The sequence below is a fragment of the Phyllostomus discolor genome, chromosome 6, assembly GCF_004126475.2.
Source record: "Phyllostomus discolor isolate MPI-MPIP mPhyDis1 chromosome 6, mPhyDis1.pri.v3, whole genome shotgun sequence".
Classification (NCBI taxonomy): Eukaryota; Metazoa; Chordata; class Mammalia; order Chiroptera; family Phyllostomidae; genus Phyllostomus; species Phyllostomus discolor.
This window is the reverse complement of record NC_040908.2, coordinates 161586335-161689895: the sequence shown is the minus strand read 5'-3', so window position 1 is coordinate 161689895 and position 103561 is coordinate 161586335. Positions and strand designations below refer to the sequence as shown.

Below are 103561 nucleotides of genomic sequence, written 5' to 3'. Positions count from 1 at the left end.
CCCCTACTCAGACTCACTCCCTGAGCTCCAGCACCAGGGTAGCAGCTTCAAAGTCACCAGTGGCACACTGGGAGGAACAAAAGTGTCTGGCATCAAGGCAGGAGCTGGAGGACAGCTCTCTCCCAGACGGAAAAGCAGGCAAAGCCACAGAGGCCTCAGGAGGGTGCCATACATGAGGCTACATCAACCTGGCTAACACTGTTTGCCCAACACTGGAGATTCCCTGAGGCTCCTTCCCACCCAACTTACAGCTGTTAACGGTAGCTTTTCTGTATGAATGACTGGTATTAGCTCAAGCTTCATAACTTCCTAAAATTTAGGTGGCAAACACAAGGCCCGCAGGCCAAATCCGGCCCTCCACCTCGTTTTATCCTGCCTGGCACCTTGTTTCTACCCAGCAGCAGTGCCAAGCTCTTGCTTAACTGTTAAGCAGTAGTTACATTTATACAGTCCTAAAATTACATTTGGCCCTTTGAAGGCAACCATGAGGCTGATGTGGCCCCTGGTGAAAATGAGTTTGACACCCCTGTCCTAAAAATCCTTTCAAGCAAGCAACAGAAAAAAAATTCATAGGAAATGGAATAGCCAAAGAACTTATACATGTGGCCCATGGACATGAACAATGCAATGGGGATTGCCTGTGGGAGTTGGGGGAGCTGGGTAGAGAGGGTCAAAGGAGGAAAAATTGCAGGAACAAGTATAAAGGACACAGGGACAAATAACAAGGGGGGAGTGGAAACCAGAGGGAGGTGGAGAGGGCTTGGGGGGGGGGGGTGGGCTGGGATGGGGGTAAAAGGCAGAAAACTACTTGAACAACAATTAAAATTTAAAAAATACATGCTGCACTTGAATCAAATGATGATCTGAGGGTTTTAGTGAGTTCTGAAAAAAATCTTATTTAAGATTTCTAAGTGACAAAGGAATTTCACTTTAACACTAAATATTTTGTAACATGCATAAATAAAGAATGAGCTTTTGACAGGTTTTCCTACTGGTTATATCGGGAGCAGATAAAACTGGTTTTCTAGGTCCCAGTTGTACTCAGAGGTTTGCTTTGGGGGTGTACAGAAAATGTTGTGTTCCTTAAAGCTCCTCACTTCAGTACCACCCTACCAGCATCACCAAGAAATATGTATACTCAGAAATGTTAAAAAAAAAACCTGCAAGAACTCCTCTATAGGTTCAGAATCATCAGCAATAAAGATGTTCCTCCTCTGTGCTTTTCAGATAACCTCCCAATGACCAGCCACTGAAATTCACTCAACACACATCTGAAACTGATGGATTCACAACTATAACCTTGACACCAAGGAAGATGGTTTCTATGGAAATATTCAAAAGATACATTTCACTCTGTTCACCTTACTCTACAGTGCTTGTATTAATAAAATGATAATTTTCAGGAGGTTTTCTTATAATGAGTAAAGGCCTTCCTCAAGCTGTCCAAGGTGGTGGATTATTGTGGACACCTGACAGACTTCAGTTATAACACAAGACAGGTGGTCCTTTCATAGCTTCCTGTTCCCTGAATGAATGTTGCCTTGGGCTCTGGCCAGATGAAGGCTTTTCCGGTGTCAGGAGGGCTGTACCTCCTTTTTCCTCTGATGTGGACTTGCTCTGGAGAACAACCAGGTATTTACAGAGTACTAGGAGAGATGGTGGAAAATTGATGATCAATAATGAGGCTACTTCTTTGACTTTCCAAATCTGAATGTTTCAGTCTGCTACGACATTGCTAATAACGAAGGGCCTGCGTTATATGATCAGCTTTGGGTGGTTGCGGTTGCAATGCTTTGTTTTCCCACCTGGCTTCACCCCTGGCCGCTTCCTTTGCCCCACAATATCCCCTCCCCTTTAAGGATGGCTTATCACCCTGTAAGAAAAGTGGGGTTTGTTGATTAGAGAGCAGGTTTCTCTAATCATCATAATCATAAAAGCTCATCAGTCCCACCACAGGCTAAGCTTCCAGTGGTTCTATGCCTGCCCCTTTAAAAGAGCACATCATTCCTTCTCAGATTTTCCAATTTATTCTCTGAATTGCCAGCAGTTCCAAATTACTCTGGGATTTAACTGCCAGAACCTATATCTCACCATTCTGCTTCTTGGTCTTTAGCAAACTTTAATGCTTCAATTGAAAATATAACTTCAACTGTCTTCTAGTTGATGAGGTATAATATTTCTTGAAGTTACAAACACTTTTCAATCCTTTGTCAGCAACCTCTAGGATATTTCACCCTTTCACTTCATCACAACTCCAAGTTTTCCCTCTGTTTTAGGTCTGCTAAGACACAACCCAGTGCTTCCCTCTTTCTGAGCAATAGACTGTTTTGTTCATGTATTTACTTAACAAATATTTACTGAGTGTTTATTGTGGGCTTGTTCTTGGTTCTAAGTAATGCAGCAATGAAAACTAAATCAAATCTTCATTCTCATGGACCTTCCATTCTCATGTGAAGAGAACAATATTTTAAAGCACATAATTACTAAGTCATAATTAGTAGTAAAAGAAAAAAGTATTAGAAAAGTGCACTCTGTTAACCTATCTATAATCAATCACTAGATTTCTATTCCAACTTTGTTAGTTTAGTTTGGCCAAATGTCTGTATTGCTTCAGAAAATACCAAAATTAAACAGAGATACCAGGATTAGAACAAAGGTTGTGCTTTTCAGGAGTTGAAGCTGGGAATGAGGGCCGGCTGACCATTGACCATAATTACTAATATAAATGCCACAGTGGAGATGCCTTCCACTTAGAACTGTAAAATGGGGCATCTAAAATCTTGTTTGGGTTCATGCTTATCCATGTGCAGGCTCACCTGGATGATTCTTGGAGGTGGGAGGGCAAGTGAGTGTTTCAAGGGGGAAGGTAAGACTATAACAATCACCTCTCAAATCTGTTTTCCTCTACCAAGGGCAGGGGCAGGGGTGTGCCTTTTATTGTTAACTGGCCTTGAGCTTCCCTGACTTTCCATGGTACCATTGGATGATCTGACAGCTTTTACTTTCTACCTGACAATAGTGTATGTGCAATGCAGCCCCTCTCTGTTCCTGGCCAGAGTCAAGTCAACTGCATTTGATAATGATCTACTGGTGGGCCCCGAAGAAGTGTTTCTAGGAGACCATTGTCCTGTAACCTCAGTGTATCGAGGATTTTATGAGTTTCGATACCATCCCACTAATTGTAAGATTCGGATTCAGGTAATAATATACCTGTCTAATTAAATCTTCTTAGAGACTTTCAGGCTCACAAACGGCATACCGTGGCTTTGGTTTGGGGATATTTTGTTGTTGTTTTAGTTTCTTTATATGCTAGTAATAAGACAAATTGATTTCTGCCAAATGTTATATCCAGACCATGAGCAGTGAAGGAAGGTGAAAATGCAGTTTCCACTCATCAGTCAGTTGTACCTCCCTCCAGAGAATGCAAAACTAAATAAGACCTACCCTAGCCAGTGAGGCTCAGTTGGTTGGAATGTCATCCCGTAACCCAAGCATTGTGGGTTCCATCCCTGGTTTCTCTCTTTTCCTTCCTCTCTCTCTAAAAGCAATGAAAAAATGTCCTAGGTAAGGTAAAAATTTTTTAAATTTTTTAATTAAATAATACATGGGACTCATCTAACTTTTAGAAAAGAATAGGTATGTTTTATTTTTTTGTTCTCTGTACAAGGGGTCAGCAAATTACTACAGCCTGTAGGCCTGATCTGGCCCACCACCTACTTACGTGGTCCATGAGCTAAGAATAGATTTTTAAATGCTTCAATAGCTTAAAAAATAACAAAAAAATAATATTTGGTGATAGGTTAAGAAGTATAAAATTCAAACTTCAGTGTTCATTAATTCACCTTCATTGGAACACAACTATGCTCATTTACTCATTCATTTATTTATTGTCCACAGCTGTTTTCATTCTAGAAGGGCAAGGTTGAGTTGCTGGGCCAGAGGCTACATAGCCCATCCCTGCCCCATTGTAAAAAGTTAACCACATAGCTTCAAATACCTCTAAATTTTTATAGTGCTTCCTGGCTGCAGGCACATGGAGAAAGAGTTCAAGTAGGTGACATATCTGACATTTTCAAATGACATCTTCAAGTGACCACCAGACCTGTCCCCTGACACCTGAGCTCCCAGTGGAGAGCCTGGTGCCCCTTCCTGATTCAGGGGTCGGGATGGGCAGAATAAGGGCATCAGTCTGACTCAGGGTGTGGATAGTTTGAAAGCCTCACAGGTAACTTGGGTGCTTTGCCTTCACACATAACCAACCTCACCCCACTCAACTTCCAGTAAGAAACCCTGAGAAATGTGTCATTTCCTTTAACTTCTTCTCTATTTAAAAACTAAAGAACAAAGGCTTAGTGCCTTTTTAAAACAAATTTTAATACTATGTTCATGTTCCTAAAAAAATATTAGGAGGCTGATGAGAATTAGTGGCTGGGCCCGATAAGCTAATAGGAGAGTTTCCCTTGCATTAAATAAATATTGAGGATACACAAAGAAAACATGCACCAGTATTCACTGTGGCAGTCCCCAGATGATGAGATTAAATTTTAACATTGCCTATGCTCCATCGTTCACATTTCCTTAAAAAAATGTTTTGTCTGAAGAACATAAACCTATTTAAAGTATTCTTTATAACTAGATGTATATCACTATTTTAAGGTTGTGCTCAGGGTCACAAGGCCTAAAATCTGGAGAAAAGTTTCTCAAGAGAAGAAATTATGAATGCTTTCTTGATCATATAAATGATCATCTTGAGACAATCTTATTTAAACTCAAGTGGCAGGTTCTCTCACCCCCTGTGAACCATACCCTATAACAGAAGTTAATTCTTCGGCCTCTTAGAAAACAGCTCTCTCTTTCCCACTGGTAAGATGCCTGACTTTTAATGTGTGTGCCCATTTCTTAGAGATGTTGATGGAACCAACTAATAAAATCTTTAAGTCAACTTATACATTTCCTTTGTCTCCTCAGGCACTCCCAAGGGATCATCTCCTTTTTGTATCTGAAATCATCTTTTTGTCGCTGATCTCCACTCTTGAAGCTTCAATACCTGTGGCCTGTGCTGTCCCGCTGTGAGTCTACCAAACTGGTTTCCATCATCTCCACTGTCTTTACTGGTTAGAGGAGGAGAAGAGAGCCAAAGCCTAGAGATGAATAGTGTTGACCAAGCCTTTCTGAGACTCTTACTCTCTTGGTGCCATATTGTTCTGTGTCCCTGATCTCTCAGCTCTGCTACTTATTACCAGTGTGACTTTAAAGGAGTTACTTATTAATTCTGTGCCTTAGACTCCCCACCTTTAAAGTGGAGAGAATGGTGCCTATTTCACAGATCTGTGATAAGAAGTAAATGACATAATGCATGTAAAGAGATTAAACAGTGCTTGAGTCACAAAGTGTGTGTAGTGGCTGGTGCCCTCATCACATCAGGTAATTCTCTTCATTGTGGTATAAAGCTGTGTATGCAACTACTAGGTCTCATTTCACCACATATATAGTAACTCCTAGATTGAGAAATCATCTTGTTCTAATTATAGTGTTCATGTTACAAATTCTATTTCTTCTCTCTTAGCCAAGACCCACTGGGAATATTTGAGGTCCTAATTAAATCACTGGTAGTAGATTGGTCATTATAAGTTCTTAGACTAGGGAAAGAGGTTTATTAGAATACTAGTTTTAACTAGTTTAATGTTAAATATTTTAACTTTATTCATGATTGATGAGATAGGACTCTTATTAATTCATTTAGACCCTGCCTTTTATAGATGGCTTAAGATCATCCAATTCTAAGTAATGATTTCTGATCAGCTAATAGCAATCTGGTGATATATTTGGGAGACCCTTCCCTATATGAAGCTTCCTAGGTTCAATTGTTAAACTATTAACTCATTTTCTTCTTTTTTAAAATTTTTTATTGTCACTATATTACAATTGTCTCAATTTTTCCCCCTTTGCCGTCCTCTGCCCAGCCCACACCCGCTCCCACAGTCAATCCCTGCACCATTGTCCATGTCCATGGCTCATTCATACATGTTCTTTGACTAGTCCCTTCCCCTTCTTTCCACCATTATGCCCGTCCCGATTCCCCTCTGGTCGCTGTCAGTCTGTTCCATGTTTCCATGCCTCTGGTTCTGTTTTGCTCGTTAGTTTAATTTTGTTGTTGCTGTTGTTGAACTATTAACTCATTTTCCAAAGCGAGGACAGGATGACACCACAGGTTGAGGCACTGAACTTCAGTCACCAAGACTTGCATAGATATTAATCCTATTCCTTTGTATCTTCTTTTCCCTTTCTCTAGCCATCCAGCTCCTATAAGGATAAGCATAGGAAATGATGCAAATAAACAAGGTGGTCCCCCCAAAAGATCAGGAATAGCAAATTTATACATTGGAAAGACAATCAACCAGAGAGTTGAGGTGAGCTTACTTAAAGTATGTAGATTAACCCAGTTCAAGGGTATGTTATAACAGAAAACACCAAGGTTTTTACGAGGAAATTGTATAAACACCTGCACTTCCAATTCAGAAAAGGCTGGTTAAGGCATTCCTTCCTCACTAGGGGTGTTGATCGTTTTAGCAGTCCCTTGTCTGTCTGGCATTAATCAGCATGTTAACTGGCTTTAACCACACTGACTCAGATTGTCTCTCAGGAGCCATGGAGGAGGAGGCAGTAGGTGAAACATTTTTACCAAAGTCAACATTAATAGAATATTGAGTAGAAATGTTGTAAAACTGATAGCAAACCATAGAATGTGGACTTTGATAAGGTAGAGATAATCCACAATAATATGCACTCAGGAATATCTTAAACTCTGTCCCTAAGAGATTAAATGCCTGACTGCCATGGTGTACATTCCCTAAATTATATGGCTTTCCCTTCCTGGGCAGTGAGAAGGGAAATTCTAATATATACAGATATGCATATGATGAACTTGGATGTAGCTCTGTCTGGAGGGGAGGAGCTATACACTAGAGAGATGGTAAGCACTCTTTAAAATTTGAGGTGTGTTACAGATGCTATATGAAATCATATATATATTACACATCTCTGACATATTTTATGGTTAAGAAAAGTAAAAATACTTATATCACTAGACATATACAACTTGTATTAATGCTTTTAAAACATGATCCAAAACATTACCTCTTTGCTCCCCTGCTCCACCCGTCCCTGGGGCTCAGAAACACCAGGGCCTCTGAGACAAAGGAGAAAGCTACACTGTGAAGATGCTGATTCTTTTTCTCTTTGCAGAGCGACAATCATGTTTGCCACTTAAAACACTTGCTCAGCTCATCTTTTTCCACCTGGGAATTCAGAAGCGGATACAGACACTGCAGCTGTGACTGTAGGAGGATGGTGTGTTAGAAGCTGGAGTGCTGTCTCAGGGTCCTGTTTGTCATCTTAAATTTTTTAATGTTTTAGATTATTTGATTTTTTTTCTTTAAAAAAATTTTTTTTAATTTTATTTTAATCAGTGCTTGCTTCAGCAGCACATACACTAAAAATTTTATTTTAATCACTGTTCAAATACAGTTTTCTCCTTTTTACTCCCAATCTAGCCTCCCCTCCCATCCCTCCCCACTTCCCTCCCAAGATGACTTGATTTTTAATGGGATGGATTTGTTGTTTTATAATCCTTTATTTAGAAGGATCTGCTTCTGTTTTTAACTTCATAAGGAGTTATAATAAAATGGCTTTTCTTCTAATGGGTTATCTGTTATTTCTTAATGCACTGTGCTATGTGACACTTCACCACCTGTACAACTTGTATATGCAAGTGTCCATTGCCAGTAGTGGTTTAGTGCCTGGAGTCCAAGGTTAATCCTAGTCATCCTGAATGACACAGCCTGGGAATCTAGCTAATTTGTTTGGGACTGGTTAGAGTAAATCAAAGAACTGCTGGAAACAAATAAAATTAGAGTAAATGGGTGAACACTTTCCTGCTTTACCCACACTATTCAGTTCCAAGGGGAAAGGGAGGTAAAGACCCCAGAGAATGTCCCCATTTTACCTACAGGGGCCCTGAAGGCCAACACAGAGACAGGCTTATTCCAAGACCATGAAAGCAGGAGGTGCTTTGACTACTAGTCCCATACCACCACCAAATCCAAAATTAAACTGAAATCTTTTCCATGTTCTCTGAACAGAACTGGTCCTGAATTTGGGATATGCCTCACCTTCGGTGACATTTGTAATTGTGTCCAGAAAAAAAAACCTGCCTGCAGTATTATAAATAGTATAATCACACCCACCCTCCAGGTTTCTCAAAATATCAAAATACTATGGAGCAGAATACAAGAAAAAAATTTTTTGAACAGTGAACCCAGTAAGACTCCAATATCCTAGAGCAGAACAAATATTAGTCTTACTCATTTGCTAGTGTTTCCATGACAAAGTACCACAGGCTGGCTTAAACAACAGAAATTTAGCTTCACAATCCGGGAGGTTAGAAGTCTGAGATCAAGGTGTTGGCAAGGTTGGTTTCTCTTGAGGCCTCTCTCTTTGGCTTGTTGATGGCCATCCTCTGTTTGTGTTTCACACATGGTCTTTTCTCTGTGTGCATGTGTGTGTCCTAGTATGTTCTCCTAATTATTATAATCTCAGGGCCCAGAAGTCAATTGATCCTACTCTATAGCATAGCCAACTAGTATCATTCATCTTTGTGAAAACCCTCTAATTGTATTATTTTCCTTTTATCCCATTCCCTGATTCCTAATGGTCACCCTTAAAAGTGGTTAATGTACACCCTTCCATGCTACTTTCCAAGTGTTTTTGACATATGTGCAAATGTGAAAAATATATTTTATTGTATGTTTATAAACAATGTAGTGCTATAGGCCTTAAGGGTTTTTCTTGTGTGTTTTTTAAATTTATTTTTATTGTATTTTTCCATTACCATTTATCTCCCTCATACCCTCTTCCACCTAAATTCACCTCCCTTTAACCCCTGTAATCACCACACTGTTGTCAATATCCATGAGTCCTTTTATTCACCTTTCTGTGTGGAGCTAAATCCATGTTTCTAAGTGAAATCTAATCTATTCCTCTTTACTGTTGTACTGTATTCCCCACAATTCTTTCCTCCCTCTCTGAGTTCCAGGAAGCATGACCCAATTCTCTCAAGCACTCAGAATGCCTTTTGTATTACTTTCCTATTTCTGCATAACAATCACCACAAATCTGGCAGCTTAAAGCAATACCACTGATTGCCTCACAGATGTGAGATCAGAAGCCCAAGTGGGTTCAACTGGCTTCTCTACTTAGGGTCCCATGGGGCCAAAATCACAATGTTGGCCAGACTGGGCTCTTATCTACAGGTTCTGGGAAAGAAACGGCTTCTGAGTTCATTTGAGCTGTTGGTTGAATTCAGTTCTAATCTCGTTAAATTTGCAGAAAGACCTTTGTCTTATCCTTTGTATCTGTGACATGAGTTAACATTTAAACACATTTTGTTCTAAAGCAAAAACTCATAAGCACAGACAACAGTATAATGGTTACCAGAGGGAAAGGGGGGTGGGGGAAGGTAATAAAGGGTAAAGGGGGTCAAAAATATGGTAATGGAAAGAGATTTGACTTTGGGTGGTAAATACTCAATGCAATATACAGATGAGGTATTATAGAATTGTACACTTGAAACCTATGTAATTCTATTGACAAATGTCACCCCAATAAATTTAATTTAAAAAAAAAACAAATAAGCACTTGTTTTAAAATTTTTCTTAACTCATTTAGTCGTGAAAAGAGTCCTAGGAGGGAGATATTACATATTTTATTCCCATTTTATAGATAATCATGTGATACACGGAAGAATTAAAAAACCAGCCCTAAGCCACACGCTAGTAAGTGAAATGCAATTTGAACAGAATTCAGACTCTCAGATAAGAATGCAGACTCAATATTGGTTTAAAAGTAGGAGATCAAGGGAAGGGAGTTTTAGGGGAAAGGGTTTACAGGAAAAAGTATAAAGAACACATAGACAAAAACTAGGGGGGTGGAAATGGGAGGGAGATGGGAAGGGCTGGGGGGTTGGCTGGGATGGGAGTAAAAGACAGAAAACTGTCCTTGAACAACAATTAAATAAAAATTAAAAGTAGGAGATTGATACAATTGCTAATATTGAAGAGGGTCCCTGGTGTGAAGATGTGCTTAATTAACTGGCAGATAGGAACCACTCACTCATCTTTCTGAAAGTTCTTTCTCAACTCATTTTTCCAACCTCATCTCCACTCACAAGAGGTTAAACTAAAAGAATTCTAATGTGTTATCAGGCATAAACTAGCAGAATCATTGTACAAGCAGGGACCCCCTCAAAATGAAATGATCTTCTGCAGGGCAGGTTCCCCCTCTAGGTGAGTGTTCTAGGGACCCATCTGCATCAGTGTCCCAGATGGCATTGGTGTAAGAGGCTGCTGCATTCGACTTTGGTGAATGTTTTTTGAAGATTCAACATTTACCCATTTCATGATGGGTGACTTATGAATGCACCTGTCTACACCACACTGAGTGGTCAGCAGTTTTTGACAAAGAAAAAACAAAAACAAACAAAAAAAAAACAGCCTGACCCTGTGCTCCACCCTTCTTATTCACCCAATCTTGTCCCAGACAACTTTTTTGTTTCCCTGGAAGAAAAAAAGTCCTCAAAGGGAAAAACTTTTTGCCAGTACAGAAGAGGTGAATCAAAAAACAGCAGAAGCACTAAAACGCATCAAAATCAACAAGTTCAAAAACTGTTTTGAGCAATGGGAAAAATGTTGTGATTGGTGTATTTCATCAAATGGAGAGTACTTTGACAGTGACTGAAGTTTAAACATGTAGGAATAAATACACAATTTTATATAAATAAATTCTGGGTTTTTTATTTGGGTACCCCCCCTCATAAGTGATTTTTTAAATATTTTATTTTATTTTTTTTAGAGAGATAGGAATGGAGAGAGAAACAGAGGGAGAGAAATATCAATGTGTGCCCGCCACTGGGGACCTGTCCCACAACCCAGGCATGTGTCCTAACTGGGAATCGAACCAGCAACCCTTTGGTTTGCAGCCCTCAATCAATCCACTGAACTACACCAACCAGAGCCCTCATAAGTGATTTATTGAACAGCTACTTACAGCAGGCCTTCCACACCAACTTCACAGTACGGGCCTTATGTGAGTTCAGCACTCAGACATCAAGAAGTATAGCCACAAAGACACAGCATGTTTTATTTGTAAAATCAACTCCACATAAAAATTATATATAGATACCCACTTGTCATAAGAGAATATACAAGGGCTACATTGCCACTTTGCTAAAACTCACACTTCTTAAAATGTATGAAATATTAGGCACTATCGCAACACATCTGGAAGTTATTCTAGATGGCATCCCAGGAGGTGGCATAGAAAAGCCCCAAAATCTACAGTGATTGGTTTAAAAACTAGATTTAAGAATTCTATAAATCACACTTATCAAGATTGCTACAGAATAACCTAAAACACAGACACATTGGCATTCTCATAGGCTAAAGAATGAGGCCTTTCAAGTAGAAGTGAGAGATGGGGTGGCTTCACCTGCAGAAGAAAAAGACAGGTAGTTAATGAACAGCTACAATGTTGCTACCAGCAAATTTGGTACAGAAAACCCAACTGACTACTCTTTGACCAATGAATATTGAGCATCTACTATGTGTCAGCTGTTAGATGGGAAGGTGGAGGAAATCGAGTCACATGGCAACTTTTATCCCAGTACGCAAGCACTATTTAAAGTGAATGGTTTGATCATCAACCCAGATTACATTTAAACCAGGTGGAGATTTAGCTCATTTGACTCAATAACTGCAGTGAGGGAAGATTTATCAATAAGACCACAACATATGTGGACACTTACGGAAGGGGCACTTTTTTCAAACATGATTATAATTAATGTGGGACTTATCACCTAGCTAGACACTATCTAAACTAAAATTTTAAAAAAACTAATAAGCAGAGACTTGAGCTTTGTCCTTCCTTCTATCAACCACATTGTTGTTGCCTGTTCTAAGGATTTCACCCAGGGATCTTGGAAGTATGGAATCCAAGGCAATCTGAACAAGCAAGTATTAGGTAAGTTCCAGGAAAGACCAGATTTGGCAGGGGGAAGGTCATTGTTGGACTCTGTAAGTCTGTTGTCAGTGGTGCTTGGAGTGGTATCTAAAAAGGATGAGCCAAAAGTTTTAAAGAAGAGAAAATTTGCCTATCAGGTCAAATGTTAAAATAAGCCACTAAGTCTCATTTTAACCTGGTTGATTGCTGCCTACCCTACTTAAACAGTAATGGCTTTACCGCCAACCCTCCCACCACCACCACCACCCTGTGCCCTAACTGATTTTTTTAGGAATAACACAATTAAGAGTTTCCTCTCCAAATGGGTAAATGGTCATGGAAAAAAAAATACGGTTAAAGATTTAAGAAAAGAAAAGAGTTCCCCACTCCCCCTGCCAACACCCTATTCCCCAATCAAGAATGTTAGGTCTGATACCTTTATGCAGAAGTTCCCAAAGACAACCCTCCCAAGCATAGAGCAGGAGTCATAGTTTTTAAATTTACCATTAGAAGTAGAACATAATCAACAAAACAAACAAGCAAGCAAAATAGAACCAGAGACATGGAAATGAAGACAGAACTGACACTGCCCAGAGGGGCTGGAGGAGAAAGATGTTCGGGAAAAGAAGGGGAAAGGTCAAGGAACATGTATAAGGACGCATGAACAAAGACATGGTCGGAGGGAGTGAGCATTGAATGTGGGTGATGGGAGTGGGGTAGGGCAGGGGAGAATGATGGTGGAAAAATGGGAACAACTGTAATTGAACAATTAAAAAAATTAATAAATAAATAAATAGCAACAACAAAAATACATACTAGAACACTGAAAGTTTATATCCTTAAGGTATAAAAAAAGTTTAGTAAATTTTCCCAAAAGCCATAGGGTCATAGTATCTACATTAAACAAGCACCCTAATTTCTTTTTTAAAAAAGAACACTAGTTTTTCAGTCTAATAATGCCCATTCGAGTGTACAGGTTTATGTAAGTTACCACAGTTAGAAACATTAGGTCTTATATAGAAGAAAGAGTTATACACCTTAGGTCAGGATTAATTTTTTAAACGTTTGACCATGAAGAGTAGAAACTGAATGGGAAGATTCCTATCTTCCAAGCATCTCCCGATCCTCAGAGGGGCAACTTTGTGACAAGGAGTGTTTAGGCCCTCACTTGCCATCTCCTAACTACATGACCTGAAGCATTTCAACCTTTGAGCTCTATTAGCCCACTGTACTATGCCAGTAGGACCCCCACAAGCAGAATCTGACCAGAAAATTTAAATACAGGTGATTTATTCTAGAAGTGCACTCAGTAAGGCAATGGGGAAGCAAGAGAGGAAAATGAAGATAAGACAAGTGTGCTATTTCAGGCAAAGTCCTTGCCTCAGCCAAACATGCAAGAGAGCTCCAAAGTCAAATGCATCGTCCTTGAATCAGGCAATAGAGTCAGCTTTCTTACAAATTCCATTCAATCGTAGAGGGGGGCGGAGAATTTCATCAACTCCCAGGCCCAGTTGAGGTTATTAAAGGCCCCACTGCCCAGAAGCAAGGTGAGAGGCACACAGAAATGGAGAGGACGACCCACATGGGCCTGGGCAGAGGATGTGCAATGACAAATGACACAGAGAAGTATTTCATTGGATGAAGGAATTGTTCAAACCAGCGTCAGTCCAGGACTTCAGCCCAGCTGAGCTTCGTTTTCCAAATGTTTGACTTTTAACAAGCACTGCTTAGAAAGCAAACTGTGAACCAATTGGTCCATTAAACTCACCTGGAAACAAAGCACATTAAGGGAATTCTTCCAGTGACTCCTTTGTGAGTGATGGTATAGTGGAGAGCTGAATAAAAAATCACTCCATAGGAGAAAACCTAATGGGGCAAAAAGACCATTTTAATACCACCTCACATTGGGGTTTTAATGAAATCTGGACAGGGAACAGATCACATCAAGGTGTAAGATCTTTATACTAAAGTCTCTTCAGGGAGCATCAAGAAAACACCAAGTCAGGCTCTACCAGGGGTGTCGAACCCATGGCCCCTAGACCACGTGCAGCCCAGGATGGCTATGAATGCAGCCCAACACAAAATCGTAAATTTACTTAAAATTTTTTACTTGAAAAATCAGTGTATTCTTCCCTGATGCACCATGAGCTCTTCAAGACCAAATCCTGGGTCCCATTGGTCTTTATCCTAAAAGTACCAAATTCAAGTGTCATAAAAATGAGCAGACTCTTCATCTTTGGCCTTGACTGTACCTATCTTGCACTGACTCTAAGCATAGCACCATTGCAAGCTAAGGTCAGGCTGACATTGAGGGGTTAGGTTATTATTTGAAATGGCCACAGCTCTTAACCTCTTTCTGAATGCCACACTCGGTGACCAGGTACTTAAACTCACATCCCTTCTTAGGGATTATGTTGGTTACAGGACAGCCAATTCCCAGAGACATTGTGTCAGAATGCAAAAAGTGATCTTGACCAAGTAGAGCCAGTTCAACCACAGCCCAGAACATAGAAGTACATCCTACAGACACTGTTGAAAGAACACCCCCAAAAAAGATTCAGATAAAAATTTTAGTTCTGGAGGACACTCAAGAGAAAATCTGTGTGTAGTCTCTTAATAAACTAATAAGTAACCCCTGGAACACCCCTGAGAGATGCAATGCAATCATTCAGATGAAGTCGTATCAGCTGTGAGTGAAAACGTAACATCAGATCAGGCTCATGCAGGTCTATCTGAGGACAATCTTCATTTCCTCCTCCCAGCACCATTTCCTTAAAAACTACAGAGTTAAGCTAAACATGTGATGCTCTCTCTGCTTCACTTGCGGCGTGGGACTGCTCCCGAAGAGGGGGAGCCTTGAGCTGGTGTGCCGGCCTTGGGTCTACAGGATGAGGCAGGTATAAATGATCAGTGGGACACTTCTGGCCCTCGTCCGTAGCAGCCGCACACCTTTTGTAGGTGAAGGAACAAAGGAAACCATATGTTTGAGCAACTGTTGATCTTCCTATGAAATGAAGATCTGTACCTGTTATGTCTCCTGCTCTGTATCCTTCTCTAAAGCAAAATGAAGAGTATCTTAGCTTAAAGCCTGCTCATGCCTGGTGACTGTCAACTCGACTCATTATCCACAGCTGTGGTGCCTCATTTGCTCTACTACCAGGGGTAAATTCTGAGTTTTCAGATAGAGATGCAGAGATTTGTCCTACAGATAAGCTATCTAACACTATATTTTCATGATTGAGAAGTATTAGAAATGACAAAATTAACATTAAGTTTACTTTGTATGTAGTACTTCTATCCAGTGACATTTTTAATAAAGAAGAAATAAATAAGTTACATGAGAACAGATCACTGTAAATTAAGCCACAAGTAGAACACATAGGGTAAGTGGGTTACAAATAAGAGATATTAAAAGATAACTTTATGATGTAGGAAAAATAAGAAGTGAGAAGAGGAAAAAATGGAGAGCTCTGTTTCCACAACCTGACTTAGAACTAACACTCAACTGCTTAGGAGAGGGCAGGGGTGACCAGAAGCGGGGGGCTGGACTGGGATCAGATCACTGTGGCATAATGGAAGAGCAGTCTGAAACCTTAAGATGGGAAATCTCTTTCCCCAGGTGGGATGATGGGAGGGAAAGCCACACAATGGGAAATACGTATATCTAGAAGGAAGAATATAATCATCTCTTTGCCAAACATAAGATAAACTAGATAAATCACTTGCTTTGGAGTATGGGGGCGGGGCATGGAAAAGGGGAAAGGAGAAAGCAGTTAGAAAAATAGGATGGTGAGTCGTTGCTCCTGAAAGTAGCATATAGTGACAGCCAGCAGCCTCTAAGAAATCACACCTTCAAACAACAAAACAGATACCTGACTCTTGCTCAGAAAAAGCCAAAATCATGCACAAAAATAATAATTGTAACCCCACAAAATCCTTCATGGTTTTGGTCATCGGCTTGAGAAACTCAGGAAACTGGAAGCACCTGACCTGCTCTGGGTAATTTTGTAGCCAATGCCACACCCAGCTGACTGCATTTCCAAATTACTTTTTGCTGATTGCTTTTATTTTTTAGGGATGTGTATTGGGTTTTTCCTGATTCAAATTGCTTAATGTCTGAAAAATATGGAGAGTACAAAGAACACAATTAAACACTCTTTATAAAAGCGGCCATTTAAAAAAATATTTCCAGAAAGACTTCCTTCTCCCTCCTGAATCTGGACATCTCAGGACCACTCCAGTACCAAAAATCAGGGGTGCATATGCAATGCCACTGGCAAATCTTTGAGACCTGTGACTCCTCCACGCCCTCTGAAATTCCTGCCGAAACAAAATGTTCAGGATTGTCAATGCCTGTTTCTAAAGTGTCAGGGAGTGACATTCAGGGAGATATTTTGAGACTGGTTTTTAAACACAAGCACCATCCAAATCACCTGCTGGGGTTGTGGAAACATGGGTTGCTAGGCTGTGTCCTGGAGGTTTTTATTCAGGGATGGTGTGGAGCCTGAGAATGTGAATTTCTGAAAGTTCCCAGGGGATGCTGATGCTCCCAGTGCCAGGACCACATTGTGAGAACCACTGACTCAGATACTCTCCCGGCAGAGAGCACCCAACATCATCTGGAGTGCTATTTAAAAACACAGATGTGTAGCCCCACTCCAGTCCAGGGGGACCTGCTGTAGCTGGAAGCTTTAGAGTGCATGTGAATCATTGCAATTTCTTGTCAAAAATATCAATTCCCACAGTTTAATATAGAGGAACAGGGCCCAGGAATAGGCATTTTTACCAACTGCCCCAGGTGAACTATGGGGGCTCACATTTCAAGAAACCTTGAGCAGAGGTCCTGGGGACTTTTCATGAGGGAAGGAGTGAGGCAGGCCTCCAAATCCAGTTATTTTCATTTCACTCTCATCTGTTTTATAGTAGAGCCTTATTTTAAAAAAACCCACCAATATTAGAAATCCTGTGTCCTTTGACATGTAAGATCATAATTTTAAATAAGACATCAGGTGTGCCTAGACTACTCTGTAAATCTCATCTTTAATGAATCAACTACCACGGGCCACGGGCCATGGAATCACGGCCACAGCTGTGGGTTGGGGAGTGCGGTGGAGTGGAGACAGATGATGGCACTCGCCACATGGAAATGTTCCAGAAGGGCATTCCGAGGAATAAACAAGTGAATCCAAATCTTACTTCACTTCATGTACTCTCTTGGTATTTCCAACATCGACCTGACAGAAACACTGTAAAACATTTGTGCTAGCAGTCATGGGTCATTTGAGGCTCTGGAGTGACCTAAAAGAACAGAGAGACCAGTCCAAGTAGCATGACATTGGGGCAAATTCCAGAATCAACAGTCTGAACAAAGCCTTTCCATAAGGGGGGAAAAATAGCCTTCACTCCAGGTAGCATTTCACTCCTTCCTCCCAGTTTTAGCCTCTTCTAGACATCCACATATGATAACAGGGGGAAAAAAAGATGGGATAAATCAGTTGCCACCACGCCATTTTTTGTCACCCTCTGACATGGAAAGGAAGGGTCTCTGCTCAGCAATCCATGCTTTTGAGGGCCTCACTCTGGCTTTCTCCATCGTGCCTTTGCTTGGGGAAAAAGGTATATTGGACCAAGAGGTAAAGCCCCCAGAATTCCCTGCCCAAACAGCCCTGAGCTCACCCTCAAGGCCTACACGAGACCCTTCCCTGGGTCTGCCCTCCCAAGTTGTGCACTCTGAACCCAGTGAGGAGCCAAGGGGCAGTTGCCTGCTAGAAATGTGAACAGAGCTTGGATGCATCACCTGTAGTGCCCACACACATGCACATGGGTGGGAGGGCCCTTACAGCACAGGCCAGAATGGGGTTGGTAAGGAGGGAGACACTGGGCCATGGGCTGTGGGTTGGAGAGTACAGTGGAGTGGAGACAGATGATGGCACTCGCCATGCAGAAATGTTCTGGATGGGCATTCTGAGCCTCCGAGAATTCTGAATTAAAATCTGTCTTTCTATCTTATTATGAACGTTGGCTTGTCAAAACAGGAGGGCAAGGCAGATCTTGCTTAAGAGTTTCTTCAACTCATTTATAACTTTTACATAGAGATATGATATATGTGCCTCCACTCATACCCTTGTTCCAGCCCCCATACATGCAACGCAGGAGTAGACCTGAGGCCATTTGTGCTCAGCTCATAGTAACTTGTTTTGGGCAGTAACTCCTGATGACCCTAAGAGCCCTGAGGATCCTGTCTTGCTCTCCTGATAAGCCTGGAGAAACTTGGATTTTACTAGATATTTTGGTGCTTGGCTCATTTCTCCATAGTCACCCTCAGTAAGTCAAGCAAACAACCAGAATCACATAAATATTACATATCAGCACAAAGAAGCAAAAGAAAGGGAGTGTACATTATCTCAAAGTGGATCTGCTTGATTAGATAAGGAAGTGCTGAGTAGATGACTCTAACATATTTAATAGTTGGGTGACCTTGACTCTAAACCCCAGATGCTTCCATCCTGAGTTCTCTCTCAGTCCTGATGGAAGTCACCTCAATAGCTTACTTTTCTAGTTTGCTCTTGTATAAACTTCTAATATTTACTCCAATAAGATTATCTACTAATATGTGTCATTAATTAATCATCTGGCTCTGGATCTGAGGAGTTTCCTTCCAGCAAACATTTGACAACCTCTTATCTAGCAAGCATTATGTGTGGTAACATAGGAAATACAAGAGCAAACAAGAAAGACTTACCCTTACCTTTGAGGAACTCATGGTCTGGCAGGAAGACACACATTAAGCAAACACAGTTAAGAAATAATTCTGCAAGTAAGTAATTGCACTTCTCAGACGTGCTACAAAGGAAAGTACAGAGTGCCAGGAGAGTAGATCACAGGAGGGCATAACCAGGTCTGGGGGTGCAGAGAGCGCATCCCTGAATAAGTGGTTTACTCTGAAGGAGGAGTGGGCTTTTTGAGGCGACAGGAAGCAGCACCACCCGAACGCAAGCATTCGAGTTAAGAAAACCACTTGTGCAAGTGAACCTCGAAGCAGGAAGGAACTTGGCACAATAGAAGAGCTGGGGAAAAGGGAGTCTGAAGCATGGTACACAAGATAGTGAAATAAATGCTGAAGAGACAGGCAAGGGTCAGAAGGTTTTTGGAGAACACATTTAAAATATGGAGTTTTATTCAAAGTGCAATGGACACCTCCAAGGTCTTAACCCAGAAGCAAATAATCTGAATCTTGGTTTGGAAGGTCACTGTGGGTGTGAGACCATACTCAGAGCCCCCAGACATTGCCCTCAGAGTTGCAGACATATTTTCAATTCCATGAGGATCTGAATAATTTTTAAAAAATTACCAGGGCAATGAAATATCTCTTCCACAAGAAAGCCTCAAAACTGACATTTTCCTAGAGTCAAAGTCTTAGAGTAGTCTGTGTCTAACTGTATTCCTTGTGAATTTCTTTCCTTTTGATGCGGCGTATTCATTAATCAAGTTCAGGAAATGCTGCTCCAGGAGTTAGATGGAAAGAGGCCAAGAGGAGGGGGCAAGTGGCTAAAACAAAAATGTGGAAGTAAAGAAATTATGGTAATTTAGACCAGAGTAATGACAGCGAAGGCAGAGGAGCAGACTGGCTCCAGAAGGTAGAATGTTTGACACTGAAGACAGATTAGCTAGGTGACTGAGGGAGTCAGGTATCAGGCTTGACCATCAGATTTCTGGTCAATACAAATGAGTTGTTGGTTATTGAGACAATAAGAATTAAAAATTACCTACTGCCTGTTATATACTAGGTGCTATTCCAGTGCCCTTATGGTAATTCATAAAATTCTCACAAAGCCTTAGGAACAAAGAACTATTATTATCTACATTTTATTGGTAAGGAAACAGACTCACAGAGGTTAAAGACTTATGTAAGGCTGTTTCTGCATCTCTAGCCAGGACCATGGTCAGTGAACCAGCCTAGTCAGGATACAACAGGGGAAATGCCAGGCCAGGAAGAGGAATTCGAGTTAGCTAATTCTGCACTTGAGCTTGTGTATATACAAGCTTTTCCCTGTTGGTGTGCCTTCTTAATACAGCCCTCCTCAGCAGCTCCACTGGGGTTTCACAACTTCCTACCTAGAACACGAAGTTTCCACAGAACTTTTGTCCATGGATGGCTATATCACATATTGTTTCTGTGGGGTGCATTGGGGGTTGGGGGTGTGAGCAAGGGACCTCCTATTCCATCATCTTGCTGACCCAGAGCAAATATTTTACAACTAACCTGATAGTATTCGCTAAAAGTTCTTGGAAGAACTGAGAGACAACATTTCTCACATGTAGCATGTGGCATCTTGCCTGGCACAGCCAAAACCACATTCATCATGTATCTTTGTGGTTATCCTTCTGGCCTGGAAATTCTCAGGGCATCTGTCTTAGGAGAAAATCATCAGATGAAAACCACTCTGCTACCCATGTGCCAGGCTCCCCGATACTGCCTGCTCCAATTTTAGGCTTAGAACTTCTGCTTTCACCCTTACGTGTTGTAAGCCCATGCCACATCAAATCTAATGTCCCAGGACACATAAAAAAATAACAACAGTGGGATGGAAAAGAGGGAAACATTACTGAAAATAGTCATTCACCTAATTTATTCTCATTGGGATGAAGGCAAGCAACAAATGTGAACCCTGAAGGTTTAGAATAGGAAACAAATTATTTCCTCACTCTCCCTGACTGTATCTTTTCAGATTTCTTCATGGTTTGTCATATTACTTGGAAAAATACATTTGACCACACCTACCTGAATTGCTCAATATTTGCTTGAGTAAAAGACGCTGTGGCAAGCTGAAGCAAGAGCCCTCATTATCTTCTGTCCGTCACCCCATAAATAGCCAGGCTAGTCCTCCCTCGCCTTCCCAATACACTGCTGGAGAGATGAGACAGTCACACCAGCTGCCCCTAGTGGGGCTCCTATTGTTTTCTCTTATTCCAAGCCAACTATGCACCATCTGTGGTGAGTATCCTTTGATCTAATATTACTCTAGTGGGATAGACTCCTGACAGATACTGATAGGAAACTTTGTAGAGAGTCACCTGAGCAAGGACCCTATTTCAGTTCTATATGTGGATGGACTCTATGAGTAACATCAAGGGTGGCCAGAGAGGGTAAGGAAAGTGCTACAATGTATATTATTATAAGCAGGATCATAGATTCCGTATTAACTTACCTAACTGTTCTTTCTATGCTCAGGTCCTCTCTACTACAGTGACACTACCAAGTAACTGCCTATTTTTGTTCATTTTCAATGGTAGAAAACTCATGATGCCAGAAAAGTCTCAAGACCATGGAAAGTTATCTTTTGATTTTGAGATACAATCTATGTTCCAAAATTCAATCCATGGGTTTTGGGTTAACCGTTTGTGACTACACAGAAAAAAATAAAGACTGTTCTCTGGTCATCATTGAGTTTAGCTGTCCCAAGCTACAGATCCCCCTCCCTTCAGCTTTTCCTACAGGACATGGGTACAAGCCCCATTATCTCTCCTTTGGGTGTAGACTTCAGCAATTATGTGGTTCTGTTAAAAAGTAGTAGAAGAAGAAAGAAGAACTGGGTTCAGGTCTAGTCTGATCCCTTAGTAGCTGAATGATCCAATGTTACTGATTGTTTAACTTCAAACATAAACAGAGGATAATCAGAGAAGGGGGTTGAAGCAGATTTCTTGAAGTCTAGTGTAGCTCTCAGATGTATGATTTCTGCATGTAAGTCTTTACCTTAGAATTGAACTTCAAATCAGCCCAAAGATGACTATATGGTCCCATCTGTGGCTTCATCTTCCTGGTGCTCTGTAGCCCACAAGAAGAGATCAACACCACAACAGAAAGACTTGTGGTCATATAAGCTAAAGCACAGACTAGGCCAATGCTAATGTTATTTCCCAGCCCGTCATTTCTTTGTTGTATCCCAAGAATAGGGATTCTCCCTAGAGGCTTTGAAGTTCAATTCTTTTTTTTTAATTTTATTTATTTATTTTTAGAGAGGGAAGGGACAGAAAAAGAGAGAGAGAGAAACATCAATGGGCGGTTGCTGGGGGTCATGGCCTGAAATCCAGGCATGTACCCTGACTGGGAATCGAACCTGCGACACTTTGGTTCACAGCCTACACTCAATCCACTGAGCTATGCCAGCCAGGGCTTGAAGTTCAGTTCTTTATACAAAATAATTAACTCTGCCTTTAGTGATCAAGGAAGCTGATTTGACTTGTTGACCAGGAACTAAAAAGTCTGTTTCAGAGCCAGAAAATCTTCTGAACTGGATGCTCCCACAAAATGTCAGAGGTGACCCAACAATTGTCCAATTGTACTTGTGGCAAAACATGACCTTCCTACAATCACTCAATTCAGATCCTCCTGATCTCTATTTTAAAATGAGGAAAGGTGGGCAAGGGAAGTCGCATACCCTGGATTCTCTAAGTATAAGGATAGAAGGTCCAGATAAGCTAAAAGCAATAATTTGTACAGTATTTTATAATTTATTAAGTGATTTTCTGTCCAATATCTATGAAGTAGGCATTAATATACACTATTTTAAAGTGCAGAAACTGAAACATAGGGAAGTTGTGTAACTTACCCACAGTCGTAAGTTAAGGAGCACAGAATCCAGCCAAGGTCTGGCTGGATCAGGGCTCATGTTCTTCTCATTATCCCTCTAATCCATGATAACCTGGAGATGGGTAGGATTTTCTTGGAATTACAAACAAAGCATATTTAGAAATGTTCTGAGTGGTAACTCACTCTTCTTATTCCCCTCCAGTTGTTGGGGGACTCTGGATTCTCTTATTCTTTCCACCATATGTGATTCCCACCATCCTTCCCCCTGGGATTTGGGCAGGTTGTTGGCTAAGACTGGAGAGTTCCCCAAAGCATGCATACTGCTAAATAATGGCCTTGATGCTTGGTCAGTTAGGTTGTCAGACAATTCCATTTTGGGGTCAATCTCCAATATAACATAGAATGTTTGCCTTCTCTCCCTCACTATTAACCAAGTTGAGTTAGCAGAAGATGCAAAAGAAAAGAACAGAATCCAGAAATCAGAAAGGGCTATAGACTGGGAGTCAGCAGGTGTGTGTTCCAGTCTCCATTAGGCCTCTGATTACTGAATTTTCTTTAAGGACTCCCTCTGTAGGCCTCATATTTAAAATTAGGAAATGATATTAGATCTCTGAGGCAGGGTTGATATCCTGTCAGTACCCAGTAGCAAGGAGGAACCAGGGGTTAACACATTGGAATACTTCCATGCTAGTTGGTAAAGGAGTAGCAGGGGCTCCAGCAACACAGCCAATGACCACTGAGTTCGTCTGTGTCTGTGCCATATCTGTTACTAAATATTTTAACATTACACCTGTTTCTAACCTTAATAATTTCTGTGTATATCTTATTTTCTCCCTCCCCTGTCACAGAGGTAAGCCTAGAAAACTACTCCTGTCTAACCGTATTGCCTCTATTAAATACAATGATCAATTCAAAATATGCCAGAGGAATCCAAGCTGCCAATGTCCTGTTGTCCCTCAGACTTGTTGGGATCCAGGACCAAAGCTTAGAACGACAGGTGATCCAAGAAGTCAAAGAAAATGAGGAGAAGAAGGGTGAGTACATATATTCTCTGGAAAGTTTATGGTAACAGTTGCTTATCTATGGAGATTATCCCCAGTGAACCCTAAAAATTATGTCTAAAGTATCCCTTCTACATCTATCCTAGCTGTGTAAAGCTTGAGGTTGCCAAAAGGTGCTTCAAAATATAAATCCTCTGCCAATTACTCTAGAGCCACTTACTTCTTTGGGTCCTAAAAACCATTTTTTCTTCAAGAAGTCACAAGGAAAAGCAAAAGGAAGTTATAGAGTCTTACTCATTGATATTGCTCTGTAGGATAGCTGAGTTCACAACCAGACAGGGATGTGAACCATGACTAAGAAAGCGGACACCAGGGAGGTGACCACAGAACAACAGAGATGTGGCCTGGGTTTGAGTCCAGGCTTCATCCACTTTGTGCCTTTCATGTCAATATGGAGCCTCAGCTTTCTGTTTAATATCAGAGGGAAATGAAGCTACCCCTTCCTACCCCTTACTGCAAGAATTATGAAAAGTCTGGGAGTTTTGATACTCTATAAGGCAGAATGTAAAAGTCAGTTATTACTATCCTGGGAAGATGACACCCACAGAGAGAGAATATCCCAAGATTTCCATTATTTCTCTATTTTTCTTCTTTATTATTCTTATAAGAATTGCATGATTCCAAAAAGTTCCCATATTTCATGGGGAAAACCTAAGATTTAGCTTAGATTTTTATAGTACAGCTAGAAAAGGCTCTGCTTGGGGGAATAAAGATGGGAAGAGTAAAATATTAATATAGAGTGGAACGAAAGGAAGAGGTGGGATGTGAAATAAGCCACAAGGAAGAGAGGAGACCAAAAATATCAAATTATATACCTTGTTAAAACTGAATACTTTTCTTTTCAGGGTTAGATTTAACCTCAGGACAGCTTGCCTTGGTTGTACTGAGTTTGGGAGCATGTCAGAACTCTGATGAAACCATTACATATGTTCACCTTGTCAGCCAACTAGAAAAGAAATTCCAAGAAGAAATTAAAAATATGGGTGAGAATCATGTGTTCAGAGATCCTAGACAACCTTGTCTTCTCCACTGATTCAAAAATCTATGAAGTTTCTTTCCACCTTTCTTTCTCCTCTTCATTTCACTCATCCCACTCTATTTTTGTAGATTCTCTTCCCTTCTCCCATGTTTTTACACACATTTTGAATTGTCTTTTAAAATATGTTCAACTGAGCATTGACCCTACATCAAGGACTACCTTATATATGATGGTGTACACACACATACACACACACATAGTTCTCTAGTCCTCTACAAGCTTGACTTTTAGACAAATAATGAATCACACCAGAAATAGCTGAGCAATACAAGGCACAATGTCATCGGTACCAAAGTATACAATACCAGTATGGAAAATAAAGATGGCCAAATTACTTCATCGCTGGGAACAATAGGTTGACCATGATGGCTGCCAGTAAGGTGCATTGTTTTCATTTCAACTCCTACCCAATATTCTATAATTCATTAAGTCCCTCCAATCCCACCCTTCTTTGCAATGGCCTCAACTTCTACTTATAGCTTTAACACATTACTATTGAGAGTGCAAAAGGCTTGGGGGTGGGAAATCTGTGTCTCAGTCCTAGCTCTGTCACCACCTAAATATCAGGATAGTATTTTCATCTCTTCAATGCTAGGTCTCCTCAGTGATAAAATGCAAGGACTTGAATTTGGTGGCTCTTTAGAATCTTGACATTTCTCAAGTTTGCTGATTCTGTGTGTGATTATTCACTTCTCCTTAAGTGTAAAGAAATGGGAATCAAGTAAGTAGGAATAGACTGCAAATGCATTACCCAGAACCACTTCCATGAATAAAGCTTTTTCTTTTCTCTCTGCCAGTGACTCACAATGGCAATCCGCTGACTAACTACTACCAACTCAGCCTGGACGTTCTGGCCTTGTGTCTGTTCAATGGAAAATACTCAGTCACTGAAGTTAATAAATACTTCACTCCTGAAAATAAAAACTTTTATTTTGGTAGTCAATTCTCAGTAGGTGAGTCATTAAACCCAATTCCCTTGACAGAGAGGACACAGCTACCAGTAGGTCTTCCCTTAGAGTTTTTCTAGCAGTAAGTACTTAGATTTTTTCTATCCCTTCTACCACAGTCTTAGGAATTTTCTGTTTGAGATGAATGGAAATGGGGGGTTGGGAACAGTGGGAATTGCTAAGTCTCTTTCTAGATTTCTAGCATAGTAGAAAAATCTAGATCCTATCCCAGCTCTTCTTTGAGTTATAGAATCAATAGATGTGAACTTTTGACTTCAATTTTCCCATCTTTAAAATGAGGATAGACCATGAGATCTTCATATAAGACACTTTAGGAAGTGTAAGTGTTAGAGAAAGGGAATACAGTGGAGTTTATATACCATAACACTTGCCCCTTTTTCCAATTTATTGGAACCATTTGGATGTACGAGTTTACTTGAACAACACAACCTCTCAAGGTGACAAGGCCTAATATTTTGATCAACAAAGTGTGTACTCACAATGGGGGAGGACCAGAAATTTTCCTCTGGGTCAGCTTACCCAACCAAAAAAAAAAAAAAGGTCCCTTCTAGGAAACTAGTGTTAGTATTCAGTCCCTATGGATCCAGATACACAAGCTCAAAGAAAATCATGCAGTATCTAGTAATCATTCAGTATCCACTCTGGACAGTAAGAAGAATGTGAGATTTATCACACTCCTTTTCCTATGAGAGAGTGAACCAGGTAACAAGCCAGAAGAAATACTTTATTCTCCCTTCTTCCAATCTCTTGCCTCATCCTCCCCCTTAAGGAAGTCTATTGGAAATCAATTCTCTTAAGTGCTGTTTTCTAATCAGTGTAATGGAAACTTTGGAAAATTACAAAGACATATTTTGTTTGGTGTATCATCCTTCATTTTCTCAATTCCTTTGCCAATATGGCAGAAAGATTTTAAAAAATGAAAAAAACCCAACATCTAAAAGTGGAAGGTTGTTCATGTATATGCACCTACAAATTCATATGTGTTTCTATGACCAAGGTGCGAGTTAGTAAGTACAAGGTACTGGTTACTCAACATAAGGAAGAAATCCTAAAATATTTGAGTGGTTAGTATTGAAGGGAAACTTGCTGTATCTTGAAATCCTTCTCCCCCACCATCAACCAGCATGCCCAGCCACCCCAGTGTGCCCGGATATGTTCCTCTTTCAGCACCGGAAGTCCCACATACCAGGAAACCCGTCAGTGCAGGGCACACTGGCATGGTTGGTCACCCTCTCACCAATGTTTGGTTTCCTGACAGACACTGGCGCAATGGCTGTCCTGGCCCTGACCTGTGTGAAGAGGAGCATAATAAATGGGCAGATCAAAGCAAGTGAAATGGATTTAAAGCATATCAATAATTATATAGAGTCACTGGTAAAAAAGATTTTGCATGAGAAAAAAGAAAATGGTCTCATTGGAAACGTATTTAGTACAGGAGAAGCTATGCAGGTAAGTAACACGCTAACACGGGAGACAGAGAGGGGAGTCATGGAGTACAGCACTATCTCCATCCTTTCTTATTGGCCTCCTAAGATCACATTATCCATTCTGTTTCCTATATAAACCTTGATTTAACTCACATCTCCCTCCCTGCCTGAAATGTATTCTCCTTACCTTCACTCTTTACCTTTTCATAGCCAATGCTTTGATGAAGCCTTTTTTGACAACTTCTTCAAGAAACTCTAGAGTCTACTACAAGGACAGTCTGTCTTGTACTATCATATGCAATTTCACACTTTATCATATACCATTGTTCTGAGTTTTCATCTTACTTCCCAAATTAGACTATTGTTGTACAAGTTGCAGTGCAGGAACAGTGGCTGGTATTCAGTGACATTAACTCATTAATGCACAAAACAACCCAGTGAGGAAAGAATCACTACCTTCATTTCCTAGAATAAGAGCATGAATCACAGAGTATCAGTAACTTGCAGTTGGGGATGAAACCTAAAGAGTTGGTTTCAGAGTTCATGGTCAGCACCTACACTGTCCTGTAAACCTTCCTTGAAGTCTTAGACTTTATTCCTGCACTGATTTACTCAATTCTAAGAAGAGATCAAGGAAAGCTTACAGAGAAAAATTTTCACTGAGTATTTATGATGAATAAAGTTTTGCTATGCCAACTCAAGGTGAGAGGACCTTCAAAGAGACAGAGGATGGCAGGACAAAGACCGAAGGCACCAAGGAACATTACACATTTTAGGGAGATCAAGATGTTCGGCATGGTCAGCATAGGGTCCTTGGGAAAAATCACAACATGAGGCTGGTGTTGCAGGCAGGGGTCCAATCATAAAGTTGTTTGTGTTGTTACTATTCATGCCATCTGCCTTGCTAAGTTTGAACTTAGTATAAAACAGCAGCTTCTCATTCAGGTTGCACATTTTGAATCCCCTGGAGGAGCTTTTAGAAAACGCTCATGTTCAGCCCCCACGCCATCCAGTTAATAAAGGAACATGTATAAAGGACACATGGACAAAGCTAAAGGGCAGGTTCAAGGGTGGGAGGTGGGGATGAGTGGATGTGGTTGGGTGGGGAAATGGAGACAACTGTACTTAATCGACAAAAAAAATTATAATCATAAAAAATAAAATATTTACTTACAAAAAAGGAAATTTAGGGGTGGATCATGGGCCTTGGTCTTGTTTTATTTTTTTATTGTTGTTCAGTTACAGTTGTCCCCATTCCCCCACCCCACCCATTGCTCTCCCCTGCCCTGTTCAACCCCCACTCGGAAAGACAATCCCCACCCCATTGTCCTTGTCCACGGGTCCTTTGTACATGTTCCTTGACTTTACCTTCCTGTTATCCTCCTTTCCCCCTCCCCTCTGGCCATTGTCAGTCTGCTCTTTATTTCCACGTCTGAGGTTCTATTTTGCTCATTTGTTTGTTTTGTTGATTAGGTTCCACTTACAGGTGAGATCACATGGTGTTTGCCCTTCACCACCTGGCTCATTTCACTTAGCATAATACTCTCCAGTTCCACCTGTGCTGTCAGGAAGAGTAGGAGCTCCTTCTTGCTTTCAGCCACTTGGCCTGATTTAAAAGCCCTACAGGTGATATTAATTCCCAGGAGGATCAAGAGCTTTCTGCCTGCAAGACAGTTTTTAAGAGGAGGTGTAGTATGCTCAGTTTTGTCTCTTTTAATGTCCCACTAATGCCTGTTGACTTGGTTAACTTGAAGAATCTTCAAGAAAGAATAGAAAGCAGAGACTGCTCTCCCCTCAGAAACTACAGAGCAACATCTTCAAGTCCAACCCGTTTTACTCTTTGTCTTTCTCACTCGAATACCCTCCTGACTTTCCCTAACCCATAATTCTGCTCCTTCAGTCCTGTTTACATCTGCCGGCCAGATAGTTTCTGATCGAGAACCTATGAGACTTCCCACTGTCAAGCAAATAATGTCAGACACCTCACCCTGAAATTCAAGGGTCTACCGATCTTCCCCCACCCCCTTATCTAGAGTGTTCTTCTACAGTGTCCCTGATTGCTCCCTATACTATACACTAGTCCTCCCAGGACAGGAGAAATTCCCTGGGGGTTTTGCTAAAATGCAGATACTCTCATCACAGCCAGCCCAGGCCCTGGCCACTGCTACTCTAGCACCTTCCATAATGCTGTTCCCTCTGGGTACCGGGCTCCTCCCCTCCTCATGTCACCTACTGAAATGCCACCGTATCATCAGGCCTACCTCAAGTACTGCCTTCCCCACCAAGACTTGCCTTGGCCCCACTAAATGTTTAGAGCTCTTCCTCTTTTGAAAGACTGTGCCACTAAATGCTTCTCTTAGAGCATTCATCCCAGGGGCTCCTTTACAATAGTTTTTCTGTTAATGATATTTATCGAGTGCCTCCTGTATAACAGGTGTTGTTCCAGTGCTGGGGGTACAAGAGTGAATATGGTAGAGAAAGTCTCACTGGTGCTATTATAGTTTGTATAATTAAGCAATTCCCCACCTCCCCACTCAAAATATTTTGTAAGCTTCCTGAATTCAGGAAATGTCTTAGCTGGATAAGGTACCTCCTTTGTAGTCAATGTCAAATGATTATTACTGAATTAGATGTAAGCTTTCCCCTTTGTTTTAAGTAATTCTCTCTCTCTCTCTCTCTCTCTCTCTCTCTCTCTCTCTCTCTCTCTCTCATTAGGCTCTCTATGTCTCAGCAAACTATTACAACCAAACTGAATGGGATTGTCAACAAACTCTGCGTGCAGTACTCAAAGAAATTTCTCAGGGATCATTCCATATGCCAATTGCTGCAGCCCAGATCTTACCTGCCCTATTTGGAAAGACCTATTTGGATGTTAACAATAGCTTTTCTTGTGGTTCAGGTATAACACTAAAGAGCAAACTGTTTTTGTCTTTCAGCATAACACCCAAAGCTCATGAGATTTAGGTGTCCTCAGGGGCCAAAAGTGACCAAATAAAGCTCTGCAGTTCCCATATAGAACTCAGTCCTTGATATGTCATCAGAGATTGAAAGCCCCTGAGGATTTGTTCTTAACAGGTTCTTGGTTTAAACACCGATAAATAAGATAGACTTGATGAAATGATGTCTGTCTCCAAAGGCATTTTTCTGATTGCTGGATACAGAGAGATGTTCTGAGCATCTTCCCATCCTAAACAAAGCATGACATCTCTGACTTTTCATTATGCACAGTAAGTGACCCCTCGGGTACATAAGACATCCGTGTGGAAGGAATATGGCAGTATTGTAAGAAGCTGCAGCATGAATCATTGATTCAAACTGGTTTTACAACAAGATAAAGAGACTCACTCCATTATATTCATTCTTGGTTCAGCCACTGATGGGGTTAGATAACTTGAACAAAATGTTTAACCTCTAAGGTTCAATTTTCTAATGTAAGAAATGCAAATAATAATAGTATCTAACATAGGTTTTTGTAAGGACTAAATAAAATAGTTCACATAAAATGACTAGTACAATACCTGGCGCAATATTTTTTTCCATAAATGTTAAGAAATAAAAGGGCAAAAAAAAAACCCCAAAACAAAGAAGCATTCTTGTATGCTGTAGCAAAAGCAAAAAAAAAAAAAAACAGGAGCCTCCACAAGAAATGGGAGAGGGCAACTGAGTTGTTTAAACAGCTGGGAGTCAAGCTGAACACAAGCCTTTGAAGCTGGTGAGCATCTGGTTTTAATTTCTGCTTTAGTCACGTGAGAGATCTGCCCCTTGATGATGCCACTTGCTCCTGTGACAAATCCCCTTCTGCAAAAAGGATAGGAGTTCATGGATAGAGATTGGATAGTTTGCAAACTCTAACATCACTTTTATTATTCCAAATAATAATTCCTGCCTGCTTTTCTGTCTCTGCCAGGTAGCTTTAACATCTCCATTCACAAGCCTTCACCTGTGGAACCTAGCAGTTCATCCTCGTGGATCTCAGTCAATTACACTGTGAAAATCAATAAAACGTATTCCACCAATGTCACCGTGAAAAATGGCTCTGTCTTTCTGGATGTGATGAAGAGAGCTCAGCAAATCAATGAGACTGTATTTCGGTATGTCTGTACATAACTTAAGGTTAAGAGATTTGGTGTGATTTTAAAAGACTCGGTAAAAAATACATCTGCTCATGAATACAAAGTACATTTAAAACACATCTTCATCAGCACCTTTGATGACCATCCACATCTCATGTCAGGGGTTTAAAAAAAGAAGTGAGACCTTTCATCTTCTAGCACATAGTAGGCAATAAATTCATGGTAACCTAATGGACAAGTAAGTCCCGGGGACCTCTCTTCTGCCTGTAAAACTCCTTCAATAACTAGGACTTCTTAAGTCAGAACATTTTGCGTCTAGAACAGTGGCTCTTAACTATTTCTGAGTCACTGACCTTTTTGCGTAAGATGCTCTTCCCAGAAAAATGAACATACACACAAAACATTTAAATCAGAGGTTTCACAAATGCCTGGAAGCCTCTCCATGCTCACCCCCCTTTTCAAGACATTCCAAGGGCCCCTGGATAATGGTTCCCTGGTTTGAGAGGTCAAATATTAAAATTAAGATCTTGACTTTTTCTCTGAAAACTATAATTTGCTTGGTTTCTTAAAGTAACTGACAATTGTTTATTGTGGTTTTTTTCCTTAAGATTTTATTTATTTTTATTTTTAGAGAGGGAAGGGAGGGAGATAGAGAGAGAGAGAAACATCAATGTGCAGTTGCTGGGGGTTATGGCCTGCAACCCAGGAATGTACCCTGACTGGGAATCGAACCTGGGACCCTTTGGTTCCCAGCCCACGCTCAATCCACTGAGCTACACCAGCCAGGGCTCTGTTTATTGTGTTTAATAACATGATTTAAGATGCTACAGAGAAAATCTTATATATATATATATATATATATATATATATATATATATGATGATGACAAAGGCTCCATTTAAGTGTTCCAAGGAAGACAGAGAAATGTGACTAAAGAATGTGGAACATATATTGACCATACCACTTTTTAGTAAACAAAACAAATGTGACATATTAAATTATTCTTCCCTGTTTCTCTTTCTTAAGAGAAAACCTACTAACTTAGTACTTCTGTTGCCCCTCGGGCATCAGGTATCTACTATGATGGGAGGGAAAGGCAGGAACCAAGGGCATCATGCCCAAATTCAGCATGGATGGTAGACTGCCTGCATCAGAATCACCTGGAGTGTTTATGAAACAGGTGATCCAGGTTTATGAGCAGATTCTTGGTCCCAGCTCAGACAGACCTACAGAATCAAAGTATCTGCAGATAGAGCCAGGAAATCTGCATTGCAGAAATTACATTTTCAAGTAATTCTTAGGTACATTAAGGTTTGCAGGAACAAGTATAAAGGACACATGGATAAAAACAAGCAGGGGTAGAAACGGGAGGGAGGTGGGGAGGGATGGGGGGGTAGGCTGGGATGGGAGTAAAGGGCAGAAAACTGTACTTGAACAACAATTAAAATAAGAAAAAGATTTTAAAGTTTGCAAAATGCCTTTTAAAATTATAAGCTCCTGTAACCCATTCACTGTCCCCACAGTTTCACTTATGTGGAGACCTCATGGGGGCCCTACATCACCTCTGTTCAGGGCTTAGAGGCCAACAGTAACGACAGAACCTACTGGGAACTTCTGAGTGAAGGCAAACCACTGAGCCAAGGTAAGGGAGAGGAAGCCAAAAGCCCCAAAGAATGAAAATGCCCAGAGCGTTCAGATGTGAGGGCGTGAGCTTCTGTGAGAAATGTGCTGAGGAATTAGGAGAATGATATCCATTATTTAGTGCTTTGGTGGTCAACTCAATTAACCCACTTCTTCTTCTTTTCAGGAGTTGGTAGTTATGTTGTTCATAATGGAGAAAATTTGGAGGTTCGTTGGAGCACATACTAATAAACTCAAACCTTCCTCAGCTGGATCTAATTCTTTTTCAGTGGAATTCCATGTGGAAATTGTCCTCATGCCCTCCTTTTCATTGATCTCAATCATGGAAGGAGTGTCAATAACCTCCCCTTCTCTCTTTGCATGTTCAATAAATATCAACAACTATACAAAAAGAGCACATTCCAATCATTTCATCTTCAAGGGGGATTATTCTTGGAGGGAAGACCACCTCAGAAAGAAGTGAAGTGAAAGAGACTGGGACTATGTCTAATAAGCTGAGTTCTATTCAAGGTTCCCCTGGTAACTCTCTGAGTGACCTTGGGCAACTGGGGAAAATGGAGAAAAGGTTTACTGTTGCAACCACAAGCAGTGAGGTCAAGTAGGCACCTTGCAGGAGAATGAGCTCTCGCAGACCCAGATGCAAGAGAGGAACCGAGTGGACATATGGACCTCATACAGATAGTGGGTGGGAGAAGAAAATGTCGCTTTGCTCAGAGGGGAAAATGTGAGGTTTATACATATAAAGGCAATCCATAGAGTTTGAGAAAAAAACATCATGCCCTCCCCCAGCTGTCTCCCTTGGGTCCCACTTGTTCTTTTTTCCACATTTATTTTCCTTTTTCTACCCAATAAAAATCACACTGATATTCATATCATCAGATGAAACCTGCAAATAAAATCACCTCTGACTTTCATCTCAGCAGAATTCACATTTTTCAAAAAGGTTAAATCCTATTTAAGCAGCATCAGCTAGGTGATACTTTTTACTGAGGATCTGAGCTACCTGCACATACAGTCAGGAACCGGAAATGCCTTTATGATGCCCCAAGAACAGAAGGTGCTTCAGATAAAGTACCAAGTCACCATGGAAGCAACCACCAAAAGGAAAAGGCCTTGTGGAGAAATTAGTTAAATTGTTTTTGCCCTGGCTGGTGTGGCTCATTGGATTGAGTGCTGGCTTTTGAACCCAAGGGTTGCTGGTTTGATTCCCAGTCAGGGCTCATGCCTGGGTTGCGGGCCAGCTCCCCAGGTGGGGGCACATGAGAGGCAACCACACATTGATGCTTCTCTCCCTCTCTTTCTCCCTCCCTTTCCTTCTCACCAAAAATAAATACAATCTTTTTAAAATTATTTCAGCAATGTCTCCCTCATTCCTCCAGTGTTTTTTTTTCACAACAATCTTTGCTTCCTCCTCTCCACCAGCAACCTTGCATCATAGTTGGGGTTTGAGCCCTCTTCCCATGCACTTGCTTTCTGGCACTTATCATCTACCCTCAGGTTCAACTCTGCCCAGGCCTCCAGTAAATGGGTGAGACAGGTGTCCTCATAACTAGACAGCAATGGATTCTGTCCTCTTGGGTCTGTGTCATATCTTGAAAGCCAAATTAGAGACAGGTGAATGGCATGTTCTCCCTTCTGGGCCTCCATAGTACTGTGATTACACTGGGCCCACTCAGATAATCCAAGATAATCCAAAATAATCTTCCCATCCTGAAGTCAGTTTATTTGCAAACTCAATTCCATGGGCAACCTTAATTCCCTTTACCGTGTAACCTGACACATTCACCAGTTCTAGGGATTAGGATGTGGACATTATGAGGGCTGTTATTCTGCCGACTGTTCTTTCACGTGGCGTACAAGGCCCTCCACCCACGAGGCAGACCCAAACTGTCTTTCCTGTCTCATCCCCCACCATATACCATGTATCAGTTATACATTGCTGCATAACAAGTTACCCTAAAACTTAATGGTTTAAGATAACAACATTTATTATCTCACAGTTTCTGTGGGTCAGAAATCCAAGAGATGGCTTAACTGGGCCCTCTGGATTGGGGTCTGTCACGAGGCTACAGTCAAGATATCAACTGATGCTGCCTCCATCTCAAAGTTCAACTGGGGAAGGTTCTGCTTTCAAGCTCATTCACACGGTCACTGGCAGGAGTCCTCCCTCCCTGGCTGTTGGCTGGAGGCTGCTCAGTGTTTGACACATGGGCTTCTCCACAAGCCAGCTCCCAACATGGCAGCCGGCTTTTATCAAAACAAATAAACCAGAAGAGACAAAGAGAGACTATAAGTGAGAGGGAAGTTGGCCTTTAGTAACCTCATCCCGTCGCTCTTGCTGTATTATATTCATTAGAAGTGAAGCCAGCCCACGCTCTGGAGGAGATTATGCCAGGGCATGTACTAGGAGGTGGGAACATGGGGCCCTGTTAGAAGCTTTCTAGCTCACCCCAACATGTAGCCTATGTTCTCCCCTTGCAACACCACTAACATTCCCCAAGAAAGAAAAATATGCTTTACAACCCATGTCTTATATCTGTTGATCAGTTCACTCATTCAGGAACTCTTCAGGTGGTACCTACTGTGAACTAGGTAGTATCTCAAGTGCCAGGGACAGAGCAGTGCACAAAATAGACAAAGTCTCATGGAGTGGATGTTCTAGTGGGAAGGAGACAGACAATAAATGACTGAACACACACACAGTATGACAGAGGGTGAGAAGTGATACAGATAAGGCCCATAGTGGGGACCAGTGGGGGTGAGCCTGTCTTATATACGATGGTCTGGGAAGAGCACTCCAAAAGCTGACCTTTGCGCAGAGACACAAAAGAAGTGAGGGAGACACCGTGAGAATATTTGGAGGAGGAGTGTCCTGGGAAGAGCGGACAGCAAGGGCAAAGGTGACTGAATAAGAAGTTCTCACAACCTCAGCAATGTGCATCTATACAAAGGAATACCACTCAGCCACAAGAGAAGATGAAATACTGCCATTTGCAACAACATGGATGGATGTTGAGGATATCGTGCTGAGAGAAATAAGACAGAGAAAGTCAAGAACCAGATGATTTCACTCATACGTCAAATATAAAACTGAATATAACAAATGAACAAACAAGAAAAACAAACAAACAAAAACTCACAGACACCAGTATGGTGGTTACCAGAGGGGAAGGGGTTGTGGGGGATGATAGTAAAGGGTAAAGGGGGTCAAATATATGGTGATGGAAGGAGATTTGATTTTGGGTGGCGGGTACACAATGCAATATATGGATGATGTATCATAGAATTGTACACTTGAAACCTAAATAATCTTATAAACCAATGCCACCCCAATTCATTTAATTTTTTTAAAGTTCTATGTGGCCGGAGCAGAGTGAACAAGGGACAAAGTGGATAGAAGCAAGGTACAAAGGGAACCAGATGCCAGATAGTACAGGGTTGCATACGTCATTGGAAGAACTCTACTTTTATTCTAAGACGGGAACCACTGGAGAAAGTCACCCTCAAAGGAGCTGCTTAAAATCCAGTGGTTAGAAAACATTAGCCTCCTCCTCATAATCTTAAGACATTATTTCCAGGTCTCTGTTATACACACACTCTCACACAGGGATGGGCATTAGTAGTCTTACAGTTGTTCATACGGAACAAGACATGCAGGTTGTGACTATTACAGGAGCTTCATTAACTCAAAGGAACGTCACAGTGGTGCAGTGCCCTTACGTACAGTCTCCTAAGCGCTCAAATTGCTGGCCTTCATTATTTATGTATTGTGTTCCACTTGCTGTACCTGAGCACACTTTGGCAGAGTTTTTTACCCACTTTGGCCCACACCTGTATATACTTCACACTTCATACAGCTCATTGATCCCATATTTTCTGATTACTTACTTTAAAAGATAACATCAGAAGCCCCAGTATTTGAAACTACTTTCATCCCTGGATAAGGAAAGAGACGGCAAACAAAATTTCTGGGGAACTGGTCCATTGCTTTATCTAAAGTCAAACAACCTCAAAGAGCCTAGGCTGGAAGCCAGGTCATGTCAACTTCACTGATTACATAAAGCCGGACCTCACCTGGCAGATCCTCACCTGAGAGCCTGAAAGGACATGTGGAAAAGCACATACCTCAAACCCTAGAGTGAGGTGGGGCCTTAGGTATCGCCCAAACCTCAGGGAAGCCATAGTCGGTAGGCAGAGTTGTCTGACAGGGTGGAAGCAGAACCTGGGAGGAAGTCTTGTTTATACTCAGCATTAGCCACACTTCTCAGTGTAAAGACCCAGGATTCTGGTAAAGTGCACTTTGTCATCACGGCCTTCACTGCATGTGCAGCCCCGGTTTCTCGTATGACTGTGCTATCTGGAAGTCACCTTCAGATACCCTGGAGGGTCTATACAGGCAGTAGACTTAGTAGACTTAGATAAGCAAATGGAAGTGAGTTCTATCAGGGAGAGAGAGGTCAGCCGAGGTAGTTAGGAGTGACTGGGCTGGGCGTGGAGGGCAGGCTGTCCCATAAAGAGAAGTGTATATAAGAGAAAGTAGAGAAACACCCCCAATTAACAATACTGGGATTTTTGAACAGGAGACGAGGACAGAACAGGAGAGAGAGGAATGGCCAGGTTTTCCCTTTGCCTCCTGAGCCTTCTCTGGGCTATGGCTGCCACCAGCACCCAGACCCGAAGCTCGTGCTGTGAGTATGCAGCGTTTCCCAAGGACGTCAGGGGAGCGGTTACCCCGGGGGGCAGGCAGAGACCTCAGACACTGAGGTCTGCTGACGGGAGAAGGTGGTGGAAAACGGCAATCACCATCGGGGTTCCAAAGAGGGCGAGTCAGGGTGCAAGTGTGCACGGTTCCTCTTTCCTATGAAATTTCTCTGAGAGGCAAGTCTCCGCACGTCACGTTGAGAGACACTGAAGTGGTGCTGCAGGAAGGACGGTGCAAAGGCAAAGACACTCCGTGGCTGACCTGACCGGGTGCCACCACTAGTGGGGATTTCGGGTCCTCACTCAGTCATATCCAAATCTTTCATTAGTTCGTCATGTAAGAATGAGGGAAAAAAATAGATGCAAGAAAAATGGATTTCTGGAAATGTGCTACAAATAATATGAACTGTCCAGGAGCCATATCGCTTGAAGCTGTCAAATGAGAAATGAGTTTCTGAAAGATAAAAAATATTTGAGAAAATGTAGGGACTAACTGGCCTCAGAAGAAAATCTTGATGTCTTTTCCATGTTTCTTTAGTAATTGCCCCGAAAGGGGTGTCCTGGAGAATTACAATGCTAAACCTGTCTTCCCCTAAAAACCACAGTGAACGAATTTCTGTGAAGAGGGGAGGATGGTGAGGGGTTTTGTGCATAGCTTGTCCACTGAGCCACAAAAGGACTCGTGGACAAAACCAAGGGGTGGGGTGGAATCAGGGGAGGGAGGTGGGGATGGCTGGGGTGGGGGGTAAGTGGTAGGAAGTAAATGCAGACAACTGTTCTTGAACAACAATAAAACTATTAGAAATAAATAAAAAATACAGACTACAGGTTTTTGGCATTTCAGACACCCAACTAAAATGAAATAAAATTATTTTTGTCTTGGCTACCACACGTGTGGTTCCCTGATTGAAAAAAAAATGTCTTGTCTCTTCTCAGCTGTTCCCCCGGCACAACAGCCCTTGGTTGACGGCATACAGGTGTTAATGGAGAACTCCGTGACCAACTCAGCCTTCCCCAACCCCAGCATCCTCATTGCCATGAACCTGGTCGGAGCCCACAACTTGGAGGCCCAGAAGCTCCTGACGTACAAGCTCATGGACAGTGACACAGCCGGTGAGAAGTCAGCGCCTCTCCGTTCACCTGCTCCCTGAGTCTTGCTCCCTGAACCATTCACCACCCCAGATCCCCACTCCCTGCATCAGCCCCGACACCAGCCCTGCCCCTGATTACACCCAAATCTTCCAAACGCCTTTCCGGACACATCTGGACAACACCTGGAAAGGAATATGTGTAACATCAGGACATTCAGAGAGGAGGGCAGTAATACAGAAAGAACTCTAGACAAGAGGTAAAAACAGCAGGCTTTCAGCTCTGGTTCTGCCACTTATCAACTCCGTGACCTTGACCAGGTCTCCTGAGCCTGCTCAACCTCATTTGCAAAATGCAGGTGAGTTCATTAACAACAATCACACTAATAGTAATAATAACAAGGATAATGATAATCAAGTCTCTGTTCTGCTACCTCACAGGAGTTGCCTTGGCACTCAAGTTAAAAAAACAAAGTTAAAATTAGTTTGCAACTAATATGAATTCTCACATGTGAATTTGTATCAGAGTTCTTGCTGTTTTTCTAAACAAATAGCAGGATTCTCAGTAGGGTTATCAAGTCACACAAAGGCCACTAGATTAAATGTTCCTTAAGTATTTTTCTATACTTCTTTCCTTAAGAATTAAGACCGATCACAAACGAATCATGTTATTTTTTAAAAAAATCAAAATGATCTGGAAAAAAGCAGAGAATTCAGCCCTGGCCTCCGGTGCTTTCTCTTGGCTGGAAACACCTTTCACTCTTTTGTTCTCTGCCCCATAGATCTGACCATCGGCCAGCTCGCACTCAACATCATTGCCCTCAGCTCCTCCTGCCGAGACCCCGAGAATCAAGTATCGATTCTGCAGAGACAAATGGAGAACTGGGCACCTTCACGTAAGACCTCACCAGAAGGGAGGGGAGAGTGCGGCAAATGGTCCTTCCTGAGAACTTTACACCTAGAAAGACAAGGATGGGAGAGTGTGAAGTTAGGAAAGAGACAATGTATCTCCACCCGAGTTCCCTCTGCTAATTCCATGGGGGAGTTGCTCACTCCCAATCCGAATGAACTAGAAGAGGCTGCTAGCCCAGGGTCACGGACTTTCCATGCCATCACCCGCCTGAAGACAGCACCAACCTTTTAATTGCATTCTCATCCCTTTAATTCCATCCTCAGAATATTATTCTGAGAAATATTGATGGGCCCTGACCAGTGTGGCTCAGTTGGTTGGACATTGTCCCGCAAAGCAAAAGGTTGCCGGTTTGATTCCCAGTCAGGGCACATGCCTGGGCTAAGGGTTTGGGATGTTTCTTTCCCTCTCTTTCTCCCTCCCTTCCCCTCTCTTTAAAAATAAGTAAATAAAGGGTCATCAAAGAACACGTATAAAGGACCCACGGACAAAGACAACAGGGTGGAGGGAGGATTGAATGTGAGAGGTGGAGGTGGGTGGGGGCAGGGGAGAATAATGGGGGGAGGGAATGGGGACAACTGTAATTGAACAACAATAAAAAATAAAATTAAGTCAATAAATTTTGTTTTAAAAGAAAGAAAAGAAAAGAAATATTGACAGTATTTTCACCAATATGGCATCTTTCCGTTTGGACAGCAATGTCTATCTAAGAGGTTTGCCTTTCTCTTTTCACAAATGTCTCCACTGTGGTGGATGTCAGTCTCATGAAGGCCCTCCATCCCCTCCCAAGGCCCCGATGCCGAGGCTTCAAGCTTCTACGGACCCAGCCTGGCGATCTTGGCGCTGTGCCAGAAGAACCCTGAGAAGACCTTACCAGTGGCAGCCCGCTTCGCCAAGACCCTGCTGGCCAATTCCTCTCCCTTCAACATGGGTGAGTCGGGGGCCACTTTCAGACTGTCCGGAGCTGGGGATGTCAAGGGCACGGAATGGTAGAGCTAGAAGGAGAAGTGGGAGGAGGAGGGGCTGGGGACCAGGGAAATGTCTGCAGAGGGGCGATATTGAACAAATATTAGTTGGATGTGTCAGTTAAGGAATAAATGAAAGAGATACAGTAAAACATAGAAACAAAAACAATACTTGAAATGTCGGGCAGTCACAGAATCTCCGCTGGGAACAATAAACATGCCGCCAGCTTCTCAGGAGCTGTTCCGGGTGCAGGGCTGAATCAATGCCTCCACTCAGCTCTGCCCTGAGCCCCCTCTTTTACCAGTGCTGATGCTTCCACACTCTGTTCCTCCCAAAGCTTCTGCTTAGAGCGCCCAAGCTTGTGCTGTGGGTTAAACAGCAGCTCTCGGAACCCTAAGCCCGCCGTGTAGCCCTTGGGGGATACAGTGGAACCATCTTGGTCCTTCATTCTGCAAGCGTGCGGCTGCTTGTGAACGGACACTTCTCTACCACACCACGTCCTTCCTGGGCCCACCCTTCTGCATCTCGTGATCCCCTTCTCTGTATAAAGCCCCTCACTCACAGCCACCTTTCCTCCTCCGCCCTCTCGAAGCAAAGGCCTTCTCTCAGGTTTCCACCCCCTTATGCATGCCTTATCAGCAAACCTCTTGTACTTTGAGCTCCTTCAGGCCTACAAGCAGGTAGATATTTACGCAAGTCCCCTCACGGTGGGTGGAGAACAGACTGGCTTCCATTTCCCATCTGGAGCATCTCTGCCAGCACAGGGAATTTGGACATTTTTTCACAGCACTGCTATGAACAGTTCTGTCACCTTTAATGAGGTCATGCAACTTTAAGGTGGAGATGGGGATAGGGAGGAAAGATCAATGAAAGAAAAGATGCCATCTGGCAAGGCTTTTATTTGTCCTGGTCTTATCATGCCAGAGCTTGCTCGCTCAGCCCACACATGTTCTCCCACGAAAACAATGGAAAAGCCCCTGTACCTTGCTGAGCTCCCACTGTCCAGGGGTTCACGGAGCATGGTAACAACAAAGCAGCAGAGTGCCAAGACTGCAGAACAGGTGTAAACGGCCGATGCCATTGAAGCTCAGGAAGGAGACTGCCTGTTATGCCGAGGTGACCAGAGAAGGCTTCACGGAGAGGGGGTGACGGCTAGGCCTTCAAGAACCAGTGACATTTTTTGAAAGACGAACACTGGGATAAGAGAAGCGGGGCTGAACGCACTGCCAGTCTACATGAATTAAAAGCATGAGCTGTGGCGCCATGCAGATCTGGGTTCAAGGCCTGGTGTTGCTGCTTTCTAGCTGCATGGGCCTGGGCAGTTACTCAACCAGAGACCCCATGGTCTCATCCCTCAAATGGAGATCATTATAGGTCCTATTTCACAGACTGTCCTGAAGAGTCAAGGAGATAAGGTGCCTGGAGCACAATAAGCACACAGTAAATGTTCGCTAACCGTATCGTTGTGGTGGTGGCTGTCTTATCCCCCTATGATTCACAGACACGGGAGCGATGGCGACCTTGGCTTTGACCTGTGTGTACAACAAGATCCCCGTAGGGTCAGAGGAAGGATACAGGACCCTGTTTGGTCAGGTGCTAAAGGATACGGTGGAGAATATCAGCCTGAAGATCAAAGACAATGGCATCATCGGGGACATCTACAGCACTGGCCTTGCCATGCAGGTAAACACATCACTGATACTCTTCGCTGGGTCCCTGCCAGTGAGACCAGACTATGGGGTCAAGAGACCAGGATTCTTCTCATATCTCTAGGGAAGACCAGGTAGTGTGACTTTAGATAGATTCCTTGTGGTGCCTGTGCCTCACTTTCTCTACTGGTAAGATGCAGGTGTTAACTCCTCCCTAGTTGATAGGTAAAGTGAAAACAAATCTACGTGAACTATTTCCCCTTCCTTAGAAAAAAAAGAAACAAATGAATCCAAGAAATGTATTGGTTTATTATTCATTTGTTCATAATAATTATAGACTAATGAAAATTTGGTGTATAAAACATATACAAAATATACAAAAGATATTAATATAGGTCCTCAAAAATATTGAATTATTCTAATTCTACTTTACCAGTCGGTGTTCTTTTTATAAACCTTCATCTTGAGCCAAAATAAAAGGAGGGGCTTGTATTTAAAATGATTGATTTAAATAATCTAATGCTGACTGAACACCCTATCTTGGTCAAGCTCTATTTTGATCTTGATCCATTTTCACCTCACAAAGAGCCCCTGTACAAGGCGGGACCAGGTGTGTCTGGTAACAAGTCCATACTATGCTTCCCTGGTATAGATTCCCAGGCTTAAATTACATAAGGTGCTGCTTGATTAGGGTTGATTAGGGCACCATCCTCTCATGCAAAACACCCCACAGATAGTGGAGAGAGATAACCAACTAGAATCAGAAACTAAAGGTTCATCTGTGGCCCAACCCTCTATCCCAAACTGAGAAGTTTGTGCCTCCAAGTCTCAAAATGCCCTGCAGGATTAATAGAAAAAGAACATCATGAATGAACTTCCCAACTCAGAAAGCCCAGGAAACAGAGAGTCACAGAGTTACAAGGCCAGCCCTCAACCTAACACAGCTCTGGACTGCTGTTAGAAACCCTTTGGGAAGAGGAGTGGACAGAGGCTGGTATTAACAGTCCACACGTGAAAAGTTATGCAAAAGGCATAAACAGACTAAAAATTAGTTCATGTTAAACATAAGAGGAAATACAAAATCTTCTCTCCAAGGCACCATGCATAGGAGCAACAGCTGAGAAGTCAGCTTCTGCGTCAGGTCATGGTCAATGGAGTTTGCTATGGAACAAAAGGCTGAGGGTTCCCATGGCTAAGTTGTACAGGACCAATCCCAGGGCTTAGGCTGAGACAGCTTTGTGGAGAAGCAGGGCCAGTGTGAAAGGGATGGGAGATGGGGCTCAGTCATGAGTCACTTAAAATAACCTTGCTTCACCCTTAGCACAAGACACACAGGTGTTTGCTTTGGCTAGTTTGATTTGTGAATTCTGTTTAGATTTTATCACCGGCAGGGTACACTCTGATAAGCTGTTCCTGAGAAGTAAAGCTTTTCCTATCAGAAGGCAGGACCTCAGCCATGTGCAGATAACAGGACACGTGGATTTCCCATCAGTTATGACAAAAAGCCTCCTCCTGACCACCTGGTGGCCCGTTTTCAGAGTCTACCCAGACAGCCCAGAGCCTGAAACCACCAAGTGTGTGATATATGACCTTTTTCTACTCCAAAGTGTTCTGGTGTAGAACACCAAGGGGCTCCGGAGCTATAACAATTTAGGTTTAAATCGTAGATCTGCCACCATCTTGTGGAAATGTGGAATTTACCTGAATTTCATTTTTCCTCACTATAACAAGCTTGTAAAGGTATTTTAAAAAATCACAGGCACAATGTGGTGTTCAATAATTGTTGGAGGTCTCTTCCAGCAGAAGGGTGGTGACATTAAGCTTCCTTTTCAGCCTTCACTCACCCCCTTCTAGGAAGTCAGTGGCCTTCAAGTGACCTAAGCTGCCCACACTGCATCCCTGAGGCTCTCACGAGGCATTCCCTCTGTTCCAGAAGTTCTCCCCTTTCTTCCATCAATATTCTCATGCTTTTCCGGCTCCCCTAGTAGAAGTGTAACTTGAAAAGGGATCCGATGAACCTCCTCATGCAAGGTTATTAATGATTTCTCACAGCTTAATATGTTACTCCCGTCTAGAGTGTTGGTGTTGGTAGTGCGTTACCCCACACTGAGCAGGACTTGGGAGGTGAATATGACAAGTGAACAAGGTATGGTTGCTGAGGGGTACCTACCTGATGCCCCTAAACCAAACTGCCCTACAAAGTGGCCTCTGGCAAGTACGGTTCCTGGTTGCCGAGGTTCACAGCGATGGTTGTGCCTGTCGAAACTGTTCATACTACTGCTCATGGAGCTGTTCCTGACTCCCCTCCCATTCTCCCATTTCCCATCTCAAGCTTCAGGTAAATCGGTCATCAGCAATCTCAGCCCATTAACAACACACGCTGGCGGCTGTGGTCAGCACCGACCTACAGAGAGGGAGGTGGTAATGATAGCTATGCATCATATATTGCAAAATGATGCTGCATATCATCCCATAAGGGTCCCCCAAAGGTGAGTAGGAGTTACAGTTTCTATTTTGCCCATGAGGCAAAAACATTCAGCAAAGTAGAGTGAATTGCTTGGTGTATTAACCAAGACTCAGTTTGCAAATAACAAAAACCCAAATAATTTTTGCTGGAGAAAAATGGAGACTTAGCTATTTCACATAAACTGGGGTGTCCAGGGCTAGATTAGGTGATTTCAGGATTCTTGAGAATAAAGGGCTCCAATCATGATCATCGGAGATGACTCTTTTTTACCTCTCAGCCCTGGTTTTTGCCATTCTTTCCTGCCCCTTGGCTCCTTTGAAGTGGCCAAGGAAGATGGTCACTAGCACCTCAGTGCTTACTTGCATGGTACCTGCTGATAACCCCAGGAGGGGAAAATGCTTCTCCCTCCCAATGTGTGTATATCAGGGAAGGACTTTGTCTAGTGCATGTGCCCCCCAATCACCGCTACCCAGAGGATGACATTGCATGATTACTCCAGCCCAGCCCAGGAGTCCGCCCCTGTGGCCAGGGTGGTGGAGCCTCTGGCTGACGGTCCCAACACAATCACAAAGTGTGGGAGGAGTCCACCAAGGTGCACAGGACAACGCAAAACAAAAGAGGTCTACTGTGTTTGGATGGCCACGTTGTCCTAGACTGACACTCCCCCAGGGCTTGCTTTGCCCAGCCCTCGCCCTCATTCTGTCCAAGAACTGTTGGTAAATACAGCAGCCCCAGTAGCGTTCCCTGAATCTAAGTGTGTGCCTACTATGTGACAAACACTGAGCTTAGTGGTGGGGATGCAGCAGTGAACAAGACAGATGGTGTTCCTATGCAGCTTCAGCTTGGATCTGGGTGGGTGACCACAGCCACCAGAGTGTGTTAATGGGCTGAGATTGCTGATCAAGTGTATCCCTTATAAGGCACATGAAGGCCAACTCTCAGCTATGCTTAATTCCTCTCTTTCCCTCTCTCTCTCCCTCTTCCCCCCACCTCCCTCTTTTCCCTCTCTCTCTCTCCATCCCTTCTTCCCCTCCCTCTTTTCCCTCCCTCCCCCTCCCCTTTCTCTCTCCCCCTGTCCCAGGCTCTCTTCGTGTCACCTAAGCAACCTAACAAGGAATGGAATTGCCAGAAGACTATGGATGCAATACTTAATGAGATTAAGCAGGGGAAATTCCACAACCCCATGTCTATTGCCCAAATCCTCCCTTCCCTGGAAGGCAAGACATACCTGGATGTGCCCCACCTATCTTGCAGCCCTGGTAAGAACTCTTAACATCTGTCTCTCCTCATGTCATAAAATGGCTACTTACATCAGGAATGCTATGTGGATCCATTTTAAGAGGCATACAGGCTTTTTTTATGCCCGTTACTTTCATGCAGGTAGAAGCACATCTGACTTCCAATCCCCAAGGGTTGTGTGAGAACACACAGCCATGACCCACCCTGCATGCAGAATTCAGCCCTTGTGTCTACTTCATTCGGCATGCATTTAGGAAGCACCTACTATGAGCAAAGCATTTCGTGAGATGCTGATAGAAAGGGAAGATCCGTGACCCTAACAATCAAATAACATGTAACTTCACTCATTGATTTGACAAATATACCAAATATGCAGTATCTTACATATCTTCTCTTTACAAAGCCAGCTGACAAAGATGTAGACAAAAAAAAAAAACACAATATGTGGAAAAATAAAATAACTAGTAAATAGAAATAAAAGCCATATGCAGTTCAAAAGCAAAGAGAATGTAACCCAGCATCCATCATTGACTTTGTCTGAGAGGCTTAGGAGAAGAACAGAGTTGACATTTCAGCCAGGTCTTAAAGACCTAATCATGAATCCCTGGTGCTCACGGCACACCAAGGGGATGGGGCAGGATTTGGACATACAACCTTTTTATTGGACATATCTTTGTTTTGCCTGATTACAAATATAATACAGAGATACAATGCCAAAATATGCATTTAGAAAGTGGGAGTCCTGCATAAAAATGTTATCACTCCATAGATCACTAGTCTTTGGCATAGATTCCTCCAACTTGTCTTTCTACTCAACTGCTACTATAAAGTATTGTTCACTTTATGTTGTGTGGACATTCTAAGACAAGCAGAGGTTAATAAGCTCCTTTTCTACCTCAGAGCACAAGCTCTAGAGAGACCACAATCAAGTAACCTAATCCCAGCCATGCCAGACACAGCTGCAAACACTTCCCAGTGATTTCCCAGCCTTAACCAGGTGACCACGGAGTTCTTCCAGGATTCCACAATAGTTGCTCAGGTGCTTTGTTAAATACTCTGAAATGCACTACCTTTGCTTCCAGATTCTTGACGTTAACAAAAAAACACAACAACTAAATGGTGAGTATCCCATGAAATACATGATTTAGGACTCCCAACCCTCCCTGCAAGTTACAAGTTCTTTTAACAAAATCAGTGTTCATTGTAAAACTGTCAGTGCTTTAGCCTACGATCAGCTCTCCAGACTCGAAATGAGAGCTTCATAGATCACATCAGTTCCTCAGAACAATCCACAAACTCATCGCCATTTTTTGAAATGTTTTCTGGGATGGGTTGCCAACCACAGGGATTTTGCACATATAATACAGAACCCATAATCTTTAACAAATGTGGCCTCCTTGCTCTTCACAGATCATGAGGTGCAACCAACTCTACCCAGCTATCCTAGTCCTGTCCCCACCGCCGCATCCAACATCTCTGTCATGTACACCATCAATAACCAGCTGAGGGGGGTGGACCTGCTCTTCAACGTGACCACTGAAGTTAGTGTGAGAAGTGGATCCGTGCTGCTTGTGGTCCTAGAAGAAGCAAAACGCAAAAATTCCATGTTCAAGTGAGTGTTCCAAGTGGCGTTAGCCATTCTCCCCAAGCCTAACCTGAATTCCCATTTTTTCCTCCCTCTTTTTTTCATTTGCTTACTTTTTTCCTTTTCATAATTTAATAGATTTTTATTTAATAGCTCCTTGAGAGCCTGTGATCTCTCATGAAAAATTAAATCATACAGGTTAATATATGATAGCGTTTTAAAAAAATACGAATTCAAAGGAGTGAGAGTCCACTGTGGCTTAGAATAGTCAAGAAGGCCCATGGCTTTGTACTGCACTCACAGAATAGGTGCTACACAGGACATGCGAGAGGGTGGTGTCTGGGGAGAGGGAATGGCTAACACAAAGCATTCGAGGCAGGAATGGGCAAGGAATTCAAGACCAATGAGTAGGCCAGCTTGACAAGAGAATTTGAGATTTAATTGAGCCTGGAAGGCTAGATTGGGTGATAACGTAAAAAGCTTGAAATACAAGGAGGTATTTCCTTATACCAAGGAGGCTGGACTGCATATTGCACAGAAGCACTGCAAGATTCGAATGTGAAAAGCCAGGTTGTAAAACATTCAATGCCAGGCCACGCGTGACTACAGTGATGAAGCTGTACAGTGATGAGGACTTCAGCTTGCATACATGGCCTCTTGGCAAGGGGGAGTCCCCAGGGCTGTGTGAGTGCTGGATGTGGGGGCCAAGGGAAAGAAGCTTCACCGCTATTGACAGGAGTGTCGGGAAGAGAGAAGGACTTTTAGAGAAAAAGGCAATTCCTCCAGATATGTTTAACTGTGGATGTTGGAAAGAGAAACGTTCGGAAGCTTTTGGAGGTATAGAAGAAGTTCTAGAAAAAGAAGTCAGGACAGGCAAAAGACACTGAACACAAAACCAAGACAGATCTAATTATTCCCATTTTATGGACAGAATCACTTAGGCCCAAAGAAGTTCACTAACATTCCTAAGGTCACATAACATGTAACTAATAGAGTTGAGATCTGAACCCAGAGTTGAGCGGATCTGAAGCTCATGTTCCCTCTACTGCCCTGCTGGGGAAGAGTAGAACATGGAAATAAACCACAGAGGAGAAAATTAGACTTTGTAGAATGTTTATTGTTCCCTAATTTCTATAGACAAGTCAGGATAAAAATTGCATTTCAAGAATATTTAATTTCAGACAACCCTCTGAATATACTTTACTTCTGTGAGCTTGCTTTAATGTTGCCTGACTTTTCTTTTTCTGACTGTAAATGTAATGAAAATATACACAGAAATTTTGAGGAGGGGGAAGCATGAAGAAGGAAACAAAGCTTCTATCTCCATCCACAGTATAATTACTGTTGCTCTTTTTTATAATTTTGTAGGTTTTTTCTCTATGCATCTTACAAATAGTTGTGTCCACCATATCCATGGCATAGATTGATATTTCATATAAAATGTGTACCCCACATTTTCACTTAACATTATTGCATAAGCTTCCTCCCGTGTTACTGAAAATTGTTGAAAAATACAATTTTCATAATTATAAAATATCCAATGTGGATGTTCATTCCGTTGCTCACCTAATGCTGTTCATTGTTAGACATTTACACATTTTAATTTGCTTATTGATAGTTTTGTTTTAAATCCATTCATTTAAATTTCATTTAATCCCAAGTGATTTCATATTTTTCAATCACTTGCCTTTTCTCTTTTAAGCGTGATTTTACCTGATCTTTAAATCATTTCCACGTCTCTCTCCCTTCATCTTAACCCCTTATTGCCTGACCTAAAGTGAAGTGTTAATCATACACATGGTTTTATTCTTACAGATTCGAGACCACAATGACATCTTGGGGCCTTGTTGTCTCTTCCATCAACGACATCGCTGAAAATGTGAATCACAAGACGTATTGGCAGTTCCTTAGTGGCACAACACCTTTGATGGAAGGTGGGAGGATAAAAGAAATGTGGGCATTTCCTCCATCGTTTGAAGGCTACAGATTTCTTTTCCTTATTTAATTCATTCATTCATTTAATCAGTAAATAATTGTAAGATTGTATGTGCATATACAATAATATATACAGTGGTTATATGTATGTACATACACAAATATATTATGAGTACATATATGGTGATTAGATAGATAGATAGAATGGATAGCTATCTGACATAGCTTTAAAAAAAATCTAGCATCCTACCTCCACTCTGGAAAAGTATCCAGTGAACAAGAAAAGTGGATCAATCTACTTAAAACAATAAGGGCTGAAGAAGGAAAAGGCAAATAATGTAAGGGAGACAAAGAAAAAACGGAAAAACTATTATGTGATTGAAGAAGACAGCCGCCTTGGGACTGAAAACGTAAACACTGTATGTATAAAACAAAAGCACAGTGAATTCACCACCAGTAATAAACAACTATGAGGGACAGAATAATAGCTATTTGTGTAGTGATGTTACATTTTCTTGTTTCACACACCCGCTCTGTAGGTGTTAGTGACTCTCTTTTGACAGAGAAAGGAACTAAGTCCTAGAGACACGAAGGGGCTTGCACGAGGCGCACAGCCCGTGTGTGCCAGAGCCGAGTCCAGCCCAGAGCGAGCATGCTATCACAGCTTCGCTCAAAATCCACTCCTCCCCTTCCCTGGCGTTACTGTTTTGTTTTCACATCTCCAGAGCCAGGAAAGTCCGTCCGTGCACTGTACGGGAGGCGAGTGGGACAAATAAATCACAGAGTTCAGCGAAAGTCTTTCTTTAAAATTTTTGCAGAAAAACTAAAATGTGCTCCAAGTTAAGGGGCAGTGGTGTGTGGTTTTGCCTAAGGATGACGTTACTTGGTTAATCTGATATTGTCACTGTGCAGAGAGATGTGACTCAGCCGAACAAAGTCACAGCATAGCCAAGACTGGGCTCTGTAAAGATGCCTCAGTATCCAAGATTCTGGTGGGAGAGATGTTTTTCTGACAGTCTATCATGTATTTAACAGAAATCTGGCTAATCAGAACTTGTGGAATTGCAGCAAAGCCTATAATAAGAATCTTAGAGCCACATGGGCCTTGACTAGAAGCTCTTTCTCTGATTTACTAGCTGCATTTGGCAAGTAATAAATCTTCTCTGAGCCAGTTTCCACAGCCATAGAATGGACACAGGGATCACCACTTCTGCGTTATTGTGAGGATTAGAAATAATGTATTTAAAATGAGTAAGTGCAATGTCTTTTGCATAGCATGTGTTCAAAATGCTAATCATTATTAGTATTAGTTCCCCTGCCACCTTCATCTCAAGAATTGCCTAGGGAACTTAACTCAGGTTTATTCTCAAGTGGTCAGTTGTTACTCTTCTCTGAAGGAAGTGATGGTAAACAGGCCTCAGAGATCCAAAAACATTTGGGCCTGGAACTGTTATTCTGTTTGATGCCAAAGCCAATCATCGATACTGTCATCATCTAGCTTTCCTGCCCTGAAGGACAAAAATTCTCAGAAACATCAAAAGTGCACTTAAGTTCCTGCCACAAATGCTCTATTAAATAAGCCATTTTCATAATAATCACCATTTATTGAGCACTTATGTGTCAGACACTATACTAGGCATCTAGTAGTCATTATTTCTAATCCAGGGTAAATATTCCTTGTGCGATTTTATGTATGAGGCTCACACAATGTAAGGGGTTTGCCCGAAGACATGCTCCACAGCGCCACCTGGAGCCTGCCAGCAAGGACTCCCTAAACCTCAGTCCAGCGCTCCTCCCACACTCACCCAGCTGCCCATTTCGCTCTACAGTGATTTTACTTCTCTAATGATGGGCTGATCCTTTGGGAGTGGGGATGGTTATATGCACCTTGGTGACCTCCTGTCCCTCTGCGCTTGTTTCCAGGAGTTGCTGACTACGTACCTTTCAATCATGAGCACATCACAGCCAATTTCACCCAGTACTAAGGACAAGGTGGTCACGTTCTACTGCGCATTTCTCCAAAGGATGGCTGGAATTTTTTTCAGGTCATTTCAAATCTATGCCAAACAGTGGACATCTACGGCGGTACCATATTCCTGGGAAAACATGGAAACTACGTGTAGAATAAATGATACAAACTTCTCTAGAGTCTTAACATCTGTGACCTGTGAAAATAAAATCCAGCTTCTTAAAGGCATTGACCACCAGCTGTCAGTCAAACCTAGGGTGATGGGAGATGGGACAGCCCGGCTGATATTTTGGGGGACCAATCCGAGCTTGATTAATCCACCAAGGCACTCCTTTATTTTTGCAAATGAAGTGATATATTTTAGAAACTCCTATTTTTGCATCATATAACAAGTACTCTTTTTCTAGCCACTTGTTTGAACTTATAAACATACATATACACATGAAATGGCCAAAATTACTTCACGAGACCCTGAGATGTTTCCAAATGAGGCAAACTACATTAATGTCATAATTCTCCACTTCCACTTCCAATAGTTGTTCTGGGTAAATTCGAGTTTAAATGGATACTTTTATACAATTTATATATGAGTATACATTTTATATAAATATAATTTATATTATGATACATTTTATTAAATGTATATTAAAATACATTTAATATAAATAATTTCTATTTAACACAAAATTTGACATAATATATTTTAGATAGTAAATGTATATATACATCTATAACCCCACCTTATATAAATATATGTGATTTTATATACTAAATATAGATAAATCTATAAACTCACAATATGTGTTGGCATATGTATACATGAAAGCTTTAAAAGGCCATCATAATTCTAATCTCTGCTGTTAAAAGTCAACACTGGCACAAACTTTTTAGAGAAGAATATGAAAATTTGAATCAAAACATCTAGAATACACTCAACTTTAGCCCCCCCAAAAAATCTCAATTTTGAAAGTTCTATAAAAGGGAGAATGATAAGTGGACACAGATATGCAAGAGTGAAAATGATGAGACAATTAAAGTATGAACCTTAGATATGCAGTTACAGTATATATATGCCTTAGATATGCAGTGTGTGTGCATATATATACACATATACACACTGAACGCCAGAGCAGACAGACCTAACGGCCCTGTCACAGGTCTCCTGCCCCCACCCTCACCCTGCATCTCAGAGCAAAGACCTGCACTCTGGTACCAGTCTGGCTCCGGGAGAGAGAGGTGTGAACCACATAGGCCCAGGTCCCCATCCTAAACATACCTACTAGGTAAGTCACTATATCCCCCCAAAAGGCCAGGACTGTTACTGTAATGAAGGAACCCTTAGGGAGTGGTAAACAGTGCTCTCACATAATATAACATAACATGACATGACATGACATAACGTTTATGACATGGAAAAAATGTCCCAGAGGAGATATGGTGGGATACTGAAGAGTCACTAAAACTCATGTAGAAAATAAACACTTGCTGACATGAAAAGACATTCATGTGAAGGAAGCAGATGGCACAGCATCATATAACTACACCTATACCAGACAGGTATAGTGGTTATCACTGTGTGATAGAATTATTAATGACTGATTTTGCTTGCTTCTCTGTTTTCTAAGTTTTCTCCATTCAATAGATAATCATGAGCAACTGGAAAATGGGAAAAACTACTTTAAACAAAGACTTTTTTCTTATTTAACCACAAATTAGACAACGAAAATAACGTGTGTGTGCACACACAAGAGTCATGCCCCCAAGGGCAGAAAAAGAGCTTCCCAGACAAGGAAAAACTAAAGGAGTTAGTTCATCATCACCAAACCATGATTATATGAAATGTTAAAGAAAACTTATTAAGAAAAAGATCAAAACTATGAACAATAAAATGGCAATAAATACACATCTATCAACAACTGAATCTAAAAAACAAACTCAGCAAACAAGAACAGAGACAGAATCATGGATACAGAGAGGGTTTTGATGGTTGCCAGATAGGTGGGGAGTGTGGGGGAATGGGCAAAGAGGTGAGGGGATTAAGGAGTACAAATGGGCAGTTACAGAATAGCCATTGAAGTGTAAAGCATAGGAAACAGAGAAGCCAAAGAACTTACAGGAATGACTCAGGGACATAAACAATGGTGCAGGGGACTGCCTGAGGGAGTGAGGGGTACTGGGTGGAGGGGGGCAAAGGGGAGAAATTGGGACAACTGTAATAGTATAAAAAACTACAATTGAAAAAATTTAAAAAACAGTCTTGCCCCCAACTTTTGCTCTAATGATAGAAATTGGAGGAACAAGAGCAGCGTGGGAGACAGTGAAGAGGGAGACAGTCACAGGTTGGTTTCATGTATGAAAATCTTGTTTCAGCTACGTGCCTAGTAATTCTGTGTGTGCTCATCTGTAACTGCAGGGGTGGGAGACAGGCGAGTGATACTGACCTGAGATCTACGACAAGTTGTAATTCCTCATTGAGTAGTGCCTTAATAAAATGTAGCCATGGTCATTATTACAGAAGGCACAGTGCTGAAGACCTCATTTCAGTTGTTTCAGTGACTAATTAAAAGCGCTTTTGTGACCTCTACTGGCCGTGGCAGGTAACGCCTAAACTTTAATTAGGGGTGCGGTCAGTTATGCAAATTTGTGAAGCTGCAAAGGAGAGAGGGAAGATTGCTACCAAGTACTTTTTTGCTCGTTAAAAATTATATGCAATTTAAACACAATAGACATCTGTCTCAATTTGCTAATCCCATTTGTGTCCTAGAAGCTTAGAAAAAGATCCACTCTTGTTCTAAACATTAAAAAGCTTTAGACCCGTATAAATGATTTGCCCAATATCCTCCTGGAATAATTACAATTTTAACTTGATATCAAGTTATGATATTCTCCAATCACTGGAGTCTCTGGAGTCACACAGACTGTGTTCAAGTTCTACTTGTACTGTTTGCAAACCTGAGAAAATTAAATCCTTGATGCTCAGGATGAAACCTGCAAAAATGGGTGTAATGACTTACCTTGTGGATTTGTTGGGAGAACTAAATGCTGGGCAGATGGCAAGCGCTCAGTAAATGTTAATACAATGATGAATCAGTCTTTGAGGGGCACCCTAGAGAAGTGGTGGAATGTAGTGAATTGTAAGGAACTGTAAAATATAACATGAATGAAGCCACTTTAAAATGAAGTCAGAGCTGAAATCCCTGAGGAAGTGCCTAGCACTTCTCACTCCTCAAACCTTTGGAAGGTCAAAACCAGGCAAAATAACTTTTGTACTGGGCCTACAGCAGCTCTGTATTGCAAACAACTATTTGCGAAGAAAACAGGAAAGCAGACATTGTAAATATTGACCTGAAATTTAAAACATTTAAAATTAGCGTCACTGTGTCCTTTCTCTGTACCTACATAAAGTCTTGCCTTCTAGTCACATGATTATTCCCCTTACTTTTCTCATGAATACCCCTTGCCTTCACCTCCCAATTTAAATCGGATTTGGGTTTCTTCCGAAAACATTGCTTCGCAGAATTATAATTCTTTTTGGATTTCAAAGGTCATTGCCTCTCGCCGAGACTTTTTTACTTGCAGGTTAACATAACCAAATTGCTATGTGAGTCCAGGTTTTCTCAGCACACTAATCCGCAGAGAAAACTCCGCGTGCTGCCACCCTCATCTAGGAAAAGACCCCAGATTGGGGGCAGACCCCAGAGCGTCAAAGAGCCAGCACCGGAACCCATGCCCGGAAGCTCGGGTTTCTTCTACTTCCGTGGGGACTCTCTGCGGAAGGGACCCGCGCAAATGCAACTTCCGGCCCGGCGGAGAGTGGTGAGAGGGAATTCCAGCGGGGCTGTACAGTGCCGCACTCTGGGTGAAGGTAACCTCCGTGGTCGCTGTGGGAGCTCGGCGCGGCTGGACACGCGTGACCATGTGGCGTCTGCTGGCTCGCGCCAGCGCGCCCCTCCTGCGGGTGCCTTTATCAGGTCAGAAGTCCTCTCGGTCCCACAGGCAGTCCTTTTCCACCCCATGCCCTATCCTTTACCGCTCAAACTCAAAGACGTCCTGTGGACGGTTGCCGTAGCGCCGGTAAGGGCTGCGCTTTGCTGCCGCTCCTCCTGCCAAGATTCGTGCAAAAGGATTCCAGCCGCCTAGCGGGGATGGCGCCCAGACACCCCGGCTGGGTGGTCTCTTTGGGCGCCTGCGAACCCATTTAGTGGAACCGCGTCCCGCCCCTCAAGACACCTCCATCAGGAGTGCCTTTGGCCCAGAGTGTATCTGCCCCTGGCCCTGTCGCCTTCCTGGTTTAATTTCATTTGTCTCTGTACAGATTGTTGGGCAGCGCCGCCCGCCAGTGCTGGCCTGAAGACGCTGCTCCCGGTGCCGACTTTTGAGGGTGAGAGCTGATTTGCCCTGTTCATGTTCGTAAGCGGTTTGTCTGGTGGAACCCAGCGCGGGGTTGGGGTGAAGACGGAGCGTTCTTGTGCTTTCCTTCTCCATTCAGTCATTCAATAAATATGTATCGAGGGCCTTCTGTATGCCAAGCAGTGTTCCAGTTACAGAACAAAGCAGACCCAAAAAGGTCCCTGCGTTTACGGAGCAAATGTATAACGGGAATGCCCCCCATGGCCACCCTCAGCTAGGGCCAGTGGGCCTCAAATCTAGACTTTAGATGTTCTCTCCAAACGAGGTTACATATATGCAGCCACTTAACAAGATTATGTGAAAAGCATTAATTTGTTAAATGTAAATATTGAAGGGAAGTGGCAATTTTGTACATCTGATTTCCCTTTTTAAAAAATATATTGGAAATTGCAAAAATGCAATTTTTCAAATATATTGGAAATTGCAAAAATGTAGGCTGGACCTATAAGAGCCTTCTACACGTAATTGTTACACTACTACTTGCTCCAGAAGTACATATGGGCCTGTAGACCAGAGGAAGCATTACTGTTTCTCTAGCTTCGTATAGAAACTTGGAGGGTGGGGGGCAGTTTCTGTAACTCTGAATAGCCTGTTAATAACTTGATGTTTCCTTGAAGTCTTCTGTTTTATATTTGACTCCATTGTAGAGCCATGCTTGTTTTACTGTAGAAATGATTTACAAGTTAATTTTTTTCCCAAAATGCCAGACATGATAGACATGGGGTGTCTTGACCTGCATTACAGCCCACCCACCCTCACCCTGCACGCTGTTACATGTGGTAGGACGTGTGCGAGTCTCTAATGGAGCACCCCTGCCTGAGGAAAGGGAAGAGCACTGACCTCGGGAGTCCTAGGTCGTAAGCTGCCCAACAAGAATGTGGCAGAGCAGGAGAACTTAGGGGTTTTCCGGGTACAGTGGAGTATTCTTTCTGCTACCCCTGTTAACACCCACAGATGCAGTGTAGGTTTGTTTTGTAAGCGTCATACTGTCTGGCTTTGCTGTATTAACTGAATGGCCTAAACGCAATTATAATATGTCCCTAGGCTTGCAGTCCCTCTTCTGTAAAATGGAGATTAAAAATACTACCTGCCTCATGTTCTGCTTCTTGATCTGGGTGCTAGTTATGTGGGTGTGTTTAAGCATTCACTCTGTGGTAATTCACTGAGCTGTGCATTTTTTCCCTTTTTTTAAAAAAAGGTTTTATTTATTTTTAGAGAGGGAAGGGAGAGAGAGAGAGAGAGAGAAACATCAATGTGCGGTTGCTGGGGGCCATGGCCTGCAACCCAGGCACATACCCTGACTGGGAATCCAGCCTGCGACACTTTGGTTCACAGCCTGCGCTCAATGAGCTGTGCAATTTTTTTTATTTGGTTTTTTGATATATGTGTGGAAAATTAAAAAGTTCAGAACTTTTAAAAAGGAAACCCTAAAAAAGTCCAAGGCTATAAAGTTGTTTTAAAAGATTAAATGAGATAATGCATGTAAAGCATTCAGCTCAATTCTAGCACTACGTTAAAAAAAAAATGTCAGCTAGTGTTCTTCTGTGAGTCTTACATTTCTGTCCTGTCCCAAATGGTCCCTGTAGAGTGTTTGGCACAGAGTAGGCATTTGATAAATGCATTTGGGTTTGAAGGTTAAAACTTTGCTATCTTCAAAGATTCGCAAACATTTACACTAGCCACTGTCATAGCCAGAGGATCCCGGTGTCAGCAACAGCATCCACAAGAAAAAACTGACATAATTTTGGAACTATACAAAAGTTCCACGGTAACTTTTATTTAACACTTTCTCCTGGTTGCTACAAATCTTTCTAGGAAGAAAAGGAATCCTTTGAGAGGTGCAGTTCACTTATCCTTAATTGTGCTCCTTCTAGATGTTTCCATTCCTGAAAAGCCGAAGCTGAGATTCATTGAAAGGGTACCACTTGTGCCAAAAGTCAGAAGAGAACCCAAAAACTTACGTGACATACAGGGACCTTCGACAGAAGCTACTGAGTTCACAGAAGGCAATTTTGCGATCTTGGTGAGTTGAGTTCAGCATCAGGCAACTGCAGGGTGGGAGCCAGGGATCAACATAATCTCCGACTCTTTGAGTCTCTGCTTTCACTGGTTTTATTAAAACTGCCACCTGTTGCTCTTGAAACTGATGTGCAATAATCAGTAAATGTTTTGAGTTGTGAATTTTTTTTTAATGTAGAGTAAAAATAATGTAAAAGCAGGGCAAGAAAGAGGCTACCTAATTTACTCCATAATCAGACTATGAGATCTTCTCAGGCCTCTGGAAAAATAAAACTATGCAGTATTTACGATGTGAGACAGCTGTTCCCTTACCCAGCGGCTTCCACGAAGGCTTAAATGTCAGTAGCTACACATATGGGTGCGGACTAGGCTTTATTTGCCATCAGGCAGCCAGAGCGATGTTTTAAAGTCCTTTCCCCACAGCCTGTGATCAGCCCCTGCCTGCCTCTCAGAACCTCATGCCCACAGCCCCCAGCCCTCCCTCTCCTTCAGCCACACTGGCTTCTCCGGCTCATCCAGCCTTCGCCGACACCACTCTTCTGCCTGCAACACTTTTCTCTCCTCCTTTGGCTCGTTCTTACTGCTCTGGCCTCAGCTTTGAATGTCACTCCCTCAAAGAGGCCTTTCCTGGCTACCCATGAAGTGGGTCCACCCTTGTTCTCACTCATTACTCAGTCCTAGGCTTTCCATGGTACTTACTAGAACTCTTATTGTCATGAGTACTTTTGAAGGCACAGTTGCCATAAAAGACGTAAGAACAGAGCCCATGGAAGATACCTAAATCCCCACGTGCTTCTAATTCCTCCATTCGCTTTTAGGCACTGGGTGGCGGTTACCTCCACTGGGGCCATTTCGAAATGATGCGCCTGACAATCAACCGCTCTATGGACCCCAAGAACATGTTTGCCTTGTGGCGAGTACCAGCCCCTTTCAAGCCCATCACCCGCAAGGGTATGGGACAGCGCATGGGGGGAGGCAAAGGCGCCATTGATCACTACGTGACTCCCGTGAGGACGGGCCGCCTCATAGTAGAGATGGGGGGACGCTGTGAATTCAAAGAGGTCCAAGGTTTCCTCAGCCAGGTCGCCCACAAGTTGCCCTTCCCAGCCAAGGCGGTGAGCCGTGAGATGCTAGAGAAGATGCGGAAAGACCAAGAGGAACGGGAACGTAACAACCAAAACCCCTGGACCTTTGAGCGCATAGCCACCGCCAACATGCTGGGGATACGGAAGGTGCTGAGCCCCTACGACCTGACCCAGAAGGGGCGGTACTGGGGCAAGTTCTACCTGCCCGAACGCGTGTAGTGAGAATATGGGAAGTGAAGGCACAGGGAGGAGGAGTCTGCATGTGTGTTCCCTTTGGGTAGCTCCGATGTCAGAACCAAGGAGCAGCGAACAAGCGCTGTGGACGATTTCTGGAAAGGTGGGCTGTGTCTGTTGGTTTAAGTGCATTATATTTATAGTAAATAAAATTTGAGTCTCAGCTCTGGTTATGACTTCTCACTGGTCACCCTTAGTCCCTCCGATGATGAAGAAGCAGGCCTCAGGGGCTCTCGGGAGCCCGGGCCCTCCCCGGCTGTGCGGCGAGCGCCTGCAGGGCTATGGCAGGCGGCTGCCTCTCCCACCTCTGATGCAAGTCGGGCTTCATATCCACACTAACTTTCACATGCACGTGTTTCAGAAGCCAGTTTCTGTAACGTTTTACTATTTACAAAAACAAACTAATGTTTTTGGGAAAGCAAAGAAAAAAACGACCGCACATAGGTTAATCCAACAGATATTTATTTATGCCCAGCTACCCATCTTCTCTCAATCTCCGAAGCGGGGATGTTGAACAGTACGGCCAGGAACACACCCTGGCCTCTTAGCAAAAGGAACTGATAAAAGTGGGAATCGTGTGGCCTTGCCCAGGTTTGAGATTCACTGAGGAGGAAGAGTGGCTCTGCCTTTGTGTCCCTGCGGGTCCTGGGCCAGTGCCGTGCGCCACGCCACACCGGAGCAGTGACTGCTGGGTAAATGAGGGCCCCGAGGTTGCAGCTCCCTGTGCCCTTACCAAGATTAAGCTATCGTCCAGTAGTAGCTTTCTATCCATTGTTCAAACTAAAGGAAGTACAAATTGACAGAAATATTAAACCGCTTGTTTTTGAAAGTGGGTAGACCGTACACTGACTAAAATGTCAAATATTTTTATCCCCGCTTTACAAGATCCCCTGCAAAGGAAGTCATTCACTTTCAAAAGTACACATTTATCTCAACAGTGGTGTGGTCCTCAAAAGTTGCATACTATTTTTAGTGTAAGTTTCCATTAACCTCTTGAAATATAATTAATTACTAAATTGCATAGAACAAACATGGACCTTGAATTGGGGACTGTGTGGAACACTTTTGGGGGCACACACTGCTGGCCGACAGAGGTTCAGCTAGCAACGTGCACCAGGGAAAGGAGGTGAGTGCGAGTCTCACCTCCCCTTTCCCACTGAACACCTCCAGCTCCTCCCTCACAGCGCATAGTACTGCTGACTGCCGTGAGTCCAACCGCGCTCTAAACCCGTTCCTTGTGTTCTGGGTCCACGTTCAGTTCAGTGGACCACCATGCTGGGGCCAAGCATCTTAGCAGAGTGAGAGGCCACCGACAGAAGTCCACCATCACCCCCCACAGAGAGAGGACTTCAGAGTGTAAGTTGCTGTAAGGGGGATCCTGTTTCATTTTCACATAAATAGATCAACCCATTCCAGGCATTTCATGCAGCCTCTGGTACTAACAGACCATTTTCCACTGGTGCCTTAAAGGGGTTGAGAGGCAAACCCAAGGACCTGTCCGTGAGCAGAAACCAGATCTTGACTACAGGGAATGAAGTTGACAGACAGTGGAGCGCCTGTCAGCGGCAGGCGCTGTGCTGAGCACAGGACACAGACTGAGCGAGGCGTGCGTGGTGCCTGCCGCTGAGCACTGCACTCTGAGGGCCAGTGGAGCCTGGAGGAGGAGGCTGATGCCGGGCTGGGGAAGGGTGAGACCTAGAAGAACCTGAAGGATGTAACAAGTGCCCTGACCCTGCTGACCCTGCAGCAGTGAACACGAGATCTTGGTGAACCGGGGTGCTGTCATGTCTGCCTTCACTTCCTGACCAAGGTGCCTGTGAGCCTGCAGCCCATTCCTGTAAACCGTCTTTCCGACTGGCTAGGTGTTTCCGCACTCTGTTCCTTCACGCCTGCCTGCCACCCAGCTCTGCATTGTCATAAGGCTCCCCCTGCACAACTTTCTGTAGGTGGTTGGTGGATGATGCCCTGTGTCGTAGGAGGTTTGGTCATGGAAAAAGGAGTCACTGTTGAGTCCGCAGTGGGAAGTGGTGGCACCACCGAGGTGGAAGGAGGGTTAAAACTGCCCGTCGTGGATCCAGCTGCGAGGGCTAAAGGAGATAACAGAAAAGTGGAGGGGGAAAATCAAATATTACACAGCAGGGTGTTCGAGATCCGGATCACTAACCCCTCTCCTGCAGAGGCGAAAGGCTACTCACAAGGCTGCGTTAATCTGTCCTAACCTTGTAACGAAAGAAACATGTTGACATCCGGTTTGCTGTGCGGCCCTCTTCCAAGGAGTTCAGGGTGCTTCTAATGCAAGAACCGATTCTTTATCCTTGGACCACTCCCAGGTGGCATGGCCCAAATTTTGCCACAGGAGATCACCACCCTTATACAAGGCATTCTGCCACCAGACCTGGTGCGGCACAGGTCGCCACCTCTGTCTCCCTGTCTACCTGCTACCAACTCACTCCTCGCTCACTCTTCTCACTAGGAAGCGTCTCTTCTAACACCCAATCCCGCCGGATCAGGGCACCTGGTGACAGCGAGTGCCCGCAGGACACGAGCATGTCAGGCAGACGAAGGCAGGCCTCACCCTCCCCACAGACCGCTCACCTTTTTCAGGCAAATATGCCCCCAAGGGTAGAAGCTAAGATGATCGCAAGGATGACACAGCAGATCATGATCATGACCTTCTTCTGTTTACCCAGACGAGGAAAGAAAAAGCACAATGAGAGATAACGTCACCGTGCAGGTCCAGGTCCCAGGGAAGGGAGGCAGCGTGGGTCTGGAGGAGGGGTGGGACACGAAGGAGAGGGGAGATGGATCTGGCTTCAAGAGCCCGGGGTGTGGGAATGTGACTTCTAGCTGAGAGATCCCGTCGACAGCCCTCTCCGACGACAGCGTTTCGTGTGTCCCGCTGCCTAGACACCGTCACACCGATTCACCCCATTGCCCCCGGAGCCAGTACTGTCAATGAGGGGGCCAAATTCTTCTGGGGGGAGCACTCAGCCCTGCAACTCAAATACAGTTACACCGCCCTCCGAGAGTCGAGCCATTTTCAAAAATTAGAGCTTTTGCTCCACCTGAGCCAGCACACGTTTAAAAAAGATTTAAACCCCTTTTCCGAAACCTAAACAAAAGCCGCCACATGGTGGCACCCAATCACTACGTGCTTTGCAGGGAAATAGAGCCAGAAGTGTTTCACAATCAATATAAAGTCATTTATTTTTAAATAGCAATAAAATAATCAAGTTTACATTTTTAAAAACATACAAACAACAAAACCCTTCACTTACTGTATTCCCAACTACACGCCCTAGCCCTCCGTCTCAGCATAGCAAACACCTGTGATTAGCGCTTGTCTGGCCTTGCTGCAGGAGCCAGAGCGCTATCGACTTCACAGCCAAGGGTGCGAGGGCGCCCCCTGGGCTCCGTCTGGGTGCTGGGCGATGACTGGGAGTAAGCAGCCTTGGCAAAGGAAGCCAATGGGCAGTGCCTGGGTGAGGGTGCACCGCCCGTCTTAGGAAGCATTAAAATCAATGCTGAAATATATTAGTAAATCCGACTGGCAGGGACCAGCAGGGAATCAAAAAGACTCACCACTGGGCCAGCAGAATCACTACACTTGAAAATGTCCTGGCTGTTGCTTTGCTTGCTTTCTCCCTGACAAGAACTTGCGGGGGGGGGGGGGGGGGGGGGGGCGGCGACAAAGAACCTGTCAAGCTCACTAACCCTGTAGAAGGAAGAGCTACTCAGTAGTCCCTGGCGTCCCCCCACTGACTCAGCCCCGGAGAGAAGGCATTCCAAAGGTCACACAAGTGATACCAAATTGCTCTGGGATGTTCTCAGGGCAAGCCCAGCCTCGACAGCGGGTAGGGGGAGGTGTCAAACCTTGGCAAGCCTACCTGCTAGGCAGACAGACTTAATGGAGATCAACTTAGTCCTCACCCCAAAGGTCTAAGATTCTCCCAGGACTGATACAGAACCAGCAGGTTTCTTGATGACGTGGGAAGATCGTGTTACTACTGTGATTCATTTGCAGGTAAGCAAATGTCTCTTAACCTAATCTTTAGCCTAGATCAGGGTTATTCTGTGAGGTTAGAATGTCCTCCGCGTCTAGCTTCCTACTTCGTGAGAGACACATGAAAATATTTACATCGCACAGAATGACAGAAATTCCTCTGGAACGTGTGAAATGACTGACTGAAGGCTGGCCCCAGTCTGAAGCGCTTCCGGAGCCGGAGACTCGAGCACCTTGTTCCTGGCCCAATTTTAAGTGTCAAACATTATTTTTTAAAAGCGAAACATATTTGGCTTCAAGGCAGCGGCTTCACAAAGCATGACTCTAACACTGAGCAGCCAGTTTCCAAGACTTGACTGTGAAAAGCAACATCCCTCACTCTCACTCAGCCTCTGCAAATGGTGCCCTCAGACGACAGCATCAGCATCGCGCTGGCACCACAGAAAGTAAACGTGAGGACGCAGCGCAGACGGGCATCGGGGGTGGGGTGGCTGCCAAGCTGAACGTACTGAGCTTAATTGAAGGCTGAATTTCAAACAAGTCAGCTCCCAGACCAAAACGGCATCTGCCAATCCCTCGTGCTTTCAGGACACAGGGATATAGCAAATGGTGAGAACGGGGATCCTTCCAGGTGGAAGACTCAAGTCCGAACCTTATTGCTGCCGTAACTTGGAAGAATCCCTTTGCTTTGTTAAAGAAACCCCTCCTAAAACAAAAAGTACGATGCAATTTTTGGGAGAAGAACACTCCGTGAGGTAGAAAATACAGCACCTTGGGAAGGTCTCAAATCATTGGCTTCCCAAGGCGCGAGGCCAAATTTGACACAGCAGAGGGACGAAAGAGAAGCCAGGTTGGTTTGGGCACTCCAGGAGAGAAGGGTTTGAGGAAAAGTCAGGGTCGCACAGGTGGATCAGATTCCTCCAGGGCTGGGTGGTGTGCGGGGTCGGGTCCACGGATGGTTGCAGGAGACAAGGGAATGGGTCCCGCTCTCTCTCAGGAAGGCCACTGGAAGTCCATTCCCGTCTGCAGACAAGGTGGCCACACCAGGCGAGAGTACAATCGGGCTGTAAGGGAGGCAGGGGGAGGGGGAGCTGATCAGCACACAGGGTGACAGTGAGGAGCGACATTATGAATCAGCCACGGACTTAGAAGGTAGAGAGGAAAACTCAGAAGTACCTGGAAAAAGGAGAACACTGGGGAAAGTGAACACTAAGCCTGAGAAATCCAACAGACATGCCCAAGACAGGACCTGAAATTCAACGTCCCTCTGCTTAAGAAGTAAAGCCCTATGACAAGAGGGAAAATTTTTAAAATCTCTGGGCCTTCTCTAGTTATTCACACAGGCTGTGACATTCCCCCGGAAGGACTTGTCAGTGGGGAGGCACAACCACTTGTTGAAACACCTGCTCTCTCCCTTAGCGGTGTGGCCCAGTTTGGTTGGCCTTGTACCGCAAAGCAAAAGGTCGCCAGTTTGATTCCTGGTCAGGGCACCTGCCTGGTTGCAGGTTCCAGACCCAGCCAGGGTGCATGCAAGAGGCAACTGATCAATGTTTCTCTCCCTCTCTCCCTCCCTTTCCATGTCTCTAAAAAGTAAATAAATAAAATCTTTAAAAAAACACCTATTCTCTCTGTGGGGCCCACATCAGTGCCTTTCAAATACATGCTTCAGAAGCTTTCTGGGACTTGAATCTTCTCCATGACTCCCCTTATGCTCCACTTTCCTTAGAAGGCAGAAAGACACACTGAAAAGAGTGTGGAACAGTTCAGGGATCATATTATGGCTACTCCACCTTATTAGTTACGTATGTTTGGGGCAAGAAGAACTTTCCTTTCTGAAAAGGGGGTAACGTTATTCTCCTAGAGCAATAACTGCTACACAAATAGGGAAGAGAAATGCAGGTTGTCTTCCTTCCCTCCTGTTCAGAGACCTCTCTCTCTCAGGTCGCATGGAGACAGAGGGGAGTCGAGACCTAGTAACAATCTGTCCTGATTTCATTAGGAAATACGGCATACGTCATGGTGAGCAACTTAACAACTGCTGGGTGACTTAGCACGTCAGCTGAAAACAATATACTAATGAGCCTCCTCACTTTAAAAAATGACTATTTACATTCTGAATTCCTGGAATTAGGAATGGTACAGGGCATTATGGATTTGCAAGAAATCTTTCACCCAAGGATATGAGGAGATATCCACTATTATGCCTTTGCTTAATTTTAACATCCTTTCCAATGAGAGTCAGAACAAAACTTGAACTTTAAAAGCAAAAAACTGAGCCCTGGCTGGTGTACCTCAGTGGATTGAGCTCGGGCTGCAAACCAAAGTGTCACAGGTTCGATTCCCAGTCAGGGCACATGCCTGGGTTGCAGGCGATGACCCCCAGCAACCGCACATTGATGTTTCTCTCTCCCTCTATCTCCCTCCCTTCCCTCTCTAAAAATAAATAAAAAATCTTTTTTAAAAAATAACTGAAGATTATTTTTTAAAAAAAGCAAAAAACTGATAATAATAAAGGGCTAGACGCCAAATGCTGGGGGAATAAAGAACCAATCAATTAATTACTGAAGATGTGTTGATCGCCTCATTGCTGCGCATCTCTCCAGAGGAGGTGAATGGTTAGTGCTGTGATGTGGCTTCCAGACCTTCTGGCCATGCAGAAGGAAGGGGAGAGAAATGAAGTGAAGGGTCAGCACTAGGTATCAACACAGTAGTTCATATCGAGTCTTAGAAATATTTCTGCCCTGGCTGGTGTGGCTCAATGGATTGAGCACCGGACTATGAATGAAAGGGTCATCAGTTCGATTCCAGTCAGGGCATGTGCCTAGGTTGCAGACCAAGTCCCCAGTGGGGGGCAAGTGAGAGGCAACCACACACTGACGTTTCTCTTCCTCTCTTTCTCCCTTCCTTCCCCTCACTCTAAAAATAAATAAATAACATCTTTTTTTAAAAAAGAAATATTTCTATCTATTTACCTCAGTAATCCAACTTCTCTGAATGTATAATAAAGACAAAATAGAAATGAGAAAACTATGTTCTAAGTTAGTCATACTGTTAGTAACAGCAGAACAATAATAACAAACTCCAACATTGGGAAAATGTCAAATAATTGAGAGTATATTCACAACCTTGCGTTGAAAATCAGGTTTACAAAGAGCTTTTAGTGGTGTGGAATGACGCTCATAATTCTGTAACGGGGTGAAAAAACCACAGGTAACTACAACTAGAAAACCATAGTCTGAACTGTATGAAACTGCCTCTGAGCATGTCAATGTGCCACAAGGTTATCAGCCATAACATTAAACATCAATTCTGTTCACCTTTTTCGTGTTTTATGAGTTTTTAAACAAAAAATACTATATTTTATTCAGAAAAAAATAATATTCAAGAAGTCACAGACTTAGCAGTCTTAAGTTTTACCAGTCCCAATAACTGCATCTTTCTTATTACGTTACCATTATATACATGACATCCTGATTCAGGGGTCAGCTGTATTCTACCAGATTTTCGAGAAATTAATAGGCTAAACTTTAAAGTCACTATCCTGCTGGACTTCGTAGACAATGGTAAATAGCTACCTAGTTGTACCAAGAGAAACTGAGATGTAGTCAAGGACCCTCCTAGGTCCACTATTATCTGTGTGTTCACACTTGGTTCTGCTACTTAACTTCTCTGTAAGCCGAGGTGTCTTCATCTATAAAATGTGGATAATAATAGCGCCTATCTCATAGGGGTGAGGAGTCAATATTACATGTATACAGTGTTGAGTATATTGTCTGGCACAATTCACCACTGAAAAACGTTAACTACTAAGTTGCTCTCAATCCCACCAGTCGGCCACACACAAACCCCTACAGACCCCAATCCCAATTCAAAGCTTCATTTACGTGAACAGGAGATGAAAGCAAAGCCCAACATCCATGAAACCCAGTAAGAATTCAGAAGAGACAGATCGAAAACACAGCTGGTGCCCAGCTTAGGAGCATGCTTGCTGAGGAAGGAAGGAGTGTGCCGATGAGGTGCTCAGACAGGCCCGGAATGGTGGCGAAACACACTAACAGGCAAGAGCAGAGGCAGAACCCACCGGATAGCAACGAACAGGAGACCCAACCCATGGACTGCGGCCGGAACCCAAGAACAGAATTCTAAAGAGATTCAAGAGTGCACAGGCAACTGCAAGGTTCAGAGAGCTCAGTGTGTGCGAGGACGATCACAAGGCGGGAGAAGTGGAACCTGAAATCCCAGGCCAGTGGGAAAGAATCCCAGGGGGCCGACACCAAGTCCCGAGAACCTTCCGTTTACTTACATTTCAGTGCAGCAGCCTCTCAGGCCGCCCTTACTTCAGCCCAACGGAAAGTCCGATAATCAACGCCAAAATGCCCAGCAACACAACCACTACCACAATGATAATTATCAATTTCTGGAGAGGGGTGAGAGAAACAAACACAAGCCATTATTACAAACAACCAAAGAGCAACGATAATTCATCCAAAACCCAGCCCCCTCTCACCTCGACAGGGAAAGCATCTTATCAGTTCAAAGAAAACAGCCTACCTCTCTCCATGGGCACATCTGCTAGGATATTTTATGTTTGTTAGATTACTTCTTGGCTAGCAAAGTATTCCAGATAGAAACACGGAGTTTCCATCAGCTCTCAGCTCACACTGCGGTCTCGCACGTGTGCACAAATGTCAGAGGAGCTATCATGGAGCCACCAAGTAGCAACAGGCCAAGATATAAAGTGACTCGCTTTTCCTTTTCAAGAAGGAATGTAAAGATGATTTTGACACAGTCCTAATGTCAAACTTCTGTCCATCTCTCCCATAAAGTGCACCACCCCTTGACCGCCCCTGTGGCTGTGGACCGAAAAGCACGATTATGGTCCTGCTGTGAACCCGCCCGGGTCCGTCACGTAAAATAACTCCCCCGCACCCTAAATCCCTGTGCGAGCAATACGTAAAGTTAGAAGGAAAACAAGGAACTGAAGAGCAAAAATATCAGAGCCCAGGAGAAACAGAAGAAAACAGTCTAAAAAGCAGAAGCCACAGAGCTGGCTACCAGTCATGGGCAGAGAAGCTGGAAGGCCTCCAGCATCAGGACCACCAGCAGGAAGCGGGTGGGGAGAGAGGACGGTGTGGTGGAAAGAGCGCAATTAGAATCTGAGTCCGAGCCCCAGCTCCTATGCTGACTACGGGGCCTGAAGCCAGTTATTGAAACACCTCATCCCTGCCCCTCCACGGTTTCCTCTAGGAAGAAGAAGTAATAGATGCTCCCTGAGATATAGGAATAAGATGTTTACATGGCAACCAGCACAGCACTGGGTTCATGGCAGAGAAAAAGGGGGCAGAGCTTGGGGCTGCTGGAGCAGAAGACAATGAAGAGAAGGTTTCTGAAGACAGGGGAGTCGAGTGTGGCATCTGAAAGACGACAAGCTCTGTGCAAGCGCCACGCCCACGGGGTACCAGCCACACGACAGAACTGTGTTCAGTGTGGGCCTCTGGGGGAGAGCCCGGGAGCCAGATCCATGCGAGGCACACCTGGGAGGGGAGGACAGCTAGTCTCTAGGCAAGGCTGACACAGGGGTTTGGATGAGGCCGGGACAGGGAGAGAAGGCACAGGTTCGAGGACACGAGTGGGGATGACCGGAGAGAGGAGAGGCAAGTAGGAGCAGCCGGGACGAAGGCGCTCACCCTCCGAGCTTCGCTCTGATACTTGACCGCCTTTTTGGTGTCAGCCACAGCCCGCTCCACGAAGCCCACTGACTGGTCCATGTTGTTCTCAATACGGTCAATCATGGCTCCCTTGCCCCAGACGCAAGAGGTGGCAGCAGCAGGAAAAGCGACAGGCGGAGGGAAGAAAGAGCGAGAGACAGCGTGCATAACGGACCCTTGTCTGAAGGCAGCAGGAGAGTCTCACCTTCCGGGCCTGCCCCTGGTACTTCACAGCCTTTTTAGTCTCATCCCGTGCCTTCTCCACGTGGTCCACCGTGTGCATGACGTTCAGCTCTATGTTATCTAACATCTCACCCTGCAGAGAACAGGCACTGGTCACACTCAGTCACCAGCCCCGCCCCAGGGCAGTCCTGGCTCTCCCCACATCACAAACTTCGATGCCAGGAGGAGCATCCAGGAAGCCTGATGTGCGGCCTTCTGGAAGGCACACTTCCCCTTTCCCCCCGTGATTTACCCACAGTTCCCATCCTTGGTGGCCACTCTCATTGAATCACTTCTCTGCGACAGGTACTGGGCTGGTCACCTGGAGCACACTGCCTGGATGCCCGGTAACTACATGTTCCTAGGGCGTTACCAGGATCCTGGCCTCTTCCTGGCCATTCGGACCTGAACCGAGTTCATCTGTCCTGAACTAAGTCTGTTTACTACAGAACGGTGCCTGGCACACCGTAGGTACTCAGTATAATATCTGAGGCTGGGGACATGTGCTTTCGGTAAGAGATATTCCCAGGCCCCCTTAGGTGATATACAGGGTGCACCCAAGCTGTGTGGCTAAGACACAGTGGTCTCTGAACAAGATTCCCAACCATTTCCCAGCTGTCACCCACGGGCAGGAGGTTGTGTCATCCCAATTAATTTCCAGTGTCTTAGGATGGGAATTCTCCTCACCTACCTACACTTCCCTCAGCCCAACCCTTCGCTTTACGGCAGTCCGTAGGCAGAGAAGGCACTTACCAGCACTCAAATCTCAAACCAGCTCCTCGGCAAAGCAGTGTGGGGAGAAGAAAGAAAAGTGGGGCTGGAGGGACTAGAAACGTGGTCTCAAAGACCAAAGGCCCCTGAGCCCTGAGCAGGGAACCAATGTCAACAACCAGCCAGGCAGTGCTGCGGCTGCAGTTAGGATGGTCGTCCTTCTCCCGAGGGAGTTCTCAATCCTGTCCAGCTGGCCGAGCAGCTGCAGGTCCACAGTGACGGTGGCACAACACCATGACAGTGGGCCATGTCTAGCTGCCTTGTAAGGACTGGGTGCCATCTGACCGTGTGACACTAACACCACACACAGGGACAAGACTCGCACCCCGGAGAAGTGCACCCAGGGTCAGAACAAGCTGTCCTGCTAAGCTCCATGAGTGTTTCGAGTTTTTATGTAAATATCGTGCTATTCCCTCATTCACCGTGCTGTGTGCTCTCGTTCCTGGGCAAAAAGTGTCAACATTTTTGGAAGAACAAATATAGAATAAAAACCAAAAATGGAAAAAACTGAAAACTGTTGAACCGAACGTTTCACCGTTAAGTGGGGAAAAGAGCACATGTTTTCATTATTACCAGTGAAACAATTCACACCGGGGGACTGTTTTCAGGCATCATCATTGAAAGCCCAAACCTCTAAAAAAATAAGGAGAGCCTGACTCCAGGCGGAACTAGGCACTTGACAGACACATCAAACCCCATGTTAACTAGAAATAACTGTGAGGCCAAAGTGCCAGGAAAGAATGACAAGGCCGAGATGGCCCCACACATCAGGGTTCAAGAGAGCATTCCTCTCCCTGGGACACTGGGATTCTGTTTCCCCACTAAGTAAATTCTGATCATCCTTCCACCTCGCCCCACCTGGCTCCCAGTCCCTCCCTCACCATTCTCAGGAGAACCTGAGGTCCCCTCTCCTCCCCGCCCCACTGGCACCCACGGCCGCTTACCTGATTCTCCACCAGCATGGCGATGTCCATGAACATGTCATGAAGCTCCTTGATGCTGCTCTCCAGCCTCACAATGTCCTTGTGCCGTCCCTCAATCTCGCTGAGGGCTTGCTTGGAAATCTGTGAGTCGATGATCTACAAGCGGCCACACAAAGACAGGCCATCAGCCGCCATCCCCTGCTGAAGCCCTCACACACCCTCCTGCCGAGCCCCTCACCTCCCTTGCCCCCCTACGCCTGCAGCCCACCCTTCACTCACTACCCGAGTGGAACTCCCCAGTGGCCCCCTTCTTCTGTGGAGGGACATGCACCCCAGCTCCCCAGTCACTCACCCCAGAAGTGAAGATGGCAGGGTTTCCACTCTCCAACATCTCCTCCAGCTCCTCATCTGTTGTCTTTTTGCCAGCTTTATAACAAAAGAAGGACAGCATCAAGTACAAGGTCAAGGCATGCCATTTCAAAAGTTCTCTGAAAATTAAGACTACGGTAACTCCACCACAAAGACCGTGGCCTTAACAACACTCTGCCAACAGTCTCCTGACTCATCTATCTTCCGATTTCTCCCCAATCCAATTCATCCTTAACGTGATTAGCAATTACCTTCCTGCAGCATACACCTGACCACGTTCCTTCCCAGCTCAGAACGCTCACTGGCCCTACCACTACGCCACAGAGCCCAAGGCCCTCAGGACAAGGAGCCGGTTGCTGGGTGAGCCTCCCTCCATCCCTGTGAACCTCACACTGCTTCTCCCAGATGCACGCTTTCCCAGGCCCTGGACAACCTGCCACTCCTAAATACGCCTGCGTTTTCCTGACTCCTTTCCCTTGCTCCTACACTTCCTCCACTTACAGGGCACACCACCCCGCAGGGCCCTGTGTTCCTCGTTACTCAGCTTCTAAAGGCCATGGCTCCACTAACGTCATCACGCCTCACGGCAAGAAGCCCTGTACCTTCCATTTCATAAACGTTCTTCACCATCAAAAAGACACAAACAATGGCATGGGTCCCCTGGACAGCAACTGTTTGGTGTGTGTCCTCTCTGTATAGGAAACGCTGGCTCCCACAAGAGCAAAATCACTTGGGCCTGATAAACACGGAGCCACCTTGCAGCCCAAGAACCAGCATCCAGGAAGAGCCAGCGCTGGAACACCTGTCCTGGGTGTGGCTGCAGGATGTGAGACGGAAGCCACGAGCATGATGGCTACAGCTTCCCCCCAGGTCTCACGACCCGGACGGACCGCCACGTGGCAGGAAGACATGGAAAAGCATCCCCGAACTTCAGACACGTACTGATTTCCAGCTGCCGCTGGATCCGCCCTTTGCTGCGTTCACGGAAGTCCACCTGAGCCTCGTTGTACTTGGTCATCACCTCCACAAACTTCCGGGAGAGGACGGAGTGCTGTGGGAATAATGGCAAATGCGGTAAGCCCCAGGAGGTGAGGGAGGTGGGAGGTCCCTAACTGCCACAGCTTGGTCTCCAGCAGCACTGGCCTTGGAATCAAAAGCCCAATGTACATTGTGCTTGCTTATTGGTTTTGTTGAGGTTCCACTAGGTTCCACTTAGACAAAGCCAAAGAGGGTAGGATCGAGGGTAGGAGGCGGGGGTAGAAGGTGGGAATGGTTGGGGGGGGCGGGGATGGAGACACCGTACTTGAACAACAATAAAGACAAAAAAAGACCAGCATGTAAAACTCAACTTTTTCATTTCCTAACTTTACAGTAATGGAAGAGACCTTTCCAAAGTACGTCTTCAGCATCTGCCCTACTGGCATCATATGGTGACTGTGAGGCCAGACAAGATAATCTGTGCATCTCAGAGCCCTGCACCCACGTGAACCTGGAGCATTTGTCTGCCACAACCCTTGGTTTGCTTTCTAACGCTGCCAGACTCCCTCCCCACATCCAGTACCTACCAGATTACCTTCCTAGCAGACTGCAGCCTGAAGTAAATGCACCCAGGCTGCTCAATGGTAATCAGACAAGCAGCCAAGGACCTCTGGAATATGGTACTACTTTCTCTAGCAAAACCTCAATGTCCACTATCCCGCAACAGCCTTTTACCCAGATGGGCTGCCCTTGTTCATGGTCACCCTTCACCGCTACCACAGCCCCGTCACCAGCACTGCTGCTCCCAACACACACACACGTGCACTCGCACACACCCTGCTCCTGTCCCCTTGCCTCTTGGGAGAACCTCTATCCCTGAGCCTGTCCCTAGGCGTGCTCTTACCCATCCAAGGCCCAGGTTCCTCTGGCTACCCCCAGTCCTTCCCGAGACCTTCTAACACTGAGAGCACGAGCATCAGATTACGTCCTCACACACTGCTCCCCTGTCAGGTCTTACACAGTAGGTTCCTTATGCCGCCGGAACATCCTGCCAGTTCCTTAAGGACAAGGATCATGTCTTGGATGACCGCCAACCAGCCTAACTCCAAACTGGACCACTGACGACACACCATCTTTAGAGAGATCTCAGTTTCCTTGCCCGTGACACAAAGAGGCACGTGAAATCCTGAGCCATGCTCTGGGAGCCCTGGGAAGCCCCTCAGGGGCCTCCCTGGACAAGGAGGATGTGAGAGAGGGGCCAGGAGGGCTGGGCCCCGGTCCTCTGCTTTACCCTGGACAGCTCCCCCTTCCTTACCAGTTCTCCAACTGAGTTCCAAGTAAGAATTGTATTTTTTAAGAAAACCCTGAGCTAAGAGAAAGAATAAAAGATTGGACTAGACGACTGTTAGGCCAGAGAAAGCCCTACCTGTGACTTCCGAATCCGAAGGTCTGCCGACGAGCGGACCTCATCTTCCTCAATGTGCCGCTCCATGTCTGGAGAGGAGAGAGACAGGTTATTCTGGCCACACACCTGCGGCTCTCCTCTGAGACACACACAGCCCAGCCGAAACCCCCTCGCTCGTTCTCAGCCAGCCAGCCCGTGAAGATGGAACGACAGGCGGGTACCATCTCAAAACGTCAGCTTACGTGTGCACCACAGGACTGGCACTGCACGCCCTTTACCGTTACCGGGTCCTCTCTGACTGCATCTTAGCACAGTGGTTAACAGCATGAGCCTTTGTCACCAGGAAACTTAGCCTCGAACTCCTGTCCTGCCACTTATTAGCTGTGTGGCTTTGGGGAAAGCCACCTCACCTCTCTTAGTGTTCCCTTGCCCATAAAAATGTAACGGACAACGGCACCCCTCTCGCGGCCCTGATGCGAAGACTCAACCGGACTGCCCACAGAGTGCCTGGCCCAGTGGGAGACACGCTAGCATCGCTATTATCGGAAGCAGCTACTGTGACCTCTACCTCCGACCTCCACCCCCATGAAAACAGGCATTGTGACTTGTTTGGGGGTAAGAAATAATAACTTGGGCTGAGCAATGCTGACTTCACTCTCTGACCAAGAACATGCATTCACCAAACACACTGCACAAGAATGCACACCGTCGCCATGGAACTGAGAGACCTCCTGGGCCCCCAGGGGAATCCAATCTCTGACCTCGGCTTCACTGAACAATGCTCTGAACTGAAGGGGTGGGGCCGGGGTAATGGGAGGTGATATGCCTGCCCTCCCCAAAGAGTGTCCATGGACTAAATAATATATTTTGCATCTATACATCTGTGCCATTACCATTCAAATGTAGGCAGGTGCTGGGGAACCAGGAAGGCCGAGGGACTAAGTTACAGGACCAAGTCACACAACCACTCAGTGGCCGAGAGCACACGGGAGTTCCCATCTCCTAACTTCAGTCCTACGTGCACTCTTTCAACCACGCTCGTGATCAAGAACAGATAAGTTTCTGGGGCTATAACAGGTCACTCCAGGGACAGTGCCCAAGCCACAGGCAAAGGTGGAACAAGTGGCATCACTCCCATGGGGCTGAGGTTCGGGCCAGAAGAGCTGGACCCTGCGGATGGGAGGCAGACGGGGGCGTGGGGGGCGGGCTTGTTCCCTTGACTCCCTTCTTACTCTTCAGCTTGTTCCGGACGTTGTTGGCCCTTTTCTTGATCTCAGCTGTGAGCTGCTCTAGATCATCCTTGGTTTCTGGGTAAACAAAGGCAGGCAGGATCGGTTAGAAAAGACCAATCAACAGAGGAGGAGAGGCGCTCCCTCGGGCACCCGTCACCCAGACTAAGACTGGAGTCTCTGGGAGAAGAAACAGTCTGTGGAAGACCTGTGGGCACAAGCAGCACTTGGGGCACAGAGTCCCGTCTGGCTCCAGTGCAGGTAACACGGGGGAGGACGGCAGGGAGGAGGCCAAGAAGGTTCCCATGTGCGCCGCTACCACATTTCAACTTTAATCTTTAGGTAACAGACAGTCATTGAAAAATCTGAACAGTAAAATAACAGTATCAAGCTTGCTCCTTGTTCTTATGGAATCCAAAACATAGCCCTAAATTCCACTCCAAAAATGTGAAATAATTAGGGGGGAAAACGTTTGCCTCCATGGTGGTACCAAATAGGAAACTCGTGATGGGAGGGACTGAGGTGAACTTGAACCACCTTGGAGCACCTCATAAAAACCTGCACGTGATCTGGAGGACTTGGACAGGGGGCTGGGGAAAGCATTTCAGGCAGAGGAGATAGCACGAGCAAAGGGGCAGAGGCGGGGCAGAGGCGGGGCAGAGGCGGGGAAAGGAAGAAGCAGTAAAGGTGGCTGCTAGTCCCGAGAGTGACCAATGGGGAAGGAAAGTCTGGCCACATGGATTATGCAGGGCTGTGAAGACCAGAGCTGCCCGTGGCTGGGCGGGGTGACCTCAGACAGGACACAGGAGAATGCAGGATGAGATGACATGCACACCGGCGGAATGTACTGCGTACGTCCACTCCCCTGCTGTTCACAGAGGGAAGGAAAAACAAGACTGGCTCGGCCCCAGTGCCAAAGGCCACTGCTGGGTGACTCAGCCCTAGGTAAACACTCACTCGGCTCTGGGATTGGTGCAGACAGAATGATACTGTAGAGTTTCTTAGCCTCCTCCACGTGCTCGGAGATCTTGTCAATGTTGAGCCGTGTTTCCTCGATCTGTCATCAGAAAGACAATGGCCTTTGTCATCAGAGGAAGAGTATGTCCATGACTGAGGTTACGGCTTAGCAGAGCTCCCTGGTGAAAGCTGCCCGCCCTCTGGGCTTGGGGAAGAAGATGATGACTGACGTGTTTTCTGCTTTTCATGGACAAAGTCATCTCAACAGAGCAGCCGTTGAAAAGCCATGCCATCGCTCCCTGAGAGGAACACATTTGCCCACCTTGGACGGGAAGACTCCGGCCAGAGTCAAGAGGAGCCAGGAAAACCCGTGAAGAGGAATCAGAGAAAGACCAGCACACCCGATCAGGCAGATCCTTTAGCACCTGCACCTGCCCCACCCCCTCAAGTGAGAAACAGAATGAGGACAGGAGGGAGGGAAAAAGGGGAGGCAGGAAAGAAAAGACGTGCAAGGGAGAGAACCCACCTAGAGTGTGAAAAACGAAGAGAGGAGAATGAGAGGAACAGCCAGACAGAAACGGAGAAAGAGGTAAAGAAGAGAGTGAGACTCTGCAGTGGCCGTACCAGGAGGCAGCCTGAGACTGTGTGGCCTTTCCATCCTGTTCCACTTACAGCAGAATCCCAAGTCTATGCAACTGTTAAAAAGGCCCAAGTTATCACCTGTGAAATCTGGCGGCCTTAGAGGCACAGCCACCTCAGAATCAGGCCCGTGGGTGACCAGAAATTGCCCCCTGTACCCTTCCCTTCCCCGTTATCTCTCTATCGGACACTGGCTCCTCTCCCCAACTCATAAAATGCCATTGCATCACAGGTGACTGTCTTGCCAAAGCAACTACATTATATAAAACAGGACTGGGCGGGGGGGGGGGGGGGGGGGGGACTTTCTAGAATGAAATACACTAACCATTGGTAAATGAACTTAACATATTTTAACAAGCCAGAGACCTTAGATTTTGCATGTTCAATGGATCAGATGTCTTAGAAAATATATTTGGAATATTATTTCATACACGGAAAAGCATCATGACCCAAAGTTTGGTCAACAGTATAAAAAACGAGACCAGAAGCTGCTAGGATGAGATGGCTGGGCCTCAGGCGCAGAATGCTCCGGACATCTGGAGACTGGATGGTAGGGAGGTTGTCCAGCCCTGTGGACAGGAGGATCGAGCCCTGGTGCTCCATCCTCGACCTACCTGTGGGACTTCCCAGGGTTGGGGAGCACGTGCCTCCTCTCCCCATCACCCCACTCATCCTGCTCCTTCCTCCGTCCTCATCACCCTCCCCTTCTGGAGGCATTTCAGAAACTGACTTAGTAATTTAGTCCATGCGCCACATGATCACCCTTTAGACACAGGGCTGTCCGACCTGCGGCCCACAGGCCACATGCAGACCAGGGTGGCTGTGCATGTGGCCCAACAGAAGATCGTCAATTTACTTAACACAGGAGATTTTTTGTGATTCTGTGTCACAATGGATGAAATGGGTGGCCCAAGACAACTCTTCTCATTCCAGTGTGGCCCAGAGATGCCAGAAGGTTGGACACCCCTGCTTTAGAGCTTCAGGATGGGCCACTGGCCAATCAAAAAGCTTTCTTTTTTTGAACTTTGTGTCTTTACTTTTTCTTGGAAGTGTTGCTTTTCCTCAGAGGTGACTTTCTGGGTATTTCACACTGGCAGCTACATGCAGTTAATTTCCTTTTGTGCATCTGCCAGATAACCAAAGGCTCGTGGGGGTGGGGGTGGGGGTGGGGGAGGGAGGGCCCAGGACCGGGAACCTAGCAGCGCTGAACCTAACAGCTCAAGGCCATTTGTGCGTTTGTTTGGGGTTGATTTAAGTATACTGACATTACCCTGCACAATAATACGTTTAGGAACTATAACTGATTTAACACCTACCTGCATCAGAAGGGCCCTCAAGCCTGCCTGTGAAGTCCCCATCGCTCTCTCCCTTTTAAGCATGAGAACATTTTGGCTCAGACAGGTACAGAAACTCACCCAAGGCCATACTGCAGAAAGGTGACATCAAGGTTTGAACGTAGCGTCTGTTATATACTAAGCCCTGCCTCCTGAACCAGGTAAAGGTGCAAGAACCACCTACAGAAGGCTCCTCTGCCTTCTCTCCCAGGTCCGTGCACATCAGCCTATGTCAGGTTATGTGCATGTTTGACTCACAGGTCTGTGACAGGGTCACAGTGGCCTTTCACTGAGACCATGGGCCTTATTTCTTGGTTCTCCGAGCAACGCTCCCTATGGAGAGCTTTTCACACAAGGTGTGCCCATGGAACACTGCTGATGAAGGGAACCAGCCAGGTTCTTTAATCACCACACTAAATGTGCAACTAGTACATCCTCAATGCCTGCTTATTGTATGTTACTTCTTATCTGTCAGCAGTATGGAAGTCCAGATAGTATAGTTTAAGAAAATACGCATCAAATACACCAAGTTCAAGTTTCAGCTACACCTCTTAGCAGTTTCATGACCTTGAACAAGCCACTTGCCACCTGCCCCCCAGCCCCAGTTCTCTCACTTGTGAAATGAGGATTATCTTAGTTCCCACTTCCTAGACTTTTTGTGGGGTTTAAATGAGATAATACATGTCAAGCACTTAACACAGAGTGCATGCTCAGTGAACACTGAGTGATGGTGATGATAACACAATCATAACCAGCAGCGACTGAACATTCATTATGATAGGTATTATGCTGCGTCTATGGGAACACTTCGTTTAACCCTCACTCCACTCCGAGTATTAACAAAATGCTCTGTGGTATCGTCAAGGGCCACCCATGGAAATTAAGGAAGACAAGCAAGTTGACCATTCTTCAAGTTGGGTGTCTGCCTCGGGGAACAAATTATGATTACCACAGTATACTAATCACTATCATCTAATTAAAAGGAGAGAGTTACTGTCAAGGCATGGGTGGCCTCTTCCCTCTGGACCTAAGTAGCCAGGGGAATTTAATTAGACAATGGAAAGCAGAGAAAGTACTATTGCAATACTCTGGAGAAGTGGCAGATGTCAGGGGCTAGGGTAGAAAGCTTTGTCCATTCTACCTAAAACATCTCTGCTTTCCCCAAGTTCCACGCACCTGTATCTCTCTCTTGTTAGGCATTAATTCCTGTATATTTATATTATGCACCACCACCCTTTAATGTGACAAAAGTAATGGAGTTGTAAGGGTCAAATAAATGACTCCTTCTTTTCACAATTCATTACTGTTTGTCCAAAATAGAACAATCCAAAAACAGCCCTCATACTAGAAGTTCTGAGTCAAGTCCTCTTCAAATGCTTGGCTTCTTTGCTTCGGAAAACAAGTAAACATTGATGAGAAGGGACAGAGAGAGGTCTTAGTCAGCCAAGCAACAGAAGTCAAATCCCTCCAGGATTTTATCAAGATTGGGACTAGTGTTTCAACTCTCTCTCATGAATGAAAAGGCATGAATGATCTCAGAGTCCCACTGACCAGTGAAATCGAGTATTCTTAGACAAATCAACAGTGTATTTGGGCTTCGCAACACTCAAAATTTGGTCAGGAAAACAAAAACCCATCTAGTTATTTTAACTGAAGTAACAGAATACAGGGAATTCTTTACACAGAGATGGAAGGGCCAAGAAGCCCAATAGAGGAAAGTGAGACTCTCTGGAAATTGGCACCAGCAGGTTGGAGGGACACAGAGGGAAGGCAGGGCCACCTGGGCCTAAGGCCAGGGCCCCTCTGGTGGGAGCCAGACCACAGTGAAGTGGACCAGCAGAACGGGACCATGGAGGTGGGGTCCGTCATGTGAAAGTTGAGCCTGTGGGGGGGACAGGTCTGGGAGGAAAACCATGGCCTCTTCCCTGCTCCATGCGTCTTCCGCCAGCGCCTCCCCGAGGTCAAACACCCCAATGCCAGTTGGCAAGGGACCCTGGGAAATGAGCTCCCTACAGTGCAGAGCAGAGCACAGGAAGGGCGGGGATGGACCTGAGAACAAATAGGCAAAGGACTGGCAGGGGCTTCCTGCCTGCCCAGGGAAGAGTCCAGAAATGCAGAACCTACCAGCTTACCTGGTCATCCAAACAGTCTACCTAAAGAAAGAACCAAAGAGTATTTAACCTGCTATACTTGACTTCATGCCTGAATTTCCAAGTGGCATTCACTCACTTTGAGGTTCTTAGTTTTAACAAACATCAAGCCCACCTAGCAAATCCTAATGCTTTCAAGACGGCTCGCCTCCCAATTCCTCTAACCAGGTGCGCTCCACCCTCCAAAGCCCCACAGCACTTTGCCCGCGCTCGACCTGCTTTCACTTCTCCCCCACCTGACTCAGATCTCCTTGAGGGCGGCGACCGGCTTGTTCCTCTTAGACAACTGGACACCCGTCACCATGCCAAGCACATGGTGTCGCTCTGCCGAAAGGACATAAGTAACCGCAGGAAACAAGCACACGCCGCTGCAGGACTGTCTCGCAGACTTTCCTTAAGCACACCCAAAGAAGAAAACTTTCTGACGGCATTTTCCAAAATGTATTCATTCACCCTTGTTAAGAGAAGTCACATGTCAGAAAGGGTTCCATGAAAAACATAAATGGGAAGCAAAGCAGGTCTCTCTACTACAGGACTTCTTGGAGCCTTGAGTGTGTTAACGTGCTTTTTACACCTCCATGGCAGGAGGGAGTAGGAAGCATTTCTCAAGCACATTTGCTCCCAGCAGTCTTTTTGGCATCTCATCCTGCTGTCCACGACACGTGCTCTGATCCACCGAACAGCCATCCCACCTGCCCCTGCTCATCTTGTTAACAGAACTCTGATTCCGTGTGGGCAGCGGTGCTGCCAGCCCCAGAGGATGAATCATGGCCAGTTCTATGGCAATCCTGACAATCCTGTCCCTTTGTGAAGGAGTCACTTTCCTGGTCTCCCTTCCAGCTGAGAATGACCACAACCATGTGATCCACTGTTGGCCAATGGGTAACAAGGGAAAGTCAGCTTGGAGGATTTGGGTCCTTTTCCTCCCTGATAAAAAGATCTTTGAACTTTTCTAGCTGCCCCGCTAGTGCAGGCTGAGACCCCGTGGAGCTGTGCCTCTGTGGTGGTTTTAGAACAGGACACAAATTCTTTAACGCTCCTCCTGTTGACAGGTGGTATCCCATGTATGGACCCTTTGAATCTGGGGGGCTTGCGCTGCTTGCACAGCAGAGTAAGCACAGGTGATTTCTGCAGCTGGAACGCCGGCCTTGAGCCTCTGGTCTCCGTGTACCGAGCTCACACTCCTGGCTCCGTCATGCTGAGAAGTCCGAGCCACAGAAAGAGGCCAGGGGTAGACACTCCAACTGGCAGTCTCTGCTGAGCTTCCCTGCGTCACGCTAGTCCAGGCACCCACATGAGAATAAAGGCGCCTCTCTCAGATTTCAGCCTTCGGCTGCACCAGTCTTCACAACTAAGGCACCAGAAACTGTGGAGCAAGACTCATCCACCTCCACTGTGCCCTGTCTGAATTCCTACTCCACTGACTCTGTCAGCATCCCCAAAGGGCTGGTGACACCAGTAATGGTGACATCAATTTGTATACAGCAATAGTCAGAGCAGACCCCATCTCTTGATCCTAAGGGACAAGCCAAGAGGATCAAAAAGATACTGACCTAGAGCCCCAGCACCTCTAACCCGCTGCACCACCTCTAACTCCAGACTTGTTCATTTGTGAAAACAGTTTCCTATCTGTAGTGCTTTAGGTGCCGTTACTCATCACTCGAAAGCATCCCTAAGTGGCACACCATGCTGCCGCTCAGGGACCCAGCTTCAGGCCAGAGCTCTCATCTCTCTTCCCAAGGGCTGCTGCACCAGCCGACTTACTGATCTTCCCATTTCTGGCTGGTCCCCCTCCACACACTGCCACCAGAATGACTTTCTAAACATACTGTAATCCCATTACTTCCTTGCTTAAAACCTCCAAAGCTCCCCATCACTTTGCAGGGGTTTGCATGTGTAACTGCAGAATCATCCGGAAGAATTTCAGAAATCTGAGTGATTCCAAGCCCTGTGACTCACGTGTGTGTGTGTGTGTGCAAACCGCTCGCAGGTGGCTCTGACGGGTGAGTCGAGTTACAAACCAGTGGAGCCCGCCCTGCTCCCCTTTCCCTCCTTCCCAGCAGAAAGCAAAGTTTCCTCTTCTAGGCTCCCACATTCCTAGCTTGTTAACATGTCCACAATCATGAGACTTTTAAAAAACGTGTCACCCTCACCAGATAAGGGGACACCAGAGGGCAAGGACACCGTCCCATGGGACGTTCGCTCCCCAGCACCTCTCTTGGAAGACAGCGGCACTCACGTAACCAATGAATGGATGACAGAAGTTAGAACAATAAACGCCTCGAGGTCTGCCTTCTCTCCGCCGTTCCATTTCCTCTCTCTGCCAACTGAGAAAGCAGAGCAAGGAAAATACCGACGACTGCAAATTAGACAAAAGTCTTAGGTTTACCATTTACTAGACCCTGGCTTACCCAGCCAAGGAGGCCTGCAAACCCAAGGGCCAACTCTTCTCTCTAACAACCGAGCAGCTGGAGAACCCGCCGGAGCTTCAGAACGCAAACACAGTTGGAAACCATCCCGGTCCTGTGACCTCACCCACACCTTGCGAACGCCTCTCTGACCACCTGTGGACCATATACATGCACTGCTGGTCCTCAGCAAATGGCTGAGGGTGCCCTATTGCTGAAATGAGACCAAAAGGCAGGTGTTGCCGTAGGAGTGCGTTCCCAAGGAATCCACTTAGCTATGTCCCGTAGGGTCATAGTTCGTACAGGGTGTCTTCCCCAGGCACAAACAAAGGAAAACCTCCTTCTTTCCCCAAACCCCCATCATCTGGAATGTACTTTATTTCACTTTCAAGGATGTTTCTAGATCAGACTCTATAAAATCAACTCTGTGGCCCACTTACTCTAAACACGTTGGGGAACATGATGGTGATAAGGACTAAAATCGCTGTAGACATACTTAGAGTATGTCTGGCACCGTGCCGGGAGTTTCACATCACTTTCTCATTTTATATTTATAGTAACCAGCAGGGCTGTTCTTGCTTTAGAGGGAACTGGGGTTTTGCGCAGTTAGACAACTCTTCCAAAGTTATACCGCTAGTACTGGGCAGAGCTGAGACTGAGGCCAGGATCCGCGGGGTGCCAGAGCCTGTCTGGTCTCCTTCCACGGCCTGTCTCCTCTTGCCTCTACCCCACTCCAGAATTTATTCCTTCCGTGCTTTTCATCTGATGAGAAAGAAGGAAAGTAACACCTACCTATGCCCACACCAAGGACTCTCTGGGTGTTACCTCCTTTAATCCCCAACAAATCTGTGAGGTGACTATTTTTCTCCCCATTTCACAAGATAAACCCACTGAGACTTAGAGAAGTTAAGGAGTGAGCCCAGGATCACAGTTATGGCAGTTAAGGAATTACTTTCAAAGACCATACTCTTCCCCCCGCCTCCCCGCAATGCTGTCCCCTTCTTCACCCTAAATAGGATAGGGCTTTTTTTTTCTAAGTGACAAAAAAGCAGGTGACAAAGAACAAGCAGCAAGAAAAAAGCAGCCCTGGAGACCTCAAGTCTCCAAAAACCACCACCACCCACCCAGTGCTTTCCAGTCTAGATAATGCCCCCCAGGCGTGGGACCTCACGTGCGCCTCGCAACAGCCTGGAAGGGTCAGTGCTAACGTCCCTGATTTCCAGAGCAGGAATCAAGGCCCAGATGGGTTACGTGACGTAACCACGTCAACTGCCATTAAATGCTTAAAGATGGACACAGACCATGTTTTGGAGGCTGACGCCAACCCTCTTCCCACCTCACAAGGAATACTGCCTCTCAGAGGCCCTCTTACCGGTTTAAGAGAAGACACAGAACAGGGTCCTTGGGTGGGTAAGATTCCTTATCCCTTATTCCTTATCCCCTTAGATTAAGTTCTCGATTGCATCTGGTTCTCCGAGGCGAGATCAGAGGGACAAGCTACAGTGACGTAAACATCTCAAGTCTCACCCAACAAGTAAACAGAAAGACATTTCTAACCATGATCCACTCTTGGAACAAAACTGAACTCAATAAAACGCAGATGTTTGATCTCACTGTGACTCCTCAACCTCAAGGGCAGGCCCACCCCCAGGGAGGGCGGGGCTCTGAGGAACGTCCACAGCCAGCTTCCCACACAGGCCAGCACACGCCCTCGTTCACGCTCGCGGCCGCTTATTCCTCTAACCCAGGAACGAGCCTGAACCTTCGAGCCTCGCTCCACTCCCGTCTGGTTCGACAAGGACCAGAGGATGACTTTTCTACATCCGTAAGCTAGGGGACGGGACGCCCCCTGCAAGAGAATATGATGCCTCTTATCTTCTTTCCAAAAAGACTGAAAAGCCATAGAAAGAAACCATAGTATAGTGGTGGAAACTTCAGTGCCTGAACTTTCTGTGGTTTTGTTCTTTTTGTTTCAAAGTACCATTATCGAGCAAATCCATATATCTCAGATGCTGCACTGAATGTGTTAGAAACATTATCCCCTTCGATCCTGACAATAACCCTCCGGGGAATTACATTACCCACCCAATCTACAGGTGGGAAAACCAAGCCTGCTAACACTCCCAAGATCAACAGCTGCTGGGAAGCAGGGCTGAGATTTGAACCCGGGTTTACCTGGCTCCAAAGCCTGTGTCCCTGCCCATGATGCACCATCCCCCGCAGCATCCCAGCCCTGGCTGTCTACGGTAGCACCTTCCCAACAGGGACCTTCGAAATCAAAGACTATGGGAGTCTGTAGACATGGGACACTCGCCGGTCTTCACCCCTACTCAACTGCAGAAATCTAAACTGGTGGTTTCTCGGTCTCTCCATTACCACTAGAATTTAAGTCAAAGGAACTAAATTTTGGAAATAAATCTAATCTGTATGAATCACAGACCTGAAAATGCAAGGTGTTTTATCCTTGTGGCTGAGCCTCCATGGTTGCTGGTCCTGTATTCAAGTTACAATAATTTAGGCAAAAAAAGATATTACTCAAGAGTTGTCGTGTCACCTAAGAATAAGACTTTAAAAGCATCTCTTTAATTCCATATCATTTACCTTCTGCTGACTCTGTCCCTAAGATAGAAAAATTCAAATCCTCCCAAGGAAGTATGGGAGAGGCTCTCCCTGTAACTTCTTGGTCTGGCCACCCCGCCTCAGGGAAAGACGGACGTTGTTGGCGAGACCCTTCAAAGATCCGAGGGTGTTTAGTCTCTGCCGAGGATGCGGTGTCTCCTCACGCACACTCAGAGGAAGGCAGCAGCAGGTCGCCTACCTCGGAGAAGAACTCGTCCATGAAAGCTGTGTTGTCCACGGCGATCTCAACCTCGTCGGCATCGCTGTCCTGTGTCAGCTGCTTCTGCGAGAGACAAGAGGAGCAGGGTGAGGCCAAAAACGCAAGAACTCAGTCGCAGTGCTGAATGCTCACTAAGGACACGACGCGCTAGATCCACATTACCCATTTTGCATTTACAACCTCCAAAACTCAAAACAGCCCTGTGACGTGTCAGACTCCAAGGCCATACTGTCTGAATTTAATTAAATCCTAGTTCTACTGTTGACAGATTTTTTGTTTTGTTTTGTTTTGTTTTGTTTTTTGGTAGGTTAGGCGAGGGAAGGATGGGCACGTCACTATCCTCACTGTGCCTCAGTCTTCTTATCTGTGAAATGCGAATAATAACACTCCTAACTTCACAGGCTTGTTTAAAAAATCGGTAAGATAATCAATGATAAAACACTTCTGCACAGTGTCGGGCATGCTGTAAATACTCAATAAATCGCCAAGTTTGGTGATGGAGACATTAGTATAGCTCATTCCAAGCAAAGAACCGAAACCAGAGAGGTTCAGTAACTTGGTCAAAGTCACACAGCTACAATGGGAAAGCTGGCGGGGTCTAGCCCATCCGGGCTTCAGAGCCCACGTTCCAGCCCTTTCTCCATGCACACTGCCCAATGCCTGAGCCACCCTGCCGGGATCTCTTAGAACAGCTTCCAGCCACAGTTCCTCCAAACACTGGCTGCAGATTCTCACAGCAGGAGTGAAGATCTTCCTGTTCTGAGAGGCACCTACTGCAAAGGAAACGGGCGGATGCTTTGTGTCGTTCCCCGTCCCAGTTCATGTTTACAAGGAAAAGGAAGCTCTACCTCCAGCCCCCAGCCACCCTTGGAAACGCCAGCTTTCTTAACTTGTTCAGTTTCCTCTGCAAAATCACCAAACGGCTATCTAAAGGAAGGGCTTCCCCTCCCACCCGGCACCAAGGGCCTAAGCTCTTGCTCTGTTCTTCCCAAATGTTCTTCCCAGACCACGGCTGCGTTGCACGGGGCCCCTTTCTAAGGACAGAGAATGGGCTGTTGCGAGTGAAGGGAGGGAGGGGTAAACCCCCTACACCAGCTTCTTCACCCTCGGTGGTCCTGTGGCTTTCTAGGCCAAGACACATCACTCGCACACACTCAGAACTCCACGGGCAATGAAAGCCACCAGAGGCCCCTTTTCTTCGCCTGCTGCTGCCCGCTCTGATCTGCAACACAGATGGCGTTCCTGGGGATTCCCATTACAGTCTGGGATTCTCCAGGCATCCAGGGAGCCTCTTTTGACTGGCGCCCCACCATCTCATTCCGGGGCCCAACTGGAACCATCAGCCCCCCAAGTTCAACAGCCACATTCAGAGGAGTTAAAATTTGAGGCACTGCTACAGCCCCCACAACGTCTTCCTAAAACTAAGAACTGATCAGGTCCTTCTGCCACTTGAAGTCACTCAATGACGGCTCACCCTCCGAGGACTAATAGTCCCACTGCCTACTGGAGCACGTGGGGCCCTTTAAGATCAGGCCCCACCCACATCTCTCCCTCTAGGAGGCACTGTCTCCACCAGGCACTGGGAACTCCTTGCATTTCCGGGACACCTCATTCTTTCATATTGCTGAATGCTCACACCAGGTCTTCCTCCTGAAATGCATTTGTCCAGCTGGCAAATTTGTCCTTAGCCTTTAAAACTCAACCTCGGACAGCCTCACCTGTCAGCCTCACCTGACCCTTCCTCCGCACACAAAATTTAAAACCTCCCTAAGCTCCCAGGGCATTCTGTGCACACTTCCATAGCAGCCACCTCCGCCTACTGTGAGTTGTCCCTCGATTTATGCGTCCTTCCCCCACCACCTGTAAACTCCTGGAGGGCCAGGACTGCGTGTGTGTGTGTGTGTGTGTGTGTGTGTATCTGCATCTACTGTGGCAGCTCCTCAGAGTGTGTGCCTGCCCAGGACTCCTTCCCTTGTGCAGGTGCCCCTCACCCACCCACCTGATTCTGGGAAGGCTCTCAGTCATGACCCCAGGCTCCCTGAGGAATTCGGATTGTGAAGGGGACAGAGCAGGCTCACCCGGCCTCGGCAAACAGAGATGTCTGCTAGGTCCCCAGAGCGGCCCTGGTTTCCGTCCTTCCCAAGCCCCGCCTTGGCTCGGCACAGGCTCTCCAGACCTCCCCTGACACACTTCCAGCGAGCAGAACAGGATTCCTCTACCATGGTTAAAATCCATTTAGGCAGAATCGGCTTTTGCAATTGAAACTATTTGTACTTGCACCCTGGCTGGTGTGGCTCAGTGGACTGAGTGCCCTCCCGTGCGAACCAAAGAGTCTCAGGTTCGACTCCCAGTCTAGGGCACATGCCTGGGTTGCAGGCCCGGGTCCTTGGTTGGGGGTGTGTGAGAGGCAACAACACATTGACGCTTCTCCCCCTCTCTTTCTCCCTCCCTTCCTCTCTCTAAAAGCAAATAAATAAAATCTTTCTTAAAAAATACTTGTACTTGTCTTTAATCTATTCCACATGTATTCTGGGCACTGACCATACGCTGGATATGTAACAGCAATGTAATCGATTCTAGCTGAACAAATCACTAGTGTCCACACAGACTGGCAGCCTGCCTTCACCCAGCTGCTTCTAGTTTGAGAGAAATGCTCCCTTGATCAACTGTCAGCAGTACGTGGGCATCTCGGCAGCCTCCGGAGAGCTCATCCCCCAGGGAGAGTTTCTGTGGTCCTCGCTAGCAAACAGGAACCCAGGCTTCCTCTAGGTAGCATTTGCTGGGTGTCTCCTCTCTTCAGAGGTCTTCTAACAGACCCACACACTGAGGGGGCACACCCAGTGTATGTGTGTGTCCACAGCCACACATACACACACTTGCAAGCGTGTCAACTCAGCTTTCTTCAAACAGACACGCATGCTAAGAAAGTGGGATAAGGCTGCCATCACGGGATGGACTGAGGGAAGCGTCTCACCCCATCACCTGGCGGTGAAGCTGAGAACAACTGTGTCCTTGAGCACGAGAGGCAGGCACTTAGCTCTCCGGTGTGACATAAGGTTTAAGACCCCTAGAATTTGTACAGGCATCCCCCACCTCCAAGACAGCCAGCCACCTGGGGGCTTTCAGCAGGTTCCAGCAGGGCAGCCTGGCCCACGTCCAGTGAGAGAACGTGTGAACTGGGAAAGGGGACGTCTCTGGCCACGCACACCTGAGGTCCAAAACTTGTTACCAATAGCTGGCCGGGAGGCCTCAGTCAAGTCCCTCACTACTCTGAGGTTTTTTCCTGTGAATAGAAATAACACCGCACACGTTAACACTCTTATGCGGGTTAGAGGAGATCACATATGCAAAGCTTCTAGCACGACACTGGGCACACTCCAGGGCCTAATACATAAATGTCAGCGTCCCTGTCACCTAGTGGTGAAGACCTGATGCCTAAAGGCTGGGGGGTTGATGACCCCCCCCCCACACAGGAAGTGTTCCCAGTCAGGCTCAGTCGGTGAGATGGACCACGCAGCGTCATGATGACCAGGGTCCCTTCACACCTTGGTCACTTAAACCACTGGCTTAACATCTCTGAGCCTCAACCTTCTCATCTGCAAAATAGGAACAATAGCGTCTACCAGGGCTTCTCTGAGAATTAACTAAGACACCACTTAACAAAGTTCCTTACGCGATGAACAGCACATGGTAACAACTCAGTAGAACACCTGTGTGTAAGATCTCGCCAGCTTCTCTACAGTTTTAACCGGGATCTAAGTACCTTCAAACAGGAAAGGGGGGCAGGGAGGAAAGACACAGGACTTGCAGAGTCAGTGCAGCCTGACAGAGCCTATCGTTAACTTCTCTCAGAGACGGACAAACCAGCACTTAGCACCAGATAATGAGTTACAGATTCAGCAGGAAGAGAGCACAGGCTTGCTGGAACCGTCCTCCCAGGCAGGTCCTCCCCCTGGGGTGCGCTGCTTCCAGCCACATAAAAGACCGTCAACAGCAACCACGTGTAGATCAGAAACTGCAGGGAAGAAGGCCATTCTCCCAGGTCATCTGGATAAGGTGGTCGTCTGGAGTCACGTGACACTGGGAACTGCCACCACGCTCCTCAAGGAAGGGGACCTGGCCGATCCCAGAGCTGGGGCTCCTCCCCTGGAGACCCAGCTGTGCCTTTCAGCCCAGGAGGCTTCAGGGACCCTGAGGGCCCTTTATCTGCAGCCCACATGACTGAGCACAGCCAAGAAGAAAACTTGAGCATCTTTATCAAACAATCAAGGCCTGTGGTAATAGGAACGTTCCAGTAGCTGCGACATCAGCCACAGTAAAAAAAAAAAAAAACAACGGTATATGTCAGCCCAACGGCCCACTTCCTGTCCCCACAACCTGACCCCAGCCTCCTCCTGCCTCTCCCACCAGGAGGTCGGAGATACCATCAGTGACTTAGGCAGCCCTGAGCGAGAGCCCAGGACCTATCTAGCACCCACCTCTCAAATGTGTCCCAAAATTCAGTAAGGGAGTGAGGGCAGTCGGGGCCATGCCCTTGTCTGGGCAGAAAGCAGCAAGAGTTCAGGGGCCCAGAAGTCAGTATGAAGTGATTTCACCTGCGAGTCCTCCCGCTCCACTTTCACTGCCTTTCTCTCTCTCAGCTGCCTTCCCTGCCACCCTCAGTCTATTTGACTGTGGGTCCCTTTTCACTAGCTCCTTTAGTAAAAACACTTGCCACTTCAAGTCCCTAGTAGGAGCTGAGTGGCCACAACACTGCTGTGATAAACTATGTCGACAAAACCCATCTGTATGCTGAAGCTGAGAACCTGCAGGTCAGAGAATGTCTATGTGATTCGAGGGTTCCCAGCTATTGGCTCACAGAGTCGGGGCTCATGCTCCAGCTGTCTGTCCCAAGCTCCTGCTGACTCCACTGCACCCTGCTCAGAGCAGCCCATCACCAAAGCAGCCAGCGGCCCAGGAGGGCCACAGCCCCACCCTGCAGAAAGCACCTGGTGGGAGAGACAAGCTGTGGGCCTTGGGCACAGCACTTGTCTCTGGTAAGCCTCGGTTGTCTCGCCCAGTAGAAGTTAGCTTTCCAGTGCAGCTTTGTGACAACCCAGGACACCTGAGATGCGCTTCACAAACCACCCAGGGGAGTCAGGGAGCGTGGAGTCAGGCAGACCGGTCCCCTCCCCCGGTCAATCTGCACAGCTTCACTTTCTATCTGCTTTTTACCTTGGGGTTGAATATATCATTTCATATTAAGCCCTGCTGTCATGAGAAGGGAGAAAGGAAGAAAAAAAGAAAGAAGGAAGGAAGCCGGCAAGCTTAGCTAGCCAGCTGGAAAACCACCGAAGTAAAGGAACGGATGCCTTCTAAAGAAAGGAGAGAGAGAACAGGGAGGGCCCTCACTCCCCTCCAAGTGAAAACACAGCTGCCGGAGAGGTGAAAATCATCAGCAATTCCATAAGGATCGTTCCAAATCAGAAGGGCAGGACGAGAAGGAAGTGACAAAGAAAGAAAAGAGGAACTGTCCCAGCCTCGGCCAGGGCTCAGCTGGTTGGAATGTGGCCCCCCCTGTACAACAAAGAGTTGCTGGTTCCATCCCTGGTCAGGGCACACGCCTAGGTCGTGGGTTCAGTCCCCAGTAGGGATGTGTTCAGGAGGCAACCGATCAATGTTTCTCTCACTCTCTCATATTCTCTCTCCTCCCCCTCCCACCTCCAATCAATAAACATATCCTCAATAAGAGATTTTTTTAAATGGAAGCCATCCCAAATGAGGAGGGCGCCAGTCGGCGGCTCCCTGGTTCTCTGCCTGCCACAGGCACCGGCCCAGGAAGACCAGGGGGTCCCACAACAAGACAGAAGGCCCAGAGTCTTGGGAAAAGTTTGAGGTGAAGGAAATAATAGCAGAGGGGAAGGGACCAGCAGTCTGGACTGAAAAGGAACATTTGGTCCTTAACTCCCCCCAGGGGGGGTGGTGAAGGATTGTGGCTGATGGGGGCAGGGATGGGGGCAGGAGCCCTCCTGGCGAAAGCTGGTGACCACAAATTCTTGTACCCTCTCCTCTCCATATTTAAACAGCTCCTTGCACAGGAGATCCACACTCCTCTATAAACCCAGATTTTCTCCCAATAAACTTGATTCAAAGAGACAATGGCATGATTTTTATTGCCCCTGCTACTCACTTCCCCGGCACTGCCTTGCTCTAGGATGAGGGTCTGTGCATTCCCAAAGATGAACATCACCACTTCCAAAAATTCCAAACACACACACACACACACACACATACACACACACAGCCCGACATCTGGTTTTTCCAGTCCCTCTTCCTTGATGAAAAGAAGCCAGAAATTCGGAGTAAGCATGCCAGCTCTCAATAGGCACTCAGTGCTCTCTGTTCCCCATTCAGAGCCACATGGCCTTTCTCCATTGCCCAGTTCTCCTTCCTACACTTTTTTTTTTTTCTCATCCACTGAAACCCTCCCAGAGAGAACTTCCGCCTTTGGCTAAAATGCATCTTCCTCAACACACTCGTCAGATGAATCAAGAGGAGATCCACGGATAATGAACCCCAGGTGAGCCTCCCACTTTCACTTCCCAGGTGTTTGTTCTGCTGAGCACTGGAGGCGAGCATGGCCCTCTTTGGAAGATGAGAGGCAGAGGAACAAACTCAATACCAAATCAGCCCAAGGCCAGCAAGTTGGTGGACCCGTGAACCAAGGCCGAAGCCCCCGAGGCCCCCATTCCATGCATTCTGCCCTGACAATCACACCACCAGATAACACCTGTGTGTGTCTGCTTGCAGACACGCTTGTGGTTTCAAATATGCTATTTGACTCTCACGTCAAGCCTAGGAGAGACAAATAATTACTTTCTCCAGTCACAGATGAGGCAGCCACTTAATTAGGTTGCACGATTCATCCGAAGTCATTCAGCGAATAATAGCAGCACTAGGACTCTGTTCTTACCTTCTACACGCCACTCAAAGACGCCCTTCCCCCTCTGGCTTGGTAACACACCCTCACTTATTGCAGGGGATGCTGCGATGTCAATATAACTAAGTTGGATTAGTCTATATGCATGGATGCCGCTGCACAGAATCTGTGAATGTGCGTGGATGCACAGATACATCTGCGTTAGAAACCCAGCTCTGCCTCTTAGTAGCTCCGTGACCTTAAACAACTGACTTAACCTCTTGGTGCCTCGGGTTCCCCATTTGCAACATGAGTCTCTACTCACAGAATCGTTGTGAGGGTTACATTAGTTGATACACAGAAAGAATCTAAAGCAATGCTGGGTACGTATTAAATGCCCAAGACCATACCATCTAAAGCAGGGAACTGGGCCTTGTTTTCTCCAAAGAGAGTTTTTGCTGAAGTTATTTCTCTGCTACGTGCATTTAAAGAAATAAGCTCCCTGTGGATTCTGCTTCTGCTACATTCTCACCAATTCTGGTACTTACAATGGTCATTACTACTCATTTCTAAACAGTTTGTCACTTCCATTTTGCTTTCTTTTTAACCCAAGAGTTATTTAGAAAAGTGTTTTTACATTTCTAAAGCAAGAAGCATCTGGGAGGACTACTGCTATATTGTTCATTTCTAATTTTCTTACGTCATTATCAGGGAACCATTATTGTATTATTAATTTCTAGTTTTATTACATCATTATCTAACAGGGAACATAGTCTAGATGACTTCATATTGTGTGGAATTTGACATTTTCTTTGTGCCCTATTACATGGTTAGTATTTTTTCTTTTCTTTTTTTTATTACTGCTTATGCTTGGACGACATGGTCAATATTTTTTAATCTTCTCTGTGTGTTTGAAAAGATCTTGCATTCATTTGCTGTACATAAAAATCACCCAAGTTTCGTCTCCAAGTCATGCTGATTCCCATCTGCTGTTGCTTCCCAAGACCTGAGCCAGGTCTAGAGAAGCGGCGGTGAAAAGGGACGGACGTTCACCTGAATGAAGGGCTCGGGGGTCTCAAACCCAACCGCCCCACCCACAACCTTCTCCTCCTCATTACAAGGTCATTCACTCACCCACAGTATTCATTAAACATCCGTCACTTGCCAAGCCCAAGAACAGACACTGGAGACACACAGACGCCACGCAGCACTGCCTGCTCGCCAGGACCTCACTGTCTCCGGGGGGCGGGGGGCAGGCAGGCACACAAGTCATTACACATCCACACGCTGACGATGACCCGCACTCAGCACAGGGCTGTGCGCCCAGGAGAAGACGGCGGCCCAGCCTCACCAGAGCCTGGGAAAGATGGAAGCCCACTAGAGATGTGTGCGCAGGTGACTCCTCGAGGAAATTTGGCAGGTGGAGTGTATTTACCAAAGGATACCTTCAGGAAAGCCCTCGGGGTGAGAACACCACACCTTTTCCCTGCTTTCTCTCTGCTCCCAGGAGCCATTCAAGTAGCGTTCCAGTCGCCTGTTGAACCTTCCTCCCCCTCCCTAGCCTTCTTCCCTCTTTTCTGACTTCCACCCCTCCTCTGTCCCCCAACATCCAGTTCTCAAGGATACAGAAAGGAGGAAGGAGCTACTAATGTTTCCTCTATTTCACCCTCAGCCTTCTCCTCAACCCTCAACCCTTCCTTTCAGCTGGTCTCACCGGCCTCTCCCCCTCATGATCCTGCCCCTCCCCCTCAAGCTCCTTCTAGGCTACTTCATTAACAGTTGTAATTAATAACATTTGTTAATATTTATTTTTTAGAGAGAGGGGAAGCGAGGAAGAAAGCGAGGGAGAGAAACAGCAATCCAGGCATGACCAGGAATTGAACCGACACCCTTTCCGCCCATGGGACCACACCCAACCAACTGAGCTACACAGGCCAGGGCTGCAGATACCATTTTTGAGCGCTCTCCAGGCGCTGAGGGTTCTTCTAAGACATGTGCTCTATATCCACCAAAGCATTTAATCTCATAACCATCTTCTGAGGACCTTCCCCTTCTGAGAGCTCAGAAACGGGAACATAAAGATGACCAGTAACCTGTCGAGATGGTGCAGGCAGCGATCGTGCCTGAGCCAGGACAGCCTGGGCGGCTAGCAGCACAGCCCTGGGACTCCGCGGGCAGAAGCGATGTCTCCGACCAGCACCCCCGCCCCAGCTCAGGGTGCATCGCCGGCCCCAGAAACACACTCACAAAGCTCTGAAAGATGCCACACCCACAAGGTCAGGAAACACACGAGACCGAGAAGCTGTCATAGGCCAGAGGCGGCCAAGAACACCTGACAACTAAACGTGGTGTCATATCCTGGATTGGATCCTAGAACAGAAAAAGGGACATTTGTGGGAAAACTAGAGGAATCCAAGTAGGATCTGGCGGTTAGTGAATCGTAACGTGCCAACATCAGCTTCTCAGGTCTGACAAGTGCTCCGTTGTAATGAGGCATCAACAATGGAGGTAATCAGGTGGGGGGTAGACAGGAACTCTCTGTACTATTTTTGTAACTTTTCTGCACATCTAAAATTAGCCTAGACTAAAAAGTTAATTTATAAAAAGAAAAAAAGCAAACTTTGTTTTTGATGCCACGCCAAACTGCCCTAACCCAGACAGCGAAACATACCAGAGAGTACACGATTCACTGATCTCTTTAGGAGGGAGATGAATGTCACTCAGTCTCCAGAGAGAATGGAGAATGTTGCCGTGGAAACAGCCCAATGCCAGAAAACGAGCTGACCTGAACCGTGGAGACAGTGGTGAGGGGAGGAAATTGCAGAAGGGCCTAATATAACGGTGGCTGGAGATAAGCAGCCCCCCCACACACACACACACACCCCCCAGGGAAGACAGAGTCTCCAGAAAAGTTTCTCTGCAGAATATCCCCATTATCCACCCACGGTTTGGTTAACAGCTTTCCCAGCTGCGGGCTGGGAAGTGAACAATACAGGGGAAGGAGGCACGAGGGGTCCGTGCTCCCTTGGAGAGCAGGACACTACAGGGCTGGCAGCTTCTGAATCTGCTGCACTGTGTGGCTGCTTTGCTCTCTCAACAAAAGGAAAAGAGTCTGTGGAAGTCCCAGGGGAGGCAGAGTCCATGTGTCAGCTCGGGGTCTGCAGGTTTCCCTGCAGTGATGACATTGGCACTGAGCCCTAAAGGGTGTGCAAGATTTGGCCAGAGGGAAATGGGGCAGCCGGAGTTTCTCTGTGGCATCCACATCTTCTTCCCTTCCTTTCTGAACAAGGGCAACCTTCCATGATGTATGGGCGGAGGGATGGGGGTATAGCTAGGGGCCTTAGAACTCATCCATCCCTGTCCTTGGGGGTGGAACCCGGACCTCTGGTTTCCTTAGGAAATGTATGGGTTCCCTGAGTTCATGCTGCACTTCAGGCAAGTCAAGACTCACCAACCCACAGGGAATGGAGTGAGAAGATCGTCAGAATAAGGGCTGTGTAAGGGTCGAGCTGCTGTTCATTAGTCAACAAATGTTTACTAGGTTACTAACTACCATGCGAGGCTCTGGGGCCCCAGAGGACCAGCCCCTCTGCCACTGCTTCCAGGAGCTTACAGTAGTTGGGGAGATGAACAGATACAGTGTAGGGCGACATAAAAAAAAAAAGCAAGAAAGATATGCCCCATTCTTGGTCTCACCACTTCTGAGCTGGAGATGTCAATCAGCTGTGTGCCTCAAGCCCCTGACCTGTGCAATGAGAATCATATTACAACACCTTGTCTTGTAGGGTTGAGGGGATCAGAGACCAGGTAAGTAAGGCGCCTCACACAAGTTCTGCCCAATAGGAAGTAGCTGCTCAGTAGATAATCATTTGTTACCGTAGCTGATATGGTGGCAACAAGAAGTCATCGCACCATCGATCTTAAAGACAACAGCACCCAGAAGACAAAGAGCCCATCTCATTAAAAAAAAAAAAAAATGGAAGGTGGGTCCAAGTCCACTCCATGGTAACAAATAACCCCCCTGGTTTATTAGAAGAAAGGGATTTTGCTGCAACGTAATATCTAGCCATGCGCAGCCTGCTGGAATGGAGGGAGCATCACCTGCAGCGAGTCAGTTTGGAAAGACAGGCAGGGACTTTGACCGAGGGTAAGGGAACACCGAAAGGGAGAGGGGAAACGTGGGCAAGCATTTCTCCCTCAGAGCCTGCCAGTTCCCCGGCCTCCCCCACACGCACAGGAATAAAAATAAAACTAATCCCCTGCTCTCATCCAAGCATGTTCTCTCCTGGCCTCCGGCCGATGGGTCTGTAATCCCTGCTCAATCCCTGTCACTCTCATCTCAGCGGCTTCCCATCTGCTCCCTGCACAACAGCTCGCCCAGGGAATGAACCCTTTCAGGGGAAGAGAGGAGCTGAGGAAGAAAGCGCTGGCTAGGAAGAAATCTTGCCATTGAAGGGTGGGATCTCAGTGAAGAGACAGATTCTGGAGTCAGGATGTTAAGATTTGCTTATGATCCAAAGCATCCCCAATGTAGTAGGGGCTCAAAATACAGGGTCTGGCAGGAGTAATGCTCGAGTGTGGTTGGTAAGGTAATAACATGGGTGTAATAACTTAGTTTTAATATGCACATTTCACCTAAAATGTCACGCAGTATGATTGAGTGATATTGTTACATTACAGAATTACATGACTATGATTTTGTAATAGAAGATTTTTTTAAAGATTTATTTATTTATTTATTTTTAGGGAGGGAAGGCAGGGAGAGAGAGAGAGAAAAACATCAATGTGCGGTTGCTGGGGGTTATGGCCTGCAACCCAGGAATGTACCCTGGCTGGGAATCAAACCTGGGACACTTTGGTTCCCAGCCCGCGCTCAATCCACTGAGCTACGCCAGCCAGGGCTTAGAAGATTTTTTAATAAAGAGGGGGGCGTTGTTTGTGCTGGACCCTGTGTATTGACAGAATGAACTAAGCTTCAAAGGGGAAGCCCAGCTGTGTTTCTCTGGGGCTGTACTACCACCATTATCCGGAGCAACTCTGACCTCGCAGAGACACCAGAACCTCACGTGGGGAAGGGGACCAAAGACAAGTCCTTGTAGGATGCAGGACAGAGCAGAAAGAGCAAAAAGTAAGGCTGACCTTTAGAGCCCCAGGTGGTTGACCTCATTAGGTGTTGGCCTTGGAGGGGCCCACACACCCCAAGCCATTTCTAGTCCTCCGTGGATCAGTCTCCAACAGGGTCCCAAGGCCTTGGCCTCTACTCCATATATCACTGGCATCTGTAGTATCATTATCGGCCTTCAGTGTTGTTGTTTTTTTTTTGGGGGGGGGTCTTACTTCATAAAATACAGCCCTTTGTTTTCCCTGTATGACCATTAACTCTTAAGGGCCAGGACTGTGTGGTAATGCTGGCTCACGTGATGCCCAGCAGGATGAGGTCTAAAAGGATGAGGATGAGCAAGCCCACCAGGTCGAAGAGCACAGACTGTAGTGTCTATGTGGACACTCGCCAGTGGGAGACTGGTTGAGAACGTTCAGGGTCCTTGCCTTCCTGGGCAGACTCCACATGCCTCTGAAGGCATGAGACTTGATTTTAACTAGGACTTGAAGAAGAAACCTGAGCTCAAGCACCAGTTCTCCTGGGAAGCAGCCCCACTCCCTAACGCCCTGTCCCTATCTCCCGGGAGCCAGCCAACGAGGTATTCCTGCAGACGCTTTTACCACAAGGATGACACCATTGTGTCTGTTTCTCGTGCGTCTCCCGATCCGACTAGGAACTTCCTGAGAGCCAGGAAGATGTATTCATCACCATTACACCCCGGCACCATCCTGAACACCTGGGACACAGCAGGAGCTTAGTAAGTAAATGTTTGCTGGCTGAAAAGACAGCCAAGCAAGAGGTTCCTGGCCAGGGATTAATCTGGACTCAGCAGATCCAAAGTTCAGCTAGTGAGAAATCAGCAGGACCCACCTCCTGAGATAGAGGCTGGGTGCAGGCAGCACACACTCCCGGCCAGCCTGTCTTCGTCACTGAAGACGCCGACTGCCGAGAAAGCCCACCGGGAGGGGCAGTGCCAGAAATGAGTCCGGTCTTGTGACACTGGCCCCAGGAGGGTGGGCCCCGCAGTGTGGGTGCTGCTCCCAGCAGGTCAGGTTGGAGGAACTCACATTTACTGTGGTGGGTGATTATCATGGATTATCTCATTTCACCCTTTCAGGGACCCTAGGGGAAAGGTAGGATGAGCCACTTTATATGTTATGCCTTTATTTTTAGAGAGGGAGGGGGAACGGGAGGACAGAGAAACATCTCTCCCTCTCGTACACACCCCGACCAGGAACGGAACCCAGAGAGTCGCAAGCTCGTGCCTGGACCTAGTTGAACCGGTGACCTTTCACTCAGCAGGACCACACCCAGCCAACGGAGCCACACCTGTCAGAGCTGATGATCCGCTTTACAGGTGCAACTCTGAGACCTCGGTCCTCCGGACGCCAGAGCCTAATGGGTGCTCAGTGCAGGCTCGAGAGAGGAAACACTTCACACATCCTCGGGGTGGACGGAGGCCTTAAACCTCCTGACTGCCTCCCCCACCTCAAAGATGCTCAAACCCCTACGACACCCGACATTCCAACAGGTTCCTTGCCCCCTCCCTCCCATGCGTGAGAGGTCACCGCCTCTCCAGCCAGCCTAGCTGATCCTTGGGCAGCGCTGACCACTAAAAATGCTGTGATGCAACATCGTAATTTCTACCCGTTGACTTCACATCTCCTCCCTGTGTCTGTGCAGCTGAACCCAGTCTCTGGCACATGACAGCCCTCCAGCTATCTGGTGGCAGTTATCGCCTCGCCTCCCCCCACCCCCCGCCCCCGCCCCGAGGTTTAGAAAGATGCCTCGGAAAGAAATTGCACAGGCTGCTCAGCACGAAACTGGCTTCATGCAGATTAACGAGTGCCTTCCCTTGATAAAAAGAAATCAGAGAGAGGAGATGGTTATCTTGTTGCAGCGAGAGCTGTCCCTCCCCTGGGGGAGGGGAAGGGAGGAACTGGACTAGAAATGGAAATTTATATAAACCTTAACAGTCTTCCTGGAAAACATTAACATTGCCAAAGGAGCTTCTAAGCGCAACCCAACTCTCTGTTTCCCAGAGGAGGAACCGAGAAGCTGACAGGGAAAGTGACACAAAGGAACACAGCTATTAAGTGGCAGGGCCACGGGAGCCTTTGAACCTGCGGCTCAGGCCCACCCACCTCCCCGGCTCCAAAAGGCTAGAGCACCTGTGATGTCAGAACGGTGCTCCCCCTCACAGCTGCACCTGCTACAGTCCCACCTTGACCACCACCCCAAGAGACAAAGGGAAGAAACGCAGCACTTGCCCCAGGTTACAGGAGTAATAAGGAAGCTTGGAGCAGCAAAGGAACTTCGGCTCCCTGGCAAAGGGAATTTATACTAGGAATGCAAAGCTCAGGGAAGGCTCTTGGCTAATTGTGGACAATGGGCTACTGAAAGAAGCCACAGGGTATCTTCCTCTGGAAATCCCTCCGGGGAAGGGAGCTGCCTCTGCCTGCCGTTCGGTTTTGCAATGTTCTACGATGGCTGGATGTGCTGATAGAGGAAGACCTTCAAAACCACGCTCCTCTTCCCTCTCTGCCTCCCCAACTAGCGTGCTTCAGAGAAAGGGCACTGTGGAGGGTCACCAGCTCCGTCACTTACAGCAACCCTCCTTCCTACCCAGGCTGAGCTCTAGTCTCCTCACCTACAAAAAAACGGTGGCGGGACATTCTGCCCTGTGGGTAACCACTGTGATGCTCAGGTGACAGACAGCAGGTAGGAGGCGCAGGGGCTCACTCCCTCACCGTCCCCTCCTCTCTCACATTCCCCTTTGACCTGCTCTCTGCTACCCAGAGAGGGTGAAAAGTCACGAAGGTGTCACCCAAGGCAAGGGAGGAGAAAGAAAAACAATTGTGACATCATCCCACTAGACTCCCCCTTGTCCCAATAGAGGTCTCTCTTTTTCCAAAGCGCTTCAACAGTCAGTAGCATGACATGGACTATTCATTAGTCCCCGGGGTTCTGTGCACCACGCGGAGGGCCCTTCTGGGGTGGTCCTCACAACCACCCATTTCACAGATGACAAAACTTCAGATCCGAGGTCAAGGGACAGCTAGCACTTCAGCACTTCTAACAAGCTCCCAAGCAGATGGACTACTTTGTGGCCAGGACTAGATTTTTAAATTCCACTGAGGCAGAGCCTGGGCCCAGGGCTGAGCCCTGGGCCTGCCCCTAGACTGCACTCCGTAATTGTTTGTTGAATGAGTCAGTGAATATCTGACTCAAAAACCTGTGTATGCTAAGTCTCATTATGTCATTTGATCGCATAACAAAGCTCTAGCCGAGGCATGATCACCCCCATTTGACAGATAAGGAAAATAGAGGCTCGAAAGAGTAAGTAGCCTAAGGTTCTACAGCCTTCGTGCAGCAGGGCTGGAGGCAGGCTACCTTCAGAGCCTTTGCCCCGACCACAGCTGACCCGAGGGTGCTGGGGTAAATTAATAACTACAGAGCGCCGGATGACAAGGAGCTGGACCCGTCTCAGCACGTAGCTCAGGAGGTCCCCCAGGAGCCCGGAGGTGCTCCCCGGGGTGGGGGCAGCCAGGCACAGAGTCCCCCAGGAAGGAAACAAAGAGGGTAGCAAGAGGCCAGCCCTGGGCGTAGTGAGGTGCCCCGGACCTCCCAGGGAGCTGCTCTTGGCTCAAGCGCCCGCCGCAGATCCCAGCCCCGAACGGACGCTGTCCAGCTGGGGCGCGGAGGAGGGAGGACAGCCTAGCAGAGGCATCCCGGGAAACCGCAGTCCAGCGATGAATCAGCGGCACATGACCCCGGTGGGGAGGGGAGAGTGCGGAACCCGCGCGGGATGCGGCTGGGGCTTGGGCAGGGCAGGCCTCCCGCCCGGCCCCCTCCGGCCTGGATCTGGGGAGACAGGGGAAGCCCCTCTCCCGCGCAGCGCCTCCCTCCGAAGCCCCCCCCCCCGCCCGCCGGGGTCCGGGGGACGGCGGGACTCACGGCCTTCAGCTGCTCCAGCCGGTCCTTCATCCTGGTGCCCAGGCGCCGGGAGGCAGGTGAGCGCGTCCCAGGTGAGCTGCCGGAAGTGGCGACCCGGCCGGGCCGGGGCGGGGGAGCTGGAGGCGGGCGGCGGCGGCGGCCGGCTGGGAGGAGTGTCCGAGACCACGGGAGGCTCCGCCAAGCCGCCCCCTGCGGCCCCGCCGGCGCCGCGCGCTCCAAATCCGGCTCCGGGGCCAGCGCCGGCGCGTAGCGCTGATCCGCCCGCGGGCCCGCCCCTTACCTGGGCCGCGCCCCGCGCTCCTCCTTAAAGGGGCCCAGCCCGGCCGCCGCCCCGCCCCCCGCGGCTGCTCTAACTCCCCGCGCCCCAGCGCCGGGTCCCCAGAGACCCCAGGGAGCGGAGAAGCCCGGGGGGAGGGCCAGGCGCGGGCAGACCCGCCGCAGGGCCGAGCAAGAGCGAGGGCGCCTGTCTGGCCTCAGCTCCATCCTTGGCGCTCAGCTCTGCCCGGGCCCGGCTGTGCGCTGGGGTCCAGCCCTCGGCGGACTCGCTCCTCCTGGCGAGGTGGGGCGAAGCGCCGCAGACAAACACGGTGTGATTTGTCCCGTAACGTGCCGGGGAGCCAGCACCTAAGGTCTCCCGGGGGAGGGCGCTCTAGGAGACAGCTGGAGGAGGGCGCCCTGGGGAGGAGAACTGGAGGTGAGAAGCGGACGGGGCCGGCGGGGACGAGGAACTCGGATTTCCTGGTGTTGGCCGTAGGGACCCTTCGGAGAAAGGGCAGGCACCTCGGTGTTGACGTCAGAACACCTGTCGTTGTATCTACCCTCTGCTGCACGAAGGCTGTAGAACCTTAGGCTACTACTCTTTCGAGCCTCGTTTCCTTATCTGTCAAATGGGGTGATCATGCCTCGGCTAGAGCTTTGTTTGCGATCAAATGACATAATGAGACTTAGCATACACAGGTTTTTGAGTCAGATTCACTGACTCATTCAACAAACAATTACGGAGTGCAGTCTAGGGCAGGCCCAGGGCTCAGCCCTGGGCCCAGGCTCTGCCTCAGTGGAATTTAAAAATCTAGTCCTGGCCACAAAGTAGTCCATCTGCTTGGAGCTTGTTAGAATGCTGAAGTGCTAGCTGTCCCTTGACCTCGGATCTGAAGTTTTGTCATCTGTGAAATGGGTGGTTGTGAGGACCACCCCAGAAGGCCCTCCGCGTGGTGCACAGAACCCGGGACTAATGATGTCCATGTCATGCTACTGACTGTTGAAGCGCTTTGGAAAAGAGAGACCTCTATTGGGACTAGGGGGGTCTAGTGGGATGATGTCACAATTGTTTTTCTTTCTCCTCCCTTGCCTGGGTGACACCTTCGTGACTTTTCACCCTCTCTGGGTAGCAGAGAGCAGGTCAAAGGGGAATGTGAGAAAGGAGGGGACAGTGAGGGAGTGAGCCTCTGTGCTTCCTACCTGCTGCTGTCTGTCACCTGAGCATCACAGCGGTTACCCACAGGGCAGAATGTCCCGCCACCATTTTTTTTGTATGAGGAGACTAGAGCTCAGCCTGGGTAGGAAGGAGGTTGCCGTAAGTGACGGAGCTGGTGACCCTCCACAGTGCCCTTCTCTGAAGCACGCTAGTTGGGGAGGCAGAGAGGGAAGAGGAGCGTGGTTTTGAAGGTCTTCCTCTATCAGCACATCCAGCCATCGTAGAACATGCAAAACCGAACGGCAGGCAGAGGCGGCTCCCTTCCCCGGAGGGATTTCCAGAGGAAGATACCCTGTGGCTTCTTTCAGTAGCCCTTGTCCACAATTAGCCAAGAGCCTTCCCTGAGCTTTGCATTCCTAGTATAAATTCCCTGCCAGGGACCGAAGTTCCTTTGCTGCTCCAAGCTTCCTTATTACTCCTGTAACCTGGGGCAAGTGCTGCGTTTCTTCCCTTGTCTCTTGGGGGTGGTGGTCAAGGTGGGACTGTAGCAGGTGCAGCTGTGAGGGGAGCACCGTTCTGACTCACAGGTGCTCTAGCCTTTTGGAGCCGGGGAGGTGGGTGGGCCTGAGCCGCAGGTTCAAAGGCTCCCGTGGCCCTGCCACTTAATAGCTGTGTTCCTTTGTGTCACTTTCCCTGTCAGCTTCTCGGTTCCTCCTGGGAAACAGAGTTGGGTTGCGCTTAAAGCTCCTTTGGCAATGTTAATGTTTTCCAGGAAGACTGTTAAGGTTTATATAAATTTCCCTCTAGTCCAGTTCCTCCCTTCCCCTCCCCCAGGGGAGGGACAGCTCTCGCTGCAACAAGATAACCATCTCCTCTGATTTCTTTTTATCAAGGGAAGGCACTCGTTAATCTCTGCTCGATGCATCCAGGTTAAACGGCTGTGATATTTCTCGTCATTCTAACAGACCTTTGCCCTCTTCTGCGATCTCAGCGTGTGCTCCATGCTGACTTCATCGCCTCCCATAAGGGTCTATGTGTACAGTCCGTCCTGCTGAGTGAAAGGTCACCGGTTCAACTAGGTCCAGGCACGAGCTTGCGACTCTCTGGGTTCCGTTCCTGGTCGGGGTGTGTACGAGAGGAGAGAT

General features: G+C 46.2%; 4 protein-coding genes across 12 annotated transcripts; 3 read left to right on the top strand and 1 right to left on the bottom strand.

The window, feature by feature from the left end:
- The first annotated feature begins 20886 nt into the window (after positions 1-20886).
- On the top strand, positions 20887-33240 carry TCN1 (transcobalamin 1). Of its 2 annotated transcripts, none has more exons than XM_036029503.1 (9): positions 20887-21049; positions 23494-23664; positions 24552-24689; positions 25543-25698; positions 26972-27162; positions 29856-30039; positions 31048-31231; positions 32737-32855; positions 33021-33240. In XM_036029503.1, the coding sequence occupies exons 1-9, from the start codon at positions 20971-20973 to the stop codon at positions 33080-33082; spliced, it is 1284 nt and encodes a 427-aa protein (XP_035885396.1). In that variant the 5' UTR covers positions 20887-20970; the 3' UTR covers positions 33083-33240. The 2 variants fall into 2 exon arrangements, with proteins under 2 accessions (XP_035885396.1, XP_035885395.1); XM_036029502.1 differs by having other exon boundaries at positions 23494-23679.
- A 4163-nt stretch (positions 33241-37403) lies between these two features.
- CBLIF (cobalamin binding intrinsic factor) lies at positions 37404-51545 on the top strand. The gene is made up of 9 exons (XM_028516999.2): positions 37404-37542; positions 38492-38668; positions 39426-39539; positions 40344-40484; positions 42021-42202; positions 45717-45894; positions 47285-47486; positions 49275-49393; positions 51318-51545. The coding sequence occupies exons 1-9, from the start codon at positions 37464-37466 to the stop codon at positions 51377-51379; spliced, it is 1254 nt and encodes a 417-aa protein (XP_028372800.1). The 5' UTR covers positions 37404-37463; the 3' UTR covers positions 51380-51545.
- A 3604-nt stretch (positions 51546-55149) lies between these two features.
- MRPL16 (mitochondrial ribosomal protein L16) lies at positions 55150-59659 on the top strand. Its single transcript, XM_028515622.2, has 4 exons — positions 55150-55334; positions 55679-55744; positions 57648-57796; positions 58611-59659. The coding sequence occupies exons 1-4, from the start codon at positions 55280-55282 to the stop codon at positions 59094-59096; spliced, it is 756 nt and encodes a 251-aa protein (XP_028371423.1). The 5' UTR covers positions 55150-55279; the 3' UTR covers positions 59097-59659.
- Positions 59557-101273, bottom strand: STX3 (syntaxin 3). Of its 8 annotated transcripts, none has more exons than XM_036029508.1 (11): positions 101003-101238; positions 85026-85109; positions 75677-75776; positions 74723-74797; positions 73512-73579; positions 72050-72158; positions 71091-71164; positions 70760-70894; positions 68802-68912; positions 61707-61789; positions 59557-59891 (listed from the first exon to the last, which is right to left on the bottom strand). In XM_036029508.1, the coding sequence occupies exons 1-10, from the start codon at positions 101030-101032 to the stop codon at positions 61712-61714; spliced, it is 864 nt and encodes a 287-aa protein (XP_035885401.1). In that variant the 5' UTR covers positions 101033-101238; the 3' UTR covers positions 59557-59891; positions 61707-61711. The 8 variants fall into 8 exon arrangements, with proteins under 8 accessions (XP_035885401.1, XP_035885402.1, XP_035885400.1 ...); XM_036029509.1 differs by lacking the exon at positions 68802-68912 and adding an exon at positions 69028-69138 and having other exon boundaries at positions 59560-61198; positions 101003-101240; XM_036029507.1 differs by having other exon boundaries at positions 59560-61200; positions 61710-61789.
- Between the last annotated feature and the right edge of the window lie 2288 nt (positions 101274-103561).

Bases quoted from the DNA above. Each gene is read 5' to 3' on its own strand.
- TCN1 (XM_036029502.1), top strand. From the start codon at position 20,971: ATGAGACAGTCACACCAGCTGCCCCTAGTGGGGCTCCTATTGTTTTCT. The intron at 21,050-23,493 runs GTGAGTATCCTT...CCCCTGTCACAG, and splicing joins CCAACTATGCACCATCTGTG to AGGTAAGCCTAGAAAACTAC. The intron at 24,690-25,542 runs GTGAGAATCATG...TCTCTCTGCCAG, and splicing joins AGAAGAAATTAAAAATATGG to TGACTCACAATGGCAATCCG.
- CBLIF (XM_028516999.2), top strand. From the start codon at position 37,464: ATGGCCAGGTTTTCCCTTTGCCTCCTGAGCCTTCTCTGGGCTATGGCT. The intron at 39,540-40,343 runs GTAAGACCTCAC...TCCCCTCCCAAG, and splicing joins GGAGAACTGGGCACCTTCAC to GCCCCGATGCCGAGGCTTCA. The intron at 47,487-49,274 runs GTGAGTGTTCCA...TTATTCTTACAG, and splicing joins CGCAAAAATTCCATGTTCAA to ATTCGAGACCACAATGACAT.
- MRPL16 (XM_028515622.2), top strand. From the start codon at position 55,280: ATGTGGCGTCTGCTGGCTCGCGCCAGCGCGCCCCTCCTGCGGGTGCCT. The intron at 55,335-55,678 runs GTCAGAAGTCCT...GTCTCTGTACAG, and splicing joins CCTGCGGGTGCCTTTATCAG to ATTGTTGGGCAGCGCCGCCC. The intron at 57,797-58,610 runs GTGAGTTGAGTT...ATTCGCTTTTAG, and splicing joins AAGGCAATTTTGCGATCTTG to GCACTGGGTGGCGGTTACCT.
- STX3 (XM_036029510.1), bottom strand. From the start codon at position 101,032: ATGAAGGACCGGCTGGAGCAGCTGAAGGCC. The intron at 75,777-85,025 runs GTAGGCGACCTG...TTCTGATGACAG, and splicing joins TGGACGAGTTCTTCTCCGAG to ATCGAGGAAACACGGCTCAA. The intron at 70,895-71,090 runs GTGAGTGACTGG...GGCCGCTTGTAG, and splicing joins CTGCCATCTTCACTTCTGGG to ATCATCGACTCACAGATTTC.